Source organism: Symphodus melops, assembly GCF_947650265.1.
Source record: "Symphodus melops genome assembly, chromosome: 12".
Lineage (NCBI taxonomy): Eukaryota > Metazoa > Chordata > Actinopteri > Labriformes > Labridae > Symphodus > Symphodus melops.
In genome coordinates, this window is record NC_136702.1 from 21419496 (window position 1) to 21554347 (window position 134852).

The 134852-nt window shown below is 40.7% G+C and overlaps 3 protein-coding genes across 8 annotated transcripts; all 3 read left to right on the forward strand.

The window, feature by feature from the left end:
- Positions 1-3149: 3149 nt before the first annotated feature.
- Positions 3150-65519, forward strand: LOC306833221 (poly(rC)-binding protein 3). Of its 6 annotated transcripts, none has more exons than XM_079358351.1 (17): positions 3150-3461; positions 24513-24562; positions 24727-24800; positions 26682-26787; positions 27053-27158; positions 43786-43947; positions 46902-46925; positions 47035-47067; positions 47668-47784; positions 48497-48628; positions 49622-49750; positions 53104-53178; positions 55737-55778; positions 57670-57748; positions 59413-59465; positions 59970-60139; positions 61130-63211. In XM_079358351.1, exons 6-17 carry the CDS (start codon positions 43873-43875, stop codon positions 61182-61184), a joined length of 984 nt encoding a protein of 327 aa, XP_079214477.1. In that variant the 5' UTR covers positions 3150-3461; positions 24513-24562; positions 24727-24800; positions 26682-26787; positions 27053-27158; positions 43786-43872; the 3' UTR covers positions 61185-63211. The 6 variants fall into 6 exon arrangements, with proteins under 6 accessions (XP_079214477.1, XP_079214476.1, XP_079214475.1 ...); XM_079358350.1 differs by having other exon boundaries at positions 24727-24795; XM_079358349.1 differs by lacking the exons at positions 3150-3461; positions 24513-24562; positions 24727-24800; ... (1 more) ...; positions 27053-27158; positions 61130-63211 and adding exons at positions 41169-41382; positions 63541-65519 and having other exon boundaries at positions 57673-57748.
- Positions 65520-82438: 16919 nt separating this feature from the next.
- On the forward strand, positions 82439-85752 carry lrrc3 (leucine rich repeat containing 3). Its single transcript, XM_079358233.1, has 2 exons — positions 82439-82471; positions 83780-85752. Exon 2 carries the CDS (start codon positions 84126-84128, stop codon positions 84924-84926), a length of 801 nt encoding a protein of 266 aa, XP_079214359.1. The 5' UTR covers positions 82439-82471; positions 83780-84125; the 3' UTR covers positions 84927-85752.
- A 35816-nt stretch (positions 85753-121568) lies between these two features.
- LOC306833222 (protein FAM171B-like) lies at positions 121569-133972 on the forward strand. The gene is made up of 8 exons (XM_079358352.1): positions 121569-121905; positions 127800-128033; positions 129338-129430; positions 129596-129754; positions 130070-130240; positions 131218-131334; positions 131525-131648; positions 132304-133972. The coding sequence occupies exons 1-8, from the start codon at positions 121731-121733 to the stop codon at positions 133205-133207; spliced, it is 1977 nt and encodes a 658-aa protein (XP_079214478.1). The 5' UTR covers positions 121569-121730; the 3' UTR covers positions 133208-133972.
- Positions 133973-134852: the final 880 nt, after the last annotated feature.

Sequence of the window (134852 nt, forward strand, 5' to 3'; positions counted from 1 at the left end):
GAATGTGTGTGTGTGATTGTGTGTGTATGAGCATATATGAACATGTGAGTGTGTGTGTGTGTGTGTGTGTGTGTGAGCCTGTGTGAACACGTGAGTGTGTGTGCGAGTGTGAGCGTGTGTGACCATGTGAGTGTGTGTGTGAGCATGTGAGTGTGTGTGTGTGAGCCTGTGTGAACACGTGAGTGTGTGTGTGAGAGCATGTTTGTCTGTGTGTTAGAGTGTGTGAACATGTGCGTGTGTGTGTGTGTGTGTGTGAACATGTGTGAACATGAGTGTGTGTGTGTGAGAGCATGTTTGTCTGTGTTAGCGTGTGTGAACATGTGAGTGTGTGTGTGTGAACATGTGAGTGTGTGTGAGCGTGTGTGAACATGTGAGAGTGTGTGTGAGCGTGTATATGTGTGTGCATGTATGTGTGAGCATGTGTGAACATGTGAGTTTGTGTGTGTGTGTGAATGTTTGTGAGCGTGTGTGAATGTGTGTGTGAGCGTGTGCATATGAGTGTGTGTGTGTGAGCGTGTGTGAATGTGTGTGAATATGAGTGTGTGTGTGTGTGTGTGTGTGAATGTGTGTGAATATGAGTGTGTGTGTGTGTGTGTGTGTGTGTGTGTGTGAATGTGTGTGAGCGTGTGTGAGAGCATGCGTGTGTGAGAGTGTGTGAATGTGTGTGAGCATGTGTGTGTATGAGCGTGCATGAACATGTGTGTGTGAGAGCGTGTGAATGTGTGTGAACACGTGAGTGTGTGTTTGTTTGTGTGAATTTGTGTGAACGCGTGTTTGAGTGTGAGTGAACGTGTGTGTGAGCGTGTGTGAATGTGTGTGAGCATGTGTGAATGTGTGTGAGCATGTGTGAATGTGTGTGAGCATGTGTGAGTGTGTGTGTGTGTGTGTGCGTGAGTGTGTGTGAACATGTGAGTATGTGTGAACATGTGAGTGTGTGTATGAGTGTGTATGAACATGAGTGTGTGTGTGTGTGTGTGTGTGAGAATGTGTGTGAGCATGTGTGAAAGTGTGTGACTGTGTGTGACTGTGTGTGAGCGTGTGTGAATGTGTGAACGAACATGTGATTGTGTGAATATGTGAGTGTGCGTGTGTGTGTGTGTGTGTGTGTGTGTGTGTGTGTGTGTGTGTGTGTGAGCGTGTGAAATTTTGAATCTGCGTGTGTGTGTGAATGTGTGTGAGCGTGTGTGTCTGTGTGTGTGAGCGTGTGTGACCATGTGAGTGTGTGTGAGCGTGAGTGTGTGTGAGCTTGTGTGAACATGTGAATGTGTGTTTGAGAGTGTGAGCGTGTGTGAACATGAGTGTGTGTGTGTGTGTGTGTGTGTGAGAGCATGTTTGTCTGTGTGTTAGCGTGTGTGAACATGTGAGTGTGTGTGTGTGTGTGTGTGTGCGCGCGCTTGTATGAACGTGAGTGTGAGAGAGTCTGGGAACTAGAGCTGCAATCCCAATCGATCGGATCAGGAGAAAAAACATTGATGAATCACGTTTTTGTGTGCTGAAATCTGAAATATCTGCAGGTTCAAATCCCTTGTCATTGAGAAAAGTAAAGACATTTTTGGGTTGGACAAGAAAATCTGAGGTGTCATTTTGTTCTCAGCTATACAGTAAAAAAAAAAAAGTTTTTTTCAGGCTATGAAAATAATGAAATAGTCAGATTAATCAAAGCAAATAATAAATGCTTAATGTCTAAAAGTATTTGATGTCACAGAAGCAGATTGATTTTATGAATGAGAGAGAATCTGAAGAGAAGTTATTATGAATTCATTCTCAAGCTGTTCTGATAAAAAGTCTTCAGCAAATCTTCAACACATCATTTTAAAATATTTGCTGCTTCAAGCTTCTTCTTTTTCTATTCCATACTTTGACTTTCCATCAATAACAGCCAAATAAGATGATTTGGGTTTTTTGTGTTTGATAGAAATTAACCTACTGGAAGAATTACATGTACGCTCATAGTTAGGGGTTGTTTTTTTTGACAAGTTTGACAATTTACAGAGAAAAACATAAAAATATTTCAGCCTGTAATTAACCATCGGCGTAATCGATGAAGACTCTAATTGTTCTTTGTGCCATGGCTGTACTGTCAGAGGAAAAGGAGATCAATGATTTGCTCGAGAGAGAGAGAGAGAGAGAGAGAGAGAGAGAGAGAGAGAGAGAGAGAGAGAGAGAGAGAGAGAGAGAGAGAGAGAGAGCGAGAGCGAGAGCGAGAGCGAGAGCGAGAGCGAGAGCGAGAGAGACAGACAGACAGACAGACAGACAGACAGACAGACAGACAGACAGACAGACAGACAGACAGACAGACAGACAGACAGACAGACAGACAGACAGACAGAGAGAGAGACTGCACATTAGAGCTGCAATGATTAATCAATGAACTGACTATGAGTAAAAGAAAACTAAATGTCAACTACTTTGAGAATCCACTACATATTTTTATAATCATGAAGCAGAAATGTGAAATGTCTTCTGGGTACAGCGTTCCATATGTAAGGATTTGTGTCTCTTAGATATCAGAGATCTATCTGTATTTGTATAGCAACAGTTCATAACAAACATTATCTCTTGACACTTTACTGAAGAGCAGGTGAAGACCTCACCCTCTGATTTATTAGAAAGATTTAACTGTAATCCAGAAAGTGAAGAGTCGTTCTGTTTTGGTGCAAAACAAACTCTTTGGAGACGTAATTTTGGGATCTCTGAACATCTCTTTGACACTTCAGAGACTCAAAGATTAGCCCGTTAATTCACTTGAGCTGCAAAATGCTCCATGCGTCATGTGTTCATGAAGCCTCTTCTTCTCTTGTTTCTGGCAGGGGCAGCGTGAAGGGATACAGTGCCGGGGTTAAGTGGCCCAAAAATCTAATCACTGTAATGTCTGCAGCCGCTCTGAATCGCACCGTCTGGCTGCAGAGAACGCTCACTCTGTCCTTCAAAAAGGGGGAAGCTTTTCATGACTGCTTCCATATTGTAATTATTCCAACTGGATATGAGCTACTGCACTTATTGGCTGGGGCAAGGCACCGGCTGCCTCCGCTTCTATTGGCTGCCTGGACACCCCTGAGCCGCCTCCCATTGGTCGCCTGGAGGAGAGTGGGAGGAGATCTCCCCCCATCCTCCCCCTGTGGCAGAGCGTGTAAATGTAAAGACTCTTTCTCTGCCTATTATCTGAGTGACTCGGGGTTTTGGTGTCTGCCTCCGAGCCTGTGCGTGTGTGTGTGAGAGTGTGTGTGTTGGAGGGTGAAAAGAGATAAAGAGAGAGAGAGTAAGGGAGGGAGAGACCAGCAGCGTTTCTTCTCCCCCCTTTAGCCTCCCCGTCTCCCTGCTCCCTGTCACTCCATCCTTCTTCCCCTCTCCTGGACCACCCTTCAGCCCTGCTTCCAGCCAAGACCGAGACCCCCTACCACCACCCAGACCACCCCGGGACCCTTTGACTCTCCTCACTTCTCCGTCCCACCTCTGAGCAGGTAAGACTGGACTTATTTCAGGCTTTAAAAAGTACTTCCTCCTCTGTCCGCCCCTCTACTCTTCTTCTCTTGTTTTGTTTTCCAACACTCTCCGTCCTCCCTGCATGCATATTTCAAGTTTTCCCTGCAGCACTTCTGTCCCTCTCAGAAAAGTGACACAGTTGCAGGAGATGATATCAGTGAGGTCACTCTCGTTTTCATCTTCCTCTGATATTCTGCTCTGATAACAACTTCCTCCCTCCCCCTCGCTCCCCGCAATCTTTTCATCTTCATCTCCTCCTGTCTTTTGCATACCCTCCGGCTTTCAACGTGCAAATTCAGTTAGAAAGTGAGTCAAATCTTTTGGTTTTCAATTGTGCTCGGAGCACAAGTTGACGAGGACAACACGCGGTGTTTTGCTCGTGGAAAAAGCATCTCTAATTGATTTCTTTTGGAGTGTTTATGTTAGTTGGTGATGGCTATTTATAGACGCTGACGTACCAAACACACGTGCTATCGCTAGGCTACTTTCCTAATGCCGGGACAGAACACAGAACCGTCCACTGGCTCCAGAACGCATGACATTGCACAAAGTGTAATGACTTTACAAGGCAGTGAGTCGCTTGATTGAATCAAGCAATCGTTCCAGGAGGAGAACTCCAATATTAACATGGCCCATAAAGCATTCCTGGCAACAGCCGAGGAGAAAGAAAAACTGCTTAGGTCTCCATCCGCACATCCTGTACTTTACCAGGAAGGGGAAGTGGAGTGTGTGTATGTGTTAGTGCATGTGTGTGTATTTGTGAGGGAGACAGAGCTACTGCTAAAGTGCTTTAGACATCAATACTGGCAGACAGGAGTTTTTAAAACCACTATCATTTCTGAAAATTGGACCTTACAACAACATCAACAACTGTGGAAATGCTTCTGCCGATCTACTAATCGTGCTGTTCTGATTCTGTGGAGTTTTTAAAGAGGCACTTATCTTGATTCAGGTGTTTTTTAATCCGATGTTATAATTTTACAACATTGTTTTAACTGGTAAACAGAACCTAAACTCCCGATTTGAAGCTGCAAACACGTTCTTTTATTCTAAAGTCTTCAGATCATCCGAACAAAACGTGATTCGCCTCCAATCACACGTCAGGTTTCCTTTCTCATTAAATCATCTTAATTTGCATGTTTACACAGTTTGCATGCTGCAGCCTTATTACGTTTTCTTGGCTGTGACTTTCAAGTAAAAAAAAAAAAAAAAGGATGTCTTCTCTCTCAGGGAGTTTGACCTTTCTTTCTCCAACAATGACTTTCTAATTTAGAAAAAAAAAACATCTGTGACGCAAAGCCTCATGGGAATGGAGGCTTCCCAAAAGGACCGCCTTGAGAATTTGTGTGGAATATCTGAGGGACAGAATGACATCCTTTGACACTTCAAAATGTAATTCCAAGCAGCCTCGTCATTTTGCATATTTATGATGTTTTTAAACATAAACATGTCATTGAAAGGCGGATTTATGATGTTTTTGGCAGCATTCGCATATTGAATCATTGAGGTGTCAGGTTGTTTGGTTTATTAGGATATGTAAATTGGCGGTCTCCACTTCCTGAAGGAACATGGAAGTGTTTGTCTGTGCTGCTCCTCTCAGATGCTCAGCTGGATTAAATCCAAAATCTGAACCGTTCACCCTCCTCATATTTAACCCGGACTACAATCGACGAGCATCAGCACAAAGAGCATGTGATCGGGAAAAGAAAAAAAAAAAGTCCACCCTGGGTGCAAAGTTGCGTTTCTCATTAAACAAAAACACAAGTGACGTTGAAAAATGTGTGGGATCGATAACAGCATACTTGGCAGGCTGACTTGCATGAAGCAGTCTTGTGCAGTTTCTGAATTACGTTTTATATTCGGATGAATGACAGAATGATGTATGGTCATGGCTTTGTTTTTTTTTGTTTTTTTTTTCAAATCAGGTTTGTCGCCCGTTGAAGTCGCAACATATCTTCTGGAATAATCCTAATCCACAAAGGTTAGTTTACAGGTGAATGTAGATCTAACACACAGGGATGGAACTAAAGAAGTAAAAGGGGGAAAACTGAATTAGCGTTGCTTTCCATGCACCGATGTTCTTCTTCTGGGCGAGCTGCTCCCGTGCAGCCATATTTAATGCACTTACAGCACATCAGCTCTCAAGGAGTAAGCCCTCATAAGAATGCATACGTAAAATCCCTTGTACTATGAGATATTTATGAGCCTCTGGGATGTGGTTGCACACTCCTGCTCGTGCACTCACACGCCTTCATAAGCCACCGCTGTGAGCTTAAGTTGAGCTGTGTGCAGTTAATGCAGACAATGAGTGTGGCTCGCCATGTCAGAGCGGGTTTAGACTTTGTCGTCACGCTGCCACTCACGTCAAGTTTAGGGCGCTCGGTGTCGTGGAGGTGTGATGCCATCTGAGAAAGGAAGACAAGTGAAGCACTGAAGTGGCAGTATGTGAAACTTGAGTGGACAGACTTTTGTTTTATTCAGATTTCATTGAGAAAAGGTGTAAAATATGAAGAAGATATGATTCATCAGTTATGAATGGTGGAAAATTTCCATTTGAAACAAGCGCACAGTAAAAAAGATGGATGACATGCATCCAGTATATTCAGCCAGGCTTCCTTCCATGTAAAGCCAACGCTCTGCAAGCAGCTGGCCCTTTGTGCTTTGGCCCCTTCGAGCCGTTCCGGATCTCCCGCTGGCCTGGCTCGGGGCACACCGAGTTGTCGGGGTAGGGACTGGCTCAGAGTGAGGAAGGCCATCGACACAGACTGTCTGTCGTCTTAGCAGCTCACACAGAGATAACGGATGTAGACATAAGGCTGAAATGATTGTTGGTCTAGTACCCACTATGACCTCTCTTTTGTTAATAAAGTAAATTTGAGTTTCATGTTGAAACTACATTTGGAATAATGTACTGAACTCATTTGTCACATTTAATAAAAGTAAATGATTAAATAATTACAGGATGAAAGCTGGAGACAAAGGTGCTCATGAGTTATCTTCAGCCACTAGTAGGCCAAAAGGTTTTTTTGGTAAATAGATATGACGGTTCAGAGCACAGGCTTTACGAATCAGTCGGATCTTTTCGGAGAGATAAATAAGGGAAATGATTATTTATCAATTGTTTTGATTCATTGTGAACACAGCGTCTGAAAATAACATTAAAAGTTAAAAGTAAATCCATTTAACTTTTTATTGCACTTAAAAGTTTCATTAGCAAGTTCAGTTGCCAGTGAGTCACACTTTTATGAGTCTGAATTATTCATAGATTTTATTAGCTCTTATCTTATTTTCGAACAATTAGTTCACCTAAACGTCCTTTAAGTGGACTTAGTGAATGTATAATACCGTCAGATGACACCTGGTGTTGAATGTGATGCAGTCATTATTCTCCTCAACATTTGTCACTCTGGTTTGTAATGCATGAACGTGATCATCTGTTTGATTACCACCTGACGAGAGTCACAGCATCTAAAGGCTGCTGAGCTTGTGCAAAGGAAAAGGAAATTATCAAGGGTTCAGTGCCTGCAGTCAAGGCTGAATTCAGACCCTCAATGAGACCCCCCCGTGTTCAGGGTCACAGGATCCCTTCATCCCGGCCTCCTCCAATAAATCACGTCATCAGTCACATGCAGCTATAATGTATAGGTCTCTATGGCTCTTCAGAAACGTAATCATCTTAAATCAATCGAACATTACTTTAGTCTGTCATCTTTTATTTTTTCTTGACTTGTCAAACCACTTGATGAAATCTCTTAAAACAACCCTGACCAGATCTGCCATCACTGTGACCTTTATGACGTGACTGTAGTTTACTATTAGAGCTCAATGCCAGAAATTTGTTGAGACAGCCAGAATTATTGATCTGCTCATATGGACCTATCTTACATATAGTGCTATTAGGGTGCACGTTTTAATGTTTTGACCACATAACTGTTACTGCAGACTAAAAACAGCTCTCGCAATGGAGTTACACGTTACCATCACTTGTTTCATTCAGAACTTGGATTTCAGGACTCAAACAACTGAAGAGAAAACAGAAGCTCGATCCAAGAGGTCCGTGTGCGACATATTTTAACCATCATTTTCAAGGTATCCAGTACAGAGGGTACTCGCATATTAAAATGACTGTGAATATCATTTACTAGCTGCTAAAAAAATGGTCTATTGGGAATAAGAAAGTACATCAGGTATTCATTGCTTTTGCACACGTGACCTATAGCATTTCCAATTTGATTTGTCAGGCCATGCAAATACAACATCATAGACAGCCTGTGTAAAATCTTTATTTTTAACAATAAGACAGTGTGCATGTAATCACAGCTGCTGACGCAGAAAACGACACAAACAATTCATCCGTCTCCTGTGACCCCTCGGTTTTTGATCTCTCGCACTCACTCGATTGCTAAGCATTTCTCCGTCTCTGTTCTGGGCTGCGAACTTAAAAAACAATCTATCCCTAGTCATAATTCAGAGCAGAATATCGAGGTTGGGGTTGGTTTGAGGCATCGCCTGAGGCTGGAATTGAACACAGCACCTCTTGAAATCTGAAGCTATTGGGGAGAATTATGATATGTGAAACCTGAGGGCCTTTCTGTCTCCATGCAAAGCCACTGACTGATGTAACTCAAGCTAGCTGAGGGTTATGGGATCAATCAGCAGAGGATAGAGGGGGGGAATAGAGAGGAAGGGAAAGGTGGAGCAGCAACAGAGCTTTAACATTCCCTGCTGCTTTCCTAGCATCACTCTGGGTGGTGCAGTGTGGTCATAAATAGGCAGCCCCTCTGCCCCCTGTGTTAGTGCTATTTTTATACCCGCTAATACAGGGGGGGTTAGAGAACCAGCTGTGTGGTGAAGTGACAAGAAAATGTTATTGTTGGCTTGGAGTTAAGTGAGCTCTAGTGATCAAAGAAGCATGCGCATACCCATAGAGGGCTGTTTGTGGAAGAATTAGACCGGTGGTGGTGTTGTTGTTTTATGAGATTAGAGCTCAAATGTTCTCATTTATGGAACTGACTTTGAATCAATCTGACATGTGCTTTAGCATGTTGGATCTTTTTCCACTTTGTGAGGACAGTGAGATACGGAAGTGAAAAGTTCAGCAACAAGTCCAAATGACTGATTAATCACCCTCATCTTTTTCTATGTAGGACCTTTTGACTTTGAGTATGTAAAGGGTTAACTGAACATATTGAAGTTGTGTCACAGATAGAAGTTCGGCATATTATATCATATTATATATTATATATATACATGATATATTATATCATGTATATATAAATGCAGCATAGTTTTCAAACAGTTATTGATTATTAGATTTAATCTGAGATGATATGAGCAAACTTATTAAAGAACGAGTGTTTGTGCTGCGCATTGTTATGTTGTCAGCTTCAGGTTTAGAAATTGATGAAAAGGGACAAATGAACAGCTTTAGCCTTTAGTCTGCAGGCTTCTATTAATTCTTCACTGTTCATAAATAGCATTGTGTTAAGATTGTTACTTGCATCTTCTGGTTTTAGACTGATGTACATTTAAACACAATTAAAACACAAACTTAAGGGAAATGTTCAGAGAGCGATAGGTTGTTTAAATGTCAGTGAGATCATTCATTTGGCATTGGATAGTCCATCAATCAAAAACAGCATTAGACAAACATTTTATTAAGTGCAAAGAAACATTTTCATGTTTCTGCAGACTGAGTATTTTGGATTGATGGGTTTTGATATGAAATCAGATAAATTTAAAAAAAAGACCCTACAGTAAAATACCAATGCAGGAACTGGTGGCCAATTGCTGTTGCAGACTTAGTAAAGTGGAAACCAGTCGATGTTGTTGTTCTGTTTTTCAGTTTCGTGATGAAGCAGCATCTGCACACTTTGGTTAAGTCTGCAACATATGATGTCATTAATTATTTAAAGGTCTGTGCTGAACTGTTTTTTTTTTTTAATCCTGCACCCACCTGCAGACTCAACATGTTGGACCCCCCCTCCCCCCACCCTCTCTGCAGAGATTCAGTCCCGTCTGCAACACATTTTTGGTAAATCTGTGTCACCGTCCTGCAGCAAAATGACACTTAGAAACCCCACATATGCTCCATCGCTCTGCATGTTTGACCTCCATGCAGTATCATGCTGCTGTGATGCAAGTCTTTTATTATTAATACTGGAAGTAATTAATCATTTATCCCCTAATTACCACTTTTATGGTAGCATTGCTTTTATAATCTAGGCTGAATTATCTTATGTCTGGGTACTCCAGTGCAAATTGCCCCCCGAGGACAAATAAAGTTTTTTGAATTGAATTGTCTGATCATAGTTACAGTTGTTTTAAATGGATGAACAGGACAACAAAGGTTAATGCTATCCAATATGGAGTATGAAAAAATCATATTAAGTACACCTGTTTTGAAAGGTTGCTGTTTGTAGACACTCGTGCTGCTACACTTGACACGCTTGATTCCTTCACTTGAAAGAAAAAGAAAGAGTTGGTTGAGACAGAAGTTGGCTCTTTAGCTCCGTCTTGACTCTACAATAAGTCAATCTTTCATCTGAAGCTTTGGGAGTGTTGGTTTGTCTCATACAAACCCCTCTGACATGTTTTCAGATTGTAGTGAGGACCGGCGGGGACTATTGAAACGTTAGGATGCATCAAACACCTCCATGAAGGCAGACTTGAAGACGCCATGATAAAAAAAACAAACTGAGACGGTTTCCTCACCTCCTGAAACCTACATGAAGTTGCATTTGAACAAACCTGTTTTGACTCGTCATTCTGAAAGAATATCAGGAGGATTAAGAAAACTCAGATATTTATAATGTTACTATGATGAAGTATTATATTCCCACAACTTTCTCAACACTTGCTCACAACACAGAAGGTTCATTGATGCAGTCACCTCTAAAACAGACAAAAACTCTCCGGTGTTTTTAGCTTTTGATGTTTTGGTTCTTTGATTAAAAGTTGTTGTTTTTTGCATTCCCATTTTTAAATGATCCTCATGGGCCAAGATTCACTGATCTGAACCACTAATTCACCCCATCAACAAGCTCCCCACAAAAAGCTGCAGACATGTACAAACTGAGTCCCTTCTGCTGAGTTCTGTTAAGTTGCTGCTGGAATAATACTTTTTCTTATATGGCTGTGTCATAATAAAAGCGTTCCAAGAACAGAACAAGAGGGGGCTTTCATTGTGAAGCACATAGAAATCAAATTAGTCAACCTTGGAGGAGATTTTCATTTTCAACACCATCCTGCTTGAGAGTATTTACAGCCACTATGTTGAGTATGATTCACAGCCACTGTCTCCATTTTTATCACCATGGACCTATGACAAGCGAGACGTCAGTTGAGACACACGTTGAGCTCCTGCTCTGTGACTTCTGTTGTAATGAAGAAACAAATCTGTGCACACAGTGACACAACCATTCCAGCACTTACAGTAGCCGATGCTACATATACACTTGCTACAAGTGCGCTAACCCACTTATTGTTTGATCCCCTCTCCAAGTTTCAGAAATGAACAAACAGTTTTACCTGTGTGGTGTACTGTAAACACTGACACCCGCTCTGACAGGAGGAGGAGGCGGAGCCATATGATCAATGTGCGTGTGAGACCGCTGGCTCTGCTCTCAGATGACTGGGCACTCTGAGCAGACGTCTGTCACATATCACTATTAAACACTACCTATATGTTGCCTTATGTGTGCACTTAAACCAGGAACGACTGCACTGCAAAGATTCATGTTGTGTCAGAGTGTTATACATGCGTGGTTTACCGCCCACATCTTCAAAGAGGGAAACTATTTCATTTAAAATCCAAATTAAAAAAAAGATAGTGGCATACAGTAGGTGAAGATGTACAAAGGACATTAAAATGTATGTGCATCTGTGACAGCTGATTTCCATGGTATACACCGAGCAGATGTTTATACATCAGACCCATTTAAATGCCAACAATCAGCTGTCACTTCATTTATAAGTTTTCCTCTGATTAAAAGAGGAATACGCCAGTGGAAGTTTTAACTTTTTTCGAAGAGCAATAAATAGTTAGATACTAATTAGTTTGTCTTTGGGTGAGTTAAGTCATAAGACAAAAACAGACACGTTGCCACATTGCCATGCCAACGCCGGAAAAAAGCTGACATGTTTGATTTTATAATCAATGTTCAAAATCAAAATCAGACTGTGTGACAGTCGGCAACGCTGGCAGCTGCTGCTGACAGACGGCTCTCAAATGTAGTGCAGTGGGTCATGAAAAATGCACAGTAAGCTGTATTTCACCAAAACAATGTAGATCACAGCTTCATTCACGGTAAATGGAATCTATTTGTAGAAATATGCAGCAGTGACTCTAAATGTGATGATTCACATGAAGTAAATGCCTGCAGAAAATTGACTGTGTCCTCTTCAAAGAGGGAAAAAAAAACAGACATGTCTGCAGCTTACGGTGAAAATTCACGTCTGGTGATGTCAGGAGAAAGTGTAACAGATATTCTAAAGCTCATCTCTTAGCTCGGGCTCTTGGCACTCGCCGCTGCCTCTCAGCGTTTTTGCTTGATTAAAAAGCACCCAGGAGTTTGTTAGCGCGTGGTAGGTGCGAGCGCACACCCTGACAGCTTAACATACTGATTATTCAAGCCTCTTAGGCTAAGCCACGGCACTCGAGTGATGAACGTCAACTCCCCTCCCTCCCTCACACAGGCTCCATTTCTCTCGCTCTCTCTTTTATTCTTCATTTGAAAGAGTGGAAAGCCAGTGACAGCTTGCAGAAGGCAAACCTGTTGTCTGGGAAGCAGAAGGGATCAGTGACACAGTGATTCATACACTGCTGCAGCTTTATTTAGACATAATCCACACAGTGCAGGGTCCTCTCTCGCAACTTCTTGTATGATGCTGGTTTCGCACTAACCAGCGTCGTCCAACACTTCAGACCACAGGCAGAGTCCCACCAGTGGTCTTTAATGCTTGCCTGATATCCTACAGAAGGGCTCAAAGCATGGTGCTGTTCTGTCATTAAATCATGTGTTGTGTGTTTAGCTTTACAGTTTCCGCTCTCCTGCCCAGATTCATTTAGAGCAATGATAAAGGCTACTCATGTTATCTCCGCTCATCAAGCACGTTCCTCATTCCAGCTAAATGTCATTCAAGGCGTAACAGAGAGCTGCCATAATAGCAGTAGAGGCTGCGTGTGTTGTGTGTTCGGTGTTGCAGCGTGTTGTAAGCCGGGCTCAGTGCGCTCTCAGCTGGTTGGTGAAGCCTTGACTGTTCCCACTGAGCCACACCTGACCGACAGATTGGTCCCAGCTGGAGGCTGAGGGAGGAACCGACACAGTGGAAGCTTACCGAGAGATTCAGCTGACGTTATGTTCATGCACAACATTAGAGTGCAGAAAATTCCCCCTCGACTGCCTTCCACAGGCCTGAGTTTGAAAAATCAGTTAAATGTGTTTAGTTTTTTAACTTTTTGTTATCATTATTATAATGTGGTAATGCCTTTACTGATAGGACAGCTGAGAGTGAAAATACCACAGTAAGAGGAGAGTGTGGGGAAAGACCTGCAGCAAATGTCCGGGGTCGGATTCAGACCAGGAATGACCGCAGGGTCTCTGCACATGGGGCGCATGACGGAACGGCTGAGCTAAACGAGCATCTTAAAAATAAAGCTTTTGTCTGAAAGCTTAAATGTTCTTTCAACATGCAGCCACTGTGGTGTTTTAAAAAAAGTGTTTTTTTTCCAACAAGGATAAGAGCAGTATGACTTAAAGAAGACATATTACCCCACTGTCCCCCTTTTTAAACAGTCCCCCTGTGGTCTAAATGAATCTGTGCTGTGGTCAACATATCTATCATATGAGTCAAACACCAGAGGAGGTTTGTGACTGTGTAGAAACCAGCTCTCTCAGAACAAACGTTTTGGTGTGTGTGTGTCTCTTTAAATACAATGAGCTCCCCCTGAGCTTTCCCGGTAGACATCACTCCTCTTTAGAGACAATAAAAAGGACGGACCTGTGCAAACGTTTTGCTCTAGACTGGAGGTGGAGTCCATGGGTGGAGAGATCAGTGGAAGGGAGGCTTGTTTCTTACAAGAATCCAACTTGTGATGTCACAAACTGAAAACATTTTAAACAAGGCATTTTTCTCTGTGTGGTGAGACTCATGATGCACATCACAAACAAATGACTGGATGGGTTTATTTCAAATTGTGTGGGTCAATAGACACTCAGGTTACCCAAATAAATGTTCAAAAACACTCAAAATATATGTCCCCTTAAATTAAAATATTAGAAAACACCCAAATTCATTGTCCTGATTTTGTATTTGTCTACGTTAGATTAAAATAACAATATGGGATATTCTGAATCTCAACACTGAAAAATCCAAGAAAGCCCCAATAAATATAGTGAGAGGGTGAAGTCAAGCTCCCTGTGGGTCTGTGTTTTCTCAGCTCCAGCAAGTGTTGGTCAACTTACTTCAGTGGCTCAAACATGTTTCCTCACCTGACTTACGCTCCTTCGTCAACCACTTATACTGCCACGAGGAGGGAGAGAGGGAGAGAGAGAGAGAGAGAGAGAGGGAGAGAGGGAGAGAGAGAGAGAGAGAGAGAGAGAGAGAGAGAGAGACACACCCACCCAGGGACCCATAGATTCATGATAAGGTAGCGTTGTGAAACTAAATAAGAAACAACAGACTTTCCAATTCCCCTCAGATAGAAACCATCCCTGCAGCATGATCAGTGAGGAGTGTTGAAGACAAAGTTGACAGAAAATGTTTTTAAGCGACTGCAGTAGGAATGCAGCAGCTAACTAAATTAAGATACAGATTTATTTTTCCCTTTTCTTATTCTCTGTTGACCATGCTGTGAACTTCTAAGCCCATCTTTTTATATTCCTCCATGTTCAGTCTCTCTCATCTGCATCTTATTTCTTATTCTATCCTCCTATCTTAGAGGAGAGAAGGTACAGCTGTGCTTCCTGTTTCCCTGACACACTTTTTCCTGAATGTCGTCTTTATTTTATTTTTTTTGTACTATTTTTTTTTTTTTTTTTTTTATTGTGCCGTTCCCGAAGCATCTGCAGGAGAGGATGCTAAGTCAGCGAGAACTCAGCCGGGTGTGCTTAAGCAGATGTAGAAAAGGAGGCGAGCGCTTCAGGAGCTTGAGAAAACACTTCCCCGGGTTGCTGCCGCTGGTGGTGCTCAGAGTCTTAGCTGGTGGGTTTGACGTGAGAGAGCAGCCCTAATGAAATGGGGCAGGGCTGAAAATGGAGAGCTTAAAATCCCATTAGCCCTCACTGCACTTTTCCACCTCCCCATATGTACAACCTAATTCATTAATCACTAAAAATTTCAGAGACCCCCGCAGGGGACCCACTTAAGAAATCCATCATGTCCTATAAGAGTAACATTTAAAGGCCTGGGTGCACCAAAACAATGCAAAAAGTCTGCATTAACTTTAAACTGTCAAAGAGTCCTCACCTTACAGCTGAGCCTCGCTGGACACTGCTTTTTCCCCCTGTCGTTGTTTCTTTTCACTTTAGGGAAAGGCAAATGCTCTTAACCCATCCTTCTTCCTCTATTATTCATTTAATGGAATACTGAAACTGTGTCAGTGCAACTGCTCAGTTAGTGTTCAACAGTGGCTCCCCCTCTCTCCTGCCTTCGAGACTTTGCTGTTTTTGCGTGCACGCCCTTTCCTCATCTCCTCTCTGTGATGTTTTGTCACCTGATGACATTACATGACATTTTGAGGTCTATTTGAGATGCATCCTCCGTTGAGATCAGCACTGATCAATGGAAACTATAATTGAGACAACTTCAAACAAGCTTTTCTTTCATTAAAAGGTCAAAAGAAAAAACATTTACAGAAAATGTTAGAAGCTGCAAACCACTGATTTGTGATGCTAATTAGACAAATAACCGGAAAAATGTTTTCTTGATTGTTTGACATGTTGCAAAGATTTTCCAGAGCAGAGGTACAGTCTGTTTCCCTGCAGGAAAATCTAAAGGGGAAGCAGATAATTGAACCAGCGTGGTGTGTGATCTGCACACACAGATTTCATAGAACTTGATCCATCGGCTAATTCGCTTTAGTCGCTCTGTGCGAGGGAGGGCCGTATGACATCATGATAACCCCCCCCCCCCCCCCCCCCCCCCATCTTTCACCAGCCTACAGCTTGTGGCTGTTGTCATGTGCAAATCTTGTAACTCCTAAATGGTTGGAGAATTTCAGTGACTTACTTGCAGGGAATTGTTTGAAATGTACACAAAAGTGCATGAATATTAACTGAAGCATCGTGGAGTATCTCTTCACTCTGCATGTCGTGAACATACAGTCGTGTGCAGAGAAGAGACTAAAATGCATCAAAATGTAGGAGGTTCTTCATTTTTCCCCTCCTCCTTGGGGATTATGGGTAAAGACTCCGAAACATCAAAGAGTTTCAGTGTCGTCGTGGAAACGGAAGGCTCTGTGCTGAAGGTGTGAAGATGTCAAACGCTGCTTAATGCAGGATGTTAGGCCTCCCCTGACACACACACACACACAAGACAAATCACACACACTTTCACCATACATTATAAGCCTATACATCATTCATGATTGGCTCTTACACCTAAGTGCTTATATAGGAGCATACTCCTGAATCAGAACTGTTTAAATGGGGCTACACAAAGCATGCACGCTTGAGGGATTTACCTTTGATGTGTATTTCCATTCATCACATTTACATCAGAGCACCATGCAGTGCAGTTGAAAGGTCTTAGCCACTGACCTCATTTATGTGGTTAGATCACACAATCTTTCATCATATCTACCATTTAGCTAAGGGGTCAGGAAACCAACGCAGGCTGCAAGACAGTTTTGGAGTTGTGTCTCTTCTATTCTTGGATAACAACACTGCTTTGCTTTTTTGGCCCAACAATCAAATAATAAAATCGCGAAAGGAGAACTTCAAGTACTTTATCCTTAAAGTGGTGAAAAATGTCAGACTGTCTCATATTTAAGATACAGCTGTGCAAGATTTTTCTGAAGGCACACAAAAGAGACAGCCACGTGATCATTCATCTGTTTAAAAGAACACTTTAGTGGGGCGTAGATGGCCTAGGGCACCCAATGTATAGTCCTCTGAGCCTGGGTCCGAGTCCGACCTGCATACTCCACTGTCGCTCTTCCCAGTTTCCTTTCCCTTTGAATGAAGGCAAAAATCCTACAAATAAAATCTACAGAAAGAGGAGCCTTCAGCATCTGTTTGAAGGAACCCTTTAACATTTGTTCAGAGACGTCCTTTTCACTCACTAGCCTCTGACAGTTTGAATGCATCTTTAGTGGCTACAAGTCGAAAACAAAAGTTTGAAAAGACTTTGAGTCAAACAATCTATAGCCTCCTTTCTACAACCTCACCTGACTTTACACACACTAAGATGCATGTAATATTGATAGAGGTGATTCCAAATGGCTCACGATTACTTTGCAGTATAAACCAATAGAGGTCTATTGATGAAAACAGCTTGAATATCTGAGTAAATGTAAGTGTTGAAGAGACCCTGTGGTCTTTCTGATCCAGCTCAAGGGAGCGATGTGAAGTGCTGCAGAGCCCATTCTTGGTGTGTATCTGCTGATCCTAGTAATTGATTAAAAAACGTCCCACAGCACCAATAAAGACGCACAGGAAGCAGACTGCAAACGAGCAATGATGGTCCACCTATGCACATGGCAGGATTTAAAAATGTTTACAGAAAATGTTTTGGGGGAAGTTAAGCATATTATTAGACTGAAAGGCTCCACTATGTTTTAGCGAGCAGCATCTAAAAAAAAAAAAACAAGTCAAAGAGCTTAAAGAAGGAAATGCATCAAATATAAGCCAACAATGTGGTTCTTTTGCAGTTTGTCCACTAGAGGGCCCTGACAAGCCTCATCACAATTTATCCTGCTCATAACTCTGATGACACCCAAAAGGCAGTTTTAGCAAACTGCTTGGATTTTTGTGTTCTTATGTTTGTCATTAAATCTGTCATACCTGCTGATACATTTCAGTATATTTACGCCCTCTCAACATCTGCACACAGTGGTTTGGGATTGAGTAAGATTTGTTTGGCCCATGTGCTGAAGAGGGACAGACAGGACATGCAGGGAGGAGAGACTGGCTCTCTGCACATGTGGTGCACGCGCTAATCGAGCTCAACTGGCGCCCATTCAGACTTTTGGATCAATTCAACTTCATAAAGTCATAAGGCTGTCATGCTTTCTAAAAACGTGACATTAGGGAGATTCTCCTTGTTTTTGCAGGACATAATGATGCTTAATGCATCGAACCATGAGGGAACACAAGAAAGCTGCTTTTTCAGGGATTGTAAACCATAAAGAGCGAACCGTTAGCCGAGCTAGTTGGACTCTGTAATCATAGCCTTGCGGTAAAGACAGTGTTCACAATGGCTCTTTTGTGTTTACACATCATACAGTAACAAAGGAGGGAAAGGGAAATAACACAATGCAAGCCACTGTCCTCACGTGGGCAGATCAGTAGAGGAAGAAGAGAGCGGAGTTAGTTCAACATCATTAAATCTAACTCTGCACCTTGGGGAGCAATCAGGCTCCATTTGCAGTACGTCTTCCAAAAAGAGGGTAAATCAGGTAATATAGGCCGTCAGAAAAAATGACTGGTCAACAGTTTACTTCTGGTAATTTATCAGATTTATTAAAGTTGGCATTTTTCATCTGCAGAAAAACTGTACTACTAAGGGGAAAGGCAGCTGTGCAGTTTCCATGCACAGACGGCGGCATGTCTCCCGATGCATGAAACTCATTTGGCTGACTGTGTATTTATAGAGAAGTGTAGACAGCTTAATAAAGCACATTATTGAACTGTACTTTCCTCAAATGAGAAAAATATATAAAAGCAGGATGTGAATCCTGGGTTGCACATTAGTAGAGCAATGAAATCATTTCCTGTTCATACTGAAGACGTCTGCAGGATTAATAAGGCTCATATCCACTTTTACAGGCAGTAATTAGATCATTTTAATGATTTACATCAATTTGTGCCTTAGTCTAAAAAAATACATTTCTGGAGTTATTCAGATTAAATTCTTCTTGGGTGTGAGGAGACATCAATGTATTTCTTGTATGATTCTGATAGAGAATTTAGGAAATGAATGAACGCCAAAACATCCTAAAAAAGAGAAGAAAAAAAAATATCAACAAACTCCCCTTAAAAAATGTGTTCCTGAAATGAGAAGGATGCTTGCAGGTTACATATCATGCAGTTAGAAACAGACTGGAGACTGTAAATCTGAGAAATGCTCATAAAAAATGTGATTTAGCGTGCCGTGATAGGATGTCGATGTTGGAATAAATTGGTTGTGGAATTTTATTTATTGAAGGAGTTGCTTGTCAGAGCTGATCTCACAAAAAAAAAAAAAAAAAAAATCCTCTGTGCAGAAAGCAAAAAAATCAGTAAGCTGCTGGTGACCCCCAACTGTTGGAAGAGGATACTGCACCCACATCACAAATCAGGGTTAAGCAGACAGGATAATAATAAGAACTGGAATGAGCTCTTTACAACAGACAGCAGACTGAAAAACAATGCAAACTGCTAAAACAGGAGCCATTGTCCTTAAACTGGATGAGATCAAACATATCCAAGATGTGTCAGCAATAAAACAAAATAATATCTAGCACTTAACAAGAATGTGTGATTTGCATGCACAGCTCTGTGCCTCACTGCTTGTTCGCACAGATGTCACAAAGGACAACCTGATGAGCAGCCCAGAAAGAGATCCAGACAGGCCTCAGTTTGATCTCCTCTTCTTCTGATTCAATCAGTAAACATCCAGCTCGTATTTGCACATCGTGCATCAACACTGTAGTTACAGCTGAAGTATGAAAAACATGACGTCACTTACTCTCGTCTTTACTGAGAAAAAAACGTCGCTGACACTTTAAATGACTGACGACATCTGAACCTAGTTAGGACCCTCTGGTGTGTGTTACAGTCCAGGTGAAACACCAGAGGTGGATTTCTGGTTGTCAAGGCAACAGTCACTCACAAACGATTCCTGTTGTCCCTCTTGTATTACCTTTTATTTATTTTATTTTTTTTCGAAAACATCTGTATTAAGACTGATGTTGCGTTATTAATAAACAAGAAAGGAAAGAAACTGGAGGCCTATGGATAATCAGAGACGTTGATTAATAACACAAAACGGGATTGTTGTGTTGATTCTTGTTTAATTGTGTACATAATTGTTTAAAGCATACTATAAAAATGACTATGAATTATTATTACTATAAATGTTTGGTTGTTGTTACTTTGCAGTTTAAGACTAGACTGACTTCACTGTTCATTTTTCACTGAAGTGATTTACCTTAACCAGAGAAGAGCCAGAGTGGGATGAAGAAAGTAAAATATAGGTCACTATACTGAATGTTGTTGTTTTTTAAGAGGACAGCTACTACAAGGGGTCTGCTTGGTTTTGTTCAGGCTGGTTATTGCAGAGGGAATGAAGGATTTGTTGTTTTTCCGGGCCACTTGCCTAAGTCCCTTCTTGACTAGTAGTTTGAAGTGTTGTGTTTTTCGTCTGTATGGATGTTTTCTCCAAAATATCTTAAAGTTGGAAAAGATGAAGGAAAGCATACTGTATTGAAGAGAAGCTGGTTACTTAGATTTTAAATATTGTGGGACCATGCTTTGCTGTACTCATGATAAAGCAGTTTAAATGTTACATTTGTCTTATAGTTAATCATGTCAAAGGGAGTGCTTTTCATAGCATCTACAAACACTGATGAAAAGAACGCACACACACACACACACACACACACACACACACACACACACACACACACACACACACACACACACACACACACACACACACACACACACACACACACACACACACACACACACACACACACACACACACACACACACACACACACACACACACACACACACACTCACACACACAACACCTCATGCAAAGAGAAAGGACCATAGAGAAAGGCCTTGTCTTTTCAGCCCATGCACCAAAAACACACACACACACACACACACACACACACACACGCACACACACACTCACTCACTCACTGTGATGAGCAGGCAGAAAGGAGAGCCTCACTGGGCATAAATATGTCCAGCATCAAGATATACAACTGGCAATTCCATCTGCAGTTGAAGCCTCGTCGATTGCTTTTTGCCCCTTCCCTGCAACTCATGCAGGCGTGCAATACACACGGACGGAAAACATGGCCTTGCACACACTCAGGCAGCACACAGGGCACCAAATACACACAATGCACAGGGGTCAAAGAAGGGATATCTGTAAAATGAAGTATGCAAACAAGGCCATCCATCCACACAGAGTGTGTGTGTGTGTGTGTGTGTGTGTGTGTGTCTGTGTGTGTGTCTGTGTGTGTGTGTCTGTGTGTGTGTGTGTGTGTGTGTGTGCGCAGCAGAGCAGCACCATATAACCAAGGGTGCAGGAAGGGAGATAAGCAGGGTGCTTTGTGGTCACTTTGAATATAAATCCATAACACAAAAAACACCGACACTGATGATGTTTATAAAATATTATTTATTTATTTTTCACTACTAAATATTATTTGAAATAAGATGATTCAAAAAGGTTTATCACCTTTGAGTAGGTGATGAACAGAGGGCATAGTACTGTATGCTCCATGTGTTTGCTGGAGCTGCTGTGAAATGTGGAGATGTCACAGGTCACACAATCTTATTTAGGGAGCAAATAAAAGAAAGAAAGCTCAGAAACCTTCATGTTAGAAAACATTTAAACATCAATGTTCCTAATTAGCTGACGGATCTTGGTGGTTCAATTTCAGCACACGCTTTTTTTTTTTTTTTTTTTTTTCAAATCGCAGGGAGAAATAAATGGCATGTGGTGTTTGGAGAAATTATACCATCAATAGGAATCATTTTCTTAAGATGTGTAACCTTCTTCTAGACGGGACAGTGGACAAAGCAGCAAATCATGGGCAGAGAGGTCCAGAGCCTCCGTTCATGGGGCGTGAGCCCACCATCAGCGCCTCATCAATAGCCATTTTAACTCAACCATGAAATAGAGTTAGAAAATGGTCTAAAGTAGTGTAATGCTGCTCAGACCGTTTGGTTTCAATTTGCAGAAATGTTAAATATGCATTCAAGGATCTTTAAAATACACTTTCCAAAAGCACTATGCTGCTCTACAAGATCTCTTGAAATTACAGACACCAAAACAAGAACTGAAAACCAAACACGACGTGTAAATGATGGACTCAGAGGACTTTTACTCCTCTCTCTCACCGACTCGTCCCTGCAGACAGGTTTTGCATTACAAGCTAATAAAGCTCCATAAACGTGACAAATGCAAGTAAAAAAGTTAAAGTTAAACTGCCTTTTCATTATAAAAGGGTTATAGAGTGTTCTTGACGCTGACGTTTCTCAGTGTGCAGTAACCAACAAAAAAAGAAAAAAACACCTCTGAAGCAGAAATCCCTGAAACGCAGCAGTCGAGAAAGCTGATGCACCCTCTCCAATAAACATGGCGTTACTAATCCCCCCTCACACATGACAAGGCCTAGTCATCTTACACACAATGACTGGTCTCCCTCTAAATGGCTTCAAAGCAGAGCGTTTACCACAACACACCCTTGACTGATGGAAGTACATTTCTGTCAGGAGCAGACGGGGTTAACTAAACAAGCAATTTCCGCACGGCAGCATTTGCTAAAAAGCTCGATGGGGCGAGCTAAGCTCTAGTGATTGGCCTTTGTGTGTGAAAGTGACCACTTAAGTGCTGTGCAGCCCCTCCTGAGTGTGTTTGGAGACATAAGCATTTCCTCAGACTTTCTGCATGCTGCTACTGTCCTTTTAGTGTGTGCGTGTGCGCGTGTGCGCGTGCATGCGTGTGTCCTTGAGAACAGGCCGGCGTGCGCCTGCAGACTCGCCGGTACATTTGTGGTTATTTTGCTGCGTTTGCATGTGTGAGCGAGAACATCTGTGATTTTTAATAGTCAGCGTCATTGTGATGTAGCTTTGTGCGTTTGCATCATTATTAAAAACAAGAAGAAAGAGAAAATATACAAACAGATTCAGAGAAAAATCCTTGACTCAAAAATGTTCACAGACAAAATACAACAATAGTTTCAATGCAAAGTGACAGTATTTCTTATTTGGAGGTTTTTTATAAGTACTGAATAAAAGAGAAACGCTGATCCTTCCTCCTGAGCTGTAGGTCCAACTAAACAAGCTTTACTGATTTACAATTTACTTCCTTTCGTTTAGTGTAAGATGGAGGGGGTAGAGTCCTTCAGTGGTCGGGGTCAGCACCCTAATCAGAGGAGGGGATGATATTGTGTGAGGATATTTAATGAAAGGATAAAAGCAGAAGGGAGGGTGGGGGGTATTAGCCTTCTTAGATATCATTAAACATGGATAGTGTCGGGGGGAGTGGGGCACACTGGGGTCTCTTCATTGACTTTCATGCTGAGTGTTAATACGGTTTCACCTCTGGGGACCCTCACTATGCAGTGCTGCAGCTAAAGGCAAGATCAGATCGCCACCCCGCTTCTGAGGATAAGATTAGCGCCTCTGCTAGTGTGTGTGTGCGTGTGTGTGTGTAGATTATACGAGGTCATGCACTCACTCTCGCTCTCTTTCTGTCTACTGCTCATGACGTATGATACACGTTTATTATAAGTGTGATAAAACGATCAAAGGCTGGAAGAGATTTGCATATTTTAATCTTACACTTAATCCTAAAAGGAGCTTGAAATGCTTCCACACATTATAGAGAGCGTGGCTGGAGCTGCTTTGGACCTAAATTACCTTTAGAACCAAACATGTCTTTACTAATACTCTAAATATTGTGTATCACTGAGCACACTGCTCATGGGTCTGAAAGTGTGTGAAGATCGGACAGACTTTAAAGATAGGAAATTCTCTTCAACGCTCTGAATCCTGTTCAGACAAGTATGTGCTTTATTTATTTCACCACGCACTCCTAGGAGCAAACTGAAGAAGAGAAAGCTCAAATTGCATGACAGGAAACAACAAGTAACTTATTGCCTTTATTACCCTAAAAACTGAATTCTGCACATAACCGTATTCATCGAAAGGAAAAGTGCCTCAAAGTTAGTTTCAAGCCCTTCCATGTCATTTTGACTGTAACTTTCTGTATTATAATCTTTCTTTTAATGTTATTTATGGTTTAAATTCATCTGGACATTTTTGTCCCCAAAGTGTCAGGAAACAATCCAAAGGTTAACCGCCTCCCTGAAGCTGACTGTGAAGTTTATTCATTTAAAGACGTTTACTTCACCAACAAAAGCAACTTCAAAAATACTATATGTATTTGATTATAAGACAGGAATTCAGCAATCTGGAAGGTAGAACTTTAGGGTGAAAGACATAATTTGGTAATTTATTTACTGTAAAACATTTGCACTGTGTTGTTGATATTAAACATTAATTGATTACGTCTTTTTCCCTGTGTGCCTTTATTGTAGAGCATAGAGACACAAGTCAGGGAGACAGGCGGTAAAGGAGTCACAGATTGGACTATAGCCTCTGAACATGGAGTGCACACACTAACCACTAAGCCACCTGTGCCCCACTTTCATTTTTTACTTGAACATGACTTTTTACAGCTTGTTAATATGTGCTTAAACTTCCCTGCTGTCTCCAGTGACCAACAATACAAGCAAAATGTTTCATTTATTTATATATATACTCCCCCCAAAAAATATTTGAACCCTTGCTCTAAATAAATAAGTAATCTGAAGCCTTCTCTGTTAGGAAAAAATAAATAAAAATTGTTAGGCATTTGAATGACCAACAGAGGGCAGTCATGTCCTAATAAAGCAAAGGGGCTCAGCAGCTAACGGGAATTAAAAGCTGTGTGTGTGTGTGTGTGTGTGTGTGTGTGTGTGTGTGTGTGTGTGTGTGTGTGTGTGTGTGTGTGTGTGTGTGTGTGTGCGCTGTTACAGTGAAAATATAAAAGTTATACAAGATCCTAATTTCTTATGTTTATCTCATTCACAGGAACTCGTCTCTTCTTCCCTGGAGTTCATCCGTCAACTCAACTGCACAATGTAAGAAAGACATTATTGTACTTCCTAGAATGAAAAGATAAAAGGAGCACTTGATGTTTTTTTCACTTCGTGATCTACGATAATGCTGAAAATATTTCTGACAGCACAGAAGTGCATCATTGTGCCTTCACATAATCAGAATTGCTTTTTCTTTTCTCTGACAGATCTGCTGAAATTTCTACTTTCTGTAATTGACTTGATATTCTACACTTCTGCTGGCCAGGTGCAGCCAAGTAAGGCGTCCCATTACATTTTAATTATCTCATTAGAAGTGTTATTAGGCCCAATATTTATCCTCAAGTCAGAAAAATCCACTTTCTTAAAGAGCACTTATATAACCAGGGACTGTTTTTAGCCTGTTATATACACAGAGTTTAAGAAAGTTTAGGCACAAACTTGCACAGGCGGATTCAAACTTACAAGGATTCAGAACCGTCTAAATTAATACAGCATACGTCTATTACAAACCCATTAAAGTATAATCACTAAATTTTTTTTTTTTATTTTTTTTTTCCCCACAATCATTCAGTATCATCAATTCTGCACGACTGTTACACTGATTAGATCGAAGCATTGGTTTTATCTGAATCCATTCATGGACAGAATCTGAAATGAATTAATGAATGAATGAATTATTTAATTTTCCTGAAAAGATAGACAAGACATTATTTAGCTTAACTGAATTTGAAGGCTTCTTAGCATCTGATGATTTTACACCTATGTCCAGAATCACCACTTCTTAGTCCCTGCTCTTAAGTTGAACCCAAAAATAAATAAGAGTGTTCAAACATTTCTTCATTTCATTTTTGCTGTCTCCAGCTGGTCACCTCCCATCATGTGAAACGCTGTGTGAAATGTGTGTGACTCTAACATCAGGCTGTGGCGAGAGCAGTAGTAAAAAATGTTTCAGTTGTGACAGTGACAGCAGGAGCCAACGAGCTGTGACATCAGAACATCAGTAGCAGCCTCCATCATTATCACTGACAGCTGGTAATATTGGCAGGAGCAGGTTCACAGTAGTAACAGGGCAGATGGGAGTCTAATATTCTACTCTATTCATTCAATGTGATTTGATTCATTTGCCGATGAGTTTGTTTTACAGTAATTGAAGCGATCATATAAATAGTAATCTTATCTTGGTCTCAAACAGTAAAGTGGTGAGAGGAGGAGCCAAAAATAGGTTCAGTTAGAGACTATGTAACAAGTCTTCACTTTAGTAACTGCTTTTCACTCGATCATTATTATAATGATCTGAATAGAAATAGCAATTATTAAAGCTTATGACTTATTGTTTCAGTCATCCGTTGATAGCGTTTGTTGTGTAAGGTCTAGTTTAGGTTCTGTTTTTAAAGGGATAGTTTGCTATGTTTTTAAGTTGGGTTGTAAGAGGTACCCGTCGATGTCTGACTGCATAAAGCCTCTTCAAAGAGAGACGGGACGGAGAGCAGACAGGCTCGGCTGTACACCTCTGCAAACTGATCGTTTTAAGAAACCAATAAGATCAAAAACAATGTCTGGGGGCGCCCCTCCATGTGTGGGGGCTGTGATCCTCGTCGCAGTGGCTGTTGGTTCGAGTCCGATCTTGGCCCTTTGCTGCATGTCATCCTCTGTACTTCCAACATTTCCTGTCTCTCTTCATCTGTCCTATCTAATAAAGCCAAAAATCACAAAAAAATATAACTTAAAAAACAACGTCAGGTAATTGGGCTCTGTATTAAGAATATTCTAAGCACTTTTCTTTTCTACTAGCACGCTACTTTGCGTTAGCATTATTTCAGCACATTGATAAATGTTCCCCCACCTGCACTCTGGTCACTCTCTTCTAAAAGGGGCCACGCTGATTAGCATCGTCTGTGGCGAATGAACTTTCTATTGACAACGTATCCACACAACCCAACTCAAAAAATACCAAACTATCCCTTTAATTTGCAGGAGAAAATGTGTTTTCTTACGGTTAAGTTTGGGCACCTGCAGCACTTTGTTAGACGACAAAAAAAAATGAAAATCATGGACCTGTTTCATAAGGTTTTACTCAAAGTGATCCGAGGAACAGGGTCTTTATAAATACTTTGCTAACATCCTGATTCTAACAGCCCGGCCATGTTTCTGATCTGTTCAGGTGTCCCACCCAGACGTCCAGTCCTCTCATTCTGCTGGAAGGCTGCCAGCGACAGGTCACATGACCTGGAAGAAAAAACCTAGGAGACTTTTTGGATCCCTCTTCGGTCAGACAACCACTCTCATTATTATTCACTTACACAAGCTGGGAGCAGCATGACTGATGCTTTACAGATCCTCTATTAACATACCTCAGAGAAAAACAGGCTTTTATTATTCCTAGTTTGTTGCTCTAGAATCCAAAAATCAATATTTTAAAGTACAAATTTGATACACGATCACCAGATTTAAACAAATTTGATAAAAATATTTCTTGTCCTATGTTGAAACTTCTCTTTTCACATCTTTATTTTCTCCCTCTCTGGCGTTTAGCGTGGGCTGGCTCTCAACCTGAAGGGAAGTCCAAAGGCTGATGACTAACTGACCTGAGCTGCTCTGGTGTCCTATATGCCCTGAGAGCACTACCAGCGCTAACCTGGTGAGTAACGACACTCATTTGATCTGTCGATAGTAAACTGATGGGATTCACGCGCTACCATTACAGAGAAGCTGAAGAAGGCAGGTGTCCTTGCTTGAACTGCTGATGATGGCAGATGTGAACTGTGCCATTGTCTAAAGCCGAGCCTTCTGTTCGATCGTTACATGAGGTCAGAAGGCAAATATAAAATATGGAAAACATTGTCCATAAATTGAAGGGGTACTAATAGTTTTTGCCTATAATCAAATGTTCATTATTTCCATCACAGTAACTCTTCCCTCTTCTTATAATCCCTTTCTCGGTCCGTCTACTTCGAATGCTATTTTCTCTTCATCTAACACAGCCGTACATCACAAGTACAACTCTAGAAGAGCTCAATGCACTTCCTGAATGGCTCTCATTTTATATTGTGAAACTGCCTTTATTAAGACAATGTTGTTTTTTGGCTGACGCTATACTCATTCTATCTAAAGTTGGACAGTTTAAGATTTTTGCCGGCAGTGAAGTAAAGAGTTATGAGCAGAATCTAGTGCAGAAGGATGGCCAAAGAAATAATAGACATTTAAAAATGAAACAGGTCTGACAACAAGAATCGATCCAATGTCCTTTCTGTAATAATCCATAATTATGAACGCTTTAATTTGTATGAACTGAATTGAAAAGGTCATTTTTGTATCAAAAATGGATTAATTATCTTCCTGGCTGACTTCTTATGTTTGGCTCACTCTTTTCTTCTTGTCTGAGATGTAATGGTTGTTGGATAAAGCAGTTTGTACATTTACAACACTTCTTGTAATGGTGGCACATGTTGGATGGAAACATGATGTAAGCTGTTGCTTGACAAAGAGCAACTTACTAAGATATATTACTGTGCAGACAGCTAACATCGACAGTGAGACTTAAAAACATGTGAGAGAGACATCAGGGATGTGTTGCTGCTTAAAGCTGTCAGAGAATTGTTCATGTGTGTAATCATCAACTTTTGACACCAGAGGGTAGATCACTGTGCTAAATAGGCTGCTTTTATACATTAGCACTTCTGTGCTAAGTCTTAGCGCTCTAACATTAAATGTCACCTCGAGTCAATTAGCATAAACTAATCCTATTCAGACACATTCACATTCATGCTCAAGAGTAAGTTGGTGGTTTTTTCTTGCCGAAGGAAACTTTGACAGACTTTAGGAGCTGGGCTCGAACTACCAACCGTTCACTGACCCACAGCCGTCTGATCAACGCTTATATATAATACAAACCTATCAGAACAATTTCAAAGAGAGCGTGTTCAGATAAGTGTGCAGTGTGTGTGCATGTAACTGCAATTTGCACCTTTCTCGTGCTTTTGAACTGTATTTTCTATATATAGCAGCCTGAGAGCCAAACCAATATATTGCTGTGACTACTGTTGCACAGCTGTAATTCAGTCTTTGAAAGTTCATGTCGACTGTCAGCCGAGCATCACTGTGTTAAAACATCAATACAGTGAGGGGGAAGAAAAATATGCTTTAATGTTTTCCTGCAGAGGCAGGTTAATCAGGCCTGTTTGAATTTCAATCCTTTGAGCACGTCTGTGTGTGCATTCACATATACATGCACGCGTGTTTTGACTATGAAATACTTGCAGAAAAGCTTTATAGATCGAAAAAATGAAAAGAAAAAAAAAAAACATCTAAGCTGGCCTCCACAGAGCCCTGCTCTGGACTGAAAGGGCTAACTCAGCGGATACTTCTTTTCAAAAGGAAAGAGGGAAGAACAAGTCCTTTTGCTATCTATGGTCACATTATGGAGTCAGTATTATAGACTTTACAGGTGTTATAGTCAGGTAACTGTTACAGAGGGCAGTTTGTTGAGGATTGTATTTATCATCATAGCTTCTGTGACATTTTTTTAGCTCTATTAAGAAAATCTCAAACCAGCTCTGAAGAATCTAAAGATGTCAAACATAAATGAGCTGGTTGAAAAGTGCTGATTCTTCAGACACATTATTTAACTCTCATTCTGAAGGAAGGTTTTTCTCGTGCCAAACTCAAGTAAAATAACCATCTACGTGCCTCTGTCTGATAGGCTACCTTTAAAACTGAAAGGATTTACCAAACTCCTGTTTCTTGAGCTTAGAACTTGAACTTTGTATATTAAAAAAAGAGCAGGAGGCAGCAAGCAGAAACAACAACAACAACAACCATGTAAGGAGTAACACCAAAGTTAGTGAAGCATTCATTCGATTTAAACCTAGACTGACTTTAACTTAAACGCTTGAAATGAGAAGCTGTTTGTCAGCTCTATAAAACTTCGATTTGTTTACGTCTATTTAGAGACTACTCCTAATCAGGCTCAAGTTCAGCCCACATCCGACACTTGAGGCGCTTGATGTGTGTCAAAAGACGCACAGAGCCCAGACTGGATGAGTCACTGGGACAGAAGAAGCAGACCGTGTGCAGACGCTGCCTTATTCCAATTCAGGGAGTAGATGTGACAAAATTGCAGCTTTTCCTCAAAACTGACAGACGTCATTGTGGGTTGACACGCATCGAAACACAGACAGCGTGAGCTTACATGGGAAACAAAAGGAAGTAGATGTTTGACTTACGTCATGTGCTGCCATGTTTGGTCATCGAATCTGGGCAAAATGATCCTGCTAAGACTGACAGTGTGAGGGAGGCACTATCATCAGTCTGACTGAAGAAATTCTAACGCACAGACATTTGAATCTCAGCTGCAAAGATCATAAGTTCATACCTTGTGCACAGTCGCAAATCTGACCAACTGAATCCAACTACGACTACCACAAAATATTTAGTGCTTCTAAAAACTGTTTCGACAGGGTCATGCAGTCACTTGATGATATATCCTCCCTCTGTTATCGCTTGTCGTGACTGAATGTACGTTCAGGTCAGACTAATGAAAGCTTCAGCTCAGCAGGGTAAACTTTTCCTCTTTGTGATCAGGCTGTTTGTGATTTGCTGTCTTGAATGGAGGTTGTTGAACTGTCACAGAGAGGCACAGAGATGGGATGTGTGGTAGGCTGGACATGATGAAGAATACGACCACACAGTCCACTCTGCTGACAGGCTCAGTTAGACCAATCGTCTCATGTTTAATTACACGACGTGGCAGGACTGCGTCTGGTGTCCCCCGTCTTTACAGTTTCACATCAGCATCAAACAGCCGCGCTTGATGGTGTGGTTCTTACCATGTTTAATGAAGCTGGGATATCCTCCCCGCTCAAAGAGCTTTTCTGAATTAAATATTGAAATACTTTCTTCTTATCAGCTGCCATACACTGCATCGTATTCCCCTCTACTAGCTCTCTTTCATATCAACATCAGAGACAGTCCGTACAGCCAACATGATGTGACATGACTGCGGATTTGGAAGTTAAACTCTTTGAAACATTTACGCTGTAGTGCAAAAACGGCATGAAAGCAGAAACAGAAAAGGCAGCAGATGTCACTTAGTTGGTTATTTGAGTCTTATCCGCCACACGTTTTCATTTGATCAGAAAAAAGGACTAACGCACGCAACCTTTTCTGTTTTCTTTTTTAGGGATGCAAATTGATTGTTTTAGTGAAAGCTTAAATGACATCAGAATAAAAAGAAACCAAAGACTTGACTACCTGGCAGGGAAAATGCTGATGTGTATCCTGTGTTTGTGTGGGTCTGCGTACTTCACATAGTTCCCATAGGTGGCCCTATGGGAATAACAACAATCCATAAATTGTCTCAAAAACTTTTGCAAAATCAAAAATAGGAGATTTATTTATTATAAGACAAATATAATGATTAAACAAAGATCAAATTAAAAACTAATGTGATAAACACAACAACAACAAACTCCCTGACTGAGAGGCACAGTACCCCCTCCTCCACTGAAGCCAGCACTGGCCCTGTAAGCACTGGGGCAAGGTGCACTTTGTCAGGTGATCAGCCGAGTGGACGCTGACAGAGAGGGAGAGGAGACAGGGAAACATACAGTGATGTGTACCACAGACTAAGAAGGAAGAATCACTCTGGCAACATGCGTTTGTGAAACAGAATGTAATAGAGTGCTGCTGGTACAGGAGGAGCTATGAAGGATGGAGGATGTTACTCTCAGTAGGTCGTTGTTCCTCTAGCTGATATGATCTACTGTTTGTAAACACATTTAGTTTTTGGGATTTATCTTTGAAAACATGTTTCGATGTGATTAGAGTGAGATCCCCTGCCTGAGGTTATTTATTAGACACTGAACAACAACTTGCCTGTTGAGTAATTTGTTGACTTTAATTATTAATCATTGTAGGTTTGATTAAAGCACCTCTGTACATTATCATATTAGATCTAAGCGCTTCTTCTTTCTGAGAACAGAGATACAAAAGAATGTTTAATTTGTTCAATGACGACCCAGCCTCACTTTACAAAAGTGAAAGTCAAACAAGAGGATTCCAGAAGGAAGGAGGCAAGGATGAATGTAAAACCACCTCTCTGCACCTTCTTCTTCTACTCTTACTCTGGCTTTCAGAGGAAGACCTTGATAAGATGGATTTCTTTTTTGTCCTGGAGACCTCACTGTGATTACTACAACACTTAACCTTTTCATCGATGTTGAACAAGTCAAAGCTCAAATGGACAATATACTGACCCCCTGTGGAAACCTAATAGCTGGAAACGGAGAGGCCATGAGAGTTGGGACTCTAACCTACACTATGAGAAACATTGAGTCGAAAACAAGGGGGTTGATCTGACACTCAGGTTAATATTTGTTGGTATTAAAGTGCTGAATAGACCTGCACATATCTCACAGCTGCAGGAAGCAGCTTCCCAAACAGGCCGTAGAATATGAGTTATGTAAAAAAAAACAAAGTCCCATGTTATCATCATTTATAGTTAGTAGTAGATAGTAATAGATAGTTTTTGTCTAACGGAGACTTCAGGAAGCACTGAAACCACAAAATGAACTTCTGTCTATAAAACTTCAGCTCAAAGCCTTGCATTGCTTGTTGCCTCTATGCAACAGTGCGTTGAGTGATTTATGACCTTCTTGGTACTGTCACACTCTAAAGACTTATTGATTGTGATGTCTCATGTGCCGCTGTGCATTGCATTAAAACAATGCATGAAAACAGCCTAAAGGAAACATGTTTTACTGACTGTATCTGTCCAATTTGGCAGAATCTGTTTCTGTTTCAATATATAACTTTCAAAAATACTGCGTTTACAGTGATACCACATGGCTGTCCGGCGAACTGCCTCACGACCAAATGATTTATATATATACAAGTTACATGTGTCACTTTTTACATTACATTCCTTTTATCGCCCACTAATAAGCAAACGTTTAACTGATGTGAAAAACTAGATGTTCACGATCTGTGTTGCCTGTCTGAGTCATTTTATTTGCTTTCTCAATGTCCTCATCACTCCACTACACCTACAGAAATCAACTGTACAAACTACAAACTCCTCACACACTCCTGGCCTTCACCTGGACAGCCGGAGGCCGCCTTCCACACACTCCTATCCGTCCTAGGAGCTCTATATGTATGGCCACTGACCTCCTCTAAAAACAGAACGCTGGTACATATCAGTGTTTCAAGGGTGATGCTGATGCTTGTTTGTGTACATACGAGCACGTATGAAGAGCAAGTGAGTTCACACTGATGGCCATGTGGTATCGCTTTTTGAAAGTTACGGTACATAGCACCTTTAAGACCCCAAGCATGTAGGAGACTTTTCTTTATCAGGGAGTCTTACACAATATATTTGCTTTAATTGCACACTTTCATGTAAGTAGTTACAAGCATTTAAAGTGTCACATAAAGATGGATACTGATGTAAAAAAAACAAGATCTATCTTCATCACATAAAGTGTAGGTATGTTACTGAAAAAGGAATATATTGCTCATTACTTTTTTTAAAGTAATATTATTCCTTTACTTGTTCCTCAGTAATAATAACAAACAGTAATTTGTTACACAACCCGTTATATTATTTTTCATGAGAAGCCACAGTGTTCATTAGTTCTGTAGCGATCTATGACTGTAGTCGTTAGTCATCGTAGGTGTTGAAGGCCCCTCGTTACTAGTAAAAAATAATTACTGCCCAACACTCATCACATTGTTGAAAGCTATAAACGGAGCTTTTGTAAATATAAATATATTGCACAAGGCATAACAGCGACTCTACTTCCTGAGAATCAGAAAGGTCAATCTTACACTACAGCTGCTGGTGAAGTTCTAGCGGTGCTCCATTGAGAGCATGCTGACCCACAGGACCCCGCAGTGGTACGGAGGCAGCTCTGAAGCTGACAGGAAGGCCCTGCAGTGGTTCATCAATTCAGCACAGAAAATCACGAGCACACATCTGCCTGCCCTGGATGACATCTCCACCTCCCCTTCCCTACACAAGACCTCCTGCATCCTTAAGGACTCATCTCCCCCTGCCCTCTACCTGTTTGACCCGCTGCCCTCAGGAAAGCACAGCACATCCATCAAACACAAATCCAGCAACAGACTGAAGCTGATTTTTCATCCTAAAGCCATCACCACAGTGAACACTGCTCACAATAGACACACTGTGATTTTCACCTGCACAAGTCTCTTGCTTGTGTGTTATCTGTGTGTGTGTGTGTGTGTGTGTGTGTGTGTGTGTGTGTGTGTGTGTGTGTGTGTGTGTGTGTGTGTGTGTGTCTCACCTGTACAATAACAATGCACATCATATTCTACTCTATATAACAGCTCTCTTCGAGTGGCGCCATCTCTGCTTCATTAAAGCGCAGCCTGACTTCAGCGTTTAAGTTCAAACTGCTGTCTGAGTTTAGACACAATATTTAAGGTGCTGCACCAGCTGAGATCATTAAGACATAGACATGACTTTTTTTAGGCTTTAATTTTAAACCTATAGCTCTAAGGAGGTGTTCAATCCTCCATTAAGTGCAGTTTTCACAAATATTGTTTTGCAAGGTGGAACAGGAGGAGCAGAGGGTTTGACTGGCTGCTGCTAGATTGTCCCTCAGAAATGACTCATGACTTTGATTTGTGCTCTTGCCTTTGTTTTCCATGAGAGGAGATCATTTGATCTGCCGTACAGCATAGCATTAAGAGTTTTAGTTGATGATTTCACCACTTGATGTCACTGTTTTCATTTTTACACCAGCTACTGGTAAAAGGCATAACATAGTTTGTATCATTCTTTGTTGCACCAAAGAGATGTAAGGTTCATCGAGTAGAAACTCCAAACTAAGCAAAATACAGTCTCAGATATAACCCTCTACACGGAGGAGGGGGGTGATAAGGGTCGGAGCCGTGATGACAATCACAAAGCATGACTTGTTGTTTCAATAATTCTTTTAAACACACAGCAATAAACAGGTGTTGATGTAAAAATGTATTCTGACCATAGACTGTAAATATTAATGGATGAAACCTGAGTGACATCAGCCATCTGTTACAGGACTGTGAAGGTTCATCGGCAGCCGCCGCCATGCTGGAAATCCTGTTTCAGCCTAACCTTCAGTCAACCTAAGAGCCGAAGCTGAGGCGGGTTTTATGTCCTTTGACAAAGCGTTACATCGTGCCTACCTGTCAATCATGTCAGTATATAACAATTTCAAATTACTGTACTGTTAAAGCTAAAGCTTTCTTAGGCCAGTGTACCTCAGCACAGACTCTGTATTGTGTGCAACACTTCAAGGACACTTTATCAGAAACTAACACACCAACATCACCACCTCTGCTAAAACTTCTGCTGACACAGAACACTAACATTTTCGAGGAGGCACCTTACTACAATGATATAATCCTGTGACTTTCGACATTCGTGGTCTACCCTCTGGTTTTGGTCGCTGACATGCGAGTCAGCGAGGTAGACCCCCAGCTGGGACAACGCCCTCAGTATCTGCAACGTATTTCCTTGCTTTATTAAACCTTCTGGTTTGTTCAATTGGAACCCGAGTCTCTTCTCTCCCTTCTCTAAGAAAACCAACACGCACAAGGTGCCTTAAAACACCATAAACAGCTGCTACGTGCTTAACTATGGAACACATATTAACCCTCTGTGTGTGCCAGTGATCACAATAACTGATCAGACCTATTTTTTTTTTTTTTTTAACCATGCTGTAAGTTTGTCATTTGCTGTAAAAAACAGATTTTTTGCCAGTTATGTGTCGGTGACTGCCGGTGTTCCTGGATCCAGCCTCAAGCGGACACTCATTGGCTTCATTTTTCAAGGCCGGAGGTTTTCGCTTGATACTGACACATGTTAGAGGAAAACTGCATACTGGACAGACAGTTGAGCTGTGGCCTTGCCCCTGAAGATGTTGTAATCCATATTGCAAATGATTGAATGAGACGGAAACAAATACGGGAGCTACAGGGTCATCTCAACATGAGCATCACACTGATATGACAGAATCTAAGTAATCACAAGGCTGCCATGAGGGTCTATAATGCATTTAGAATTGATTATGTTTCTATCAATCTTTACTAAATGTATTTGATCCTGTTGTAACAGCAATGGCAACAGAACAAGTGCAAGGGCTGAGGGTTAATGAATTAGTTTATTAGAACCTTACAGTATCTTATTGGGTTTTTTTAACAGACTTGGTGTGAACCCCATATAGAAATGTGAACATGTACACACAATATATTCATTTTGTATGCACCGCCTCCATGGAGGTGGCTATAAAATGAAATAATGCTCACAGACATTGTGTGGCTGAAATTAATAAATCAAATATGATAACCATACAACACGATAAGAATAAGGTTTGCAAGTGTTGTTATTGACCTCGAAAGTAATTGCAAAAGTGTTATCAGTCAATTAAAAACTGGTGGAGAATGTCTGTGGCCTTCGGCATTGAAATGGAGTCGTTCAATTTCAGAGCTGGTGATTACTCAGTCTGTTCGCATGAAGTACCACCATGGTCTTTGTATGACTCGAGAAAAAATGAACTAATGAGACACTTTTGTCGTTTACCTGGGTTGAATTTTACAATCTAGTGGTATGGATTACTCCACTGTGAGCCATAGGATTGTGGTATGATGCTGAATGTGATGAGGAATTAAGGAACTGGCGAATATAATTAAAGGGCTACATAAATATCTAAGTTAATGCTGACATTCATATCGTTATTGCAAGGTACAACATAAAAAAAAGAAGAAGCAGCTCTAAAACCTTACAGCCTTGACAGCAAGCTGACAGTAGCACTTAGCTAGTAGCTAGCTTGTTTGACGACTTTACTGGCATGTCACTTAGAATAGCCAGACACCCATTTCAATTGTTTACCAGCTCAAACCCTGTTTGCACCCTAAAGGCATCACAATCTGGGGCACCCATGAAATCTCCTGCCCATCATGCCAGAAACAGTCACCCATGCACTGGTCAAATCACGACACGGCTAGAAGCCATTAGCATTTCTAAAAACTGGGTATTTTTGGCTTGGATGCCGAAGGCAGCGTGACGAGTTATGACGTAAAGTGCACATGACTTCACTTCTTGTCCAATGACTTGCCAGTATTTGGTATAACCATAGTGATAGGGAGATTTCACAATTCAATTCCATTCTATTTATTCTTGTGTTAGCAGCTGAAGTGCCGGTCAACTGGTAGGAGTGGCATAAAGGTAAACCATTTTTAAATATTTTTTATTAATGTCACAGATTATTTAAAAATTCCTGCGGTCTAATTCTTTAACTCTCACCATGAAAGTTTTAATCTGGCGACTATTTCTTACAGAGATAATGTTAAGGGGGTGATAATTGAAGCAGACACCCGATCTTAACTCTTCCAGTAAATCGCCCTGATTGGATTAGATGTGTTCTGATGCGTCTTACTTCATTTATAAATGTATTATTTAAAATATTCAGAAGCGACACAAGTTTAGGTTAATTCAGTAAATAGTTCAAGCTTGAACTAAAATGGCTCTGCCTTAGATACGAAAAAAAAAATTACATTTCTTGTAATGAAGCAGCGATGTGTGCTGTGGGTTTTCTAGCATGGGTGTGGGCCGCACAGTGGTAGAGGACTTTCAATAACCGTCGTAAAAACGTCTGGAACATGCAACTGCATGAAAAAAGGTGGCAAAGGTGACAGTTTTCCATAATCTGAATCATACCTGAATCTGGTTAGTTCATGTTTTCCATTTGTCGATCGCATGAAGAACAGAAACAAGCATTGTGTTTTCTTCCACCCTTTTTTTTTTTTTGGTCACTGAAAACCGGCACGCCTTATTAGCAGCATGCATCAATACACTATTCCAGCCCTCCATAATGCTAGGTGACAGAAGAACAATGCAAGGGGTCGACAGCTCATTTAGGTTGAGATCTTAACTAGGCCAGCTGATAGGAGATGACAGGTTTCCCCTTTGCTTATGGGGGCAAATGGGTCTGGCATAATGGCTGCTTGCAGGCTGTGAGTAGCTGCAACAAAAGGCTTCGCCAGCATGTGTATCCACACATATAATCAACCTTCTCCTCCAGCACAGCTAATCTTTACAAATGCATCTCGGCTGTTTGCGGCTGAGAGACCATTTTAAAATCTGAATATGTACGTCACAGTAGCTAGCAGGTGATGTTTAACCCAAACAAAAAGGTGAAACTTATTCCTTAAGGTTATCATCTCAAGATGTTCCAGACAGCAAAATGCACTTAGTTGGTCCTCTGCTATACTGTCTGTAAAAACACAGCAGCGTTTTGTGATTTAAACTACAGGGGCCAGAAAAGCAAAGAGCTCCCTGAAAAATGATGTGTCAAACTATCATTTTCCAGCAGAACTGTTAACCTTTGCTTAAATATGTTTTTAGCTTCTGTAAGTAGAATCAGTTCGTGACTCCACTGTAAGGTGGGGGTTTCTATATCTGTGTTGAATGAATGATTAGGACATTACCAAACAGACTTGTGGATCATCTTAGATTTATTTAGTCATGGTCAAATAACATAATAACATATCAAACAATAGCTCAGACATGCTTCATGACCAGAACCTTGCAGTTACTGGCATGCTGCTCAGAATCTCACAATAGTTGACATGCTGAACCAGGACTCTGAAGTCACTGGACCCGTGCTGACCAGGATCTCACGATCACTGGCAAAGTATTGTTCTTCACAGTGTTCCTTACATTCTAATAGAAAGACAGCCCATAAATACTTCACTCTGTATAAAGGCATGAAGAACTCATCTCCTTGACCCAAATGTCAAACATCTATGTTAAGCTAAATCTCTCCGACAACAACAGACACTTGGCTCCAAACCAAATATAACTCTGCTGCTACCGTAATAAGATCTCTTACACATGTATGTAGTACATCTTCACAAACCTAAAAGAATTACTCTCACATGGTTGACACAATTAAAAGATATATCCACAAATTTATCAAGATGAATGAATCTATGAAAACACATACTATCAGCTTTGTCACTATAAAGTGTACAGCTGCATAAACTTCTTGTAAATAACTGAATAGTTTCTCAAAAATCTGAAAAGCAACAGGTTAAATTCTGCATACTTTTAAAGCAGGCATGTTACCATCAGCGACATGACATTAAGATTAAAATGTATGTGGCTGGTTTGGTTGTCAAACATCTTACTATGGTAATATCTTTTATTCCTGTTCCTGCCTGGGTTCACCCAGTAAGCTTGACATTTCTGCCGTTGGGTTTTCAGTGCATGTCAAAGGTTAATTGCATCTCTTAAGCACTGGTTGTCCTGAGAAACACAGTGAATGCACACTAGGAATGGTACACACTCAATGTTCATTCTAAACAGTGAGCATTCATTGAAGGTGTATAAGGTTATTTACATGTAAAAGTTTAAAGGTTAAAACTGAAATAAATAGATTAATACATTTTTGATGTACAACCCATGAAATGAAAAAACTGATTGTGAGAAATAACATTATGAGCCAGGTTGCCTATATCCACCAGATTAAACACAATGCTATTAATGTGTGTGGTTGCTATTTTCTGAATCATTGGAGTAAATACTTTATAAATGAAAACACAATAACTTGTCTGGTCCTTGACTTGCCCACTATTAGTGTTTGATCAAATGTAACAATCCTTGTTTCAAAAAAGAAAACATGGCAACACCCATTTTGTAGCCAGTTTTAAGGCTGTAAACATTTCAACCAATGTCTGCACTAGGTACACGTTTTATGCACCAATCAGGCCTCCCTGCTCGTTCTCTACCCCATGTGTGCATAAACCCACACTCAGCATAAACTGCAATCCACTTCTGGACCAATGCCGCTTATATCTAAGTGAGGGGCGTGGCTGTTGAGAGAGCACAGAGAGCAGGGGTGTATGCAGGTGGAGCACTGAGGTATTTCTACTTTTAAAATCATGCTAGTTTTCAAAAATTACCAACCCTGCCTTTAACCCAAATAACATGAGCAGAAGTTAGTGTGGAGCGGTCCATAGCTGTAAAAATTATACCAACACCTTTGTAACCCATTATTCAATAGACAGCATCGTCATTGTTTTAGCACACTACAAAAGCTACATTTATGTGTCGTGGAGTGCTTCTTGGGTTGCAATCTTTTACTTAATGAAATCACTGTGAAGTTGCTGGGCCAAATAAAAAAAAAAAACAGCAATGCCATTGCTTACTATTGCACAATAAGTGGAATTTTTCCTTTAAGCCTTAATCCATTTACCTTCTTGCTGAGCCTAATGCATTCAGGCACACGTTTTGGGGGTCACCTATTCTTGCTATCCTAAGATAATCATTAGAGAATTAAAAAGGACTGACGGACCTAACAAAGTCAGGACGGGCCCTTAAACAACGACATCTTCCAGACACCAAGAACAAAAATGTACAAATACTATTGCAGCAGTTTCAGAGCAAAGCTAGAAGCCATCAGTAAGAAGCTGACTGTGGCAAATATATAGAAAACATGTGACTGGTAAACAATAATCAACACACACAGCCTGTCAGCCTCTTTGTTCCTAAATCCAATGTGAAGACATGCTCAAGACAGGGCAGCGAACAAACAGAGGAGATGCAGCGTTTCCAAATGAAATGTAGTGAAGCAAACATGTCCGTGAATGGTTAAGAGTCTGAATGGTTACTTGACGCTTGAGCTTGTTATCACCCTGAGGTGCGACACACACTCTGCTTTCTGCTACTTTTTAACAAACGCTGTCTTACTTGGTGCAAGTAGGAATCAGAAAAAAAACCAAAATGTTAGTTATGTCAGCTCATTTCACATTTTCTCAGTGCGCTCTACAGATGCTGCTAGTTAGTGTGGAGAAACATATGACTGACAGCAATGTTTTGTGTGCAAGTCATTTTCAAATGTATAGGCTATATGAATGTACAGGAATTCATAGTACAACTAACGGCAAAAATATACCAAAAGCAAATCTCAAGATAGTGCAGCTGATCATAAGATTGTTTTAGTACAGGTGAAAAATAAGGCCAAATCAGGCCTTGTACTGTAAATAGTGTTGAGAAAACTATTACAGTTGTAGCTCCAATCTTTCCTGGGCTCAAACAAACAGCACACAGGACATCTTTGTCTTCCTAAATGCTGAGTGATGTGACGTGGTTGAGTGTGACAGTGGTGTTTCAAAATTGCTGCATGAAACAGACAGCTCATGCAGCTGGCATTGAGAGTCAGCTGCATGACAGAAAATGTTGGGAAGCTTTTGTAGTTCTGGGTCATTTAATCAAAAGAGGCAGGAGGAGGACGCGCTGTGCATCAAGGGGCTGTTAAACTAAACCTTAAACAAACGTGTTGGTAGTGGTGGTGGTGTTGCACTATGTGTGAAAGCCCAGCCCAAAGGATGAAGCAGGACACTTTCTGGTGTATTTGTGCCCCTAACTTGTGGTTTTGTTAAATCAAAGTTAAATAGTTGCATCTGAATTTAACCATGCAACATTCACAAGTCAGCGTTTGCGTGCAAGGGCTGGACTTGAACACATTCATATTCATATCTCCATACAAAACAGCTAACAATATTAACCTGACAACAGTTCAACAAATTACAATCAGACCCGTGACAGTGTCTACCAAATCCACGTCAGAATACAGTAGACCCTGTCAACTGCGTACAACAGGCTGCGTTTGAGCGTCAGGAGGGACCATCATTCACAACTTATGTTTACGTTCAAGCAATAACCTCCACAATTTTGGAAAGTGTAGGGCATTGAGCACATTTAGTCATAAACCACCCAACCACCCACGAGTTAGAAAGCGCGATAGTTTACTCACATTATCAAGATGAGAGCCACTTTCCGTTTCTTCATGAAGGTCAGTTTGTCGACGAAAAAAAAAGAATCACTTTCATAAAGTTAATTGGAGTCCTGAGTTGTGACGCAGTCCTGTTTCCACTTTCCATGTCTGCTGGCGGCAAGGCACAGCATGATAATAACCCTGACCTACTTTAATTGTCTTTTTCACCGAAACTTTGGCTAGCTGTATGGCTTGGTCCATTTCAAAATAAGCAACAGTTCTTTTAGTCCACGCAGTCTCTGAAAGGAAATATCGTTCAAATATCCCGGTGGTGGAAAGAGTTAATTAAGAGACTCCCCCCAGGTGTTCTCACAGCTACTGTAGCGCTATCGATAACTCTTGCTAACAAGAGTTTGCATGATTCCTTTAGGTCTTCCCAGTGGTAACTGTAGGGTATACACAGATAAACGCAGTATACCTACTTATTTTTCATTTCGCAATAGAGTTTACACTCTTGTAAATCCTCTCTGATTTACGTCATTCATTGGTGTACAATATTCTGTTGTATGCTGTATTGTGCTTTCCCTGGGATTGTGACGGGATGATCCTCCCCACTCTGTCTCTAATTGGCTAACTATGTACTAACTGGCAAGGAAGGCCTTTACATGTCCCTGTTGGCCCACTTATATATTTGGGGAAAAATGAAGAGTAGCTATAACCACTATAAGAACCACTGCACATCGGTCTCGTATACATGTTACTTGTACACATCCAAACTCTCTCCCTTTCTTATCCATATGGCATAAGACAAAGTGGTCTGTTTTACTTTTTATTGGTTTTGTGTGGTACAAATTAGAATAAGGCTATTCATACGTGCAAACATTGCCTGAAGTCTGGGCTGTGTTTTCAGATGCAAAGGAAGGTTTTTTTTTTAATGTTTTCTGTAAGATCCCAAAACAACAATGGCCCAAGGTTGTGTCTGGCAGAAATTAGCATTTTATTTTGGACATGAATTAAGTCACCGAACCAGCCACCAAAAATATCCACATAGCTGCAGCAAACATGAGCTGACAGCAGAGGAGATTGTTGAAAAGTCCCCAGGGCCGTTTAGTGGCTTTGAAATGGAAGAGTAGAGGGACTGCATAGAAATGCTGGCTTGAAATTACATTTTGGATTTGGCTTTCTGAGTAAAATGACAATTGTCAAAAGGTTGGTCTCAAAAGGGGATTTACCTGTGGCCAAAAAGGGGTTTTAAAAAAAGTGAAGTGTATCTGTTTCACTCAGTGCATGATATATTTTCATTTACAGCAGAACGATTAGATCCTCATGGATATATAATTGTTTTATATGCTTACTTAATTTTTATGTCAGTGTAAAAATCAATTTCACACGCAGTATGTTGTGTTTTTAACTGTTTGCAGACATTTTCCCAACTCTTCCTGTGTTTTAATTACTGTTTCAAATCATAACTGTCTGATTTCATTTACTTTGTTCTGTTGTTTTTGTGTTTGTTTCATTTTGCTTTGTTTATTGAACTTGTAATCTCAATGGCATCATGCCGAAACCCAAAGCTTGATATCCTGAAAAGAGTAAAAATGTGAAATGAAACTTAGGAAGCAACTCGGGAACTATTTCTGAAATCAGTTTTACAAGATTTTTTCTGTGTTATATCAGAAAAACAGCAAAAGAGGTTGTGATAAAGCAAAATGTGTCTCTCACCTGGAAGGTGGGGTTCAATCCACAGCTGCAGCAGCCAGTAGTCAGAAGACCAGAGAAGTGCTACACAAGCACAAGTCCATTTACCTTTTTACCATTTATTCAGATTTCACCCTTGATTTTTGATACAGCCTTTTCTGCACACCGACTTTCTTCTTTGCCTTTGCAGCAAAGGCAAAGAGGAGCAGAGTAATCTGACTGGCTGTGATGAGGAGGGCACACAGAGAGAAATTTAATGTCAGACTCAAAGCTTTTATTGAAGACTTTGCCCTCAAGGGACACTTCATGTCATCAATGTCAATCAACAATGTCACATCCTAACATTCATTTTCACGTGTAAAATTGATCCCTTCATCATTAGCCTTTTTCAATATTAACACATGCCATAATAAGATTGTCTGTGTGTCCAATTAAAAAGTAAACAAGCCAGCTCCTGATTTTTAATTATGACATTTTAGAGACACGGAAATAAAAGATTTTTATTTCAGACTGAGTTCATTGTATTAGCTGAGTCATTCCGTCAACTTTGGCATTGTGTTTATCTTCAGGTTATAAGGCTTTGTGGATTACGAACTTGCAAAAAACTCTTCACATTAAAAAACACATTAAAAAATGTTTTCACTTTTGCTGTTAAAATGAATTAGGGGTATCTGGGGCAACATCCGACTTTTTTTTAGCATCTTGTATCCATGTGCTGCACATTGACACGTTTCATAGTTTGCTGTTTATATCAAGCTTTCTTGTGCTTTGTTTTGTGATTGGCAGGTGACTGGCTGGCTTTACCATCCCACTCCTTCTCCTTCTGAGGACTTCCCATTCCTGGACGGTGCTTTGCTGTCTCTTCACCCCAGCATGGAGCCCACCAAAGTCCAGTCAGATGGCGGCCTCAATGTCACCCTTACCATCCGCCTCCTCATGCATGGAAAAGTAAGCCACCCACTGGCCTAACGTCTCTGAAGTTTGCTCAGTCACGTCTGTGTGGATTTATCACAGCTGCACAGGAAATTCACTTAAAATAATGATACCACAACTCCTCTTTGCCATTAATATTTCAGTGAATTGTTTTAGCGGACAGATCCATAGTCACATAAGAGACTGCCAGCTGTTTTTCTGTTGCAGCCTAACCTGGCATCTACTTTCATTCTCAGAGCTCCACATGAAAAATGAGAGTTAAATGGCCTTATGTGGTCTCCTTGGCGCGTTGCTACCCTCCTGACCCAGTCTCACCATGACAACAGGCTCTGTGTTTCATGTCAAATCCACCTGGGAATAAAGACGGAGTCTGTCTGTCAGCATAGGCTTTCAACTCTGGTTGGCTCATGAAGGATAAAAGTTGGTATTTGATCCTTTTCCTAAATGTTGTTAATTGAAATCTGACTCCTCTAAATAATTACCTCAAATCTCTGCGCATTCTTTTGATGGGATGAGAGGAATGACTGAAGGCGTCTCTTTCAGGTTAACAGAGTTTATTAACCTGATGAATCAAGAATAGAAGTTACAGAGTCTCTGATTATCTAACCAAATAATGCATTCAAGAATGTGCGGTTCCCATCCTCCGATTGGGGCAACTTCCAAATTATGCGTCTTCGGATGAGTGGTTGTCCTTTCCTCATTGGTGCATCAAACTCCCACATCCTTTCACCTCCTGTAGGGGAAGACACATCCTACCTGGCCTGTTTCTTATCACAAGAAAGACATCTAGTCTAGTAACCAATTCCTTTTAAGCAACAAACCATTTAAGTGATTAACTATCAAGGCCCACTGAACCTATATAAAGTGGGTGAGTAATTAACTGTCCAGGGCCTTAAACTAAACCTATGTTTGATTTGGTGAGTGATTCAGTTTAAAGGGCCCAAAACACATGTTGAAATGTGCACTCACTCCTGCAAGCCCTCTTCACACAAACACCTTACTGAAAAGTATGATAATTTTATTAACACACACAAACCTGGAATAAAACATGATAAAATAACTGGTATAATATAAATGTAAGCGAACATCATTCAAACTGTAAATATCAAACCTTTCCTTTGGACCGGGTGATGAAACTTTATTGCAGTAAGCACTTTGATTATAAGCAGAAAAAGGCCTAATATTCTATCACTCACTGTAATTTGTAGTCTTAAAGCCTTACATAATATGACAATTGATATAGAGGTTGGATTGTCTTCAACTCAACAGCTGGGCAACAGCTGGTTTAATGTCTTGTGTTTACCTGCACTCTGTACAAGTGTCACCAGCGTTTAAAACTTAAAGTTTGATTGTCAGTCTTCTTCCAAAGTCCCTCAGTGTGATCCTGTCAGACCTTCTTTTGGTGAACTAACACACTTCCTTTAGCGTGCACCAACATCTGTTTGCTGTGTTGTAATTTCGGAAGCATAGTGCGACATTTCAGGTCGTGTTTTTGGAGGAGATGGTTGCTAAGACGCTGGTTGAGAGAAAAAGTTTGTGGAGATAAAAGCGGTGGGTTTGGAGCAACGAATGGTGACATTGGTTCGTAGTTTGTCTTGAGCTGTTTTGAACTGGAGAGGAAAGGAAGGAAGGACAGAGGGACAAGTAGAAGAGAGGAAGATACAGCTTACTCAATCTAACCACAAAGGCACAAAGGTGGCTGAATGAAGGAAGTCTTCTGTTCTCTAACATGTATTCTAATAACTTTATTGAAGGGAAGCTTCAACCTTCATCTTCTCTTTTTCTTAAGAGATAGTTGGAGTAATCTTGGTCTCCTTGTGGAACATCATTCTTGGCTTTTCAGGAGGTTCACATTTTGTGATGAAATCTAACTGCAGTGTTTGCATCATCTTTTTAAAGTCAGTTGAGTTTGTTAAAGGGCAGTGTCTTCAATAAAATAGGGTTAGGGGTGTGTAAAAGTAGCTCTCTTGATGGGATGTGCTCCACATAGACTGAAGCCAAAATCTCCCCCTCTGTTTTTCTCGGTGCCAAGAAGTGTGAACTGGCTGCTGATGCAGGAAGCTACAGTGCAGAAACCAGCGACCCTGTAAAAGTTTGGACGACCCTGCAGTAAGACAGGTTCCTCTAGAGCCTACCGGAACATGTTCGACCTGCAACAGGGAAACTTGGGCAGCGTGACCTAGGTCTCGCTCTGTTAACCACAGCAGCAGGAAGGGTCTTTATATGCTGTCTGATGCAGGTGTGGTGCTTACTCTGACTCTTGCACTTCTTCACATTTGGTGTTATCCAGGACAACAGAAAGTTATAGCATGGATAGTGTTCGAGATGATCGCTACCTCCTGTAGGATTTTGTAAGAGCAGGACGTGAAAGCCCAGAACATGGGAGTTAATGGTGACAAAAAAATGTCTACCCTTGAATTTGAAAGTTTTTTCAGTTGTGGATATGAGTTAGTCGAAATGTTTAAAGCACTTTGTTAAAAAATGTGCTTCTTTTTTTCTTAATTGAAGCTAAGTGTTGGTTCAGTTGCCAGAAGAGTACACTTGGATTTAGTTATCAATGTTAAAAGTAGAATATTTAAAGGCATCATGTATTTGTACTAACTGACTTTACTAAAGTGGTGATTAATATGAATGCTAAGGGAAGAGCCTGGCATTAAGCAGGAAGTGGCGTGCAGTGTGAACGCCACAAAGGATGCAACCCTCTCAGTCTCTAAGAGGGGTCAGGGAGTGTTGACGCTGCAGCCGGCGCTGCCCTGCTGCCCTTTTCCCCACAGTGCCACTCCGAGCTCATGAAGAGTGATTACATGCATATGGAGATCGCAGCTCTCAACACCAACACACAGCTGTGAAACCTCTGCGTGCCCCGTTAATGTCTGCGCCAAGCCCAGGAAAATACAAGACCATACTGTGATAGCCCTTCTACATCTGAAGAATAATTTTGACGCATGATTTTTGTGTTTGGATTGCAGGAAGTTGGAAGCATAATCGGGAAGGTACGTTCATTATCCTCGATCATGCATGCCCGTATGGAGAGAAAAAAATGCTCAAACATTTTCTGTGCTATGATTGAACAGTTTGCAAGATATTCTTTCTTTCCTACAGAAAGGGGAAACCGTAAAGAAGATGCGAGAAGAGGTGGGTTTCAGTCTCATAAAGTATCAATCTTATAATGCCATAAGATTATGATATACTTTATTAATCTCAGTAGGAGAAATTTAATTGTACACTGTTGTTGAACATGCTACACACACAGGCTGGAACACACACAGACACACACATGCACAAACAGGATACTGTGGACATGCACTAATGGAGAGATGTCAGAGTTGGGGGGCTGCTCACAGTGAGTTAGTGGTAGGGGTCTGGTGTCTTGCTCAATGGCAGTGCTCAGAAAGTGAACTGGCACCTCTCCAACAATCAGAACAATTACCAGACTCGGTCTCCACTGGGACTTGAACCAGCAACCCTCTGGTTCCCAACAGACTGAGCTGCTGCTCCCCTATACTATGCCCCCAATGTTAGGCAAAACAGTAAAATTTTTGTAGCGTGTTCATTCACTAAAATCTGCAAAAACAACATGAATCAATTGAACTACACATTTCAACAAGTGCCTTCTGGTTATCAACAGGGATAGATTATTTAAATGAGAGACATCTGTTCCTGGATTAAGGCCTCAGCCCTGAATTGACTCTATCGACAACATGTGTGTGTGGGTTTTTTTGTTTTTTTTTCCAGAGTGGAGCACGAATCAATATTTCAGAGGGCAACTGTCCTGAGAGGATCGTCACCATTACTGGACCGACAGACACCATCTTCAAGGCTTTTGCTATGATTGCCTACAAATTCGAAGAGGTATGATAAGGTCATATGACTTCTTGGAAAGGAAAATGTGTACATCTCACTGTGCACATGCATGGTAGGTAGCTGAAGTCCTTCAGCGTCTCTTAATTTACACTGCAGACTGCATAAAAGGAGTAGCTCGAGCTCAAAGCTGCATTTCCTCTCATTACCAGCAGGGGGCAGCTAAAAAGAAAAAAAGAAAATGATCCTACTTCTTAGTTTAAATATCACCTGATTTAATATATTCCCAAACATTTTTGATTATCTGACAAGAAACAGTCTACATACCAAACTGGGCTTGTGTAATATTTAGTTGGACACATGTAAGCTGGCTGAGATCAAGGACGCGAACCGTCCCTGTCTGTAAAAGGTGAATTGAAATTGTGCCCTTTCAGCTATCTTTTCCTCTGATCCTGCCTTTGAAAAGATAAATCTTAATGGATACATTAAAGCACTGTGACTGGAACCAAAGAGGAGACACACTGCTGTGTCCTCAGTGACCGGAGTCAAATCTGGTACCCTTGATCACGTCCTTTGTTTCTTAAAGACAACGCATAACAGATGAGGATTAAGACGTGTGCATAATGCCATTTAGCCGTCCTGACCTTTGCTTTGATCTGAACTGATTGATATTGATAACCAGTCGAATGCTGTGTTTACTTTTGGGTCATACTGGGAGAATATTAACACTCAAAAGTTTACTGTATGTTTTATGTTTTCGTAGGACATAATTAATTCTATGAGCAACAGCCCAGCAATTAGCAAGCCCCCGGTCACCTTAAGGCTTGTGGTTCCTGCCAGCCAGTGTGGCTCCCTCATCGGTAAAGGAGGCTCCAAAATAAAGGAGATGAGAGAGGTATGTCATCAAACACTAATCACCTCCAGTTGCTTACAATGTTTTAAACAAGACCATGGGGAAGGAAAGAGTGCAACAAAATGTGTTCTTCTCGCTCGCTGTAGTAGTGACATTTCTATTGTGTTGTAATTTATTCAAAAACATATTTTAATAGTATGATGTGCATCAAAGTTGACACCTTTTTTTCATTGATTTGGTAAATCTTAAAATATTGTACCCGACTTGATGAGAGTTGGCAGCATATTTTTTGTCTCTTACAAGAGCAATATGTAAGATCTACTTAATGAAATGATAAACAGACTTTACTGTATCATCAGACATGAAGGAAACATGCTGTGTTGAAGTGCTGCTTCTCTGACAACAATGCAGCAGCCAGTATGTCCTCCTCATACGTTTAGATTCTGGTCCTGAATGGTCTGTAATTGTTTGGACGAACAAAGGTCAGGCAGTTTTAAGTCACCCCCCCACACGGCCGTTTTAGACGCCCCTCGGTTTGCCAGATATGAGAGCAGTTATCAGGTGTTGGAGCGATGGAAGTGGGCAGTGGTTTCTAATAAACTCCACGAGCAGAAACATGCTCAAAGTAAGATCAATGTTGGAGATGCTTTTGAAAAATGGAGCGAGGTTAGAACGCAGAAATGTTAACAGACTGATGCAGAGCAGCTAAACACTGAAGCTTTATGACAAATATGTGAGCAGTAACTTTATGAAGTAAGGGGTGGGTGGATACAGTTCTCTCCAATGTTTGGAATTTGGACTGCAGTACCACTTTTTAATGCTAAATATCAGCACATATTGCTCCGTTGATATTTCTGCCACTGTATTTTGACCTCCATAAAGAATATTGCCAACGTTTGGAATAATATTTTGATTTGTGTTTAGTGCCCCACACATTTTAGTCGAAGTAAGACTGTTGATGTGGATGTCTACATTTCCTCAACCTTCCTCTTACCAACATTGTCTTGTCCCTCAAAGTCCCTCACTCTCCTCCAGTCCACAGGGGCCCAGGTCCAGGTGGCAGGAGACATGCTGCCCAACTCCACAGAGCGTGCCGTGACAATCTCTGGGACCCCAGAAGCCATCATCCAGTGTGTCAAACAGATCTGTGTGGTCATGCTGGAGGTAGAGTGATTCTTACTAAGTCTTACTAAAGTCTGTTCTGCAGGGGCGTCAGATAGAATAAACATCTATACATTTCATATCATTTAACAATCATTTACAGTGCAGGAATGAACCCGGGCGAACAAATTGTGTCTAGACAGGATGTTGGTTTTGTTGAGGCTATAAAGCATAGGTTACATCCTTGACCTTATAATCCTGAGAAGTGCAGCAGAGTCCGTGTTCGACTTCTCAGCTCAGGGAACTTCTCTCAAACTTTAGTGAAACATTTGACAAAACTTGTAGCAGGTGTTTGAGCCAGCTTATTGACCTTTTGACCTTCCATTTTAAAACAGAAAACATATTGACAGATATATCACAAAAGGAACATAACTCCACAGTTGTTTTCAGGATCAACCTGGTCACCGATGTGAGAAATTAGAAATGATTGCATACAGGTAGAACCATCCCTTAACGAATAACAATCTTAATTTACAGAAGTAAACGTGAAACATACGCTTTTTCTCCTTCACCATACTGACCTTTTTATTTCACCCTTTTCACCTCCTCTGTCTATTGTTATCTTTTCCATGTGCATTTTCATTAACCTCTGAGCTTTCTGTCTTGATTTCTGACATTACATGGATGAATTGATTTGAAGGCTTACAGGGAGTCGAGATCGGTTTGCACCGCTGCACTCGCCTTACCGTACATGAAGCCTATTGATGATTCTTGGACTGTGCAGAGTCGAATCAGATAGATTATTTTTCTTATTTTCAACATTATTTATCAGGATTTTTTTCTCCCATAACTTTTTGTGGGCACTAAAGTACCAGTTGATTTAAAAGGTGTCTGCCCGACCTCCATTATCACTGGTTGGTGTGAATCGGGGAGTATTCAATCAAACCAGCTCCCAATCTGGATTTGTTTATGCATTATAAGCAGCGATGAACAAACCATATCTCCAAACATGACAATATACTGTTTATATGAAAGGATCCTCATTTTGACTTATGGATGGTTTTTGAGGAAAACCCCTCAGACCTCCCTGGATGCTTCAGTGATAAAAGGAATACACTGAAAATGGTGCAACGAGGTTTTGAATAGTTCTGGGCTGTGAGGGCTGTGTTGTATTTCTGGCGAGACGCTCCTGCACCTTGTCTCCATGAATTATTACATTCGCTGCCTGTGGTGGTAGAGGCATTTTCTCAGAACCCAATTTTTAAATGGGACTTGATTTTTCTGAGGGAAATGTCACAAGAGATCACACTTTCTGTAAAGAAGCACCTGCTTATTGTTTTCTATAAATGTTGTCAGTACATTCATTCTGCCGAGGCATAGAAGGACAGTTTTATCTTGTTTTTACTTTTATCTTCTAATTTGTTGCAGACTTGGACTCAGTGATTATTTATCAATCTACCTTAAAACACAAGAAGACTTGTCTATCTTAGCTATTCAGAAGCATGTCATAAAGAATACGTTTTTTTTAAATCAACACCCTGTACAATCATTCATTTCCATGCGTTGATTTCCATGTTTGAATTTATGTCAGCCAGCAGCTCTGCTCTGGTTCAGTGTGGAGCAGGCAGGTGAGAGTAAGTAACCATGGTGACCATCTGTCCTTCGATTATTGATGTCCCGCCCCCTCTATGAATAGAACTTACTTTGACTATGTGTCACAGAAAAATGACATTCTGTTATATGTCTATAAACAAACCTGAAGTTAATCCAGTAATGTCATAAAAGAACAAAGACTTCTTGTATGAAGCTGCAGTGGTAGGAGTGCTGCAGGGCGAAAACACAAGAACTTCAAGTGTTTTCAAAAGTATGCATCACTGTATAAACGTGTGTGCACTGTTCAAACACACTTGATACTTAAACATTTCATCAACCTCATTCAGGACAGAAACTTTAAATAATGTATTAACTGCCTTTCTACCCATGTTGTCTACACCCTGACATGCCCATGTTGCCTTATGTACTGTATGTAAGCCAAACCAAAACCAAAAGATTAACGGAACATATATTACGACACTGCCACTGTAGGATAGTTATGGATTGGTCAAACTAAGCCGTTTGTCATGGTTGTCACACTAAAGACAGAAAAGAGGACACAATATGAAATGTTAATTTTAAGTTGGTGCAGAAAACCCTCAAATAGTGTATTGATATTGATCAGAATGTAGGGGAAGACATGTCTGGTGCTACAAAATAGACTAAAGTTATTAACACAGTTGTTACAGCTGGCTCCAATGCCGAACATAATAAGGGACACAACACAAAGGATTTAAGTTCTTAAGTTTTAGTTTATTGACTATTAAACAGAAAGTACCTGATGATACTGAGGTGTACTGCTGTGAAGCTGGGAGAGAGACCAGGAGGCATTGTCTAAATAGACACTGCAGGTGCAGCACACCAGCATCAACAGGAAATAACAGTGACGTAACACTATGTTTGTGCGGTTCAAAACATTACACAGGGAAAGAAGCAGGTTGAACTGGTCAGTAACTTACAAAATAAGTCTCATGATCAGTATGAAAAAAAGATTTGATTTAAAACAATTGAATAGTAAAATCATAATTGTGACCCTTATGTGATTTTTTTCCCCATACACAATGAAAGTAAGCTCTCTGCTTGTTCTGAATATTGTGGTAAAGCACAGCCCGAAAGGTGGACACTCCTCCCTACAGAGCAGCAGGTACAGAGGAAATCTGATTAAACCCTCTCAACAGCCCTGTTGTGTTGCATAGCATGAATCAATAATTGTGTGTCATTAAAGTGAGTTTTCAAACTGTAACTCCCCTGCCTTCTCATTGAAACAACACCCTTGTTACCTTGGATTTATATGAAAGAAAACAACAACATTAAGACATGCTTTTACATTCATGCTGTGCTCCTTCGAGTTAAGAAGCGCCATGTCTTTGTATTGCTCTAATCTTCATGAACGGAGGCTACTAATACCTCCGAGCCCCCTTCTGTTTACATTAACATGGTCCAGTTTTGTTCTTGAAATGCCCGCAAATTAAAACCTTTCTGAGATTTAAAAACACAAGATTGTATCTCATCTCACAGTGGTTCTCCTGCTGTTACTCTGCAGTGAAGCAGGTTCAAGAAATGCAATCATGAATACATGAATACATACGTGAAAAAACTAGTTGTGACAGATAGCGAGGGAAGAGCAGGTTTTTCAGCTCCCTCGCCTATAAGGAGAAGATTAGGATTGTATTGAAATAAAGGCAAATATTATTCTGATAGCATGGTATAGATCACTCTGTTGCTTCGTCTGCTACTTCTGCAAATGTTGAACTTTAAAGTTTTTTCCTGTTTTACATAAAGTTGATGCAGGCAGCCTATTCTCTGTCTTCCCTTTCTCTTAGTCTCCACCAAAAGGTGCCACCATCCCTTATCGCCCAAAGCCTGCCTCCACCCCGGTCATTTTCTCCGGCGGCCAGGTAAGAGCTGAGCAAGTTTCTTCTTCTTTGTCTGCCTACAGCAAACCTGATACTTAAGAAATGCAGCATCAGCCGTTGCCTGTTGTAGCTGATGCTGCGGTCGATTTTTTTTTTTCTGCAATGGTTTTTACTTTTCATTGGAATACTTTGATTCCACCAAGACCCATTTGTTAATGAGGGTTGGCCTCATTTTAAAAAATGTAAGCGTTAGTGTTTTACTCTTGTTGCATAATTATCCTGCCGCAAAATAGTCTTAAAGAAGAGGCTTATTGGCTTACATTAATGCATCACAATTCTGCAATATACAATGTGATTTTTGTTACCAAATTCAAATCAACAAGAGCTTATCAAACCACTTTGAAGACAAAAGAAAAAGAAAAGGTTATCAGACAGCAGGTAGAACAGATTTGAGGGAGTCGAGGTGCCATGAAAAAGGTGGTCTCGAGTTTTGTGGCGCTTGGATAGCAGGGAGGGACTCAACAATCATTATTGCGAGCAACATAGGCACACTAATGCAATTGGTTACCAAGGATTACAGAGTTGTCGATCTGGCTAAAGAGCTGTTAAACATTCAGCAAACAATACAATAGAAAACCACCACAGCTCATTGAAACTCATAATGAATCCAATTTAGACGATTTGCTTCCGTCTGGAAATGTTACCCAGTGGACATTAATCTGAATGTAAGACACAGTCAGAGCCTTGAGGCAACAGAATGCACAAGCTAGTTTTGCATACATTTGGAGAGTGAGCAAACTAACACACGGAAACACAAACCACACAAACACTTGTGGGACATAAAGGAACCCGTTCCAATGCACACACAATGAATACAACTCTTTTGAAGCATTCAAAGGAAGGTTTGTGGAGGAAGTGTCCAACATCTTGGTCCATTGGTGTGTTCGTACAATATTGTTATTTTTGGATCTGAAGTTTGTGAAAATGTCTTGTTGGATTCCATCACATTGTACAGATGTTCCTCTTGTAATCGTCATCATGATATTAATTGTATTCATAAAACACTATTTAAAACATTTAACCCCTTGACGCATGAATTTGTTTCCAAGTATTAAAACTTTTTTTTTACATTAGTTTCTTCATGTAGATGCTAAATTAAGTTGAGAACATTTATTTGGAAACAGCACATAAATAGATATTACATAAAAACAGAACATGCATCGCACATCAAACGGATGTTGTTCTGTCTCCGATTGGTCCAGTGACAATCTAATGCTTGCAAAAGTTTCCTAGGTTTGTATTGAAGGTGCATCAGCCGGCAGTGAAGGAATACAGACGCTATTTTGTCTACATTTGGAGCGGAAATGGTTTGATGCAAATTCACGACAATAGGCGTCAAGGGGTTAAAGGCAATTTATCAATCCAATCACCAATATTTGAAGAGCGCCAATTCTCGAGACGCTTTACAAAAGAGCAGGTTAAAGACCTTACTCATTGTTAAGAAAATGGCAAGATGGGACAAGAAGCAGGACGGATTTTTCCTTTGTATCGCTCGGGTTTCTGTTGTCCACACTTTCTTGCTGCTGAGGTGGAGGTCAGAGCGAGCCGTGCATGAACGAGGACGGCGGTGGTTGTGGAGACGAACAGCGGCAATTCTGGAATCTGTCCCTTGGCAAAAATTCATGGGGACCCCCTCCTACCAGCGTTCATCACCATCATGTCCCGATGTTTTCTCTTTTTCTTCAGTCATTTCTCCCATCCAAACGGATAATTCCTCCTTAATTTCCTTCAGTGATTTTCATTGACAGATGTTGGTTTTTGAGAGACAGGGAACAATGTCTGATGTGGCGGAGGTCATGAAGTCTGATCCTGTGGTTTTATAAATATATATTATTTTATTGAGTTTTCCAGGATAAAACACAAAAAGACAACCAGATGGTAGTAGTGCCAGATCACTTTGCTGAGGCTCGGGGGAGCTCTGTCCACAGCAACAGGCCATCCCCACCAAAAACCAAAGTAAAAATGTTTCAATAACTCATATGAACAGATGGTAACATGCAGTAACTTTGCAGAGTGACATTCAGATTATACAAGTTGAAGGAAACAACATTAAAAAAAACTGTCACAGAAAGCGAGATCAGCAGGTCTGAAAAGGTGTTGTTTCGATCAGGGATTTGAAACTTGGCAGCTCGGTTCAGTCACAGATGTGTTTAGGCTGAGAGAGCAGCTAGTGACAAGACCATGTACATGATGAAACATCTGCACTTGTGTTGGAATATTACAGTCTGCACAGTGTCCACAGATTGTTTTTACATGTTATAAAACATCCAATTTGTCAACTCTCATTTAGCTCTGCTTTATGATATCGACGTTGCCTTTGAAATATCCTGATACAAGGTCTTACTGCACTTTACAGTCCTTCAACGACATGCTGCTCATGATATGGTTTTGAATATGAATAAATGAAACAACCTTGTCCTTTTCTGTTTTTAAGGCTCACAGAACACTGGCATCAACATTGTATGAATGGATTTTTCTCCCTTTTGTTTGTTTACTATGTGCTGAAATATTGCTTTCTGCTGTGTTTCTCGTCTCTCCAGGCCTACACAATTCAGGGACAGTACGCCATACCACACCCAGATGTGAGTTCTGAGTTTCTTATTTAATAAAGACCTGTATCTTTTGATTGAAACAAAAAGACCCCCTTAATTACACATACACACCAGCTCTCTGGAGTAATTTAGAGGCAAGTCATCAATCACAACTTCCAAAATCTCTGTCCTTGTGGTTTAAAGGGGACACTGTGCCCAGACGCCCCAAAAACTTTTGCCAGATCTCTTTTGATGACAACACACTGCTGGTGATAATGATAAAGGAAAAGACAGTAATGGCTGCATTTGATGTAGACACCCCTTTAATTTCAATGGACCATATAGTCTCCATTAATAATCTTCCTTCATCTGTCCTTGTCGTGAGAGTATCTCAAGAGCTACCTCGTGTCGGATCCTCTAATTCAACGTTGGGCTGTGATTGATGCCACTGGAGGTGCTGGTTGACGGTACAATCACTCAAGTACAGGCTTGACACCCTCTTCCACCCTCATTAAAACTCTTCTTAAAAGGGGAAGGGGGCTCACAAGCATCGGTCTCCTCATGCCTGATGGAAATGATACACAGCAGGGGATGGACTTAATGTGACCACGTCAGGTGGAGAAGGAATTCTCCGACAGGCTTGTGAAACTTAAGGTTCTCCACTTCTGACGTCATAAGTGCCACCTAGAAGGACACAGGGTAATTGATGGGACACAATAGATTTGCATTTGGTTGCTGTGCAAATGAGTGGAGTTATTTGTCTCGACATTTTGTAAATTTAAATTTGGACAGGGTTACAAGGACATGGGGGTACATCTCAAGCCTCTTCAATTGCATCCACACTTCCCTTACTTGAATCTTTTTCTTGCGTCGTAGTAAGCGCCTTGAGGAATGCATGATGAATCCATATGTGGGACAAAATGCCAGGATTGGTTTACGAGCTGGATGGTGAATCAAAAAGCAAATCAAATGTAAAAAAATAAGTTGTTTTAATTGTTACATGAAACATTGTGCACGGTTTTTCATGCTTAAATATTTTGTGAGTAACCTTAAGAGCCCCCTGTGGACAAACACGTCTTAACTCTTTGTTGATCTTGTCCTGTAAGTAAGTGCAGACTTTCCGATGATGAACTTCTCACCTTGATGTCTTTTGAGAGAGAAAAGGGTCACTCACTGTAAACATTTTGCGGAAAGGTTCTGCAGCGTGCTGTTAATCTCCTTGTCTGACGGCAAACCCAGTGGCAGCAGTGTTTCATCAAAAATAACTACAAAGAGACGTTTAATGTTCTTCCTTCTTCCTGATTCTTTCACCTTTGTAAGTCAAAGAGAAGCACCAGTTTTAATTTCAGTCTGTTTCATAACCTGCTATACACTGTGTACAGGAGCTTAAATGCTCCTGACGTCTAACATGAGTTCAGCAAACGCAGAAAAAAAAATCAAGGTTAACAACTAATATTTGTTTACTGTCTAGTTCAAGGCCCTCTTTAGTGTCTGTTTGAAGCTCTGTGAATGTAGTGTCTCTGGTATTAAAGTCAAGATCAGCTGCAGTATCTGACAAATGCATGCTAAAGTGATATTCAATAAGTGGGAGAGTCAGCGAGTAAATGGATGCCGTGTCCTTCTCCTCGGAGCAGAAAGAGGAGCTTTGGGACAAACAAGTGGGTCTGGAACTACCATTTTATCTAAGCACGCTGAAAGGGGGACTTGGGATGTACCCTTAGTTGCAGAAAGACTCAAATGACCGATTAATTTAGAGCTTCATGGCAGACAATCACCCTCTCTCTGTATCTCTTTCTCTCTTACTTTTTTTGTCCTCCACCACCCTGTGTCATGACCTCCTTCTCCTCACTGTCTCTCCACTCTACTTTTGTTTGGCTTCATTTCTCGGTGTGTCCTGTGTAACAGTAACCTCTTAGTTCTACTTTCCCTCCTAACCCTTCAGCAGTTGACCAAGCTCCACCAGTTGGCTATGCAGCAAACCCCCTTTACCCCTCTCGGACAGACCACCCCTGCTTTCCCTGGTACGTACCCACGAGTCCCTTTAGATAACCTCCTTCTCTTTGCATCCAGAGAAACATTTTTTCTCTCTCCCTACCTGCCACCTTATCTCTCTCTTTGCACAGCATGACTTGGTCCCTGTGGTTTCTCTCTTTCTTTGAGTTTTTTCATGTATATTTTTTTTCTCTCAGCTCTTTCTGATTTTACACCAGTGAAGGAAAAAAAAGGGAAAAATGACACTGGGCCTGGGTTTAAAATGATGTATTGAAAATGTGCATTATCACTTGGCAACAGGATTCCCCTTTCCTCTGACATACCTTCAGGTTGTTTAGCCTTTCATTACAGATAACAGCCAGTGAAATGGACTGGCCTCACCGTTTTATAATGACCAACTTAGCGCATCTGAACTAAACTGTTTCAAAAGACGTTTAGCTACCTGCCTCCTTCATGTCTCATATGCAAATCATCAGCTGGAAATCGACATAAAACAGCAGTGTTGTTATCTTTTCTTCTCATCAATTTCATGTGTAGTAAAGTTGCTATTTCCATAATATGTACACAGTAATATGATTTAAAACGCTGGAGGACACAGTCAGACTAAACAGCCTGACTTTAGCTGGAAAATGAAACCAAAGGAGATCCTCAGGGTGGACGGAGAAGCTTTGCCGAGCAGCCCTACCCTAACTGTATTCAGAAATCTCTTTTGACATTTCTCTGCCACAAGCTCGCTTGCTTTTGTTGTATGTCTGTCCAACCTTGTTGAGTCAAGTGCAAGGAGTATCTGAAAGTGTATGCAGGGAAGCAGTGAAGGAGGAAGACTTGCATGTAACAGTCAGTGAGCCATTTCATTCAGGCTGATTTGAAATGGTTGGGTTGGGTCTTTGTGTTATACGTGAGGGAAAACAAGTTGAGTCCAAGTGCTGAATCGCAAAAACAAAAGCGTGCTGAAAGCCGAAGCCCAATTGGATCCAGAAATGTAACTTTATTTTCTCCTGTATGAAAATATTTCCATTCAAAGACTTCTGTTCAGGTTGTAATACATCCTACCACGAAGCAGCTTTCAGGCTTTTTACTATCGTATAGTAACAGTCAAAGTGAGGAAGAAGAGACACCTTAATACTGTATTCATTACATGGGGGGCTATGAATTGGACAGGTTTGACTTTATTGGGTTAATCTTGATAAACTTTTGTCCCTTTGATGAAGTGATTTAATGTTTTTTATTGTAAAAGGAATGTGAAAACATTGAACAAAAAACCTTCTAAAATATGTTGCCTAACTCTTTATGCGTCCAATTAAAACAAACAAACGTGTGACGGAGGAATGAAAAATGGTGGATAGAAACTGCAGCAAAAGCAAGCTAATCAAGGAAATTGAGTAATGGAAAAGTTTGACAGTTTCACAAAATGCAGATCAATATTTGGGGAAATATTCTTTTTTATTATTTTCTTAAGAGTTGTTTGAGAAGATCAGCACACTGAGTCCAGGAAGGGGGAACTTCTGTGTGGTGCAGAAAGTTAGCATATGTAAGGAGGAAGGGGGGGGGGGGGCTCCAGGGGAGGGGGGAAAGGGGGCTAACGTTAGTGACAATATTTTCCAAAATGTTGGAATAATCCTTTAAAGGTTTCAGGCATGTTAACTTTACTTTTAAAGTCAAATTTCTCTTTTGTCATTGCTCCCTAACTCAGGTTTGGATGCCAGTCCACCAGCCAGCACCCATGAACTCACCATTCCTAATGATGTAAGTAAAACCCTCCGCTGACTGCTGACTCAGGGTTTTACAGAGAAGTTACTAAGAACTAAGAGGTTACTTCTTCAAACTTTAGTCATAGAGAACACTGATCCATCCCCCTGCCACTTTAGGGATAGGTGTCATTTAATCAACTGAAAACAGAAAAATAAAGAAGTATACAGCGAGATATTCCTGTTCTTTCAAACTTATTAAATGCTGAAGGAACAAATGATTGACACCATTAACATCAATGATCCTGCAAACTTCATTTCTTACTGTTGGCCCGGCAGAAAACCCAAATCTCAGCTGATCTACTGACCGTGCTTTCATTAATCAAACTTAATTTCCTGCAGGATGGGATTTAAATTAAACCAAGATCATTACACAAGCCATTTAACTCCTTTTTTAACGTCAACCATATTACTGAAGGGTATTAGGTAAAAACTGTATTAAACCAACGCAGAGGGTTCCTTCCTTCCTCCAGGTTCAAAGACTTTTCTTTTTTTTCTCCAGCTAATAGGCTGTATTATTGGACGCCAGGGAACCAAAATAAATGAGATTCGACAGATGTCTGGGGCGCAGATCAAAATTGCAAACGCTATGGAGGGCTCATCAGAGCGCCAGATCACCATCACAGGGACCCCCGCTAACATCAGCTTGGCACAGTATCTCATCAATGCCAGGTAACCTTTAAACTCTTACAGTGGGGATCCAGCACAAACTAAAGAATAAAAAGCAACTCTTGAACGTTCATACTCAAAGTGAGGATCTGAGAAAACTTCTCACTGTGATTGTTGTCTTTGATTCGTATAAAAATATCTCTCTGGTTTAGTTTTGACAGTCCTGACACTAATACTTTGATGAGTTGCCATAAATTGCACAATATCTGTCAGGTTTTTGTCAAGAGGCGGATATGTCCATGAATAATGTGGCTTTTCATGTTATTCTTGTTCATTTCTACTCTTGCTTCTTATTTTCATCCAAGTGTAGATGCATTATGTTTGAGTGAGTATACTCTTTGCAAGTAAGTGTGTTGTTGGTGCAACGCCAACTACTGAGGCATTCTGTGTCTTTGAACAGAACTTGCAGATCGGTGCATTCAATGATCCATGAATGTTACAACATTTAAATGTTAAAACAAGCCTCAGTTTGGAAAGTATATGCACATAATCTTATTGAAAAACATGTCAAATCACACAAAAGGTGAACAGGTTTAGGAGGACTAGTGCAGCAGCTATCACTGAGATCTGGAATAAGTACACACAAGAAATTCATTTCATTGACTTTAAATCTTTAAGTCCAAAAGTTTCATGACAAGAGACTTAAAAAAGATCAGATTTTGGATGGTAAGAAACTATACACAACAATGAAATACTGAAATACACATTGAAATACACAATAATTTGTTTTCCATGCACCAGTACCCCCGTCTCACATTCCCCCTATATCCTTTCAATTTCTATCAACGGATAAAATAAATGTATCATCTATAACTGAGGAAAATTGAACCTCACTGATGTCCACATATACCCTCACCTCAAAGTGAAATGTTATCTCTGTTGGCGCAGCAGAATTCATATTTTCAACAAACAGGACTTCATAGCCACGACATTACAGACAGCAGAGAGCTGACAAAACTAATGGCTATTGCTTTCCCACAATTCCAATGGCAGGTTCAGGGACGTGGCTGCCATGTGGAATGACCCCTCGTCCATGACTACGTCCTGAAGTCAGCCCGAATCTGGTTCTATTTGCTGAAAATGAAACATCCAAACAACGCTTCATTATTACCCTTTTGTGTGTTATCCAATGAAACCTCCCCATAATCTTTTGGCTTTGAAAATGCTTCAGGATTAGCCTGTGGGAGACCCAAAGTAAAAGTCAGACCAACAACACTGAGATGTGTTTGACATAAACAAAGCCAGTGTTTTATTAGGACCTGTGTCCACTTATGCTGTTTTTTTTTGTGCTGGCTAAAACATTTCAGTATTTTCCGCTCTCAGTAATCACTACAACACTGTCGGTGTCCTCTGTTTTTGTCGTATCACTCCAAATGCTCTGAGGTGATACTTTGAAACAACTTTTAAACATCGACAAAGTTTAAAACAACTTTTAAACATCGCCAAGCTCGTCAATGTCACATCTCCCATACAGACCATTAAAAATCAAGAAGTGGCAGGGCTTCTCATATCAGCTTTGAAAACAACAATGGCGAGGGAGAAACTAATCTGCCTTGTCTTTTCGTGGGGACCCTGATGTTGTTTTTGGTGTATTTGGAGAAATATTTCTTTTGATAAAAGCAAATATTAAGCAGACATGTTTAAAACACAGCAGCGGTCACTACTATGGTAAGCAGAAGTCAAGTTTTACAACCCAGAGTCAGTGAGACTGAAAGGGAATTTGTTAGCGCTGCTAGCACAATAAAAACGTGTTTGATGGACACAGACCCATAAAGGAACAGTTTGACATTGTGTTTTGTTGTACTTGTAGTTAAATGTGATAATCAATACCAATACCACGGTCAATATGAAGCTGTTTCCAGAAGACGGTTATCTTAAATTAGCTTAACCTGGAAACAGATGAAATAGCTAACCTGGATCTTTTCTAAGAAACTGTCTGCCAATTCCTGCTAATCTTAAAAAGAACCCACAAACTGAATCATGTACAGTATATAAAACCTCAACTTTTGAATTTAAAATGTAAGCTAAGCTAATCAAGCTCAAATGAGTGAAAGAGTGAGATTAAAATGTCCATGTAGTCAGAGAAAGCCAGATGAAGACTAAGCTATGCTGTCTATATCCTCTTGTTTCTAAGCTACGCTAAGCTAAGCTAAACTAACTACGTCTCGGCGTATTTACCTTCTCTTGTACAACAAAACTAAGCATATTTCTATTTATGTCAAACTATTCCTTTAAACACTTATTTAGCACGCCTCACTCTTAGAATAATTATAGCCTATATCTCTTTTTGTTATGAATATGTTAGATATATTTGCCTATGATGTCCCATTGTGTCATTGTCTGGAAAGCGTAAAAATCTTAAAAAATGTAAAATTATCAATAAAAGTATAGAAAAAAAAGACATGTGACTGCCACTCATGCAATGCTTTTTGAGAGAAGAGTCATGTGATGACTCTGTAGGGTAACACGACGATTTGACATCACACCATTATTTTCTGACCACTGCATGGCTTCATCAGGGCTTGGTTCAAGTGCATGGTTGTGTCACCATATTTTTGATGTATAATGTTTATGCAAAAGGAACGGTGAAAATATGGTATAAAAGCTGTGGCAAATAAAAAGAAAGTTGTGCAGTAAGGCCGGGCATTCACTGTAGGATTGTAGAAATGTGGTGGTGGAATATAATTTCAAACTGTACGAGTGAATTGTTTACAATGAACAACCAACGCTCATGATTTCTGTGTTCAAACTGTACGCTCTGATGTTCAAGCCCCACCTAAAGTGCTCACGCTGTTTGTGTTACTTAAGAACACTGACAATTGTCAATAAAGTGTCCCTTGAAAACGTCCCCACAGGCCAACCTCATTAACATGCAAGGGAGCAAAATATTAGGAACCGCAGTACACCACAACCACAACTTTATTAATAAATATAAAGTACAATCATGGCATTTCTGACACGTCAACAAAAAACTGGAAATGTAGAAGCTTCATGTGAGAAAAAAATATTGTATCAGCCTGTGGATTGGATTGCATAACATTCCTATTTTTGCAAAGGCTCAAACAGGGAAACAAAGCTCTGAAGTTAGGGAATCAGTTCGCAGCTCTACTTAAAGAATTTACCCAAATTTCAGATATGCATTAAAACATCCAGCTATTGGGCAGCAGCAGATTGGTCCACGATTTGCCAATCTGCTCAAAAAATGGTACTGAGCTGCATCCTGATACGCAGCTCGAAAAAAAATCGCACAGTGTATGTCCGGCCTGTCCAGAGAAGTCATTGCAGCAAAACTTTCCAAGAAACAACTTTCACAGCTATTTTATTTTCTCTGTCTATCCCTCCCTCTCCTCCTCCTCCTCCTCCTCCTCCTCCTCCTCCCCCCTGCCTTCCTTGAATTGTTCTAGGCTGACGTCTGAAGTCACAGGAATGGGCACTCTCTAGTTTCTACCTATCTTCCCTCAGAGCATCACATGACCCTTGAGCAAATGGCATTGCATCCATTTTATTATTTTCTCTGTGTTTGACTGTCCTAATGTTTGAGTGACTTTACAATATTTATCATTTCTAGTATCTACTGTAAACGTGTGTGTCTGCACATTTACTATAGGATTTCGCACATTTATCCAAATCTCTGTTGTTTCTGTTTCTAAAAAGGTCACTTTACTTTGTTGACACTCTAGTACCTTTCATGGCATCTCACACACTATACTGCTTTTTTTTTTACCTTCAGTTTTGTCACTTTATTTTTACTTTTTTTTTCGCACGGCAGGCACCTGAAAGTAAATGCAAAATAAACCTGAGGAGTGGTAGAGAAACTTTATCCAAAGCGGTAATTAATATTGCATATGAAGACCACTGCTGAAAGTTTGTTAATGCATTACTTAACACAACATTTAAAACAAAACTTTGAATCAGGTGTGTCTGCAGATATTTCCTTTTTTGTGTTAGTGTTGAATGCACACAACACATTGGCCTGCATGACACAAAAAAACAGCATTTCCAATTTACTTTCATATTTACACGCTACAAACAGTCAATTTATTTAGTTGTCGCTCTGACTCCAATTTGAAATGACCTGACACAAGCCAATAAACAGCCACTGTAACACACACATATCAGTCTTTTGCAGGTTTTATATGAGACGTGACAAAAAGGTAGGGTGGAAAAATATAACAAGCAAAGTAAATGACTGCAGCATGGATTGAATTCCAAAATGCATGATATAAATAAACTCCACTCTATTCACCTATACTCCACGTAAATGTAATCATGCTATTCATGCTACCATCTCGTAGCAAACAGGCCACATGGAGAGGTCGGAGAATCGACTCATGTATATTTACCGTCACACGTAGCCTATTTAAGTTGTTTAGTGTATGTCATAGCAACTGAAAGGCTCTTGGGAAGCGAGACCCTCATTAGCCTATAATGTTTTTCTTTTACTTCCCCTCAAAAGCTTGACACTTTTGTAACAACAAGCCATTCCAGAAAAGGAAAATGTGGCATTTCTCATATGTATGACACATTGTAAATGTATGTTTTGACATGTACATCAACCAGTTATTATTTATGCAGGTTATGTCATGCTACATAAGCCTTTACATAATATACATGTTATGAGCCTCTCTACATATGCCATGTTAAACAGTATCTCCTTGGTTACACCAGGTATCTCTTTAAGCTATTGACCTGTTTTACTTTAATAAGCACAGATACCCAACCCCCATCTGAGGTCAAACTCAAGCTAAATGTAAAAAAAAAAAAAAAAAAGTGTGTCAAATACGAACAATTCAAACATGGAACTCAGTGAAAAACACATTTCAGGGCGTCTTCTGAAACAAGCACGAAGATAAGCCGCGTGGATCTTGAGGCAGGATGATTTATTAAGGAGAGAAGAAATGCTGACAGTTTCTACATTTCTAACATGAAGTAGGAAAAGTTGCAAGTGGGTCTGTAGCAAATGAAGTGTTTCATAAACTAATCTGCAGTTGATTATACCAGATGCAGACAATATTGTAAACTGTTTAATATTATGTTGATTATAAAAAAGGAATTTAAACCAAGGCTTACTTGATGTGGCATTCGTTTTAGTGGATGACCCTGATAGTATCTGCAACTCTCAATTTTAAAAGTCGCCTCAGAATAATAAATAGATACCTCTTCAACTTTTCACAGTCAACAAGTGCTGTGCTAATATGATCGCTCAGTTTGGCAGCTTCTATTTATAAGCCACTGAACCGCAATGCAAGAACACATTTGACTCCCAAAGCCGGAGCTAATTTAATGATTTTGGGGGGAATATAATTTGTGACGTTGCAGTTTAGACTCAGTTCCTGTTCTTTTTGTCAGCATTTACCTTCACATACTGTAGGTTGTGAATCCAGTCATACATTGTGGAAACAAGGCTCCTTTACGTGGACACATAAACATTTGACATGTACACATGGCTACACTTTTACATTACGAATGTAATTCTACACATACGCGCTCGTCTGGCTGCATCCAGATGTGTTCGAGATGTACAAACTGAGGAGAAGCTGATCGAGGGCCGACATGGTTTTTATGTATTTGTTTGTTTCCTAATTCTCTTCATTTACAGATTGATAGCATTACAGTATTTGATTGATTTCTTCTGTAAAGTGCACGGTAAAGGTTTTGTTTGAAGCTACAGTGTCAGATGGAGAGTAACCAAGATGCAATCATGCTACTTTACAGTAAGTCACAACATCTCTGTTGCCTTTTTGATTGTCATTATCCTAGTTTACATATTCATGACGTTACTCATGTGTTCATCTCTCACAGTTCTCTAAATATGTTGCATTGTCACTGTACTCATACATGAACACTTTTTGTTACTGTGCTAGAGCAGTAAAAAAATAAAGGTCAGCACTATATGGTGCTGTTTGAAGAAATATGACAGATATTATATATTAGTTAAATGATTTTTTTTTAGGTCTGTGTTTGGATTTATTTATTGAGGTTGATTCTGAAATGTTTTGTAAAAAGAGGAAAATAAAGTTTGTGTTTTTCCCTTGACCTGAGCCTTCTTACCTTTATTCAGAATAAGATTTGTTCACAGCTCCCCAAAACATTGTGCATTTAAACATGCAGTGTGAAATAAGAAGCTCCAAAGGTTGGTGCTTGGTTCTCACATGCATTCCTACACATAAAAAAACACACACAAAAGGTAGCAGATCATTTCAAACAAAAACAGAACTGAGAACTAAAGTTTTAGTTCACAAAGTCAGCTTAAAGAGAAAGCCAGTAGAAATGTTTGTTGCAGCTTGTGAACACAATTTTCGTCCTGGGCCCCTCCTCCTGGGCTCATCACCCAGGTTTTGGCACCTGCCTGTCCCGCAGAAAACTACAAATCTGCACAAATAGTTTCTCGTTTTTGAATGAACTCTACCAATGTGTCTTTATGTCTTACTGTAATTATACTTTCTGTTCTTTGCTGCTGCTACAACCATGCCCGTCAAACTACTGATTTGAAATACGTCCCATTATTGAATTATATCCACTCTTCAACTTATCTGCTGTCCTTGCCTGAAGGAAACTTCCAACACTCCTCGTCCAGATGCGTCCAGAGTTAACGAAAGTGAAAATATAGCAGAGGACAAGGTAATTCATAGTTAATGAAGTTCCCATCAAATAGTGTTTTTGCTTCAGTGTAAAAATGTGACCTTTACGTGTCGAACAATGTGCGTGCAGAGTTTTGCACCACAGGTCAGTTTCCTCTTTAATCTTCTCCAAGGTTGAAATGTCTCGACATGTTTAACTTTGATCTCAGTGAAACGAGTTTACACACCTGTTGAAAGCCAAACTTAGTCCAAAGCGCAAACCAACACGAAAATCAATGGCGCTCTGGGAGCTTTGATTTTGACCAAAGGATTGTTGCTGTCAGAGACATGCCAGAGTAAAGTGTATGAAGGTAGGTATAAATGTATTTTCAAGGCCTTAATTTTTAAAAATTAAGCTTTGAATAGCATTCACAACAGATGGCTTAAAGACAGAGGGAGAAAGAGAGATCAACACTTTGACTGAACAGTGAAATCAACACAGATATATTCAATAAGCTGTGATTTAATGTGCTTCTATCTGCTCTGAACGCCTGCCATAGAGTTCAAATGTGTGCTTTAGTTATCCATCCATCCTTTTCATAACAGAAAACAGCGTAAATGTAAATTCTTATTGTACCTGATTTCAAATAAACCCAAGATAACCCTGCAGGAGGTCTCTTAGTGTCTACTTACACAGAACTTAATGACCATAAAGTGGAGAAAATAACAGCGCTACATTTCTGAAATGCAATTTTCAGACAAGCTTTTGGCAATTAGGAAGGTAACAGAATGTGGCTTCATTTCCCAAAAATGATGTGCAATTGACTCATGTACACACAGGACGGGGTCTCCCACAGAGCCACACGTTCAATGACTTTCCCACAGTGAAAGTTTCTTAGAGTAGACAGTTTTCATGTCTTCTCATTTTCATATTTTTATCATCAGGCTTCCTCCATACCATTTTTTCTGGATCTGAAGTTAAAGACACTGCTGGGTGTATGTAATGATTACATGTAGTTTCTCTTTGGATACTTTGAATGCACTTTGCCTATTCTCTCTTGTAAAAGCCTGATTGCATAGGCAGAATATTTTTCGTATTAGAACGGCAAGATTTAGTGTGATCACATTCTCCCCGTGCAATGTGCCATCCAAGAAATAAAACAAGTCAGAGAATGAGTCATATCAAATCAAATCAAATCAAACTTTATTTATAAAGCGCTTTTCATACTTTTAAAAGTAGCACAAAGTGCTTTACATGTTAACATCACATTAAAATCACATTAAAATCATTCCCACCCTCCCCCCATCCCCCACGCATACAGACAGTATCACACTCACAGTCATACTCACAGTCACCCCACGCTCCAACACACATGCGCAGACCTAAACCCATACACACACATGCACACACACCAGCATCAATGATATGGACAGAAGGCTGAGTACGGATGAACCAGGTAAGTAAACGCCAAAGAGGAGCCGTCTGCATCGAGAGCGGCAGATCGGCCGCGGCCATCAGGGGCACCATCACAGGGTGCCCAGGGGAGGCGGGGCCGAGACCCCTGACCTCCACCCAGACACCGCAGGACGGCGCCCAGGCAGCCACAGCCCTCCACCGCTCCCGACACAGAGGGCTCCCTCGGAGGAAACACTGGCAAGAAACGTAAAATACATAAAACTTTAAAATGAGGCCAAACAATAGACTGAATAAAGCTAAAACCAATAGAATGATGGTAAGAGATAAGTAAACATAAAATGCTAAAATCATAACAGATAAAATGAATAAATATTATTTAAAAGCTAGACTAAAAAGGTGGGTCTTGAGCCTGCTCTTAAAAATATGAGCGTTCTCTGCGGCCCTGAGGTCCTCCGGCAGGCTGTTCCAGAGGCGAGGGCCGTAAAAACTGAAGGATGCCTCGCCGTGGGTGTGTGTCCTGACTTTTGGGATGACTAAAAGACCTCTGCCGGAGGAGCGCAGGGACCGCGAAGGCTCATATGGTAAAAGCAATTCTGACAGATAAGAAGGCCCAAGACCATTAATACACTTAAAAACCATTAAAAGAACCTTAAAATCGATCCTGAAAGACACGGGGAGCCAATGCAGTGATTCTAAAACCGAATTGGTTGTATATCTCACAATAAACATGAACATGCAGGTGGAGGACACATGAGCTAAAATGATACAATATGGTGCAATCGTTAGTAAAATCCCTGCAAAGAATCCATCATGTCTCAAATCAATGTTTTCTGTGCTGTCAGTGAGACGCAGAGATGGGGAATAACTACACAAATCTTTTACTCAAGTACACGTACATGCTAGTGTTTATCTGTGTAAAGGAAAGTAAACAATAGAACTGCTTCTTAATTAAAGTAAACATGTAGAAGCTCTGATTTCCTCTCAATATAAAAGTAAGACATCGCCCTCTGAGTGACATGTCTACTTTGCTGTTTCTGTGAAAAGATAAGTGAGGTGCAGGTGCAGGAAGTGTAGGTGTGCAGGAAAATCATTTAAGTAAAAACATTTAAACTGAACCCCTTTTTTATGACATATGAAGATGTAGTATACTGATGTGTTTGATATTAATTTTGTCTCTTTACTGTAGCAGTGTGTTACTTGTTTATTATGCTTCATACAACTCAGCAGGTTGTCCACACACGTTTTAATGAACTGATGAAATCTTGTTCGGTGTTTCAAAGACATTAGTAACCAAAGTAGTCTGATCCACCTGTCAGGCTGAACAGCATAATTCAATGTTTTCTACATCATTTTCGTTTTTGTTGATTATTCCTTTAATCACGATACAACAGCCAACAGAAAGAAAGAGAGAGACAGAGGGAGAGGTAGCGCATGTGGACGAGCGACAGTGAGGAAGCGTGCCATTATGCACAGACGTGAAGGGACAAGAAAACTAAATTTGATCATCTGTTCCAATGTAACTGAGTTTAGCACAGAGGCGTGTGGACATAACAGGGCAGACTGCAGACTGTAAACAGACTGATGCTGTCCAACATTTGTTTGATTGTTAATTAACATCTGTCACTTTAATAACCTGAATGAAGCCTCACTGCTCTGCTTTAAACCGTTCCAAGCCAACGCCGAGTCTTGGTGAATTTTGTGTGAAAAGGATGTGTTGTTATGGTTTTGTTTTGTTTATGTTGTGTTTTAGTGTTTGGAGTTCTGTTTTAGTAACTCTCTTGTGTTGCCTCTGTGTGTTTCCTGTTTTTGGGTTGTGGTTCTGCTCTTCAGTGTCGTCTGGTTTCCCTCCTGTCTTGATGACCCTGATTGTCCTCACCTGTCTCACTAGTCTCACCTGTGTCTGATTACCCCATGTCTATTTAGTCTCTGTGTTTCCATGCGCTCTTGTTGGTTCATTGTCTTTTGTCTGTGTTAGATGTTGGATGTTTCCCATTGTTTTCGACTCCGTGGATTTACTTTGTATTTGTGTTTTTTTTTTTTTTTTTTTTTTACATTTAGGATTTTGTTTTTGACGAGTAATTTAAAAAAAAAAGTGTTTTCCTTTTTATCTAAAATAAATAATTTTTGTTTATTCTGCAAATGGGTCCTACCTCCTTGTTTTCCACCCGCATGGAGGAGATGGAAGACGTTTAAACTAAAGTCCCAAAGAGACACAGCTCAAAAAGTTTTCACAGAAAATGTGTTGAATCTTAAATTTAGAAGAAAAAAAAACCAAGACATGCCCGAGACCAGTGTGCACTGAGACCGAGTCAAGACAAAAACATTTAGGGATCAAGACCAAGAACATATCACTGAAAATCCTTATCTAATGTGCAGCAGGCATGTTACTCACTGAGACTGTAACGCAAGAAATTTGCAGCCAAAACTGGGGGATAAAAAGCAAACTAGGAAAGCAATGTTTTCCTTCTAATCCCATGCAGTAATGATTTGCAAAAATAGCCAATCAGTGGTGATCTTGATTCAAAATCTAGAGACTGAGACAAGATGGATTAAAAATACTTTCAATTTCAAGATGAGACCAATACCTTCACCAAGAGTGGTCTCTAGACCAGATTTTGAGCACAACAACACTATGCTAATCTTGCCTTCTCCACTCTGACAGAAAATAAAAGATAATGAACCGTCCTCAAATCCTCAGAGTGATAACAGCTTTGAAAAGGAAAAATGGACAACAGAGTTCAGTTTCTTTGCTTTCTTTACCAGGCTGTTTGACAGATCCCTTAAGTTTACCATTCGCTAATTGGAGCCAAGTGTATTTCTCAATATGCACCGGATATGTATAATGGAATTAGAATAAGATAGGGTCAAAGGCGTCTCCTCCTGTAAGCATCAGTTTCCTCTAAAAGAGTTACTGCTGTTAAATGGATGAAGCCGTGTCTGGTCTGACATTCAGCCAGAGTGTGTGCACAAGAGATCGAGCCACAGGGGACCTTTAGTCCACAGGCATGTTGCAAATTAACATCGGCGTTCCTAAGGGGCGACATGGGGTCACCTTGTACACAGCTCGATCGTCCGTCCACACCACGTCTTTCATGGCTGTTAGACATGTCGGCTTTCAAACAGCTGTTGATTGCACTCCCAGAGTCCCTAATTGCATTTAGTAGCACATTCACACATCTTTACAAGGAGAGCTAATCCCCCAGCTAAACAAGCAACAATCTTTCAGGGCAAAGATGACGAGAAAGTATTCATAGGATGATCATTGTGACTTCACTACATTCATTAACTCTATCGTGAGTCTTTTGTCTTTTGTTTTTATCATGAAGCAGGACAATAGGACCTACTAATACCTACTAATTTTTTCAGTTTTATTTTTGATTAACCAATCACAGCTTCTGAAAAAAAATACCCAGCTATAGGCTCGACCGTGCCTCCTGACTTTGATACATTTTTCTGTTTCTTCCACTCAGAGTTGCTCGGAGAGTGTTTCTAAATCTCTCTCAGGCTAAACATCCTTGGTGGGATTTTTAAAAGCAAAGTTAGAAAGTCTTTGAGAGGATTCTTAGATTGTTTGTGACAAAGGTGCAGTGCACTCTGTCTTGACTAAAGTACAGGACGCCTGATGCTATGTCAAAGTACATTACATTTTTATTTTCGAGTACCTCATTTAAACTAAGTCAAACAGGGAGCCAATAAGGGGAGGCAAACACAGGAATAATGAGCATGACTGTTTATATTGGGAATGAGTCGAGCTGCAGAGTCTCACACAAACGGGACCAAGAGAAGAGCTGAGAAAAATCCTAACAAATAACGACCATGTTAAGCCTGAAAAAAACATGACAAAACATTAATGACTTGACTATGAAACAGAGATTATATAATGTTTTACTACTTAGCTCAGTTCTTTCCAACTGACTTAGAGAGCCAGATGTGTTCTTAAAGAAATATTTCAGCTCAACTTGGTACTTGTTTTTTTCAAGGGCTTCTTTGACCGGTGTATAATTAAAAACACACACTGTAATCAATGCCCCCACCTCTGTTAGTACACATTTCAATGAATTTGTTCATTTTGGTAACTTTGTAAATATGTATCACTCAAATCTGTATACCATCTAAGAATAATGATTTTAGGTTTGAGGAGCTGAAACCATATTTAGGTAAAGTATCTCACAGCAGCAGAGTCATATTTGAATTGGAGCCAAATGTCCGTTATAAAAGAAGGTTTGCTAAGAATGAAATGTATATGTCTGACATTTAAGAAAGTGGTGTCTTCTTTCTAGCCTTACAGAGATGTACCCAAATAGTAAAGAATGGGTTAGCTTTTAGCAGCATATAAGTAAGTTTGTTAACAGAGAAACTTTGCACGCAAGCACATATCAATGATTGTTTTCTATTGCAGTGTTATCTGACCTCGGCCGAAATAAACCGTCAACATAATCCACAGTCTGTTTCGCAATTTTGATTATTAAACATAGACAGCAGGAACAACCCCATCAACAGCCTCGTGCTGTTTAAAAGCCTTTAACTGGCCATGCTGCTGGAATCAGCATGACTGGGTCAACAGCAGGTCAGAGATAATGGCAAGAGGAGCCAATCAACAGATGGAGAAAAAAGCTGCGCGTCATTAATTTTTCTTTCTTGATGTAAACAAAAAAACATGCATCTCTGTCTTAAATCTGATGTGATGCATTATGGGAATGAAAGGGTCAGGGTGAAACTGTGAATCATCTCATTAAGTGAGAAATTATTGTATTACCTTACCTTTTTTTTCTTTGCATTTGCCTGCTGTTCGTTAAGAGACACTTCTATCTGGAGCATCCTCGCAGCAGATTGCAAGGCATGCTGGGTAGTGAAGGAGTCCAAATGAACATTTTCATCGTTTCAATAAAACATTTAAAACAGTAGTTTATTAAAATATTTTCCATTGAATTGATTGTCGTCTTTCATTCATGTAGTAAAGTTTAAAATAAGTGGAAAAAATTAACAGTAGTTATTCACACATGTTGTTAGTGAAAAATGATGGAATACTATCCCTGTGGTGACCCTACACAAACTTACATTTTGCAATTTTTTTAACCAGTGACGATGCAAATCCTAACTTTGCATCAGCTGAGAAACTAGGTTTAAATAGTCTTAAAAAAAAACAAGAGGATAGAGAGTTATCAATTTCCACACCTTTATTGTATTCATTCTCCTGAGAGTATAAGAGCATTTGGCACACGTTTATGTGAGTGATTATAGAGTACACACACCTGATCCCCGATTATCAATGTTTTGGAAATTTAATTTGTGATTTTCAATATAAACGTATAAAACATTCCTTAAAAAAATATTTTCAGAATCACAATACCCCAAAAACTTCAATAAACATAAATAAACAATAGCACCACTTGGTCTGTGTCTTTGCCCCGTTTTAAATTTGTTGAATGTTGGCAGTAAGTCACATGACACAGTACTAAACCCAATTCCCCTTCAACTCTTTTAATAACTCTAAATTTTAATAATAATAACTCTTTTTGGTGCACAATGCAACAAAGGGCTGATACTTCTATGACCTACAAAAGCACACCAGAGCATCAGCAAAAGGGAGATTACATTTTATTATGTGAAAGTTCTGCAGTGAGTTGTGTGTGATAGATAGTGAAGAGGAAGCAGGATGACTCTACCCACACATTTTCATGGTGGGATCAGCACATAGATATAAATCAGAGAATTGACCGGATAAATGGACGGAGATAGAACATGATCACAAACATGAGTCATCCTTGGTTGGAAGCTGAAACGTATAATTTCCGTTTCCTGATAATAATACGTTTTCTATGTTCAGTCTATGGAGGTCAAGGTGTGCATTTCTATAATTCAGACAGCCTGTGACATTTCATTCATGTTGGCGTTGCTGCTGCAAGAGGAAAATAAACCACATGTTCAGATTGGAAGCAAACTACATTGCCCTTCTATAATTCTGCAATGAAAATGCTGCCCTTCTTGGTTTATGATACCTCCCAGAAGAGCGCCTGTTCATACTGCGGGTCTTGACAGTAAAAAAGCAAGTTACACAGTGCAGTTAAGGGCTTCGCTCTGTTTTTTTGTTTGTTTTGTTTTTTTCCCAGCTGAGACGCAAAGAGATTGTCGGGTCAGTCCGAAAGAGGAATAGGAAACAACTTGCATCTGTGTGAAATGGAGGTCAGATCATTTCCAATACTTTCCAGGGAGTCTGTACACCTAAACCCATTTGACACAAGCGCTTCATAAGTACTATCAAGTCAAAGTTTGGGCCTCGTGTACATATCCCACATGTTTATGGGGAAATCTGTTGTGATGTGTTCTTGTTAAATGTTTTGATTTCCTTTTTTGTTTTAATTTGATCTAATTCTTCACTTGTATGTTTTTGTGTTATATTATTTCCAAGTGTAGTTTTCAGTGTTTTGTGTTTTATTTTGTTGTTTTGCCAGTGTGTATCATGTCTCGTGTCATTTCCTTCCTTTGTGTGTTTAAATCACCACTACGATTAGTTTAACCTGTGGCCTCTCTGTCACGTCTGTGTTCAATTAACCCTGTAGACCAATCAGGGGAGAGACTTAGTTTAGAATGAACAATCATTCATGAACAATGAAATGTGGAATCATTGGGGGGACTCGAATCCATCGTGACCACTTCACATACTCAGAGGGGTAATGAGCCCCCCCCCATGTTCCCTTTGGTGTCAGCTCATTCTGACTTTCATTACTGTTACTGTGTTGGTTTTCCTTGGAGCTCTTTTTTTTTTCTTCTGTTGGATTTGGTTTTGAACAGGAAGCAGTAAGAATTTATTTTGCTCTGTTTTTCTTTTTGTTCAATACATCATCATTTGGTTAGATCTGCAGGTGAATCTACAGCCTTGTCTTTTTTCACATGTGGTGACAGTAATCATATTAGGTTGATGAGTGCTTCAAGGGGAGCGGATCCTGCATTCTTACAAGGTGTTCAACATTTGAAATAGTGCTCATTCTAATGGCTCAATTTGATGATTCAGTTTATCTAACAAAATGATTCACAGTCCTAAAGCTGCTATTCAGTGTCCAGAGACACTGGACATCTATGTGGGAGTCATTCTGATTGACATCTCTTTCAGCCCACACAAACGATGCTCTAATTTTGAAGACTGTCTGGGCATCTTGGTGCCTACGTCAGTTTCGGCTTCTGTTACTCAGCGTGAATGTGCTTCCGGTCTATCTTTAGGGACACTGTCTGACAACCAAATATGTGTTTTCAATGTGCAAAAATAACTTCTTACTTTATGTAACACAAAGAAACATCTTTTAAATCATTGGTGCAATGGGACTCTTTTTAATTGGCTTAGTTTGTTGAAAGTGTTTGGTCTAGCGTTTGCAGACACAAAGAGATGTCATGTTTTCCTTTAATGGAAAAAACTTAACTCTTGAAATGAAACACTTCAAAATAATTTGTATATCACTTCTCTAGCTGCCTTCTGCTGAGACACTTCACAGTCTGCATTCTGCATCAACGCAACAACTAAAGTACATAATTTAAAGTTACTTATAGCAAAAAACATGAAGTTCAGAAACACAAGCTATATAATGCTACGGCAATAACAAAAACAGCCTGTCTGCAGGATTAATTTAGTTATTAGTTTTGGTCTCTTCGAAAATATTATCAGCCATACCTTAAAATTGGAATTTTTTCAGCCATGAAATTGTTGTCCGAATGGACTTTGCCACGAGGAAGATGTCCATATAGGTGCAGAAAATGATCCTAAAGTTACACAGCCCATTAGCAGTGTGCTGAGAAACTCTTCTGGACTGAATACATCATTTATCTTATTTTGGCCTGTGGCCTAAATTCTGAAAATGTTACTTTAACATGTTATCAATTTCAATAAACTTCCTTTCACTGAAACAAATGAGTTGTTGTACTTTGATGTCAAGGCAAACCAGCAAAGGCCAGTTGGAAACACTTTGTTAACTATCTGTAGAGAGGGGTTTTTTTGTAGCTGCTTTTTTTCAGTTTCTAAGTTTACTTTTGGGCCATTTTTTTTAATTGGTTGGGACAGGGAATATTGTGAGGAGGAAGTCACGGATGACGTGCAGCGTGTTTATTGTAAAAGATGAAGCAGACAAACCATGATGGGATTAAGTGACAGAATGTTGGCGAGATAATAATTGTTCCTATACGTTCATTTACAGTAAGAGGGGTATGTTCCCACCACCTACAGTATGCCGTCTGAATTCTTGTTCATCTGTGACCTAAAAACTCTCAAATATACCATTAATCCAAACTTATGTCAGTGTCAAATTAACTAAATCAATGTAAATATCAATGTGAAACATGGTATTGAAAGGCATCTAAAGTGCAGCCTACACCTGCACAATTATGAATGCTCGATCAGCTGCAGTTTGATCAAATACTGTGGTTTGAAACAGTAATATGTTAGCTCTAAATAAGGTGCTAGATTTGGTCATTTATATTAGTACACCTGTTCAGCAATATTCACATCATATTGAAAAATAACAAAGCACACTGTCTGATGATTAATCGAGCTCTTCCAATTTACCTCATGCCATTCATCAACCCAATATGCTTGATTAGTGGCCATCCTGTCACACACAAACAGCTCTGGATGTATTACATCAGCTGATCAGACAGACACGCCCCACCTCTCCATGAGCTGCTGCTGCTGCTCTCTCCCTGCTGCTGTAACTATTTAATTGTGATGGATCATTTCAGACACGACTCTACTCACCAGTTTTTTTTTGCACCCCCTTCAAGAGAGATGAATTCCCTTTGTCAAAGGAAATTCAAAGTGATACACATGGATAAGTAAGGAGGCGACAGAGAGTTGAACTTAGCAGGGGCGGCAGACATGGGTAATCTGTCTCCTCTGGAGCATTTGGAGATTCATTAGTGGACCTGTGGATGGGACGATGAGGTGAAAGGTCTCCTGGAAACAACAGGACCTGTGGTTTTGGGCCGCTGACTACATTGTACCATGCCAGCAAACACACACAAACACGCACACACACACATACACACGCACACGCACACGCACACACACACACACACACACATGCACACAAACACCCAACCACACATCAGTATTTTATTTTCAGAGTCCGAAACAAGTGGTCATACATCATCAGGCTTTTCCCCCTGGTTTCTGGCAGAGTTGGATGAATGTGTTTTGCAGTTGATGCTGTTATTAGCTGTCCGTGGGGCAATTACAGCCAGGCACAAGTCATAATTTCCCTAAACTTTAATATAAATAGATGATGATCATTAGAAACCCATCAGAAAGGTACTAACCATGCGACAGAATCAAAAGGCAGTAGGGACAAAACACGCTGGGTTTTTTTGCAGAAGAAGAAAATAAAAATCCTGACAAAGAGGAAATACTACTGTGGCTACACGTATGAGGATAAATCGATAAAAGAGAAACCAAGTGCTGTTGTTCATCGAGATAAATAGCAATCCAAGTTTCTCTGCCTAGCGGGATAAATTGATTGAGGAAGGTGAGCACAAGTAGCTGACGTGTAAAAAAAAAAACCAAACCCTGCTGCATCCCTCTGGCACTAAATTCGTGGTATTTCTGCAGCCGCCGCCGTCACAGCTGTGCTCCAAATTCCTGACCTTGGCTTTCTTTTATCAGACTGTCACAGTCCTTCCTCTTCTCTCTTAGTAAGGGTGGGTTTTTGGCAGAATGGAACCAACAGTGAGCCCTGTTATGACCCTTTATCTAGTCAGACAAAGGAGTGAATTTGTGTGTGAATGAGTGTGTTCTATTGTGAGAGAATAATCGAGCTCAGCAGATCTATCTGGAGATAAAGTCTGTCCGTCCTCGAGTCCCCGAGTCTCCGAGTCACGCTTTTCTATTCAACTTAAACATCTCTCGGCCTAATTCCAATTTAGTTTATTTATAGCAGCTGGAGTTGTCCCTTATTTGCATTAACCAAATGATGGATTCGGCAAGTTTGGCTCACTGAACTACTCTCTCTGCCTCCCAGCATGATGACTCCCAGTTTAGCTCGCCACAGTCTGTAGGTGTTGTTTTATGGCTAGGCAGCTGCTCAAGTGGTTTCACAGCATCACCTTAGGATTCATCTATTAGTCCACAAGTACCTTGTGTTTATTTCACCTTCATCCAGACTAAAATATTTTCTGTTTACAACCGAGAACTTTTGCTACAGCTACCTTTCCTTCCGTCTACATAGAGACTATTGGAATAAATAAAGTCTTTGTTTTAGGAAGAAGACTCTTTGGTTACAAAGTAAAATCAAAAACAAAGAGTTCAGAAGAGGTGTAAAGAATCCAACCTTCATAATCTGTGCTATTAAAGTGATTGCCTCGCCAGTTGTATGTGTGAAAATAAACATTCAGAACCTGTTTACAATGATTTGTTTATTAAATGTTGCTAAACTACGTATGTGGACAAATGCGATTTTGTATGTAAACTGTGTTTTTATAAATAAAAAAATCAGAATTTGGGGAAGAACATTTGTGTCCAGTCTATTTTTATGGACCCCACACCCGATATGTTTTAGCCTCTTTGACTCCCCACAGTTACAGTAATTATGTCTGTAGTTAAAATAATAATACAACAGTGTTTTAAATCTCTGTGTTGCTCCTATGTCAGACTCCCTGAGTGGTGACAATGAATTTCCTTCGCATAAAATTTCAGTGAGACATCACATGAATCTTGGGAAACGTCATTACCCAACAGGGAAATTCATTTTTCACACAGCATGACATTCAGGGAGTATCTCAGCTGCAAAGAGCAGATAGGTAAATTAAAAATGTAAAATGCTCTTACGCTAGCATTCTCCCTCCAACATGACTTCCACTACACTGGATAGACCTTCCCTTAGCAACACTATCAGCAGATCACTCACTTGATACTGCCACAGACTGACTCCTCTTTATCAGCAGCTGGTCGCTTCATTTATATGTCCTGCATGTGGTCTGCAAACTTTAAGATAAATAGAAAAAACACAAAAAATGTGCTGATATCATCATTAGATCCTATATCTCAATTTGGATCTAAATCTTTTCAATTATCTGTCTTCTTTGCAAGTTTGTTTACGTCTGGACATCATTAGCACAGAACTTATTCTTTAGTCCTTCCTAGATAACACTTTAGACCTTGATACGAGATTGGTGTGTTGTTGTTTTTTTTTACCATCCACTGACAGTTTTTTTATGGTGTTGTGGAGATTCTGTTTTTTTCCCCCCTCACCTGCCTGAGCTAATAGAATTTCCCAGGTGAAGGCAGTAAATCATGGAGCTGTTGAAACCTGACTCAAAATCTTTCCTGCTTATTTATCACAGAACAATATGGGTACTGATAGTAAAAGTTGAAATACACATGCAGTGACCTTAGAGTTAGTGTGTGCACTTTTTAGCTTCAAAAAGAAGTTGGTTGCATTCATTGATTCTCTGTTTTCTCAAGGAAATGGGTAAAAAAAACATATTCATCAAATCTTAACTTTTTAAAATAAGATTTTTCTTTTCTGGAATAAACCATCTCTGATCAAGCCGCAAGTGATTAAGGTGCATGATGTCTACACTTATCACAAAGGCAAGGAGAACATTGTGATTCAATGATTACAGCCTGGTTCCAAATATGTATTTGGCATCAATAACATTTATTTAGCAATGCATTATTTTTATGACTTGTCTGTTTTTTTTATAAAAAGTGTACAAGTTAAAAAGTTTTACAATATTGCACAATTATGGGCATGGCCAGGTTGATTGACAGGTGCTCCCATTATAGCTGTTTGCCATGTGGCTTAAAGCCCGCCTCCGCTCCACCTCTTTACCTGTTGCTAGGTTAACTGAAAATTAGCTATAGTCAGCTTTCCAATATGGTCACCCCCAGTGTTTAGCTTCAGAAATAAATGAGTGACATCACTGAGACTACGTCCATCTTTTATACAGACAGTAGCTCAAACTAACTGAAAAGGCTGCGTTGCATCAGGCTGCTAGTTTTGACATTAAAAGTAACTCATTCTTCTGTTTTTCAGTAAAGATGAGAAGAAAGAAAATCTGATGTACTTAATGCAAAAACTCAACATTAAACTTGGGGAAAACTGCAGAGTGTTTTGATAATTCTCTGGGGCTTTCTCATAGAAGCAATTTGCTGTGAAATTAAAGTAGTCTATTGTTAATTCCCATGACTCCCTTTTTGCTTTAAGTGAGACAGTGAGCTCATTATGACACAATTTCACAGCTAATTACAAATATAATGAAATTAAATGCATCATCATCATAAGACTGATAGAATGTCCTGGTAAACTGATCACAGGACTTACAGCCTCATAACCCCACATTCAAATTCATGATTGTGTACAAACCAACATTAAGCTCAAGTGAAGTGCCACATAAAGCCCAATTAATCACACCAGCTGGCTCACTGTGCGTTGGAGTCTGTGGCAGGACTGGCCCCGTGAACAAGTCGCACTCCTCCGTAGCTCAAATGACACCTGGAACATTGGGACCAGCTGACCTACATATGAATCACAAGGGGGGAGTAAATGAAATTGAAGCTATCGGTTAGACTTTCTATAAGCCCATGTTTTTTTCCAGACATGTTTTTTTGTGCTCTTTTCAAGGTTATCTGAAAGATTGACTTTACTTGGTTTCTTATAACTGGTGTTACACTTAAACAAGAGTTATGAGAACATGTGAGATAATGAGTCAGGGCACTCTCCTGAACAAAAACACTTTATCACATTGTAACTTGCCTCAACGGTTTAGATTAGCTTTTGATTGATGAGTTCCTCCAATGAAATAAAAACAACAATGTTCTTCTACACATGTGTTTGTGTGCAGTCAATCTGACAAGGTCACTTGGGATGTGACCTTGTTTACCGAACTGTTGCAAATCATGTGGTTTGTCTTCACTGCAAGACTTGAGTCAGTTCTATTTTTATAGTTTTAAAATAAAATAATGTAGACGTAGGATAAATCCTTTATGATATTATCTGAGTCTTATGAGAAAAAGTTTCCGATTACATAATTTACATACTGAGCAATACTACAGTTCTGTTATGCAGTTTATTCTTTTTTTTACCCATCAAAGCATAAACCTTCATGTGATGAAACATGCTTTTCTGCAGGTACAATTTCAGGTTTTTTTTTTTTTTTTAGCAAACAGCCCTAATCCATTTGTCATAAACAGTTTATGCATTAGCTTTTAATGACGTAGTCTTATACTGTGCTTGATTAAGTCAATGAAAATCACAGAGCTGTAAATGAGAGACAATCAACAAAGGCATTTACGGTAGTCTTCTGTGCATGCAATACATGTCTGTACAATCAGCCTTTGCAGTTTGAATAAAGGATTAACAGCAGAATACAGTGCAGACATAAAAGCTGACATGTTGATCCACTGCTGTGTGGCTAAATCCCTAACATGTGGGCTCTTTGACTGTCTGGTGGATTCAGTACTTGGGGTGATTAAAGTAATCAATACATCACTGTTCAGTCTGACATGGGCAAGGCCATGAGGTGGGCTGTTTTACATCAGAATAGATGTTTACTTTTTCATAAGACTTTTCATTGCCATGTCCTGGAATAGATTAACCTGCTGTTAAAAAAAGGGGGAAAAAAATCGGAGGATCTTAAAGACCTTTTTGCCTCATTTACAACTAAACAGTCATTACCAAAGCAGCTGCCATCTATTGTTTTGAACCCAGGAACATTTTTCAGACTTAATGTTCACATTTGTCAGGTTAATTGTTTTAGAGAGGAGAAGACTCTGGGGAGAGAGGAGGTGCAGACAGGGCAGCCGAGGGAGGAGGGGGACAAACAGGCAGGCAGACCGTTTGACAGCCAGGCGGGAGGACGAGGAGAGCTGCCAGCAGAAACGCAGTACCATTCCACGCGCAGCCGGGACTCCTTCTGGCGCCACGCGCGCCCTGGTGCGGAGAGAGAGGCGCGTGATGAGTAGCTCAGGTGCGGCTTCTCGAGACGTTGCCAGAAGACCAACGCCGCCAATATAAGCATCAACAAGTGGGACAATCGTGTTGTGTGATATGAGAAGACATAGAAAGAACCGCAACTGGAGGTGTGACATTTTCCACGCGTTGCTTTGTTAACTTCCCGGCGTGCCGCTTTGGAACTTTACCTTTTGATTATTTGATCCTGCTCAAGGACCTGTGCGCACAGAGCTAACTGATTGTACTTTTCTATGTAAATAATGAAACATTTATTGACCGTCTTGGAAGGATAATTGAGGTGTGAAAAGAGCAAACTACAGGACCACCAACCCTTTACCCGCTGTGGCCGCTGTGGCTTGGCACGAGGAAGAATTAAAAAAAAGAAGCTATTTTAGCTTTTCATTCATATCCTGCAAAATCTTTTCTGGTAAGTTACAATTCAGGTACAGTACTATTAATGTAATCAAGTCAAAAGCTCATTTGTTCTTTTTGATATGATGTACAGCCATACAAACAATGAGATTGATATGCAGAATGGGGTATTAAAAACGATTTGAAATTCTTTATTGAAATGAAGGAATCATTAGACTGATACCTAAACATCTTTCCACAAGTTTTAAAACCTTTTGGGGTTTAAATAGCTTTCTTTCTTTCTTTTCTGAAGGAAAAGAAATGTTTATTGTGTTATAGTTTGGTAAAGATTTTGGTTTGAACTGAAATAAAATATTTCCTTCCCAAACTAAAAAAAGCCATATTGATGTTACCTTCATCTTATTTAAAGGGAAAATAAATATAAGAAAGTATCTATATTCAGTCCCAAAGATTAGAGGGTACTAAGTGCAAAATTAATTGTAATAATTTAATGAAAGTGTTGTCATACCATGGCTGCAGGGTGTTTGAACCGCCCTTTTGTATATGTGTAGATGACACATCTTTTCCACACCTCACGCTGTGCTAAGGCTGAAATGAACATGCTTATTAAGACTTGTGTGTGTGTGTCAGTGTGCACGACTCTAAGCAATAGAGCCCTTACCAAAGACAAATAGTAAAAGCAGTGAAAATGAGAAGAAGACACCAGCTCCGTGGGGTGTGTGACCTCAAACACAGCGAGGGTCTCTTTGTGTGTACAGCTGAGCCCAGCAGAGGGTGCGCAGTGCTAAAGTGATGATCCTCCTTCAGGACAGATGGAGTAAATTTGGAGCCTGCAGCTATTATTATCTTGTGCTACTGAATGAGACACAGCAGTCCTTAAAGTGAGGGAGCTGTGCAGAAAGAAGCTTTACCTTATTGCTGGAGCCAAAGATTATGAATGTTGCCACAGTTTGGTCTTTTTCTCTTTGTCCACGTATGGAATAATGCAGGCTAAGTATGATTGATATTCACTACAGTGCACAAGCATCAGAGGATAATTCAATGTAGCGTTCATAGTAAACAATGCAGAACAGAATTACGTGGTCCTAATTGAATGAGAGAATGCTGCACTGCCGGTTTATGAGATTTGCAAAAGTGAAATGGATTTTTCTCAATAATCACATTATACATTTGTAAACATCGTGGGAATAGCATTTACTCGGCTCAATTATAGAAGACAAAGGCAATTGCCTGTTCACTTAGAAAATGACTTATCGCAGGAGTCACATAAAGTTTGATACATTCATTTCCATCTCCTGCTGCCCTTTAAAACTCTTTTTTATCAAGTTTTCTGTTAAAATATAACACTTTTCTTTTCTTTCAGGGCACAACATGCCATGCTGACTCCACTGTTGCTTGCACTGCACATTACTCTCTGAGGCTTACAATGTTCTCAAAATAAACCTGGGATTATTTTCCCCTGCTGGAATATGCTCAGTGAGCAGCTCGGATTTCGGATGACCTCTTTTGAAATCTTTTTCGAAAGATTATCTGAAACTCTGAAATCATATAGGAAGGATTCTCTCCAGATAAGCCCTTGTATTCATTTGAAGATGATTTTGCAATTTTGAAAGCTAATGAAGCTGCAATCATCAGCATTTAATGCGAAGGAGCAGGTAAAACTATGATTTCTTTTGCCTGACAGGACTTCAGGGAGGTTGCTGCTGAATATGCGGATCTTTGCGGGGCATGATACGCCCAGGAAGCCCCCCCTCTGTCATGGCTTTGCCCTCTTCTGGGGCTTGATCTTTGTATTATTCATGAAAAGTGTTCAAGTGAGAGCTTGTCCCACCACATGTCACTGTATGGAGAAGAGCGGCATGACAGTGGTTCAATGTATGTCTCGCAACTTGGAGAAAATCCCGTCAGATCTTCCGAGGGATACAGTCGTCCTACTTCTGGCCTCCAACCACATCACCCACGTCCCGAACCACGCCTTTAAAGACCTGCACTACCTTCAGGAGCTGGACCTGTCCAACAATGACATAGAAACTGTAGATGTTGGAGCGTTCCAAGGGGTTTCTGACAGCCTCCTTTTCCTGGATCTATCAAACAATCGAATCCAAAGTGTTCCGAAAGAGGCATTTGCCCGGCTACGAGCAAAAATCAGCTTCTCAAACAACCCGTGGCACTGCGAATGTACGTTACAGGAGGTCCTGAGGGAGCTGCGTCTGGATCCAGAGACAGTCAATGAGGTGATCTGTCACACAGCCGTGCAGGAGGAATATGCAGGGAAGCCGTTAATCCAGGTGCTGGACTCAGGGATCAACTTCTGCAACTTTCACCACAAGACCACAGATGTAGCCATGTTTGTCACCATGTTCGGGTGGTTCACCATGGTGATTGCGTACGTGATCTACTATGTGAGACACAATCAGGAGGATGCCAGGAGGCACCTGGAGTACCTGAAGTCACTGCCCAGCAGCTCTCAGATTAGCAAGGACTTTGACACCATCAGCACTGTTCTCTAGCAGGGCCATAACTTATTCATGTGATCTGTGTGAGAGTGTGTGTGTGTGCGTGTGTACTTATGTGAGTTAATGCATAGTTCTGTACAAAATAACAAAAGCTATTGCAAGACATAATCACATAGAGATTTTACGATACCATTCTTTCTTACCATGACGATTCCAATCTGTTTTTTTGGCAAATACAGAGAACTGTACAGATAGCACTGAAGACTTAAAAAATAGTAACTGAATGATATTTATTTGCATTGCTTTTGGCCTTGTCTAACACAGAGAATGTATAACAGAGAATTCTCTCTTCTACTGGTCTTGATTTGAGCCCCCGTGAAACAACAACAACAACAACAACAACAAAACGATGAACCATAAAACAAGAAGTGTAGCTACAGATGAGTTGACATGATCAGTAACTGTGCTGGAAGCCCATTCTATAATATGTCCCATTGTGTTATGATGTGTCTCTCGAAGCGTCAGAGAAACTTCTTAATTCAGAGAAATTCAGATTAACATTACATAGTTGTTCTTTGCCTCTCTAGCCGAAGGAAATCTGGAATCAGTCTGTCTTTGTTGTTCTAAAACAAAAGACCTATACTGTCTTGGAAAGTAAGGTTATCAACATGTTCGATTCTTGAGGGGTTTTTTAAAGGATTTTTTTTATTTCAATGAACAACATAAATGTAAAGTGCCAAAACTTTAAAGATCCTAAACTACTCCTATGTCAGAAAACGCTGTATTTCCTAAGATCCTGAGGAGAGTGATGAATCCATCTGAAATTTCAGTCACATCTCTGCACACTGCCATGTTGGCCCAAATACATGGTACATACATCGAGGTTTTTGTGCAGAATAAACGTTTTTGGCGGTCTTATAGATTTGTATTTTGTGTATCACAGTTGTTTGTTTTGCTAGTGTCTTACCGATACCATATTCAGGTGATGTCTGCACACTGCATTTGCATTGTTTTAAACATTTATTCTGATTTATGAGTAAACGTTTCTTTACAGACGGACAAGGCATTAGTCATAGTACAAATAAACAAAACACTCCCAAAAGTTACATTTCAATGACAGATGATAGATCTAGACTTGTGAGATAAATGCTCCCACTGTGGTGTCGACCCAGCAGTGTGATTGAATTCCGACAGAGATAAACAAGGACGACTTCTGTGTCTCACAGATACTTTGTATTGATTGATTTATTTATGTTTTTCATGTCACACTGCCAAGGTAACTGGCATTTTTACCAGGTGTTGGCTGACACAGGTCATGGTGTTAACATTCAGTTTGTGTAACTCACAGTAAACTTCTGACCCCGGAAATAGTGTAACTGTGGCAACTCAGTATCCTGGAGAGTAAAAGACAAAATGTAAGAGAAACAGTAGAAATTGTGAGAGCTACACTGTGCTTGTGGCACCTTTAGAAAGAAGCGATACAGGCTGTTTGCACCCAATGGCAAGGTCATGTAAGACAGAGTGCTGTTAGCATGTGGGCTCAATCATTGATGGCTCGAGGTAAAATATCTGTCGTTGACAGACAGAGCTGCTTGTGATGGTAGAGAGATATGCATGAACAAAACGATATTGTGTGATATTTGTATTTTATTCACATATTTATGCATTATGCATTTGTTTACAGCAACAAAAACTGAGCTAGATTATTTGCGTATTGTACCTGACATTAGCAAATGTGATTTTATCGAACTGAAACCAATAATGTGGAAAATAATCTTCTCTGAGTTTAAAACCCTTCTTCGTCACCCCTTTAACTCAACACGTTCACTATTAAAGCTCTATATCAGGGGTGCTCAATACGTCGATCGCGATCTACCAGTCGATCGCGATCTACCAGTCGATCGCGAAGGCAGTGTGGGTAGATCGCAAAGCATTATACAGTAGACGTCAGCCTATCGTCCGTCCTCACTATGAAAAAGAAAAAACGGCTTAGCGCTCCGCATATTCCTCTTAAGTTTCGTTTCATTAAAACCGAAAGTAAAGACGGTCGCGATGTGACTGTATTTGCTGAATATTAAAATATGTAACGTAGTGTTAAAAGGCTGCATCAATCAAGTTATCATTTGTTGCAGCAAGAAAGGCAGAGGATCATCAGGCTAAGAGGAGGAAAGGTGAGAACTGTAATAAGCTAAGAGATTGGAATATTTCAAGGCCATGTTAATCAGTTGTTAATCATGTTGTTCAGTCACAGTATGAATTATCCATCAATAATATTATTTGGGTGGATTAAGTAATAATGTAACTAAATATGGCATTACAGTTAAAGTAATCATGATTCAGTAGTATACTTGGACTTCTAATTTTAAAAAATTCAACAGAGGATGAGACAGGAGAGAGACATGAAGACCAGGACCCAGTTACATACAAAGGCCAGAGTAATTCCCCCCCCCCCCCCCCCCCCCCCCCCACACACACACACACACACACACAACCTTTACCAAAACCCTTAATAGAGCTAAATTCTAAATAAATATATGTTTTGCACGTTTATATTAGGTAGATCATTTTGACTTGGTCATTTTATAAGTAGCTCCCATGCTGAAAAAGTGTGAGCACCCCTGCTCTATATAAATTTAACAGGCCGTTACAGTGGGCTACTCTGTGAATGTTGAAGTCGTATTTGCTGCCATTTTCACAGTGGTGTAACTTTACCTCATGGCAGTTTGAGACATAGTCGAAGACCCACAACATGTAGATGTGTGCCAGTCTGCACATATTGTTTCACATGTTGTGAAAGCTGTTTTGTGTCAGTAAACATGATAGCATTTTGTGTTTGAGGCCTGAACATGTTCTGAGATCTTTCTTCTTGAACAGTGATTACCAACCTATTTTCCTTGGAGCCCCCTCAGTATGTAGAAAATCTGAGAAACAAACATAAACATATATTTTAGTAGCATGCATTGTCCTATCAGTAAATGCTTTTGCTTAACCCCCCCACCCCCACTCAAAGGGGGTCCTGCACCCTGGGTTGGTAACCAATGTTCTATGAAGCCCTTTGACGTTCACCGAAGATGCTACTTAAACAAAAGTCAGAAAAAAATTTGTTTATAATGGTTTTTTGGTTTTTTTTTTTCAAAGCACCAAACTGTTTGGTTCAGTTAACAGAAACATAAACTGCAGTTTAACACAATGCAAGCTCTACAATGGGATGTAAACAAGGGTTAATATGTCACATCAGTTATAAAAATCAGATTTTTTGTTCTGCCTGGGACTCGAATGGTCGTCTTTTGGGTGAGCTGTTTGTTTGACAAATCAACTGAACCCGAGAGCTCATCCAAGAAACGTTCTGAAGTCATTTGAGCTGCCAGCACACAGAGTGCAGGTATGTTTTGATAACTAATTCACAAACTATCTGCCTTGTCATTATAGATCTCAATACAGTCAGATGTATCCCATGCTGAGTTAGTGCCTGAGTAGAGCTGGCATTGGGTGTTTTATAAATCACATGTATGCAAGAACATACAGTATTCTGTGACAATGTGGTAGATTTTTCACAAGTATTTTCTGTATTTTGAACACATGACTTCCTGTGTCAGATGAATGGTACATCATAAGCAGTTACAGCATTGGTGAGAAAAGCCATTATGAAGAACTTTAAAAGGAAATTTTACAGGTAAAGGCAGCCTTGTATACTCTCATTTGTCAGAGTTAAATATGTGGGGTCATCAACATTCAGAAGTGTCAAACATCACAAAGAGTTTATTTGTGAAACAATGTCACGAACCACAAATTGCTGGATTACAATGCCATAAAAGTAACAGACTTTTCATAGTAACGGAACAGTGTTTGGGCAGACACTAAATTACTTTGAATTTTTTATCCGTTAATTTTCTGGTCAGGGTTGATTGAGTCCAAGTGCCTCATCTTTAGGAGATTGTGCTAAGATAGCCTCTGACCAGCCTTACCATCTCAGATTCACTAGCAGCGTATGTAGCCAGTTTGTCTCAGTGACCTAAAGGGTGTTAAAGAAGAGTTCTCCAGGTTGCTGGATTCTTCCAAAAGAAGAAAAATTAAGTCCAAAAGACAGTTAAAGTCAAGTTTGTTTTTTTAAAGTTTCTGCTATATGTTTTTACCTGACTGACAGCTATGACAGTACAGGTGTTAATGACGTACATCACCTTCATCTATTAGTCCGAGCAGGTTCAAATAAACACAACTCACCTAATCCAGGTGGAGAGTCGTCTGTACTATCTCGTTCAAAGTATTGTAGGTTTATTTGTTGCAGTAGATATAGATTTGTCTCCTTGTAGTTTTGACTTGTCATAATAATGTTTGTGCTGACCTCCGTGTAAAAAATGTTTGCAATCTAAAAGAAAGAACATGCCATATATGTTGCTGGTTTCTAAAATTGATTTTGTTAATCAAGTTATTAAGTTGAACACATCTCCACGTGTCTGGACGTCTTTAAGAGCTGTAAGTTGGTTCTGTGTCTTTTCTTCGTGGGTAGAAGAATCTGGTCTTTGAGCTGCCTGTTTCTGTGATGGAAATTAAAGGGCTCAAATAATGATGTTTGTGAAAATATGTTGTGTCCTTTTTTCTGTTTTGTTTTTTGGGATTTCTAGAGAAACTTTACCAGCATTTCAAAATAAAAAAAAAATCTTTTCCAAGTTTGGTCTTCTTCATCTGTTCTTACACTTTGACCTCAGCATCAATAAAGAGCAGAAATCCCAGTTTAACCTTCTGTCCTACGTCTTGCCTTTAAGTAATAACTTAGCTCTTTTACACTTTTTAATACCGGAATATGAATTCCTGAGTTCATGTAAAAATGCAAACCACTCTGGTTAAAGCCATTAATAATCATTAAAATGTGAAAGGAATACAAATGGATATTCAGGGATTTTTTGGCTCAAGTTTTAGTTACGAGGAGATTTCACGACAGAAGCGAGTGAGCTGGCGTCAGCATGATGACTAATAACTGATCCTCCATGCAACTCCTTCCTAACGTTGCAGGGGTCCGGAGGAGGCTGTTCTCTAATGAGTGGGGAAGCTTTTGGCTTTTCCAGCCAGCAGTTTGAGTGCACAGCGTAGAGATCGATAAAAGACTCATTACTGAGGACAACTTGAGCATGCTGCATCGCTTTTAAAGGCCACTGCCGCTAAAGCTCTGTGACCTACTGTAGCAATTATTGCAATTGGTGTTTCCTTCGGCAACACTCAGTGACACAACCGAAGTGAGCATGCTGAAAATGTAGACCAAAATTTAAAGTCAAAGATCCACCACGCAAACATTCATGCTATTTCCTTTATTTATCATCTTCTTCAGTAGCTGACATTTTTCTTCTCCAGCTAGCTTTTTTTTTTTAAACCCTACTACAATGAAAGCCTGCAAAGTTTGACCTTCAACAAGCTCTACACAGGGTGACTAAGGTTTCTTTAAGGTCAGGGAAAGATTGTTCTGATGTGAACTAATTAATGGAAATGAATCACCAAGTGTTTTGGTTGAATACCTCACGAGTTCAGTGAATTAATTCCTTTTTTTGTATCGATTAACCGTCCATTTCTGTACATTAAATTATTACCTATTTATATTAAAGAGTCACTTTGACTTCCAAAGGTACAACTCAGACTCTCAGTCACATACCTTTTGTGTCGTCATGATACGCACATTGTAACGTATGTTTAGTCAATGTCAAACCATCAATTTGATTACATTAAGACACAAAAAAGGGAAGGGAAGAAACCAGGGGGGTTTTATTTTTACAGTCTATGGTTTAAACATGCACTGTTTTCGGTCACCTTTGACCCCCACACTCAGCAGACTGTGGATAAGTCTTTGTACTCAGTAACAAAGTAAAACTTCTCATAGTGTCTCATGATGACACAGATCTTTTTACAGTAATGTCTGTTAAAATCCTGTTTAGTCTCATACAGAAGCTGAAGGGTCGTTCGTATAGGGAGAGATTGGCATTTCTGCTCTTGATTTACATTACCTACATTGGAGTGTATTTTTTGGATTATTTTATTTATTATATACCCAATTTATAGACGGGAAAATAATGTATTTGTCACTGTGGTTTCACTGATCATCCACAACTCCTCAAAGCTCATTATTTTCTGACATCATTATAATACTCATTTATTTTGCTGCACTATGAACCACTCAGCGGCTCTATTGTTGCTCTTTTTGACAAAGTTGCAGAATCCCAGGGAGCAGGCAAGCTACCATGGAAACCTCATTTGAGAAAATGACCATGGATGGAATAATAAGGCATATAAAACAAGATTTTCTGTTCTTCTACATCAGTGGTTCTCAACTAATGGGTCAGGAACCGAAAGTGGGTCCTTGAGGTGTTTTCATTGGGTCGCAAGTGTGTGCCTGGAACAAAGACCTGGTCTTAAACAATCTGTCAAGTGCTTTTAAAAACGTGTTTTGCCAGTTTTTTAAAAAACATTTTTTTTACTTCTGTTAGAAGTTCTGCAGCGTCTGAGGCACAAAACAGACAGAAACGGCAGACTGCAAAAACTCATTAACTCAATCTGATTGGTTAACCAAAAAAGGTAAAAACAAACAACATCTGGGTCGTGATTTTTCAGGGAGGAGTTGCTGATGAGTCCTGAGGCTAGACCAGTTGTTCTACATTGATATTCTCACCTCCAATGAGAACATCATGTGTTATTCTCTTCTGCTGTTTAACATGTAGAACCACAAACGTCTACCATGTGACCTGTTCAAGGGTCATCCTGTGTTTATTTATACCAGTTATTTGCTCTTTGTAACCATCTGTTCATTGGAATATTTACATGTTAATGAAAGACCCCCGACTCTTCTCATGAGGAACACAGTCACTCCTGATTTAGTGTCCAACCTCTTTATGGAGTGTGTTAGGAGGGATGACCAGAAGTGATGTTTAACAATCTAGTTAGAAAGTATCAGTCAGTATGCTCATAATTCTGATTATTAACTGAAACAAACCTGTTGTCAATAAACATATTTAAGTAACTTGAGAAAAAAGAAACAGTGGTCTGTGTTCTGTTGATAGTTTGGTTTTGATGTTGGTCCAGTGACATTGAGTGCAGCATTAAAAATACCTATTTTAAACATTCACTCTCATCCCTGTTTTTGATTTTGTAGTTCAGAGTGAGACTAGAGCATTGATTTCAGTCGGGTTAATGAGTAGTTAAACATTTCTCACATTAGCTTGTACGTTAAACTGTATGCTCGGGGCTGAAATAAAACAACCCCTTAATAATATAAGTTGCATGTAGAGTTGGATGTTCGTCTCCATCTGAAGCAAAACAAAACTCTTTATAATTATAAAGGCAGAAAAGAGAAAATTCAGTGCCTCCATGGAAATTCACCATACTGAGTGCAATTATCTCCGTTAACAATTGTTCAAGTTATTTTCAGTGCCATGATCACGAGTACCAAAATAGAGTTTATCACCTCTATAATGAAGTGGAGGCAAACGTCTTTGAGAAAGAGTAGAGATTAAACCGCGTCTGATGTTAGATAACTCAAGTTTCGATGTTTTTTGCTTTGCAGTTGACTTGACCAGACCTTCAGGGATCACTGCTGCGAAAGCAGTTTGTAACTGGCACTTGGATCAAAGTGCTTTGAGAGGTCTGAAGACTGAAGACTTTCCAAAAAAAAAAAAAGTGTATTTAAATGAACAACCATTCACCTTATTCTCCCTTTTGATCCTTTGCTTTTAATTAGGATACTTCGTGTGCCCCTCTACATATCAGGACTTGTTTTAAATGTGTGAAATGTTTTGAGTTGTTCAGTGCTGTTCAAGTCCAAGTGGAGTATGTTTTTTTTACATGACAATGACCATTGTTTTCATTATTGTATATCGTTTTGCTGTTATACAACATGATGTAAAAAGTGAAAAGACAAGAGCCATAGCATATGTCTACAAGTCCACTCATTCTTAAACACCTGTGGCATACATAGACGTGTCTTGTGGGGATAAACAGTGGCGTAGTGCAGTTACAATATGCAGGTATATGGAGTAAGCCAACTTATCTTACAGTCTCCATAGAGTATAAGCCCCTTTTTTAAATCCCCTCTGATTCCTGTCATGGCTGTTGTCATGTTTAATTTTGAGTGATCTTGTTTGAGTTTTCATTTATTCCACACAGTTACTTGTTTCCCTTGTGTGCGTGAATGTTTCCTCATTTGGTCTTTAGTGTTTCTGGTTTTATTTGGTAATTTTTATCCTTGTTCTCTATGTTCCTTGTGTCCCTGTGTTCTAATTACATTCTTGGTGTCTTCTGTGTTTCATGATTTAGTTTGTAGTTATGTTTAGTGTTGCCAGTCCTGCCTCTGTGTGTTTCCCTTCAGTCTTGATTACCCTGATTGTCCTCACCTGTACCTTGTTGGTCTCACCTGTGTTTGCTTACCCTGTGTATTTATATTTATTTATATTTATGTTTGTTTTTTCCCTTCTGTGTCAGTTCATTGTAGTTTGTTGTTTTCAACATGAATCATGACCGTTCCAATGCTAATATTCAGTAGGATGATGCTGGTTCTGGAGGTTTTCTTCCTGTGAAAAGTAAAAGTATAACTTTGCTGAACGTTGCTTTGTGCTGTGCTCATGGTGGATGAATGTTGGATCTTTGTAAACAATAAAATATACAACATAGCAAAGAGTACCCTACTTTAGTAAGTTTCTTGAGATAACATTTGTTAGGAATCAGCTCTACAAATAAGGATTGATGGATTCATTGACTGAAACATTATTTTGAACGAGGGCTGCACACTGGTTAGCGCTGTTGCCTCACAGGGAGAAGCCTCCTTGTTCCCTGTCGGCCAGGGTATCTCTGGCATGTTCTCCCTGTTCATGTGTGGGCTGGAATCTGACTCATCTAAAGCTCCACTACATTGAAAAGTCAGCTAAACACTGTCAAGTAAAGTCCTCTGTCATTCTCTCTCTCACTCCCTTTGCTCGAGGAAGCAACACCCTTTCATATTATTGAATTTATATTCAGTGCAGTGATGTGTTTGGTTACAAAGGGACACTTAAAATGACACTCTGCGCTCCCTGAATCACCTCAGTGTGTTAGCACGCAATTAGCACACCATGCCGCTACTTAGGGATGAAAATGACTCCATGTAGTATAATTGAATCTTCCTGCAGACAGTACCAGCCATTTCTAATTTGAATTAATGAATTTTACTTGTCCCTCCCCTCTTAGAATTGCCTTCATGTTATTCACCTCAAATTTGCATTGAATTCATAAAATAATTTCATGCTAATGTGTCCCCTTAGTCTTGAAAAACATGTACGTCCGCAGAGTTTTCTTTTCTTCTGTCTTTGTGATCATGAGCTACGCTATTGAATCCAATTCAAACATTTTATTAACATGTAATAGGAGGCAGGAATCTGATTCAAGGCTAATCCTGCAAACGTCACCTTTTAACTTATCATGGTTATTGGCTTCTTTCAGATTTGCGCTTTAAAAAATAGTGGCAACTTTCTCAATTTTCTCTCATTGTGACGGGACAAAACCTAACACTGACCTTACATGTAAACACCATCCATTAAGTATGACAGTTCTGGTCATCCTGAATCATCGGCAGCAGTAACCCCTCCTGCAGTTCATCAACCTAAAACTCTCAGGTCTCCGGTTTGAACAGTGTGGGCTGTTTGGAGGGCACAGGCAGCAGGTGGCAGAGAGGCTGCCAAGGAGGGTCACAGTTTGAATCCCCGTACAGAAATGACGAATGTGTCAAACTACATCAAAGTGTCCTTGAACAAGGCGATAACCAGACACATACCAAAATATCTCTTCCTTCAGGGATATGTACAGTTTGTGCTGAATCATTTCAGACAATGTGTTTTATTGAGGGTGTAATATTTAGAAAGGAGCAGCGATAAAAGAAAAACTGCACTTCTTTTTCCTTGGGTTCGTGTGAGTGCCATAACAATGATCGTACTGGTTTCCACTTGAATGTCACAACAAGAAGCGAAACTCGTGTACTTGGAAAGGACATTTCAACATGATTATAGTGTGTATGACTAGAAAATGAAGCAACACATTCGATGGACCAATGCAGGATTTTGAGGTATACAGTAGTAGATCCGTATCAGTTTGATTTTGGGGTTTTGTTCAGGGAATACTTCTCAGATGTTATTCTCTGTCATTTAAATCAATGCAACCTGTAAAGTTGAAAAACACTCTGCTGCATGTTGTTAAGTTTATATTGTGTGCCAGAGGGAGCGACACAACAGCTTACATGATATGGTCCTGTCAAATGTTACAGATGAAAACAAAAACAGAGGCTGACTTTAATCATCTCTGGTAATGCTCTGAGGAGTGGTGGAGGCAGGACCAGACGTGTGGTGACATCAGAGCAACTGAAGGAGCATCAATCACCAGACAGTTCAGCTGCACGCTCTTCTTCTGACCATGTTTTCTTTTTAAGATAAACTTTTGGGCCTTCTTGCCTTCACTGGATGGGACCATTGATATGTGAGACCAGAGAGAGAGAGCGAGGTGAGTGAGGTGCAGGACAGGAGCCACGGGCCGGACTTGAACCCAGGCTGCCCACTTGGAGGACCTTAAAAGCACTTTGGTAGGAGGAAGACTAAAAAAGATTTGAACACTTCTTTTCTGTCTACAGTATGCTTACAAATGTTGGCCTTATATTCTCTCCTCAGCTTTCACATGGACAGTTATGTTCCCTATGGGAATAAAATCAGATTTCTAATCTTTAAATAACTAAATCAAAGTTGACATGCTCAAGGTGGTTCTGATCAATCTATGAGCCGTTGGAGAAGTTAAAGTTTGCATCTGTAAGTTCTTCACAAGATCAAATAAAATCCGCCAAACATCAGTCAAGATCCCACACCACTGTCTAAATTGCACAATTACATTGTATTTTTGCAATTTAGGCAGTGTGGCTGGATTTTTGGTTAAAAAAAAAACAGTAATTACCAAGTGCTGGGTGGAACAAACTTCTATTTTAGTTGCCATGGTATCATAACAGGTGTCTTCACTGGAATGGTAGCAATGTTGAAAAAAGGTCTGTTACTGTGACAACCAATAAATCAGCACTTTGAGGTCCAACAATGATCATCAGCAGGTAACCTGTCAATCAGCTGGTCTTTTTTGTGGGGTTTTTTTAAATCTCATTTTGATGAGAAATCTGCCGTTTGTCATTACAGCATCTCTGAAAACTACAAGCATCATCTCAAGTCCGTGGCTGCTGGTAGGAGAACACGTTCGATGAACCCCCAAACCAGATCTCACCAACAGCATGGTGAACACTGCCTGCTTTGGTTCAAGTCACTCTCACTCCCCACTCTGTAACTGTAAGGTAATTGGTGCCCTGATATCGTGTCTCTCACTTAATTATATCTGAAACCACTGGAGCTAATATTGCTATTTTTGTCTAATATTGACTTTTGAGTAGTGTATGTGTGTTCCTGGTTGCATGATGATTATTGATTATTATCCTCAGAGAAGCATGCTCTTTTGCTCTCAGCAGTCAATCTCCATAAGCACACAGAAAAGAAGATTATAACTAAACACAAATGATCTTCTCTTGCAGTCTCAAAGGTTCTGGAGCACAGTCACGTTCCTCCTGCAGAGATGAACGGCAGGTTGTTAAAAACATGTAGATGTAGTCTATACATGTGTCCAGATTTTGGCGGACATTGGACCAAAATGGACTTTCAATAACACGATGGCAGAACGTGACAGGCAGTGCAGCGCAGTAAATCTGATTTTCAGTGTAGCAAATAAAGGAGGTGACCTGCCTCAGTGCAATGTTTAGTTAATGGATTTTTAAAAGAGGGACGTGCAGAGCTGTGGCGGAGGCAGCAGCAGACGTGTTGATATCAGAGCAACTAAAGGAGCATCAATCACCGGACAGGTTAGCTGCTCTCTCTTCTGCAGATCATCTATTTTATAATAGAAAACTTACTTGTTGTGAAGGGACCAAAGAATAAAAATGTTTTGGGTTCACTGACAACATTTTGTACATGTAACAGAAATGAGATGTTCTTACACAGCCGAGTGTAAAGAGTGGTCTGGGCTAAAATGATGATGACTCTTTTTACAAATTGATAAATAGATTAAACACTCAGAGTGTGATTCATGAAAGGATTGTGCAGCTTTTTCATCTGATAAAACCGTGACAGTGAGATAAAAAGTCACTGTCTAATTCACAGAACATGCACTAAGTAAGTAACTAACTAAGTGTTGTTTGTGCAAATTGAAATGAGTCATTATGCATTTATCAAACTTTCTACGCTTATAAGATGAGCCCTATTACAAAAAGCACTTATTCAATACCTGTGGCGCTAACAGCTAGATAGAGCAGGAGCTGCAGTATGAGAGATGACACCCCAAACGCTCCTTTGATCAGGGAAATAATTCATCCTCTGTATGACTTACAAATAAGCTCAGAGGAGAAGGCAGCAGATTTAGCTAATTAATAATATCTTGGAGCTATTTTTTCACCTAACATGAAATCAATTCATCGGTTTTTGACGTTTTACTGTTACATTACAACACATTCAGTTTGTGTTAATACAACGCTCAGCTTGATGGACACAATTCGTGCTGACAGATCACATTGCACCTTACCAGGGTTCAGCTGCTCAAGGCACACTCTTGTTATTCTTGGCATGACATTGCACCATCTCATTCATGACACAAGAGTGTTTTCTCTGCCTTCATTATGTATCTCTGTACACCCCAAAGCTGTTTGGGGATGATGTGTGCATGGGCTGTTAGTATGTCTCAGTCATATATCACTGATACCAACCTTAAAGCTATGGCCATCACTAAACTACTGAAATGCACAGCGATTGCATTGAAACATTCTTTTGAGCCTCGGTCACCTGTGTGTGAATACAAACAGAGATATTATGTGATTCTTGTCTCTTCCATATGCTTCACGAGGACATGATAGATAGATAGATAGATAGATAGATAGATAGATAGATAGATAGATAGATAGATAGATAGATAGATAGATAGATAGATAGATAGATAGATAGATAGATAGATAGATAGATAGATAGATAGATAGATAGATAGATAGATAGATAGATAGATAGATAGATAGATAGATAGATAGATAGATAGATAGATAGATAGATAGATAGATACTTTATAGATCCCGAGGGAAATTCAGACATTGCAACGTCAGTGTTGGAAAGTTGTCCAATGAAGTGTGTTTAGGAACAACTTTGCTCCAAAGATGTTGAAATGTCCTGACCATGCATAACGCACATTAAAGAAATGTTCTCCTGTCTGTTGCACTCCAGCTCCTGAGAGTTTTTATGGGCATTCTAGGGGTATTTCAGTGCGGATAGACCTGCACACGGCAGATTTCTGAATATGTATTGCATATTGTTTTGATATAAGAAGCATGCATCAATGATTTAAAGACGTTACCAGTTATCAGAAAAGGGTTTTCCCGATGGGTGATCCAAATATTTTCACCCTTATTGATCCTACATGCAGAGCTTGTATCCTCTTAACACGGTCACTTTTGCACCATGGCTACATGTAGCTGCATACATCTGTCATTTATTCTCCATCAGCGTTACTGTTTTTAGACCTATAATTAGCAGTGGAGAGAGTATGAGATGTATACGCCTGTATCGGGTGTCGGACAGGAAATGCCATTCTCTCCCATCTAAATGTCATAGCACCCAATCAAGGCCATCCTTTGTTTAGCAGACAGAAGAATGTGGTCACTAGAATGCTTTCTGTTCAGCTTACAACACACACACACACACACACACACACAAAGAATGTGAACAAAACTGAGGATGCCTCTGATTTCTTACAAAAACAAGGTCACATGACCTCTCATACCAAATGAAAAATCTGCACTACACTGTAAATTGGGAAGCTGTTAAACTGAATCAGAGCAAAGAAAAGTAAAGCAGCACATCAAGTAAAACACATTATGCTCTCTTTTAAAAAGACCTGGGGGAGTTTTCTGAATTTGCGCTGCAGGTTGCTCAAAAGAAATAACATCATAACAATGGTTAGATTCATCACCTTGAGGTGATCCTCAGTTGTCTCTTCGTTGTCATTTTCTATTTAGAGCTTTGATGCATCCTTGTGTGTCTCATGACTAGAAATTTCACAGTTTTCTGAGTCTAGTTTTATGTATGGAATACATCATGTACAGAGATAAACAGCATTACAATCACTTCTTCTAACATTCATACATTCATTCATAGTAATACATGTTTAAAACCTCATCAGATACATGCAGAGTAAATACAGATAAACAAGAATCCAAAATCCATGTTTAAAATAAGACAGATAGTGCACTTTGTTAAATTCAATATTTTAAAATATCATCAGATTAGCCATAAGGTAACACCAAGTTACAAGCCTTAAAACATGGGCTTCAAATCTAAACAACTGTCAGAGTTGTAATTTTGAAGTTGACCAAATGGCAGGTTTCAAACAAATAATTTACTGAGCAAAAATACCAAAAGTTAAGTTTGTTAATGATAGTTTCTCTCTCCTCTTGTGTTTATTCCTCTTTCTTTCAGTGTGTGTGTGTATGTGGCAGGAGGTGTGGCTGGTTCACTCTCTCTCCTCTGGAGCTGCAGCAGAAGCACACCTGTTCTCAATCACCCAGTAATCAGTCGCTCCATAAAAGACTGGTCAAGAAGATAACTACATCTTGTTCAGTGTCTTTGTCATGTTTTGTTTCGTGGTTCCTAACTGCTTTTTTTGGGGGGGGGGGTTGCAGTTTGGTTTGACCAGTTGCCTGTCCAGACTCACTTTCTACAATTTTTCTTAGGCATTGTTCACATTGCACCTCCAAATCAGATTTTTAGCTCATCCAGATTGTATGTGGTTTGATTTTTTGGCCAGTCTGAACACAAAGAGCAACATGAGTTCTGATTCAAACTAACATACGGAGGTGGTTTCAAATCTGATTCATACAGATCCAACTCAATATGAAAGTTTCGGTCGCTTCAGTGTGTCTTCTGTGTCACTCTCAATGTGACGCCATTGGAAAATTAACAATGACGTAGATCCGGCAAGCCGGAAGTTAACTATGGTCAGTGAAAGAAAACAGTAAGAATCAAAACAAACATAGAAGACTGCTCCGTAAAATTGTATACGTCAGAAATAATCACATAATTTATAATTGGTATCTGGGTGTTACAGAAACCAATGTGGATCAGACTATGTCAATATGGACAGGCAGATTGGATCTGGTCACTTGCGATTGGTAATGTGGTCAGTCAGTCAGATCGGATTCTAATCAGATTTGGGGAAAAATCACATTTGGGCGGCAGTCTGAACAAAGCTTTAGAAACTCACCTTCTTAGTTGTTGCTCAAGATTCAGTGACAAGCGACACCTGGCTGTTTTTTTTTTTTTCCCCCTTGTTTTATTTTTTGTATTTGTGAAATATTTTTACCTCACAATTTTATTAAACACCTACAACAGCTTTTTGCTGCCTGTCTCCTGCAGTGGTCCAAACTGTAAGAGCCAGCTGTAACATGAAGTCCATTAAACAAAGTCCAAATGAAAATACTCTAACCAGTATAATCTAACCAGTAGCAGAATGCATTGGTAAAAGGAGTGTACAGCCATTGGTCACTATCCAAGTATACCATCATGCATTGCAGTTCAAAGAATTTCACATGCGGAGAGAGGTGTTTGACTCAGCTGCTCTCAGGCTGACGAGAGCAACCAGCAGCGTGACAATAGAAACAAGATGAAGTTCATATTTGGATTGTTTTTACTGATTTCTAGGATCTGTTTTAATAAACCGTAAAAGATCATCAATGTTAGTCACGGTAGTTTGTCCTATTGTTGATACAGATACAGACAGAGATAGAGACAAGATCAGTCTGTGAGCATACATAAATGAGTTTTGGTACAAAGATTTGTTTCATCATATCTAAAATAAAATATTTTCTATTCATTTATTATCTGTTAATGTTTTGTGAAAATACACCCAGTATAATAAGAGTTATTGATGAAATTCTTGACATTATTTACCGTTATTGTTAATCCTCAGTCGTTGCACATTTCAGTTGCACGAGTGAGCGAGTGGTGTCCGACATTTTTCCGAGTGCATTTTACTGTCCACTACATATAACTCACAATATAGTGAATATGGAGTAGGTAATGAGTGAGTGATTTCTGACACAGCCTGAGAACATACTGAGATAATCAGACCCAGGTGGGACTAATGTGACAGGTGAAGTCAATCAGCGTGGGACAAATAGTCACAAAGGCGAGAAAACACACAAAGGCGGGAAGCAACTTTACAAGGACCCACATGCAGACATTGCAGACTGGCAGGCAGGGCAAAAGTGTGTTTTTGTTGCCAAAGTTGAAGACACATGAGCTTACAAAATCATGCGACAGGCAAAGGTCAGAACTGAAGAAACAATCTGGACAGGACAACTTATCCAAAAGGGTATGGAAGTCAAGCGTCACCTCATGGATCAGACTGAAGGTCAGGTGGACAGGCAGCCCTAAAAAAGTTTCTAAAATGCTAAATGGATTCTATGATTAAATTGTTTCGATAACATCGTTATGATTAAACTTTAAACCATCATTGGTTCCTGTGTGTGAGTGTCAAAGGTGAATGCTTTATAATGCAATATTTTTTTTTGCTTATACTTGCCTTTAAATATTGCTCATATTATTATATATTTTCATTTCACAGAAAACGTTTTAATTGATGGACAGATTGACAGTCAGATAAGCATCATCACTACATTTAAAACCAAAAGCAAAGATGTGAACTTCTCCCAAAGAGTTTACTTTGAGAAGTCAAGGATATTTCAAACACATCACATAAGCTTTGGAGTTAAAAAAAAAATTAGACGTCTATGCAAAAGCTGAGAAAATCTGTTTCTTGTATTACAGCTGAAGCAAAATGACCCTTTAAAAAACATATTTTTCATGTCTTTTTTTTTTAGCTAGCAAAGGTTGTGACACTTCACAGTGATGCTAATTTGGTTAGGTGTGTAACCTTGGCCAGTCAACGTTCTGTTTTATAATCAAATTATTATCAGATTGCAATCTAACAGCTGTTGGCCTCGAAGAGGTGGCCTTGAGGATTTGAAGGCACCATGCCTGCTTTGCATCACGCCAATGTCCATCAAATTAAGGCCACAACAGAAACCAACCCACTCTCCCTCTCTCCTGACACACTCTGTTAGTGGCAGATCAGAGTACCGGAGTATCTGGAAATTGCATTTGAGGTGAAGGCAGGTCATCTGCTATCAGTGTGTTCCATATTCATATTTTATTGTGATATGGCCGACCATGGACACTCTTTGTGAGAGAGAATTGATTTGAGCTTTCGCTTCAGTGCATTCCAGTACAGTGCATTATTTTAAAGACGTGATTGCAGCGTGAGATTGACTCTGTCTCTGTGTCTGTATGCAAATTGGAAAATGGAGGACAGCTGAATAGAATAGCATTCAATTGTTCTGACTGCTGTGTTCAACAGAGCGTGTGAGAGTATTTCTTAAAGCACTAAATAAGATAATTCCTCCTAACTCAAGTGTCTCCAGTATTAATTATTTGAGAAGTTTCAGAATATGAACAAGATCCCGATCCCAAGCTGGATGCAAACTTTTTCCAACAGCTCATTATTTATTTTAGTTACATTAATGTGAGTGTAGTTTGGTTGGCAGGTGAGTCCTCCACAGTGTGCTACGCAATGATAAAATACTCTGCATGGATCACAATGTTCTTTTCTAAGGGTACGTCCAGGTGTCATTTGCACAGCAATGGACTCAAAAGACCCAAACAAAACACATACTGTACAGGGGAAATAAAATAGGAACATGTACAGAGCCTTGTGGTTCTCCCTAGGAAGCTGATCTATGAGTGAGTAGTGATCATGTATGTCCTGCAAATGTTTAAGTGGAAAATAGACGGGCAGTGCACTCTCTGGTCCAAAAATGGACTTCTGTTTGTGAAAGATACCATTACAACCACAAAAATGATATAAATAACAATGATAAAGCATATTATATGAAAACTCAAAATAGACTGGCCTTTCCAACCATCTTTTACTGTATGACACCCTCTCTTTCTTCATTTCTTAATCACCAAAAAATCACAACCCAGTGTGGTATCTATGCCTGCTGCAATAATTGAATCCTTTTTGAACCATACAGGCTGGATAAGAGGCCAAAAATCCCCAGCGAAAATGGCCATTATTGGTCTTGCCTCTTCTCAGTGACCACAGTGATTACTTCTAAGTGATGCTGTGACAGCGGTATTGATTTACCCAGATATTCATCATCCAATCACCTCTTTGCTTCATGCAATCGGACCAGCTCATCCCCCTTCAAGAACATTAACAAAGCAGGGAGCAGGGGCTATTTTTAGATGTCCTGCCCGCACAGAAAAAGGTCATCTACAGGACATAAAGCCCTTTTTAAAAACATGTTTATCTTGTGTTTAACCAATTTATGTAATTTATGTACATTTACCATTTTGAATATTTTGTTTTTTTCATTAAATATGCTCACATAAGTTTACATAATGGATGTGATTCTCCAATTGAACATTTCCCTTAGAATCATTTCTGCAGCAACAACGCTTAAATAGTGCTGGAAGGTAAAAAGCAAAGCGCGCTATTCGACACAAATGGAGCAAAACTCAAAACATTTTTTAGGAAATATGTTCAATTAAAGCCACATATATCTTTTTAATAACCACTTACCTAAGCAGTATTTCCACAGCAAAAGGCCATAGCCTGTGAAAAATTGCAAACGGAATTCTATAATGAGACATGTAGTGCAAAAAAGCACAAGCTTAAAGGTAAATCTACTCTAATGTTTGTAACATTGGATGCAGTGGTTGTAATACAGACTGAGGTGGACGAATGACAACAACAATAAAAAGATGATGTGGCTGTGAACCCTCGCTGTTTCAAACCTCCAATACTTCACTGCATGCATACCAGCTGATGACTTGATCCTGTGCTCTGAAGAAGATGATGCTCCCAGATGCTTGAAATCATATTACCTGGAAGGAGCACTCTTGCAAAATCGATTCAATCGGAGAGGCTACAATTTGTCATTTCAACTTAGCTGGCTCGTCTCGTTGGAGCTCATCTCTATGTATGGGAATACATATGTAAAAAGCGTGTTGCCATCATCACATTCAGTGCAATAAAACTAGAGAATAGTGCAGTCTATATGAAATAAGACATGGCTCCAGACGGAGTAATAAGGAGGGCACATAGTTTCAAGAGCATCAAGTACTACTGACCAGATTACTATTTCTTTGTTAGAAAAGTTTTTAGGAAAGTTAAAAATATGAAACTGTTACTTTTTTTGGGGTTTTTTTTACAGCTCAATACCTCTGTGAGATAATGTTTTGTTCGGACAAGTCCTTGATAGAAGTGTTTTTCTTCCAAAACACAACCCAATGGAAACTCAAACCATTGTAGATGTAGATAAAACCTGATATTTTCTCTGTCCCATATGTGTTACCTAGAGACCAACACTGTATTCCTTCACTATTTGATTCAAGGACATGAGAAGGAATGGAACCAGGCATTGTTTTTAAAATATGTGTTTGTGTCTAAAGGAATCCCCCCAAAAACTCTATATTTAAGGAGCTGTCTTAAGAAAGTATCACTTGGAGCTGTGTTTATTGATCTTCAACAAACAATGGATTAAAGGGATACTTCACCCATTTACATGAAGCTGTGTATCATTAGAAACATGGTAGTAGTGTTGAATGGTCGTGAGTCCAGCCCTCATTTTGCTCTGAGACGAGAAAAATATGTTTTTCTTTGCTTGAAAGTTTTTTTCAAGTGATGCAATATGACGCTTTTTGCATCGAGTTCAAGCCTTCTGTAGGGACTTGGTCTGGGAAACGGGAGTTTGCTGGTTGAAATCCCAGTTAGATAAAAACTATGGACTTTTTGGTTTGGTTGCTGGAGAGGTGCCCACTCTCTTCCCAAACACTGCGAAGGTGTCCTCCTATAGACTCATGTTTAAGTGTGTGTTTGTGTGTGTGAGTAATCCTGGTTACTTGTTGTGTAGCGTTATCGGAAACAGAGTGCATATATTACATTTCTCCTCGGGGATTAGTGAAATACATCTTCACACCAGGAAGCTGCTCTTGCAAAAATCTTTTGACTTGACTTTCCAAGTCTGCTCTCTGCACCGCTCCAAAGGGACAGACTATAAACGCAGATACTTGCTTACTATCACAGTGTAGTCGAGCCTCTGAAATGGCTTAATAGTCATTGTTTGTAAACTCTTACAGTTGATTATTTGGAAAATAACCACTTCTTAATGTTAAAAGTGGACATTAATAAAATTATAAATATGGGGAGTTGTTTTGCATTCCTACTTAAATGAATTACTGTTACTGTCATTATATGTAAAAGTCTTAATATCAGATGTGCTGTGGAGGGTGTCTGCATTGAACAGCTAGAACAAAAGGGCCATTTGGGGCTCTGCTTGTGTATCCATCCATTCACTGCCCTGTAGCTGTCAGCTGCCTCATATTGATTTAATATGATCCCGTGTTAGCCACAACAGGCGTGAAAACACATATTTTAATAACATCAAGCCCATTCATTTTGCACTCCATTAAAGCCTGCGATGCATGGCAAGCAGCTCTGCAGTTTGGAACATTTCCATCCTGAGCCGCACCTGCTGCTGACCCGTTTCTCTGCCCCATTTGGCTTGTCGCCTATCATTTCCAGGGAATGAAACTACGAGATATGTGTCACTACAAAACTGCCGTGGTGTTTCTTGAAAAAGAAAAAAAAGGAGTGTCACCCTTATAACACACAATCAATACAAGGGATTTATTGATTCTGCCCCTCAGCATTGAAGTGATAAACAGCGGGAAGAACACTTACCTGATGCCAAGTTCTGACCAATAAAGAAATAAAGCAGGAAAGAGGAGATTTGGCTGTTCTGCTTTGTTTTCCCTCTGGGAAGTTGGACAGCTTGTGATACCTACATAGGCCAGCCATCGACCCCCGCTGGGTCTGTGGAGATTGTTCATCACAGAGTGGAATTAATCACTACTACAGACTCTGACTCTATTCCAGGTCAGGAGAGACAAAAAAAAACCCTGCAGTAATTCTCTCTCTCATTTCACTTACTGACTGAAAGAAGAAGCACAGGGAAGTTTTTAGGATGTTCCGCATTAAGAAGCTGTTATTTTTCACCATGGGTAAGCCTCTTTACACTTTCCACTTATAGCAAAGAAGAAAACAACACATGAGTGTTTCTGGTTTACTGAGGATCATACAATGCATTGTGACATTCATTTAAATGTATTTCCGAATTAGGTGAATATTGGTAATGCTATTAACTGTGCCTCAACAAATCCAATAAGCTTATTTAGCTTTTTTTTATCTGCCCTGGAACAACATTCACAGACACTTGTCCTGGTTACTGAACTGTGGAGATGAAGGCATCAACAGTCCAATAATTTATAGAGCTTATTCTGAAGGCTCCATTCCCTCCATGTTATCCAATGGCATGAAAATGAAATGAAAATGCCTCCATGATCAAGCTCAATTAAGGTTCTGCCTTCAGTAGTCTTTATTTTGATTGGGAGAGAGCAGAATTAAGTGAAATAAAACCAAGCTACATACTCTTGGACTGAAGAATGAAACCACTGTCTTGTGTGGCATTTGACATTTAAGAGTTGTGGTTTAAAAATAATTTTGGAGCACAATATTTCTGACTCTATTCACTGTCCTGTCTCTAGATTAGCATAAACAACCTCAAAATAAACCTTTAAAAAACAGCAACACTGTAATTAATTCCTTGTTTTCTTTTCATCGCTTGTTGATCACTTTGACATTTTGGCTCAAAGTTCGACCCGGATGTGCTGCTGATCTGAGGCTCGGCAGGGTTTGTGTTTCCAGGATACATTGTTGACTAGCTGACAGATCCCTGTGAATGGAAAATGGAAAGGGCAACTGGTGCATTGGCATGTGCCCTAAACTGTCTAATGCCAGGTCACTCCATGACGCTCCATCTCCAGCAGAATTGTACATTCTTTGGATGTTTTTTTTTGTTTGAACGCTTCCATTTTCACAGCATTTAATGTGTTTTTGTATTGCTTGCATTTGAGTGTGCTTAAATTTTGCTTTATTCACATGTTGTCTTTCCTGTTGTCAACAAGCAGACCGGCTCTCTGGACCTTTCCTGTGTAATATTTTTCTCCCTTGCCACATTTTGGTCTTCACATTTGTTACTTGTTCCGATCAGTGCTTTGGATGGCATTGTGCTTCTAATTTTAGTCAGGTTTACTTTTTCAGAACTTTCAATCAATAATGTTAGCGCTAGCCTCTTGGCTAACATTAGCTCCCTCTGCTTGGCTGCCTGTCAACCTTTGGAGCTGACTGAAATCAGTTTGTTAACAAGTTCTTGTTGGGGTGAAACGTCCTCTCAAGCTGCCCCCTTTTGTCTTTCTTTTCTGGCATCCTAACTTTGTGTACGTCCTCAAATGGCAACATAACTCACAAAACTGTTAAGTTCACTGTGCCTGCTGAGGACGGGTTTACATTTTGAAACACGTGACAATTGACTAAAGTAACAATACATAAAATGTGTGTTTTTATTACTTTAGATGGTCATGTTGACTATAGCTCAAAATTAGGATGGACTACGTTTTGTTTTAGCGACCTCCATGCCCTTCCTAAAAGATACTTTTTTTCTGTTTTGCTGTATTCAGTTTATCATTGTGACAACTTGTGCTATCATACACCATTTGTAGTTATGTATTGTATTTAACCCAACTGTTTTCAGCATCATTTTACCTTGCGGTTTATACAGTATATCTCATTGCATCTTACTACTTCTAAAGGGTGTTTGCATCACCCATTAGGATTATATCAGCACGGATGAGAGGTTACAAGTGGAATAATCGTGGTGTCAATGTGAGAACAATTGCAGCAGTGTGATTGCAAAGTAGATGTCATTAAAAACATATACAATATGTCTGATGAAAACAACAGGTTGAATCGTTTTCAGCCTGTGGTGATAGCTTTTTTTCATCTTTTGTTTGTCACAATGGCACTAGAAAAGAGGCCAGTTGGAAAGATTGGATAGAGCAGAGAAACGAAGAATATTCTCTCGGAAATGTGAACCAGACGAGATTTTAACATCCTGACAATGACAGTGGAGCATTGTGACAAATCACAAAAATCAAACCTCAAAATGTGTTTGGAAAGTAGTCTTCAAGGCACAATGGCTGTTTTATAAAAATCATCTGCCAATTTCCATTTCAAAGCCATGACAACTTTGATTTGGATACCTCATACGTTCTATTATAATACTATATATGTATTCATTATGTTTCATATACACAGTAAGTAGTGGGGTTGGACTGGACTGAACATGGTACTCTAATTGCATTTGAATTTAAGATGTGAAATGTGTGGAGTTTGCATGTTCTCCATATGCATGCATGGGTTTATTTCACCAGGTCTCCATCTTCCTCCGACAGTCCAAAAACATGCTCTAGGGTCAATTGGTAACTCTCAATGGCCTGTAGCTTGTAAAAAATGTAAATGTATTGATATATGACTGCTTGTATGGTGCTCTGTTTATATTTTGAAAAGTGATATTTCCCCATTAGCAAATCATTCAATTAATCAAGTGTCTTTTTGTACAAATAACTTATTTTAATTAATTAAAGTATACAAAATCCCACATACATGTAATCAATTATTTAATATTTATTCATTGGAAATATACCAACAGATATTCAAAGGGTCAAAGTGAAAGTTTACTGCTGTGTCATAAGTAATAGGGCTTCTGAAACTGTATAAGGTCTTGGCCGGTTACAGATTGAATATAATAAGTGAGGAAAAAGTCCCTGACTTCTTCTCAAAGGCTTTATGGAAATGAAGCGGCTGTCCATGATAATGCAATAGAATAGGATTCTGCATGCTGCTCTTGGGAACGCAGCTCCCCTAGATTTGCTTCTGCATCCATACCAATCTGGAGCTGATGCTCTCCACGCCGACTCTATCAATCATTCAGAGAGCATATCAGCTCTGCAGCCTGCTAGTTTGTACTTGGACTGCTTGAGCAGCATCATTGACAATACAAGAAAAAAACCAACAACAACAATAAACGTCATACTCTGCTTGTCTTCTCCTTCCCTGCTTATCTCCCATTCCAGTTTATTTCTGAAAAACAAACACAATTTGCAAGAGATTTAGTATTTGTTTTCTCCAGAATGAAAAGAAGCTGTTTAACAAACAATCAACATGAGTTTTAATCAGCAGAGGCCTCTGGGGGGAGAGCTGGCTGAGACAATCTTAATACATACATCTCTACTGGAAATCAGTGCAAATTTACCATCTCTTGGAGCCGGCAGGGAGATTATTTGCTAATGTAAGAAGGGATGGTGAGTGTCTGTAATGAAGTTTGTGCACTGAATTTGAGATATTTTTCAGGGATGAGACATTCAATCATTTGTGCTGTGCTGGTCAAATCCCTGCACCCACCATTCACTTTTATCCTCAACTTTGTTGCAGTACACTAAACATGCACAATTTAACTTTCCGGAACAAAAATATTCCAATCCGTGCTGCACTAAGTCGATAAATTATAAATCAGAGGGGGAGATCCTCTCTTTTTTTTTTATTCTGAAGCTCACATACCTTACCATCAGCCTGCCGCAGGTTTAAAGTCGTGTCACGTCCTGGTGTTACAGAACAGGAAGTGATGCTGGTTATTGATGGAGGAGCACTGCTTCTTTACTTTGGGAAACACCACTTTCTTGGCAGTCTAGTTGCAGTCAGCAAAAAGTTTCCTACGTGCACATACACAGTCTCAGATGGAGTCCAGGATGTCCATTTAAAGGCTGCTGACAGACGATTCTGCAGCCCAACACCTCAGAGAAATATTTAGTTTCTGGCAGCAGTAGGTAAGATAGCGAATCAACTCTGGTGAACAAACAGGTTAATGATCAATTATATGATAGTAAATAGCACTGTGCAACTGAAACAAACATAATGACAAAAGATAAGAGTTTATCTCTCTGTTTGTGGCGCTGTCAGGCTGCCCTTTTCCTCTGACAGGCAGTGGATAGTTTGAGCTTTCAGTGTACAGACGGGAATACTTTGTGAATGCACCTCAGTTTTAAGCATCATACCTCATTGTGTTGTTCAGCGTATCTCTGCAGTGACTCACTGAAAGTATATGAAATGGAAAGCAATTGCCTGTCTGAATTAAAACGAGAATACCTCTTTGATGGGCTTATGTTTTAGACAGGTCACGCACAGCTGGTTGGTCGGCCAATGGAATTGATGACACTCCCCTTCTGTTAAAGCCTGCATGGCTTACATTTACTGATATAAAAATCAAAATTTTAATATCTTTCAGTTGAAAATGACACAGCTTTGTTTAAACTTGGCAAGTGTTGCAGCCTCAGGTTTGATCATGTAACCATGACAACACCTTTAGATCCTTACTGATCACTCAGTCCTGAAACTTCCCCACCATCAGTTTAAGTTTTTCTAATGCCAGCATTAGATAAAACATCTTTCTTGTGCATGCATGTCCAGGTTGAAGGTCAGTGTATGATTTATGATTGACTGTCAAGCAGTCAGACATTGCCATAGCAACACCTATTGTTTATCTACTTGCAGGTGCCTTTCCGATTCACATAAACAATTTTCAACAACACAACAAAACTTTTAGTAAAAGTCAGAGTAAAAGTAAAAGTCAGAGACCTCGAGACTTCACATTTTAATTAATCAATTTAATTTAATCAAAATTAAACTCAACTGAAAACAGCCTCGGGTGAATCATACCTGATAGCGGTTTGTTTTGTTCTTGGCAAGTGAGGCACCTGTCTCTCCAGGCAACCGTGTAACACTGTCTATCGCTCTGTCATGTTTCCTGTTTCACACTCTCACGCCACTTTGTTGCCTCTGGTCTGTCTCTGGTATTTTAAAGAAAGCCCAGCTGCACAGCCAAACATGAATCTGTTCCAGCGGCTGCAGACATCACCTGGCAGACTGTCCTTTTCTCAAACAGGCTTTGATAGACTATATCACCAGAAGATCTGTGAAATAAGTTAACACCTGCAAAATATGTACAAGTGATGTCAAAGGTCTCAAGGTTTGTCTCGTAAGTTGTATTCCATGAAGCCTAACACTGACGCTTTTATGGCAAAAAAAACAACAACAACAGAAATTCCCCCTGCATCTCTCCTTTTATCTCTTTATAGAACTTTACCCTCTCTCTTACACCTATCGCCTTTCAAGTGAAACTGTAATATAAAGAAAGTATAGATTTTTGTCACCTTTTCACCCTTCACATCAATGGACACCATTAGATGAAACACAGAAGAGCTCCATACTCTTAAGGGCTTTTTTATTTAAGTTTGAAGAAAGATGTGATAAAGGCCAGAGATACTCTTTTATTACCTCGTTTGTGTGCAGAAGACGGCTGACCCATATTCCCTGCATCTGTGTGGAACAGGTCAACACAGCGGCAGCACAGACTTCTATGCCGGAACGTTTTTAAGACAAGCTGATAGACCAAGTTTGCATTTTCCCAGATCTTTATTTTAATGTGTTATTACCACTGCACAGCAACAAACATGCCTATCTAAAAGGCTGGCGACAGATAAGTTTTATTTTGTGGCAGCTGTGACTCAGCAGTAGAGGCCAGGGGTTCGATCCAAGGCTCCTGCAGTCATATTTTAAAGTGTCCTTTGGCAAGACACTGAACTATTGAATATTGTTAATCAATCAATGGTGTGAATCAGCTGAGATTAAGAAGTGGGTATATTCTATGGAGACTGAAGAATAAGTGGGTGTACTCTGTATATCTGTGTGTATGCTGCACTACACCACCATTGTTTACATCCTGTATGGAGCTTAGATATAGTCTGACCTCTTTGGTGCACCCTCAGAGGTATACTTAAGTAAGACACAAAGTACACAGATATATACATGAACAATTACGTTCATGATGGATGGTTGTGTACCTAAAAACAAGGTTTAAAAGGAACCAGCTGTATGTGAAAAGTGACATTTATTGTGATTAAAGAGAGTCATTTGCAGGGCGCCTTTGACTGGGTGGTCAGCTCGCTCACCCCATCTGCATTAGCTGTTATCCTTGGAGTGTAGAGCCTGGGCCAAATCTGACCGGTGACTCCTTTCTCATGTCAGTCCAGTCTGTCTCTCTCTCTCTCTCCCTCTCTCCTTCTCTCTCTCTCTGGTTTATGACTGTCCAATGTCCTGTTTCTCTATTAAAGGCATTAAAGGCTTTATTTACATGTTAATATTAACAAGCTTTCAGTGATTTTAAAACAGAACTGATGATATTATTCATTATTTATTTATTTATTATTCATTTATGCTTTTTTATGATTATCCATTAACAAAATATGCATCCAATGTGAATCATGGACAGAAAGGTACAAAATTATAGTTTTTATCTTAGTAAAACAGAACCTATACCCTGTACACCAACGACTGCACCAGCCCCTCTCCCACCACCACCTACCTCAAGTACTCTGACGACACTGCCATCCTCGCCCTCCTATCTGACAATAACTCCACCACAGACTACCACAACACTGTCACTCACTTTTCACACTGGTGTAAGCATAACTTCCTCCATCTCAACGTAATAGGCACCCCATCACCCCAGCCCCCCACCCTCATCAACAACGACACAGTTGAAACTGTTGACAGCTTCAGATACCTCGGACTCACACTAGACAACAATCTCACCTTCGACCAGCACACAATGGACATTCAAAAAAGGAGCCACCAAAGACTGCACGCCATCCGGAAACTCAAAGGACTATATGTTGCCCCCCATCTCCTCCTCCTGTTGTATCAAAGCATCGTCCAGCCCATCCTGCTCTACTGTTCCTCCTGCTTCTTCAACCTACTCACTGTCAAAAACCGAACCAAACTCACCCGCGTCACAAACATTGCAGCCAAACTATTCGGTCTCCCCACTCCCACCCTGTCAGAACTCAATTCAAAGGCCATCACATGCATCGCACACACAATAGCACTGGACATCACCCACCCTCTCAACTGCCACCTCTCCATCATGCCCTCCAGACTCAGATACAGGTCCCTGTTGTGCAGGAGGGCGCGATACGGCAGAAGCCTGGTGCCTGCAGTCATTACAGCCCTCAATAAAAATCCACCTCAGTCTCAATCCCCGGTCCCCCCATAACCATATGCACTGTATGTCCTGTTGTCCCACATGTCCCTGTGTTCACCCTCTGTCGGCGTGCTGCCCTTAAAACTGTATACTGGTGAAAAAGAATTTCCCCTCGGGGACAATAAAATAAAAAGTCTAAAAAGTCTAAAGTCTAAAATCTATTTTCTTTATTGACCAAATCTAATAAATTAGGCAGCATTGTGTAAACAGGAAGGAAGTGTGTGTGCTTAGATAAGATGAATTGAAGAAAGCAGCCAGGGATGGAGCTCAGAACAGGCACAGATTTCCAGGGTGAAAGAGAACAGATTTCCAAAACAGTCCCCGTTGATGCAGCTATTTATGTGGTGAAATGAACCATTACTGTATCTAATTTGTGGCAAATTGATCCTGGACACTGAGACCGTCATCCATCCTCCTGCTTGTGTGTTTAGTCTCCGATTTTTACTTTGTCAGAGGGGAATAGAGCTGGGAGGACAAATGTGTCAGCTCAGTGCCACTCTGAGGCCGCTGTCACAGAAGAGCTATGATGTGGAGGAAGCCGGCCGGGGAAGGATTCACTCAGGGTTTTTGCGACAGGAAGCTCTGCGGGCGGACATCTGTGAGGAAGTCAACCTTCAGGTGAAACGTGAAGGAAATAAAGTGAATGATAGAAGTGTTGAAAGGTAATTTTTTGGTGTGGTGGTTTGCAGACCACAAATATAAAAACGCAAAGGATTTCAAAATAGACAGGGTTAAAACCCTGACTGAAAACTAAATGTTGGTTCTGTATTACTTATGTCTTTCTCTAACCAAGTCTTTGTTTTGCCTAATCCTAAACAAATGCTAGAAAGTCAATAAAAATACCTTTAACCTGACCCTAAAGGGTTAGCATGTCTGCAGGTTGGTTTCAGTGCAAGATGTTTTTAACAGGGTGAACAAAAAAGACACCTGAAGTGTAGACTATAGCAGAACACAGATATACCGTGTCATTTGCATGTAGAGTACATACAGACCTCCACGGCTCAGCACATCCTTGTCAACCAGAACGTTAGTTACGTACTGTAACTCCAGATTCTATGAGTATAGGCGCAGCCCTCTAAGGCTATCGCTATTGGGTTTATCCCTCGCGCGCATGCGCAGCACTGAAGAGTTGTAGTCCACGCCCACCCACGATGTGGGCCCCTCCCACGGTCAACCTGCCGGTATATAACCGGAAGGGACCATGTGTTCTGTTCCCCAATAAAGGGCTTTTCTTCAGCCGTTACGGAGTCAGTGGGGCCCACCGCTTAGAGGGCTGCGCCTATACTCATAGAATCTGGAGTTACAGTACGTAACTAACGTTCTATTTCGTATAGGCTTCGCCCTCTAAGGCTATCGCTATTGGGTTAGAGGCGAAGCAGGATGTAGTCAATGCCACACTGGGTCCGGAAGGTACCACAAGCACAACAACACCCCGAACAACCATTTTCCGCCTGACAGCATCAGGGGAAAAAATGGAACATCCCACTCTTACGCAGACAGAGTGCTGAGCACTGAGTGAGACATTGAGAAAACGGGAAGCATCCCGTAGATAAAAACGCACAAAGGAGCACGGAGAGGACCACGAAGCTGCCGTGCAGATGTCGTCCACCGTCACGCCCCCGTGCAGGGCAGCCGAGGAAGCAACTCCCCTGGTGGAGTGCGCCTCAATGCCCACCGGAGGCTCAGCTCCTGAGGCGATATAAGCCTGTGTGATGGCGTCACACAGCCAGTGTGACAGCCGCTGTGTTGACAGGGGCTGTCCCAAAGAATGTGCCCTGTAGTGTACAAACAGCTGCTGGAACAGCGTATGGCAGCTGTGCGCGCAACATAGCATGCCAGAGCGCGCACTGGGCACAGTAGGTGAGAGGTCACCTGCTCCCCAGATGTGTGGGGAGGAGGAAAAAAACCCCTCCAGCGTGATCACTCGCGACTTGAACTCGCTAGTGATGACTTTTGGCATGAACGCCGGGTTTGGCCGTAATACAGCCGAACTACCGTCCTCCTGGATCCTGAGGCAGGACGGAGCCACAGAGAGAGCTGACAGCTCACTGACACGTTTTGCTGACGTCAGAGCTAAGAGCAAAACCGTTTTAGCCGACAGAAAACGTAGGGGAATCTGATCCAAAGGCTCAACCGGCGCCACAATCAGTGCGCGCAGCACCAGTGCCAAATCCCATTGCGGGGCCAGGCTGCGCACCACCGGCCGAAGCCTCTGTACCCCTTTTAAACACCGCTTCACCAGCGGATGGCCAACACCGAACGGTCACCAAAACCTTCGTGGCATGATGAAACTGCCGCCGTGTATGTTTTAATAGTGCTAAATGCCAGATTTCGGTCCACTAAAAACTGGAGGAAAGAAAGCACTTGAGGCAGAGGACACGCAGTAGCGGAGAGTTCTCTCTCTCCGCACCAGCGTTGAAACGCAGCCCACTTTGCGGCGTAAGATGCCGTTGTGGAGGCAGCCCGAGCGCCTTGAATAGTGCGCACCACATCCTGAGCCAGCCCCATACTTACCAGATGTGTCCGTTCAGCGGCCAAGCCCAGAGACGCTGGCCGATGATCGGGTGGCTCGTGAGCACGCCCCCTGCCTGCGAGAGGGCATCCCCCCTCCAAGGGATTTCCCAGGGCTCGCCTGACGTCATCTGACGTAACACGGGAACCACATCGCATGCTCGCGCAGCGGGGCGATCAGGATGGCGCACAGCTTCTCCTTCCTCACTCTGTCCAGGAAGCTCGAAATCAACGGGACAGGGGGAAATGCATAAATGAACGTCCTCGGCCATAGCCGGTGCGAAAAAGGCGTCCACCCCGAGAGGAGGGTCGTCCTTTGCGCTCAGGGAGAACCAAAGGGGGCACTGTGCATTTTCGCGTGCTGCGAACATGTCCACCTCTGCTCTGCCGAACCTTTCCCATAACTGGGAAACCAGGTCTGCATGAAGGGTCCAAGATCCCGGACGAGGACCCTTCCTTGACATGATGTCCGCTCCCCGGTTTAGTTCGCCGGGGACATACAGAGCACGGAGAGAAAGTAACCGTGTGCTCGCCCAGACCAGCAGCTTTCTGGCTATGCCGAGAAGCTGGGCTGACGCCCTGTTGTCTGTGTTGATCAGCACATGATGATTTTTTTAGCAGAGGGATGCGTCTGTGAAAAAACTTTTTCTCTGTATTTTTCTTTTCTTTTGTGATGCGTGACGTAGCCCTTCCCAGGGCCAAGTCCAATACAATGGATAAAGGAACGCGGAGCAGACGTCTCCGCTGCAGCCGGGGATCTATGCGTTAACAAAGAAACACCGCTGCAGACGTCTCATGTGGGGCAGGCCCAGAGGAATAACGACATGGGCCGCCGCTATCATGCCCAGCAGCCGCATGACAGTGTTCTTTTAGATCTGTCACCGTGCTGTGTGGCTTCACTCGGCTTAATAGTCCTCTCAGCGCCTCCAACCCTCTGCCGAGGGAGCCGCGCTGACATGTCGGCCGAGTCCAACATCACCCCCAGGTACATTATGGACCGGGATGGGATGGGGGAGCTTTTCGCCCAGTTCACTATGAACCCTAAGCTCGATAGATGAGACACGAGCGCCCTCATCTGGAGGGCTGCTTCCTCTCTGGAGCGAGCCAGTAACAACAGGTCGTCCAGATAAAATAACACTCTCATCCCTGCCCGGTGAAGCGGAGCCAGAGCTGCTTCTACGCACTTGGAGAAAGTGCGCGGAGCCAGGGAATAACCGAACGGCAGACGGTTGTATTGGTACGATGTCCCCTCGAACGCAAAGCACAGGTACTGCCTGTGTTTCGGGAGGATGAAGACATGGAAGTATGCGTCCTTTAGGTCCATTTCTATGTCGAAGCCCTTCCCAAGGGAATCCCCGCTGACGTCACGCAGGGACTCCCCCAGTGGGCCAATCCAATCCAGCGGATAAAGGAACGCGGAGCAGACGTTTTTCCGCTGCAGCCGGGGATCGATGCGTTAACAAAGAAACACCGCTGCAGACGTCTCATGTGGGGCAGGCCCAGAGGAATAACGACATGGGCCGCCGCCATCATGCCCAGCAGCCGCATGACAGTGAGAGCTGTCACCGTGCTGCATGGCTTCACTCGACTTAATAATCCTCTCAGCGCCTCCATCCTCTGCTGGGAGAGCCGCGCTGACATGTCGGCACGACACGAGCGCCCTCGTCTGGAGAGCTACTTCTTCTCTGGAGCGAGCCTGTAACAACAGGTCGTACAGACAAGATAACACTCTCATCCCTGCCCGGTGAAGCGGAGCCAGAGCTGCTTCTATGCACTTGGAGAAAGTGCGTGGGGCCAGGAAATAACCGGACGCGAAGCGCAGGAGCTGCCTGTGTTTCGGGAGGATAGGGACATGGAAGTAGGCGTCCTTTAGGTCGATGGACGTGAACCAGTCGTCCTGGTGAACACACTCCATATGTTGATTGTCAACATATGAAAATGGTCTGACCACAATTGATTTATTAGAAAAAGACAGGTCGAGGATGGGCCTTATCCCGCCTGTCTTCTTCCGCACGAGAGAAGTAGCGGGGTAATAACCCCGGCTCTCCTCCTCTCGCTCCCCTCTGGAGATGGCACCCTTCGTCAAGAGCTCCTGCAGCTCTGACCGAAGAGCCAGGCGTCCCTCCCCGGATGGCATGATCGTCTCCACTACCGCATTGAATCGTGGAGGGGGAGACGCAAACTGCAGGGTGTAACCCCGTTGAAGCAGTCTGTCCAGCCAGCTGTCCAGGGAACATACGTGCCGCCACACGGAGTAATGCTCCGAGAGCGGGCGTACATGTGGAGGAGGCTCCGCCCCCTGTCCATCAGCCACGTCAGCGCCCCGACCACTGCATGAGGAGCGAGCTCCCGTGCAGCCCGCAGAGGCTCACACACAGGATGGAGACGGGAGAGAAAAGTCCACACGACGTGCCGAGCCAGCGCTCGTGGGCTCATGATGCCCCCCCCCCCCCCCCCCCCCCCCCCCCCACCTGTCCGCCGGAGAACTCACTGAGTGAGGAACACTCCGGGGAAAAGAGGACTGAGGAGATAGCAGGTGTCTCGCGGCCGACGTCGCAGTTGGCTCATACAGCCCCGCTGGGTTTCCTTAGCACAAAAAAACGAGCTGGCTGTACGCTCATTGTGGGACTGGACCGCCAGTCTCGACATGGAATGAGCCAACAGGGACAATTTTATTAGCCGCAGCAGAGGCCTGGTAGGCACACTGGTGCGACCTGTCCGTCAGGCTTGCAGTTAACAGATCCCGGCTCGAAGGAGGGACAGGACGCCGTCCCGAACCCCCGGCCCGGACCCCGAAACGGCCGTCAGGTTAGCCTCCAAAGGCGGCACCGGAGGGAACCCACGGTCCGCCACCCCCCCCACTTTTGTGATGGAAGTGTAGGTGGAGACCGGAGCCCTCAAGAGCCTCGGATCCGCCGCTGCCCCCTCCTGATAGGGGATCAAAGCCGGGAACCGCGGCCACACCGGGTCTCGCCGGACCGGCCGGAGAAGCGGAAAATCCCCCGCCATCTCATCGATCGGCTCCACCTCACGTGCCACCGGCACAGTGAGGCCCCGTCGAGCTGCAGCCGTTCTAATGATACCCGGCAGCTCCTGAAGCAGACCCCCCACCACCGGCGGGGGCCGAGAGCGGCTCCCAGCCCCCACCACCGGCGGGGGCCGAGAGCCGCCCGCAGCCTGATTCCCAGGGGAGCCTGGGCAATCTGACTCGGCTCTCTGAACTATCCGAGCGGCTCCCGGTCCCCACCGACGGCGGGGGCCGGGAGCCGCTCGCAGCCCGATTCCCAGGGAAGCCTGGGCAATCTGACTCGGCGACGGTGTCAGGTGCATCCTCCAGCCCTCCCGACAGGGAGAGGGGAGGGATGGGAACCCTGACACTGACCCACGGATGGAGCACGGTGAATCCGCAGACTCCTCTCCATGGTCCAACATGTCTATCTCCCGTTCCATTGTGCATTCCCCCACCTGCCACACCGGCTCTGCAGCTACAGCGAGGGCTTCCGCTCTCCGCTGCAGGTCATCACGGGGAAGGCGTAGGCAGCTACTACCCATTACCCGTGAAGTTAAAGCCAGGCTGGCATGCTCCGGCCCAAGGCAGGCCTCACAGAGACGGTGGGAATCAGCCGGCATGATGTACCCGGTCTGACACTCTGGACACACACGGATGGAAGAGGTAGACATGGTTAATTTATGTTTCTCTTACAGGTGCTTGTTGCATACTTACTCGCTGAAGAAAAGAGGGAACAGAACACATGGTCCCTTCCGGTTATATACCGGCAGGTTGACCGTGGGAGGGGCCCACATCGTGGGTGGGCGTGGACTACAACTCTTCAGTGCTGCGCATGCGCGCGAGGGATAAACCCAATAGCGATAGCCTTAGAGGGCGAAGCCTATACGAAATAGAACAGCAACCCATCTGCATTAAAAACCTTTGGCTTTAAACACATCTCCTCTCAGGAAAAAAAAAGAAAAGAAAACTAATCTGCTGGAGGTCTGTTGGAAACACTCTGCTCAAGAGGATTGGGATTTTTTGCTTTTATTTTGTTAAGATGTGTGTTTGTTTTAATCCATAACCCATGTCGCTGTTTGTGTTCACTATGATGCTCTTAATCCCATTTTGTGATGATAATATTTCATTAATAATTGGACATCAACAACGTTGGAGTGACATCGACAGTGTCAATCTGCTGGAGTGTAATACACTATGCCTGCTGTCCCCACTATATCTGGATCAATATGCCATTTGTTGTTCCATCAGGTCTATCAGAAGAGTCAGTATTTGTTTACAGATATTACCATAAAAATAAATGCATTATCAATGTTGAAAAATGTATTCTATGTATGTAAACCTTTCCCAAAGAGCACCTTGACCTATTTGTGAGTCTGAGATGTACTCTTCTTCACATTTTGTTTTTATTTCTGATGCTTGAAGATCCTTTCAAACATCTGATTTTGTTTAGATGCAAAAGACTGCGATTGGCTGAACTAATGTCAAGAAAGAGTTGTTCATGTAGATTCTGAGTTTGGATGTAAAGCTGAAGTTCACAGAGATTAAAAAATGACACCACTCATAAAGTTTGCTCCCATTACAAACTTTGAATGAACGGGCAGGTGATGAATTAAAGAGAGTACAGCCTGAATAATTGAGTAAAAAACATAATGCATATGTTTCCACAAGGGGCACAGCTGAACACCATCCCTCAGGTCAAGTACATCAAGCTGTTCTCGTCAAAGTCTCGAGGAAGGTAATGTGAAAAAAATAATGCTGTTAAATTTAAAACATTTTCTTGATGATGAGGATCACGTTTAGACAAAATGAGAGATACGTAGACGAGGAACAACTTCTGAGGGAGAACATTTTCTCTGTTCGGTCCTTCAGTGCCGGAGTTTAAACTGTAAATAGCTCTTCATTCAACACTTACATCATTTGTAAGATTTAGAAAGAGAGGCAGAATGTATCATCTAGTTCATTTGTAAAGTGTGTCATTTTCATTGGACTTATCATCGTCCACCACAGTCAGATTAAGAATCAGAATAAGAAATACTTTATTGATCCCAGGGGGAAATTTGGTTGTTACCATTGCTCAAAAACACAGTACGGAAGTAAAGACAGGTTTGTGTCTAACTCTTCTGCTCTATCATTTCCAATAGCCTACTTCCTGTGGTAGAACTGCTGCAGGTACAAACACCACCACTTCTACTGTAAACATCAACACGACTCGTCATCACCAGTCCACTGAATCAATTCCTTTAACGTCTCTGTTTGTGTTCCTATGCTACATTACTACCATCTAGTGGATGAAATCGGTATTTGCACTCTTCGTGATATAGCAAAGCAGTCCGCAGGCCAACTTTTTTCTGTGATGTGATGATTTGTAAAGACTAGAGCTTGATAAGGAGTCCAATGAACTTTATATTTTTTTGATTTTCCTGTTTAATTGTTTATTTTCTTTTAATGTGGTCCTCAGGAAGAATAGTTGAGCTCTTCCGTTAAACTCAGTAATGGGGACACTAACAAATAAAAACAAACAAATACATAGATAAATATGGCTTATTCATTATTTTTTTAATATTATTTGCTAATCCACTATGTTCAAAGAAATACATAAGAATATATTGTTTTATTTGACAAAGAACTACAGCAGGCTCATTTTTATAGTTTAACGAATTAACTTCATTGTGGTTTTTTTTATCAGACAAACATCCATATATTTTGTTTAACTCCCATTAAATAAGTAAACTTCGGTCAGTTTTTCGGGATATTTGGACTTATTTATCTCGTTATTTCGGCATAACAATCTTGTTGTGAAATATGATTTAACATTGTTGTCGCCTATAGGCTGCTTAGCCTCAACTGTTTCATGCATTTGCTACAACTACACGTTTGTTTGACATGTTTTTATTTTCAGATTTATTATGATTGATAGAAAGGTGATGAATCGATATATTGATAGATAGAAAGCTATTCTGGCCTCAAGAGGCGGCTTAAAGAAAAAGGGGGCGGAGTTTCAGTGCCCTGTTTGAAGAGCGGCTGACAGCAGAGGAGTTAGGATGGCAGTGCTGTGGGCATCCCAGTTATTGTCTTAACTTCTGGACCTAAAACAAAAATTGGATATAAATCAAGTCAGAAAAGAGCAACAGCGATCGATCCGCTTTTCGGGGTCTGTGAAGTCATGCGCTTATTGATCTGTCTGTTATTGTCGCTGCTTTTGCGCAAGAATGGGAAAGTGTCTGCGGAGTTCACCCCGAGCGCACACTCTCTGCATATCAATGACAGCAACTTTTCAGGCTGGGATCACATGAAACAAGAGTCCATTCAGATCCAACAAGTGCTCGAGTCCCGTTCAGGTTAGTAGCCGTAAATCCATTCTACCTTTGGATTGGTGGAAACATTTAAGAGTTATCACTAGTGAGACTGTTAAATTGAGCCAGAAAATTAGATGACTGTAGCTGGGATATAAAGATAAATGTTGCCTTTTTTTTCATTTATCACCCTTCATTTTCAGTGTTTTTTCCCCCTTGCAGATTATAGATGGCCTCATTTAGTCAGCTCAGACCATCTGTATGAGGATTTGCACTGAAATCTACTGATCTGTTCATGAGTCATAAGTGGTGTGGGAGCTCTCTGCTGTCACTTCATGAGGAACGGTTTCTCCATCTGTCTCCTTTTTACTGCACCAATACACAATAAGGCATCCATTTATCAGCTTCTGTGTGCACTTAATATCATAAGATAGCACTGCATTTATTTTTAAAATTCTCTTTTGAGTTTAAATGTATTTTCACACAGGATATAACAGCATGCTTCACCGTCACTTTACTACAGAGGCCAACAAGTGCAAAGGCTCAGCTGAGGCCCAACAGACTTTAATGAAGAAAAATTAGAATATGAAATGCTGCAAATAGACAGAACAGCTGCATCAACACACAGCAAAAAGAAAAAACAAAACCAAATGTGCAAATGGATGCATCAGCACAAACGCTGCAATTGCATTCTTCAACAGAACTGCTTCAGGCCTGTTGGTTTGCTCTGTGGACCGTTTGTTATTGTCTTGAGAGATGGAGGGGAATAATTGCTTGTTTAGATAGGAGTTGAAAGAAGTTGGAAGAGGGGAAGTACTGCAACTAGAAGATCTGAAGTGAGTGTATGAGACATCTGAGCAGGGGTCCTGTCAGGGCATGACGCCATGGAGCTAGCACTGGCTGCAGGGCGAGCACGTCCCTTGTCCTCAGAGCTGGACACCGGGCAGAGTCAGTTCATTGCACTGCTAGCTGTGTGGCTAACTGAGGTTCTGTCTGGGAGAAGCTACAATTAGCGGTTTACCACAGGGCACATTACTATTTACAGCTCAAACTAGCACAGGTGCTTTTAACCGTCAGGAAGTCGGAGTTGCAGATGTTTTCTGAAAAAGTGTGTCTTTTATGCTCTCTGTGCAAGGCAGATTCCTCATGTTGCAAGAAAGGTTTCCTTCATTTCTTGTTTCTTTATTGTTTATGAATTCTCAGTAGGTTTATGTATAATACTTGTGCGGTTGTTTTGTCTTTTTGCAAATGTTTGTTTCATTTGCAGCGCTTTTCTGTCGTTGCTTTTGATTTGTAACTTTGAATATGAATTTGAGTAGTTTCAGCAATTAACAAACCCGTGCATTTGTGGGCCACCATACTTTATACTCAAAATAGGCAGACTTAAAATATGTGTGCAATATCACTCACTGTCAATAATCAGTTCATGTGTTGACATAACAGCAGACGATTTATTTCCTCTGTCTACAGGTTTGCAGTAAAAATGTGTTCTCCACTCCTTTCTACAGAGTGCATCTTTCTGTGTCACACACACACACACACACACACACACACACACACACACACAGATGCACACACGTCCATGACAGCCTCCTTGTTTACAGCAGAGGGATGAAAAGGAGCTGAAAGAGGGATTTGTGACCCTGTTCACTTCTCAACTGATTCATGACTAATTCATGCTGCTGTAGGAGTAGATTACCATCCATCATCACATGATCCAGTTGTTGGCTGAAATACTTGGAAGTGCACTCGAGCATGGTGTCGTCCCTTATAAGATTCTCCCAGGATGCATGCATGCATGCGTGCCATTCAACCAACCAACCAACCAACCAAACCGCCTTTAGCTTTCTTGTCTCTTCAGCACACAGAGTCCAACTCACAGAGGAATCACTTCATTCTTTCGAGTTATCCTCAAAAACAAGGGAAGAAAATTAAATCTTCGTGTGACATTTTTCTTGAACCAGATGGTCATTCTTCCCGTGCTGGGAAACACATTCTTGTTGTTTCTTAATAATGGGCATAGTTTAATCCTCCCCTGCCAAATTTATTAAATCTCTAAATCTTGTGCTTTAATTCGACTACAAATAAACCATTTGTCATTTGGGTCTGAAGTCCATGTGTCCTTAAGTCCCCTCCTCCCTGCTCCACCCTAAGCATCTTTTGTCTCTCTTCGAACTTGATGCTGATGACTTGCGCTTCAAGGGACGATTTGGCCCACATGTCAGAGGGTGCACTTGTGTTTTTTTTTAATTGGTGGAATGTGTGGCCTAATTCCAACACACACACACGCACACACACATACACACACACACACACACACACACACAAACACACATTTGTGCGGAGGCAGGCAGGGTGGGGGTGCGGCAGCAGAGATAAGTCTCTGTTGGACCATCTGTTTGTGCTGCCTGGGGGTCTCGCAAAACTGACCAGTCAACATGTTTGTGTTCCTCTCTGTGACTGTTGATTTTTTTTAATTAAATCTTGTACACTGAATCTGATTTGTACGTCAGCAAACAACCTGAAAACAGTTTCTTCCTTCATATTTAATGTTTGATAAACAGAAAAACATTCCAAAACGCTTCACTCATGGGCAATCTTATCTCTGTAGTGGATATCAGTCCCTGTACGTGTCTGATAGTACCAGTACTCCCTCCACATCACCATGCACACAGTGGGATCTGTTTCTCATCTGCCCCAGTGGCTCAGACGGCCCATTTCAATCCACTTCATAAACCTCTTTGTGGCGAGCGTCGCTCTGCCAAATGGGGAGATTATAGTAATCTCTCACGAATCACCTCTACTTCAGATGTAGTGACCCCCTTCTCTTGTGGTCGGCCACTGAACACGCTGCTCCCAAAAACATCCTGTTGTTGCCCTGCTCTTGTTTAAGTCTCCCTGTTTCTAGCTTCGCCAAGTGTGGATGTTTGTTTCATATTGTGTCTGGAAATGTTTCCCCTGGCAGCTGCAGGTGATAGTCTTTTGATCATTGGGTATTGTAAGGGCCAATAGTATGGGATGATCTCGTTTTGGCTCTTGCTTTGATATTGTGAAAGCTGGTGGCATAATGCATGGCTTTATGTGTTGCAGTAAAGCTTTGGCAGATCTTAGCAGGAGGATTAAAGCAATGAGACCAGCAACAAACTCAGCCACCACAGCAGTCACTGTTGATTTGTCACCATTAGAGAAGCATGCTTAAGATGTTATGACCGGATAGATTGCTGCTTTTGCAGCTTTTAGTTACTCATAAGAAATGTTATGGCCCATCATAGAAAATAACCTCACTGTTGTTCTGACTTTAAGCTCGGAAGATAACAAGGATGCTGAGATGTATGGCTCCCAAAACTCCCCTTCTAGCCTAGACTGTTTAGGAAAAGGACATTTCAGTGGAGGATATTTGTAACAGGGCAGTAGGTGAAGAATAATGCCTTGGCACTGGCCAGTATGGCTGACATTTGAGCCTCTGCACAGTACTCTTTGCACAGTAGTGTCTTTAAATCAATGCCCTGTTCAGTGGCTTCCTTACTTATTGTTTTCAGGCAGCACTTGTGCTTCGACTTTGCCAACTTTTCTGCGCAGTCAAACATCATTAACAAGCTGTTCTGTCCTCATGCAGTGCTGCTTCCACAGTTATCCTCAGGTGTGCACACATTTGAACCTCCAATAGCTTTCATGTTCATCATTGTCATATTCATTCCTGGGATCTACTTCTCATCGGCCCCAGTGGTTCATCCATTTCCATCCACTTCATAAACGTCCTTGTGGTAAGCTTTAAAGGGCGGCTGTGGTTCAGTGGTAGAGTCGCTCATCTCTCAGCCGGTAGATCAGTGGTGTCCAAACTTTTTTGCGGGCCAAAATTGTCGCGTTCGAATGGCTCATGGGCCACAGGGTTGTTTTTTTTTTAAATATTGGAAGGAACTTTTTGTATTTTGACCTCTTCAAAAAATAATGTAAATACACAATAATTAATTGCAGTGGGAAACTGTTGTGTTCTAATGTTTTGTAAAGAATAGTCAGGCTTTTATAGGTCTCCCTCGCTAACATGAAAAAGAAAAAAAGAACGAAATATGCTGATGAGGCCTGGGGCCAAAATCTTCTGATTCTTCGATTTGAATTCAAGGGCCACAAAAAATCCACTCAAGGGCCACAAATGGCCCCCGGGCCGCACTTTGGACACCCCTGCGGTAGATGGTGGGTTCAATCCCCAGCTCCTGTTATCACATGTCGATGTTTCATTGCATTGGCAAAACACTTAAAAACCTAAATTGTTCGCTGCTTGGTTGGTTGCGTACGAATGCGTGTGAATGGATTAGTTAATAGAACTGATGGGTACTTTGCAGCTCTCACAGTGTGACTGTGAACTGCAGAGTTTGAGTAGTCAGAGGACTCAAAGATAACTTTACAAGCTGATGTCCATTTACTGCTCCTCTTCAATACAGACTCTTTTTTTACCCTCCAACTCCTGAGGTAAATATGCAGATCAGATCAGATCATTATGACTTATACAGTTAGCTTTTACATTTTCAGTTTGTGTTGACCTGTGTTATAATCATAGTAATCAGAATGTATTCGTATTTATAAAGGTTATTATTCCACCGTGGACGGTTGTTAGAATTAAAGATGTTCCTTTTATTTTGCTCTATAAATTAAAATACATGAACAGAGGAGAATATTAGATTTTAATTCTCCCCTTTCTGACCAGTTTTATAAACACATCATAAATCGTAGAAGCTTTCTGAAAGTAGAATTTATTGTGGAACTTTTGTATTGGATTTTGATGTGTTCATCATTTCGTGGTTGACCAGCGTATGTTGCTCTTTAAGATAGATAGATAGATAGATAGATAGATAGATAGATACTTTATTGATCCCGAGGGAAATTCAGGAATTTAACAACAAAATATTGACTCATATTCCACTACGTTCCATGGAAGTGGGTTGCTTCTTTGTCTGCTGTATTTTGTTTATTTGAGCGTTTTCTGTTGCTAATAAGGACTGATAGGAACAGAGAGGCGGACTGAACCAAACAATAAAGTTTCAGACGTAACAGCAACATAATTAGACCGAATGCTCTGAAGTCATGAGGTGTTGTTGATCATTTTTTTGTAATTGTCACTTTGAATGACACCTTCCACATTAAATATTGTCTTTTGATAAGCTGTCAAACAAAACGTGTTGTGTAGTGCAGCTCTAATGCTGCGTGCCCCTCATTGTTATGCAGCATTTCCTCTGAGACATGAAGTCTTATTGTCATCAACTTACCCCTGGTTGTTGTTGCACATTGCCAAAGTGGCTAATTGGATTTGTGGACAAGGTGTCACATTATCATTAGGCACTAAATGGGATTCTCTTTGAGCTACCTTAAATGATTTGGGCTCCCTTATGTGAGTCACACCGTTGGAAATATGTCCTGTTAGCGCTCTGCATACAAATGTAGCATTATTCTGGCTTGAATTCAGGCGTTCGCTTATTTTAATTGGCCAAATGAGACATCTAGATTTGCATACATCTCTGTTAAATGTGCTGGGATTAAACGTTTGATATCCTGGAGGGATCCTGCAAATAAGGTTTTTCCTGTTTTGTTGTCAATAAGGTCCCGTCCAGGTTAATTGGAAAACTTAGCTAATTCTATTCTGTGAAGGCAATAGAGCATAATGCACACAATGTGTGGGACCATGATAACACTTGTATAAGCCTTTATAACAGCAAGAAATGCATTTGTTTTGATTGTATTGAAACATTTTGTCGAGAGTGTGTCTGAGAGGTTGTGCTTTCTGTGTTTGTATGAGTATAAGTTTTTAACTAGCCATTCTTTGTAGAACCTGGAGAAAAACGAACTTGATTGAACTCAGAATGCCAAACTGAAAATCTGCTGTTTTATAAATCTTAAAAGCAGCTTTGCAAAACTTTGTCTCACCTCCATCTTTGTTTTCTCGCCAGGCTCTGCCTTTAACCTGAAGGTTCAGGTCAACAGTGCGCTAAGTCGTCAGTTCCTGCAGCAGGCCATGGTGGAGGTTTACATCAACTACACCAGGACCAGCACGGCTCTGACAGGGGAAGATGGTGCCGTTTTGCTTCATATACCGTACCAGGAGGGGATGCCTATGACAATCGTGGCCAGCAAAGATGGCTACATGCACACACTGCAGCCATTTAAAGCCAGCAGAATGCCATGTAAGATATTAAGTGTGTGAATGTGATGATTGTTGACATCGTGTAGCTGGATCCCAACAGGTTTAAAGCTGAATCAAATGGATAGAAACATGTTTTACTTTATTTGCTCAGGAAGTGACCGCATGTTTATGAATGAAACTCTTCCTTTAAAAAATCTGTCGCTCCATGACCCTGCCTGTTTATTCAACCTTCATTTAACCAGGAAAGAAACTGAGGCAGCAGCACAGTTAGCAGAGTTTCACACAAACAGTAAGCAGCCAAACATACTGTACAAATACAAATATAAGACATTAAATGCTTTGTCAGGGTTTTTAGAGTTTGGACTTGTGGGACTGTCAACATCTGAATCTAAATCGCAGTTGGCTCAGAAATCATCACGCTGTAACCACTTCCAATTAAAACCTCCTCAAGATTTTATTTCCTTAGAGTTCTGCTCTGTGGAGATTTGAGCCAAACAATAACATTATAACTAGAGCTTTGCTTAAATGGCACTTTTTTTTAACAGATAATTATTTTAGAGAGGGAAAAATATACCCAGATGGCGACTATTATCAAGAAATATGTGCTGGAATGAAAATTTATACTTTTATTTTGCAACTATATGACATTTAAATGTCGCGAGGGGGCTCAGCTGTGATGCTCTGCTGCATCTGCTGCAGATGGAGCAGAAAGTATTGTAACTTTCTGAGATGACATATGCTCTGCTGGACAAACTTTTATGTAATGAACATATCAGAACTCTGCACCGTATGTTGCAACTTTTCATAGATGCACATTTTGAATAAAAAAGAAAACTGTTTCTGCTTGTTCTTGTAAGGCCCATGTCTGCAATCACTCAGCTGCTATATTGATCGGACACTACACTAAAGTGTATTTAAATATCTGTGAAATCAAATCCTTCAAAATCTGCACGATAAACAGAGTCGAAGAAAAGAATTACTGTCATGGCTGTGAGGGTTTTTCTTCACTTTGTAGCTGTCATTGAAGGGACACGTTTGCTTTCACACTAGTACATTCAACCTCTAGTTTGTGCAGCATCTCTGAAAAGTTAATGATGATTTTATGACTCAAATATGGAGTCTGGTTCTTCTTCTGTCACCAAACAGCATGTTTTATCACTATTACTTGGAAAAAACTGAATCTTAAGCTCAATCTTCAAATGTTAGCCTCATTCCACCTGCTTGTGACCGGTTGACCTGACCTGACTTTTTCACACTGCCCTTTAGTGGACAAACATGAGACTTTTTAAAAATATTTAATGTTAATCGCATTTCTGCCCCTTTTCATTGTATTCCTTTCTGCAGTATTTTCATCTTTGACGCTGTCTCTCCCGAGGGTGAACCAGGGGAACATCTGGCTTTTCAATGATTCAGTCCTGATCACTGGAAAAAACTCTGGTACCTATGTTTCCTCTTTTCTTTCTTGCTCATTCTCTCTACGCTCCTCTCACTGATTATTAAAGTAAACAGAATGTACTAACACAAAATATCAAATAGTCATCTTATAAAAACACATTTTCTTCTTTTAACGTTGTTTTCCTTTTCTTATACAACGTTCTGTAGATGCTTCATTGCAGCCCGTTGTCCAGTTTCCTAAAAGCCTTTTGAACCTGACGGACAGCAGTAATGTCACTGCTGTTAAAGCCTATCTGACTGTCCCCAAGCTTACGTCACAGGATGACACCTTCCTGAATACGATGGGCATCATGAGCAGTAAATCAGGTACAGTGATAGTTATTCGACCCTTTTTATTTCATGTATTTATTATTTTATTTTTGAGTGTTGAAGGTTGCAATGCTTTGTAGAATTTAGATCACAGATGTTTATGTAAAATATAAATACTCTGGTGGTATCAAAAAAGACACCGGTAGACGGGCTGACATCAAACGGGAGGTTAATGAGCTCATTAGCTATGCCAGTTTTTTTCTGTATTATTTAATTTTCTACTACTGTTAGACAAAAGAAAAAAAAAAACCTACTGAAGGCAATAAACTGATTCAAGCTGTCTCCTCTCTCATACGCTCTCCTGGTTTTCAGGATATGTCAGTGTGGACCTGAGACCTGTGGCGGCCGTCAGTGTGCAGCTTTTCTCAGGAGACACAGAGTTACATGTGAGCGGCCCCATGCAGATCAGCCTCAGCCTTCCTGACAGCTGTGGGCTCCAGAGTTCAAACAGTGTTCCTGCATGGTTCTTTAACCGCACCGCTGGTGAGTCACCTTCAGGTACAGATTTTTATCTTTTAAGAGACAGGGAAGATGTATTTTTGGGAGGATTTATCTTATTTTGTAAATGTAGCTTAACAAAACAAGATTAGTTGCCATTTTAAAAAACTTTCCAAGAGGGGGCGCTGGTGGTCGAGGCGTTAGTTTGCAGTCATCTTATAAAAACACATTTATATAAAGAGGCTGTAGTCCTTGAAGTGGATGGCCTGGCTTGACTATGGAGGGCAGCGTTACAGTCAAGAGTGTGCAGCCTGCCAGAATACCATTAGAAGAAGAAGGGTTAATGGTTAGAAAGGGAGGGATTCATGGGAGAGAAACATGTTTGAGCCTCTGAGTTAAACATAAACAAGCATTGCCCTGTCAGTGTGAACACAGAGCTGAGAACAACAAACCCGGGGGAAGTTTGACTTCACGCCACAAATGAAACATCATTCACTCAGAGACAGTCGTTAAAGAGTAATGCAGAGGCACCATGAGAGAAAAAATGTGAGAATCGCTAGTTCTCAAAGAAATACGAACACAATGTGATATGATTCTGGAGCCTTTTATACCCGATCACGGAGAGAAGACATCGGGCATGGTTCTCTCCAGAAAATCAGCTCACAGTGACTTTAAATATAGGGAAACCTTCCAACAGTCTCCTACATCAAAGAACATTTAAAACAGTGAACACTACAGAAAGCAACTTCACCCACAGACAATAAACTACAGAACACTCATTAAAATCTAACATCTGCTTTAAGGAATTTCACACCTTTCTTAAAAGATGCTAATTACCAGTTGATTGGTTGAAAGGTGATTCAAGAAATCCTGAAATGATGAACTAGTTTCTGCTTTTACTCCTGTTATATAAGAAGTTGGCCCTCAAGTTCCCTTACAGCACACCTCATTAAAACATTGACAAAACTGTAAGCAATAACGTTAACAAAAGAAGATTTCATATTGTTGTTTGTTTCCTACAGGTGGGTGGATGAGAAAAGGATTGGGGACGGTGGTGTCCGTGGAAGGAAAACTGATGTGGACCTTCACAGCTCCTCACCTTGGTGATTGGATAGCAGCACCTCTGTCAGCCAACAGAGGCAAGTGTTCAGCCAGCTCAGAAGTTTTACTTTAAGTATAAAAATGGATTTGGCACGAGGAGCTAGCTTAGGAATCAAAACAAATGAAACTGCAAAAAGGTTGTCACACATATTGCACCTTGTTCATTGTTGTGTCTATAGTGATTTTAATGGTGTGTATTTTTCACACTAACCTGGTCTGCTGCTTTAGGTCTCTCTGGACTTACCATCCCCCTTGACTTCATGGTGCGTCATTCATTTCTCCTGATGGTTATTCTTGGAGGAGTTCTTTCTATGGTCATCTGCCTTCTGGTTGGATTATTGCTTTGTTGCAGGTAACACAGTTTTCACTGATCATTTACATTCATATCATTTTGAATGAACTCAAATTTACACAACTAAGCTTCTAAACATGCTTATGAGTATATAAAGGTTATTTATTGATTGTAACTAGAGGATATAGTTAATTTTTTTAATAATTTAGTTACTTAGAAAGCTACTCCGTCAAAACACCTTTAAATATACTATTTTACAGCCTTAAAGTTGGCTCCTGTAGTATTTCAGTACAATAGGGATGGAAAACTTTGGTTATTAAGAGGGCCACATTCATTTTAGCCTCACTGACAGAGGGCAGTCGCCCATCCCTGATGTACAGTATTTCCACTTTTACAAAACAGAGATATTGGCTTTAAATCTTTGTCACACTTTCTCTTTTTCATAGCTCTGAAGCTTCAACAGTATAACTTACTGAGGGAGTTAGAAAAGTGGTTCTATAGAGATAGATTTTGGGTTAAAGCCGAGCTGAGCAAACTAAAAAAAGTTAGGACTTCATTGCTGGAGTTTTTTTTCTCATTTTCAATGGAGTGCTTCTTAAATGTGTCTTAATTTAACATCAGTAAAACACCATTCAGTTAAATTCTTAATAGTTTCAAAATTGAAACCAATATTTATCCAACTGAATATAAGACAGATGTTCACTCTCACCCACAGAAGTTCGCCCAGTGAAAGTAAGACCAAGAAGATCCGTCCAGTGTTAAGAAAAGACCAAACCACCTCCACGTGTGACGATGACGTCATTGAGGTATCTTCAGTTGACCCGTGCCATCTACAGGACAGACTGAACCAATCCTTCACAGAGAGGGGGGATAATATGCACAATGCCTCTGTTATTTCCATGCACAACGGCAATGTCATAGCCAACCCTGGTGCTGTGGCCATTGCTGTGGAGTGCAACGAACTGGATCTGAACACCACATCCCTGACAGATAATTTGTTTTTCTACAACCAGCCTGTTGCCATTCTTCATGCTCCAGCGTTTTTCCATTTGGAGGAGCAGCCAGAGCAGCCCCAGTGGAGCAAGTCGGCCACCCTTCCCCGATCAGGGGCTTCAAACGGCGCTGCAGCCGAGCCGCCGAGGAAGGACAGCTTCACACAGACTCTGCCAAAAGGTCCCTCTGCAACCCAGAACCAAACGGCAGAAAATGAGGACCAGCTTGGGGTTTTAGAGGACTCTCATGCTGCAACCTCCAGCAGCCCATCCAGGAGTCACTTCAGCCTCCCAGAGTCAGCTTCAGTCCCTGGAACATTAAGCAAAATGGTGGGCAGCAGACACTCAATGCATGCCTTTGCAGATCTTTCTAAAATCCCCTCTTTTCAGCCTCCTCGGGCCTGGTTTGTGTCTCTGGAAGGTAAACCTGCAGCTGAGATCCATTATGCTGTGACAGAGCAACAGAGGAGACGAAGGCCAGCGGACAGCAGAGAAACCAGCTTAGATTCAGGAGTGGACATGAGCGAACTAAACCAGACATCGGGGAGGAGGGCTGTAACACTAGAGCGCAATAATACTTTTGTCAAAAGCACAAGCAGCAGTAAAAACACAACATCACAACAGTAAATATCTGTTTACATTGTTAACCCACCATTCCCAGTTTACAGTACAGTCCTCTTTCTCCCATCAGATTACTCCACACAGGCAGAGTTATCACTATTGTGCATGTATAAAAGTGTTAACCCTTTATCGGGCAAGTGACTAGCTTTTGCAATTTCCATAGACATGACATATGGCCAGCCTTCTGCACCTCGGTAAGGTCGAGAAGCATGTGATCCTCACTCAGCCAATCACTGATCCTGCTATTGTGGCATTTGAACCAAATATGGTAACTTTGTCAATGTTTATTTCTCTACATGAAATTAATTTTTTTTGAAAAATGTTTTAACAGAAATAAAGTTCTGTTATGTCCCTCAATAACACTCTGAGGTTGAATTTTTGAATTTCAAAGTATTTCAATAAGTGCCCTATAAAGTGTTAACAGTCAATCAGTGGACTCACTTCCCTGACAAGTCTCCTGACCCTCCTGCTTTAAACAATCTGTTTCATCTCTTCTCCTGCCTCAACATTCAGAGCTAACCAAAAACATGTCAACATTACTTTACATTTACAGTGTTCCAGTTTCCCCTTTGTCCACTTTTTAAAGGACAGATTAACTAATGCTTTGTTTTCCTCTATAGATTAATGAAAGGACCACTGTGGTTATATTAACATGACTGGATATTTGCTGTTTTAGTAATGTCATTTCACTTGTGTTGATATTCCATTTGTATAACCATGAAGTACTGTAAATTATTTTGTTTTATTTTAATAAAAAAAAGAACCAACCTATGTGCATTTTTAATAGCATTTTTTTCAAAAAAAATTATAAATCGTTTCAGTGAATCCATCCAAAAAAAAAAAAAAAAGAACTTTACCACAGTGTTAAGTGTTTACAGCCATCATTTATCTTTTTTAAACGATTCCAATAGAAGTTCTTTACACACACTGATGTTTTTTTATGTGAATTGACATTATTTCTGTTTTGGCAAACATGCAACTGATTGTGAGGGTATTTAAGGATTCTGTCAGAGCTAAAACTGGCTTTATTTCCGAACTTCACTTCACGAAGAAAGTGAAGATATGAAATCTGAAGACAGGCAGCCACCACAGTGCCTTCAGTCAGCTCTTTGTGCTTGACACAGCACATCTATGATCCATCAAATGCTCACAAAAGACATGAACACACACATAAGGCCTCATGCGAACACAGTACAATATATAAGAAAACTTTCAAAATTAAAGCAATCTTTAGTCCTCTAACCCTTACTAAGGAAACGTCATGACAAGTTATTCTAACTCAAGTTTATCTGCAGTTATTGCCTGGGACTGCCCTCTGCTGGTCATTGTGTATAAATATAGTCAGAAAAGAGACCTACGAGGTAAACTCTTTAAATGTTCTTATTAAAAATAAGAGGTGATTCTACTTTGCTGGCATCGGATAGAAACGAGAACATTATTTTTGATTTCTCAGTCTCAATGTATTTGTTGTGTTTGTGCTGTTTTGTGGAGTTTCAATGTTTTGCATTACTCATTCTTTTTTCTTTCTTTTCTTCTTTTTTTTTTTTTTTTAGTTTTTTTTTTTACATTTTATACAACGCCCCATCTTTTTGGAAACAATGTTGGTCTTACAATATTTATTATGTGTAAGTCTTTGATACTGGTTTTAAAT

Bases quoted from the DNA above. Each gene is read 5' to 3' on its own strand.
- LOC306833221 (XM_079358346.1), top strand. From the start codon at position 41,353: ATGAGAGCCACTTTCCGTTTCTTCATGAAG. The intron at 43,948-46,901 runs GTAAGCCACCCA...TTTGGATTGCAG, and splicing joins GCCTCCTCATGCATGGAAAA to GAAGTTGGAAGCATAATCGG. The intron at 59,466-59,969 runs GTAAGTAAAACC...TTTTTTCTCCAG, and splicing joins AACTCACCATTCCTAATGAT to CTAATAGGCTGTATTATTGG.
- lrrc3 (XM_079358233.1), top strand. From the start codon at position 84,126: ATGCGGATCTTTGCGGGGCATGATACGCCCAGGAAGCCCCCCCTCTGT.
- LOC306833222 (XM_079358352.1), top strand. From the start codon at position 121,731: ATGCGCTTATTGATCTGTCTGTTATTGTCGCTGCTTTTGCGCAAGAAT. The intron at 121,906-127,799 runs GTTAGTAGCCGT...TTTTCTCGCCAG, and splicing joins AGTGCTCGAGTCCCGTTCAG to GCTCTGCCTTTAACCTGAAG. The intron at 128,034-129,337 runs GTAAGATATTAA...TCCTTTCTGCAG, and splicing joins TAAAGCCAGCAGAATGCCAT to TATTTTCATCTTTGACGCTG.